Genomic DNA, 121,896 nt, shown 5'->3' with positions numbered 1-121,896 from the left:
TACATTCTTACACTATAAAGTAACAAATTTTACTTCCAGTAGCTACTACAAAACCTTATGTTATTAACCCCTCTTGCATAGAATGAGGTAAACCTGTGCGTATTACCAATGCTATTATTCCCAAAAGTAGAGCAATATTTTAGAAAATAAATTGCTGGTTTTTAACGTTCTATGCATTTTAAAATTCAAACAAAAAATCTTACCTAAAATGGTCTCCTGGGGCTTTCCCTTAACATTTTTTAAAGCATTCCATAGGCTGAAGGACTGTAGAGGTTAATCATTTTGATTAATTTCTAATTAGCCCTGCCTATATTCCAGAGGAGATGGTCAAAATTACCACTCTGAAGAGGCCAGGCTAAGACCCAGAAGCACTTCTACAACAGATGCAATTAATTCCTGAGAGTTTAGTTTATGAACCTCACTGGTAAACGCTAGAGCTCTCTCATTCAGTCACAACTCAGTAGAAAGTTAGAAAATGCAGAGAGCAAACTTCACCAATTACCCTTGTATCATTTTTTAAAAGGAAGCCATGTCAATTTTAAAACAGGGAATGTTCAAAATGGTCCAAATCGGTTACTGTTAAAATAAATTCTGAATATGATTAAAGACAATTCATAATATATAAATATGGAATTTTAGGAAAATTAAATTCTCTTTCAAATTAGTTTTCTTACAAATCCAGGATAGTTCAAAGCAGAGCTGGAATGATTTTTGAAATCTAAACTTATTTTGCCTTTGGACAACTTTCAATTTGATTTGCCTGGTAATACAGTACATCTGTTTTGGGTGTGGTTATACCAAGTTATCATCTCACAGACGGAGGGAAACGGCAAAGAACCGATCAGAATCCTTTTTCTGGGGCTTTTTTTTGTTTTTTTTTAGCAAGGAAAATAAAATAAAGTTAAGACGATATTGCATTTTCTCCAACCCCTCAACATGTAGACCGAGATCCTGTGTATCTTGTCAACCATTCCAGTTTAACACTTTAGTGTTAGGATAATTTTAATCATTTTTTAATTAAAACAGAACATATAAAAGTATCCAGAGTTCTTCCAGTTTCATATAGAACTCCAAATAAATTTTCACAGAATGAAAAACATTTCTGTACACACATTTAAAGTGGGCTGCAATAAAATGCCAACAAGCAGAATTAATTGCCCCTTCCATGATCTATGTGGTGATGAACCCTCCATGAGGGGTTCAGTTGCATATTTCTGCAGCAAAGGAAGCTGGAGATGTGACTGGCCTAACTTCTGAAATCCCAAAATCTCCCAACAGGTACCAAAAAGGTTCATTTGTAATGACAGTTCATTTGCATTTACAACTATATCCTTCTTAAATCATTTCCTTCAATCCTGCTACCTAAACTTTAATCTTACCAAAAAAGTTAGAATTTCAGTTCTTGTTAACAATGCACATAAATCCAAACTTGGAAAATATTACAAAATTCTTTCAAAAGCTTCAAATACAACACAAAAATTGTCCATCTTTATAAATTGAAAAATTTCCCCCCGGACTAAAATAGTTTCCCCACCCACCTGAAAAATCTGGAACTGAAATTTTCTATGTTTAGCAAAATGTCCCAGTAGAATAGCCCCACTGTACAGCTGGATTGATTATAAATCAGTCCTGTGTAAAATCCTTCCCCTCCCACCCTCAGTTTCTGAGCCAACTCATGGCTCTTGTTTGATGTAGAAGTTGGCAGAGCCATTGCTTTCCTGATCAGATGCTCCTTGGAGGAAGTTATAATCCTCTCCATCCAGCAACTCCTCCTTCAGCTGCAATGTAGTCACTGCAGGAAAAAGAAACATATATGAAATAGTATTAAGCCTTTCTGGAATATTCAGATTGCCTTTAATCTTCATGTTCCATCAGCTTCACAGTTAATAAGACTTCTTCATTTCTTCAATAACTCTTAAAATTAAACTCCTGAAGTATGAGCATTCAATTAATTTTAATTTTCAAAGTATACAGCAGTTAAGCAATGTTCTGAAAAGGAATATGGCACAGTGGACACTAAACAACTGATATCTTCAATAAAATGTTCAAGGTAATAGTGCTCATTAATTTAAAATAATCAGAATTTTGCTTATGATTAAGTATTCACTTTCATGTCAATGTTCATATAAACAATGATGTATTTTTTGCATGGTTCTGAAGTATAACATTTAGTAAGTACCAACATAACAAATACAACTTCAATATAACCTTATTAATCCCAAGGAGTATCTTTATTACAAAGACTTCTCAAAGGAAAAATATATTAGATATTAAATTCTATAAAAATATTAAAAAGTAGTATCTGTAATGTAAGTTATATAAACATATAAATTATATAAGTATTTAATTTATATATGTATATATTTTTTTGAGACAGAATCTTGCTCAGTGCACTATGGTAACATTTGTGAATAGCTACTACACTCCAGACCGGGCAACACAGTGGTGAGACCTTGTCTCTAAAAAAAAAAAAAAAAAACACACAACAAAAAACCAAAACCCCAAAAAACTCCTATATTAAAACTAAAATCATAGAAAAATCAAGCAATCATTTTAATTAAAATAAAAATTTATTGACGCCAGCAATGTGACAATCACTGATGCAAATCTGCTAATATTTCCAATTGGATCACTTAATAGTAGTATTTACTGCCTGCCTGAGTTCTTATCTGATGACTGCTTGTTAATGAAAATAAACCAACAGTTTGGCAGTCCCATAGGTCATGTTTCAACAGGTATTTATTTATTTCTACGGGAAACTGTTTCTCAGTTTCTAATATTGTAAGTGGGGCTTAGGTTTCTGGGTAGCCACAGAAGTCATGCTAGTCAGAATTCTTTGTGACAGGAGGGTTCTTTTTAATGCCACGAGCAAGCATGAAGAAGAGAAATTTCATTTTTGCTGGGCCCCAAACTGGTCTTAGGAAACATTTTAGGCCAAGTTAATGCTGAGATTTTCCTATCTCCTTTTATAAGCCTCTCGTTATTGCTCTTCGACACAATTACCCTAAACCATCAGATTCCATCCTTTCCCTGAAGCCTATTCTACCTCCTACAGAAGTTTTTGCCTTCAAAAATTACTTCAGTATTTTTTTCTTTTAATGATAACGATCTCATCTAGGTGTCAGAAACTAGTTTCAGCTCAGGTGTGGTGGCTCATACCTGTAATCCAAGTACTTTGGGATCCTGAGGTGGAAGGATTACATGAGGCCAGGAGTTTGATACTAGCCTGGGCAACACAGTGAGACCCCATCTCTAAAAAAAAAAAAAATAAATAAAAATAAAAATAAAAATTACCCAGGTAGGGTGGTGCATGTCTGTAATCCCAGATACCTGGGAGGCTAAGGCAGGAGCATCGCTTGAGCTCAAGAGTTTGAGGCTGTAGTGAGCTATGATCACATTTTTGCACTCCAGCTTGGGCAACAGAGCAAGACTCTCCCTGTCTCAAACAAAACAAAACCCAAAACAAAACAAAAACCAACAACCCTAGTTCAATAACTACCAACCTTTAGGAGATGTGTTCAGGTTTCTTAAAAAGTTACTATAAAAAAAAATTGAGTTTTTAAAGTTTCAAATAATTTAAAGAACAGGTGAGGTGGCCACTTATGCTAACACATCTAAAGGAATCTAATCCCACAGTGAGCAAAACTAACTTTCTTCCCTAACTTCTTCAGCACACACATATCTGCTAAATCAGAAGTCACAAACTGTGCTTTCCACCGTCCCCGGCTTGCCCGGGAGCTGTGGTTCTTTATAAATTTTACTGTATATTTTGAAGCAAGAGACTTCACATAAGAATCTCAAAACGTGAGCCTAGCATCCTTAAAGAGCTGTAATCAGTGGGAACTGACTGGCTGCTACCTCTGCATCTGGGCAGCCTGAGATCTCTGTCGGCCACAGAGCTCAACACACTCGTGCTGCCCACGACACAAGCAGGAAACTGCCTGCCCCTGCAGGTGTGTGGCTCCAAACGAAAGGGACAAGTTTTTCGTTTTTCTCTATTATGTAGCTTTTTATTAGTAACTGGAGCAAAAGGATGCATATATATAGAATATAAATTGAGAACTGCTCATACTGGGAAAGAAGGTCAATTTATGAAGAGAATTAGGACTCAGAGTATTTGGATAGGCCGGGTGTGGTGGCTCACGCCTGTAATCCTAGCACTCTGGGAGGCCGAGGTGGGAGGATCGCTCGAGGTCAGGAGTTCGAGACCAGCCTGAGCAAGAGTGAGACCCCGTCTCTACTAAAAATAGAAAGAAATTATATGGACAACTAAAATATATATATACACAAAAAATTAGCCGGGCATGGTGGCACATGCCTGTAGTCCCAGCTACTCGGGAGGCTGAGGCAGTAGGATTGCTTAAGCCCAGGAGTTTGAGGTTGCTGTGAGCTAGGCTGACGCCACGGCACTCACTCTAGCCCGGGCAACAAAGCAAGACTCTGTCTCAAAAAAAAAGTATTTGGATGGACAGCAAGCCATTAAAGTGTTTCATGAAGCAATAACAGTGTTACCACGTAGAATAATATTAAAATGGCCACAACTTTTAAAGTCAAATAGTGTAGTCACAGAAAATGTTTTGATTTTTGTTACAAATGATTGGTTTAAAAAGTAATGGTCCCTAACATCTTATTTACTAATTTAAAGAATAATCTTTTCAGAGATGAAAATTTATTTTATTTTACTTTGGTACTTATTTCGGTATTGGTGGTCAAAAACTTAATAGCCCAAAGACAGAAAAGTGAATACACTGTGTAAACAGTAGCAAAACAAACACCAATCAGACTGTTGAAAGGTAAAGCAAATGAGACTGTGCAGTTCTTCCTTTCTTTAAAAAAATTATAGTATGATAAAAATGCTTTCACAAAGAATAGTATCAAGCATATAATCATTATCCTTCAAATCTAACCAACATGCGTTAAGTGTGAGGGACATTTAAACAATACCATGAAAATAAACACATGGAAAAGAAAACCAAACCTAAGTTTCATTAAAGGTGCAGTACCCACAATAAAAGGTTGATTAAAACGGTATCTTGTCATATGATGATTAGATGGCTAAATGAATGAGAAAAGAATTACTGTGCTCCAAGATCAAACATGTTCCATTCAAACAGATATTTTTTTTAATGTGAGAAACATAAGTTGAGATTCCAAAGCATATCCTGAAGCTATTTGCATTTACTGCTAACAACAAATTTCTGGATTATGCTTCTAGTCATGTTAAATATGGAAATGATGTGCTTAAAAGTCACTCAAGATAAAGGTGAAACATTCACTCAGATGTGGAATGCTTTAATGCAAAGTTTCATTGTTTTCATGGAATCTAAAATAAAGCCTGTCTGGTATCTTTCACACTAATCATTTCTCCTTTCCAGACCTTATTCTTAATGGATGATGGATAAAATAAAACAGATCCTGTTATCGAAGGCTACTTTCTACACAAATGCATTTTCTTAGCCCTGTTTTTAAAATGAAGTCACTCTGTTGACACTAACCACTAACATTTCAGGAGATAAACTAAACAAGATCACATTTTCTCAGCTACAAAGCCCATAAATAATAATCTCAACAGCTAATCGAACTGTAACTTTCAGATAGTTAAGGTGGCAATATAGTCCTTACATACACCAGAGTAAAATCACGCTAAATCCCGCAAGATGTGGCTCCAGCTCAGAAGATACTACAGATATGCTGGTGGAAGAAGAAAGTCACTGAGGACAAGTTGTTTCCATCTAGTACGTCTACTCTCAGTTCTTGGGTTCTGTCCATCCCAGAAGTCAAGTTCTGTTTTACAAGAATCAGGAACCTCTCATAAAACGTGACATATACGTCCAAAATCAGCCTAGTGTTTAAAGAGAATATAACCAAAATACCATAAAAATTCGAATATATTCAGAACTTACAATATCCATACTTAACCAGGCAAAAGAAAACTATTTCATAAACGAGTACAAGAAGAAAAAAGTTAAAGAAGAAAAGAAACTGGAATGCTCTTTAGATAGATTCTGAAGGTTTTTCCATTAAAGAGCAGGTAACTTTTAATTTGTAATTCTAGTCTGTTTTTCATGCAAAGAAAATATGTATTGTAATTTCTTCTAGATGTGAGAATATCAGAGTGATCTTCCGAGAAACAGACTGCGAAGGAGCAAGATGACTCAATACACTCTGAGGGAGGCAAAAGCTAAAGAACATACCTTAAAATGCACCCCCCCTCAAAAGGCTGAGAATTGCAGGTGCAAAAATATTAGCAAACTGAAGAATGAGAGGAAAACAGGTAGTTACTAAGTCCCATCAAGACTTTCAACATACCAAAGACATTTTAAAGAATGCTGATTAGATGAAACAATTTGGTTTAAAAGCAACAGTTAAGATATGGCAGAATATATGCCAAGGCAGATATAACCTTGGCTTTGAAGCTATATAATCTGTACTCATGCCTAAAGTTCATCATATGCAAGTGAAGCCTTTCTGATACCACGTTTGTGCTGTCTTCCTTACGATCTACTGCCTTGGCCTAACCAATTAAACTCAAATCAAATGTCACCTCCCTAATTAATCATGATATATACACAAACATAAAATTATGAAAATAAATTTCACTCAAATTCAATGCCAAAATTGTACACGTATCATATTTCTAAATCTATGTTATTCAACTAAGATTGTGGTAAATGTTCCCACCAAAACTAAAATTACAGTGGAACTCAAAACATCCTTTCCATGAATGAGACACTATGGAATGCTATGAACAAAGCCTCCTTTTTGGATCTGATTAATCAGATCTACCCCTAATGACACATTTCTCTCCCAGGTTAAGTCACAGAATTCTCTAATGAAAATGTTCAATCATTTTAATGAAACCACAAAATATTACAAGCTGTCTCACAATTCCACAGATTGAAATAACCACCCTAATTTGAAGCTCAGAAGTGTTTCATAACAAAATAAAAATCCTTCCCTGATGATTTGTCTTAGTGAAGCGTCTACCAAGGACTAATGGAAATGAATTTTTTAGTTGAAAGAAAATGAAAACTTTAATGAGTCAGCACCTGTCATGCCAGACCATGCTTAGTCTCCCACCACCCTGCCCAGTATCTTTTACCCTCTGTAGTACCTGACGTGCTGATGTGACTAATTACCTGGTTTGAGGCTGGGACTGAACTCTCGGCTAGTGCTGGGAGGTGGGAAGGCCTCCAGGGCTGTCTGTGCTGGAAGGGTTCGATATGGAGGAGGAGTCAACTCTTCGTCACCAGAGAAGCTCCTCCGCACCCCACCTGTCATGGGCAGGCTCGACAAACTGACAGGCTTCTTCCCAACTGGCATCTTCCTCTCTAAATATCAAGTCAGACTAAAGTAAGCTTTTACTTACATGCGTGGTAAGAAAAGTGCATTATATAACTAGGAAAGCTCTGTTGCATAGGACACTCTGAAAAGAGAACCAACTATGCAAGGTTTGTATTTCTGAAAACAAGGCGGGGAGAGAGGGAGTGTGTGTTTGTGTTGGTGGAGACTGTTTCTATTCTCTTAGAGTCTGATAATCCTGGTTCTGACTCTCAAATAAATTTAAAACAAAACAAAGCAAAATGAACTATAGACAGCTTTAAGGGTGGAGAAGAGCTGGCTAATTTCTTTCAAGAAAATCTCTGCTTGAGGTGGGGTGAAAACTCAATGGAAGAGAGAAAGGGTCTTTAAACACTACTTTTAGGGTAGCATTTCACTGTCCATATATGCCCAAACACTGGCCTTCAGGGAGAAATCAAAGTAGTGACAGTTTAAATGTATTATTTGGGTGGCAGGATTTTATAAAATGTATTCCCCTAAACTTATAGCTTACCATCCACTTTTTTAGAAACCCTTATAATTCTTATTCTTAAAAGCATTTCTAAAAATTCAAAGATTACTGCTTGCAAGTTCTTAAGCAATCTAATTTCTTTTGAAACAAATTTATCACGCCATTCGGCCATGGTTTCATAAACAAACATAAGCCTTCTAAAACTTGTACAATGCTTTCACCGACCAAAAAAATATTCTGAACTTTGCAAATGCCGAACAACCAAGCACAGCACATTAATCTGGTTGAAAGCTGAAGAATACTTACATATCTTTGTGACTGTAAGCTATGTCTATTTTTCACCAGAGCATACAATGACTCAGGTAAGAGCAATCAGAAATTATGCTTTATAAATCAAAGCTAAAGGATAAATCTAAGTCAGACAGCATTCCTATGTAAAATGATCTGGAAACTAAGCTACTCGGGAGTACAGAATCAATTTTCAACTGCCAAACCAAAATCGCCAGCAGCAACCACTTAGACTTTTTCTAATATACTATGTACTTGGAGGTAAAGATGCAAAGAGAAATCTCCAACTCTTACTACTTACAATAGTCCCTGAAAATGGTGAAATTTAGAGAAGAAATTAGTGCTGGATTTTCCTGCTCTAGAAATTACTACACCTTACAAAAAAGAAGCTTTTGAGATCCGACCATCTATATGATACTCTTGGCAGGACATTACTTTCAAAAGCGCTAATTAATAACTATCTCTTTATAGCATGAACAATGAAGCCAATCAACTGTCTGTTTCTGTAAAACACAAGCACTACGAAAGAACACACGGAGGGACGATTTTACCTACAAAAAGACCAAAGAGCAATAAGATGAAACCACAGAGCCAGAATATGGTATCTACAGGCAAACTTAAAAACAAACCAAACGTTTTACAGCCCATTTGCTATTGATACACATCTGCCTGCTATGGATGACAGGTTTCTAAACTCCAAATTCTTTCTTACTTGGTTAACTGAAGTTTTGTGAGAAAAATTTCTAGCGAACTGTTTGCTGAGTAAAATAAAACAATAAAAGGAAGGAGTATCCTTCCAATGAAAACTGCTTCTGAATACAGCACTACAATTCCTTACCCGCAGTTCCAACATTCAAGAAGTTTCTTAGTAAAACTTTGACAACAAAACCATACCTCACCTGCTGATACTATTTATACTCTTTATTTGGCCCATTTAATGTAAATACTTATACATATTTTGCTTCAGAAAATGCCCCAGAGTCTGCAAGGGGTGTTACATAATATACGTTACACTCTTTTCTAAAATCCAAAACATTATGAATTCTAGAATACACTTGGCCTCAAGGGTTTTTAATGAGGAACTAAGGGTCTGTAGATCTTTTCCTTTCTATGTCCAAGGGATAATTTAAGGACATTAGAGATGATGTCATATACTATTAAGAGCTGTTAAAATGTCACATTTAAGGAACATGCTACATGTAGAGCTAAATTCATTTTTCTAGCTAATCCAGAAATCTGGTAATGATAAATATCACTGAAAACTGGGGTGCTGATATTATTACTTCATTAATTACATATTTCTTCCTATGTCCCCCAGCCCATTAATTTCAAATAATTTAAACTCCGTAAGTCAGAAACAAACCCTGCAAGGGTCACACTGAGGGAGGCATGTGAATTGTGCACACGATGCTCATAAATTAGTTCTAAAAAGCATGTGTCACGTAGCCACTCAATAATAAAAACAGTTCTTAATTTGACATCTTGGAAAGAAAATTCTGAAATCTCAAAGTCTTGTCCAACAGAAAGTGAAAACACAGGCTAAAGCAGGCTGTGTTATTTACTTTACAGAAAGCTTAACAATCACACCTGCCCCATGGTTAGTCCACTGACATAAAGTTCCCATGTGAATTCTCTCTGATCATTTCCAGACAAACAGGCATTCATTTTGATCTGCCTGGTCTGGCAATGCTTTCTTTCAGGTGAATATCAGACCTGGCAAACAGCTGATGGACAGAATAATTCTGGGCCTATGTCTAGTTTATGCCTATAGAAGAGAGGACAAGAGAAAAGGCCTGTGGGGGATGTCGCTGGTCTGAGGCTAACCTGGGTTTCAGGCTGGGAGGAAACGTGTTTTTCAAAGCACCACTACAGTGGCTAGCAGAAGTTTTTAAGTTCCTCACTTAAAAAAGTATAAACAAACAACTCTAATTAAAAAGGTAAAAAACAGTATATTTGATTCTTCATGCTGCTTCAGTCTCTTGGCTGTTAGTGAGACAGATCAGCACTATTTGAACATAGTATTTGCACATATTTGGCAAGTCAGCTGGAAAAATCTGTTTCAGCTTTAATCCTCCAGTGTACATTTTAATTTTAAAGATCTCTTTAAACAATAATAGGCTGGGTGCAGTGGCTCATGCCTGTAATCCCAGCACTTTGGGAGGCCAAGGCAGGAGGATCCCTTGAGGCTAGGAGTTTGAGACAAGCCTGGGCACCATAGCTAGATCCCATCTCTATAAAAAATAAAAAAATTAGCTGGGTGTGGTGGTGCACACCTGTACTCCCAGTTACTCAGGAGGCTGAGTTGGGAGGATCTTTTGAGCCTAGGAATTAGAGGTTACAATGAGCCATGATCACGCCACTGCACTCCAGCCCGATTGACAGAGCAAGAGAATAAGACCCTGTCTCAAAACAACAATAACAACAAAAAACCCCAAAACCCCCACAAAACAGAAAAACCTTATCTCAGAATGAAATTTCATATTACTTTTGCTTTGGCTATTAATGCCAACAATCATTCATTGTAAAGTGAAGTATAACACAGAAAACATATTTAGAAAAATCTGCTTAAGCCTGACTTTGTTAGCCCTCGACCTGGATTTCTTACAAGTATTAGTCTAGAAAGAGAGTTTTGCTTTATAAGAAGGATGGGTTTATTAGGTCCCAAGTCTGTGCTGTAAATATCAAACATCTGCTTTTTTTTAATAAGTAAAATAAAGAGTTTTTTAAAAAAGGTAACTTTTAGTAGGTTTACGTATTATTTCAAGAATCATTCATAGGCTCTATTCTTTACCACGTATGCTTTAAATACCATGGTAATCATTTTTCCTGTCAATTACAATATAGGCGTTTCTCGTTATTGAAAAGGTTTGCCTTTTATGGCATACTGCACCTTTAAGCATAATACGTAATGCACAATCATCAGTTCTCACAAGAGGTATCATTTTCTGTGCAAGAACACTGTAACCCAATTGGTTAACAATTAGAAAATATATGTGAACACCATGTGGTGACCCACTTTTCTTATGTCCTTTGTATTGCTGGGACTTAGCCTTTTTCTTCTGTTTTGAAGATGTTGATTGGCTTTCTCTTGATGCTGAAAAATAAAAAGGGAAAATTGGTACCAGATAACAGCTTATAATTTTAGATACAACTTAGATGAGCTATCTTTTACCAAGACCATTATGCTTATAGAAAGTACATGATGCTCTGAAAATAAGGGTACTTATTCCTACAAAACTATGGGCCTCAATACCAGATGGATTCCACTATTTACTCAACAGCACTTATTATATGCCAATCAATTTTCGACCTGTAATTTTAAGCTTACTGAAACAGTAAGTCTAGTTTAATCTGGTGACTGTTGTGTTTCTATAGTTATCATGTAACTGATACTGAGTTCACACTGCCATGGTACACATGGTCTGATTCTGTGATATTGTTGTTGAGTCTTAATATCTTACCTGGCAACCAATCAGACTTAGGTATATTCTTGTCCTGTGAGCTCACAAGATGATTTATGTGAGATAGTCCTCTGGAGAACTGCTGATTTTTACAAAAGGACACCTTTTCTGTATACCAACTTACACTGTGATGCTGGAGGCTGTAGTTGATATCCAGTTAACTGACACCACCCTACAGGATAGAGGTCAGGGGACTCACAGTCTACCCACTGATCATATTCTTCTTCCCATCCATCAAAATGTATCCTCAAGAGACGATGAATAATTCGAGTTACTGTCGCTACACATATTAAACGTGGCTCCATGAGATCTACTGCTTCTAATTTCATTCCTACACGAAATCCGTGATTTGGAACATCCTGACACGGAGAAGCAAAACATCAACATTGTTGTAAAGAAGACAGAATGCACAATTCCACTATTACTAAGAAATCAAAAAACAGAAGCAGCACAGTCAAACGACATAATTTAAACCATAAATGCCAAATAATTCTTTAACTATTTTAACAAAGTACAAAGGAGAAGCATTTAGGAACTAGTCAGGAAAAGTATTCATTTCTATTTCACTCAGATTAAAAATGAAACATAATCTGGAAACAAGCTTTGATTCCTCAGAAAATATTTATTAAGATATTGTCTTATTTATTTTTTAGGCTAGTCAAATGAAGCAGTGGGAGTGGAGAAGGAACAAAAAAATCTGTAACTGGCTGTGATCAATTAGTTATAAACACCACTGCACTCGGACCAGCTATATTGTTTCATTAGTGTATGTTTGCTTATATTAATGTCCACTAAGAAATTCTAACATAAGTCAAAGACTTTTTGATCAACAATGATTTGCACTTATGAGGCATCAAAAAGCCCCCACATAATTATTACGTTGTCCTTTAAATTTACCTTATTAAATAGTTTTACTGGTGCTGCAATGGAGCCAGTTTCCCTGAGGTAGTCAAACCATTTAAAAGGAAGTTTTGTGTAACCTAAAAAACACAACTGGTTTAAGTAGCAGTTCATTTAAAATTAACATAATCTTAAAATGCAGACAAAAAGTAACTCAGTACACAAATCTCAGCTTTTAGGTTATATGATCAACTCTTAACACATGTTAATACTGTTAAGTGCAACAATTCCACATTATAAAAAAATTTCCCCTCTTTCTGGACACATTGGGGTGCCTACTTACCCTAATACAAAAGTGACTTTTCTCCTCTATTTACTATAAGGATAGACTTTTGTTTTTTTCACTCCTAGGCTTTAGAACAGCCTAGCATTTAATACTTTGGAGTGATATTTTTCTTTCTTTGCAAGAAAGAAAACTCTCTGAGAGCAAATATTATTTCTATAGACCTGAGTTTTAGCTTTGCCCCCTTCTTTTCTTAGAGAAAACCCCAATGCTCAAATACTGAAATTAGGAAAATCACTGGTTAAGCCATTAGAGGCAAAATAAGACAGAACTCCTTTTAAAAGGCCACCTGGTAATCCAAAGATAGAAACTTCTTTCCCTCAAAGACCAAAGTATCTATTAATATATTTTTAAAAAAGTTTATCAATACAATAGCCTGTTGTGCCTATATTACTGTCTCATCAGGCTTTGAGAATACCAATTCATATTATAAAATGTATAGACGCTCAGGACAAATTTTATACTAATTTATTAAACCTAGCTAGAATACAGTGCTTTGTTTTTAGAGCACCCCACAGCTCTTTTATGTATGTGTATGTTTTATCTATACATATACACACATATTATGTACGTATTCACATGGCAAGAAAATTTAGGGCTGTGGTAAATGTTGTGAACAGATACGATGTAAGAAGCAAGCAAGGATTAAAGTCCAGTGCTCTTATGAGGATGAAGTACCTCTGGGTGGAGTAAGTTCAATCATGTTAATTTCACAGAAACCGACAGGGAAAATAGAAGGAGAGGTTGCATGGTAACAGAACCAGTCAGATCCATCTGCTGCTTCTGAGCCATCGATCCCAATCATCAGGAATCCGTCAGCCAGCACCTTTTAAATTAAGAGAATTCCAAGCATTTGAAATTAGATACTACTATTATAAAAATACTTTAAGTGACATTCTAAAAGAAAGGAAAATCTATTATATAAATTTAAAGTGAAAAACGCTTCTCTATTGCGTTATGTTAAATAACAGAAACTGTAATTAAAAACTTGGGTAAATTCTAGTTTGTACCAGAAACAAAGGCAGGATTACACAGAAGTGATTTCAGAGCTCAGGGAAAAGCAGTGCCTTTGCCAATGGCTAAAGCTGCCCGCTGTTGTGACATCATGAAATCGGGCTGAGTGCTCCTCTACAATTTAACTGTCTAGTCTCACCTAGGCTCTATTTCTTTTTTTGTTGTAGAGAAGGGGGTCTCACTATGTTGCGTAGGTTGGAGTACAGTCGCTATTCACAGGTGTGATCATAGAGCACTACTACCTTGAATTCCTGGGCACAAGTGATTCTCCTGCCTCAAGCAGCTGGGATTACAGGCATGTGCCACCGCACTGCTAGGCTCTAAATCCTACTTGGTAACACCTTTCCTTCTTTCTTTCTTATTTATCACATAGACGAGTTTTTCCAACCTTCTCCATCTTTTTCAAGCTCTATCTTGACCTCTCTTAGGTAACCATGCTCCTCTGTGACAGACATTAAGGCTGGCCCACCTAAAGGTCCTCTTACTTCTTCTTTATGCCTTCACACTATTGTAACAAGTAGCCCTTTCTTAAAAACTAAGACAAACTTCTCCATCTTGTCCTATTACCACCGGGACCTTTCTCCAAATATACTATCTCTTATACTCACAGGTATCTCTTGTTTCCCAATTTCCATTAAATTAAAAATATTTTATTTTGAAATAGGTTTAAAGTTACAGAAAAGGTTCAAGAATAGTACAATAAACTCTATTCACCACTCAATTCAAGTCTATACTATGTAACTCCTTGCAGTCTGATTTCTGTCCTTCTCTAAATTGCCAAATTCACGCGTAAACTTCTAGTTTGCCCAACCTTGTGGCTTTTCCCCCGCAACATTTATCCCCCTTCAAACTTCAGCCTCGCAGCAGCATCTGATACTTGTTGACTACTCTTAACTTTCTGAAACATCTCCCAGACTGTCATCACATTAGGGTCTACTGATCAATCTTCTCCTCTCTGATCATTCCTTCTGCATTTCTTTTGGTGGTTGCCCTTTCACCTCCAACCCTTAAATTTCTGATTTTAGCTTTTTTCTTTCTGTTCTGATGACACTGTCCACATCCAATGCTACCATGATTAACTTCTATGCCAGTGCTTCCTAAAGTTTTTTTATCACAGTCTGCTTGCCTTCCAGTGTCTCAGTCCTGCATTTTACCTGCATGCTGAACACATTCTCTGAGAGTTAGTATAGGGCATAAAACCAACAACTCCTTTCGAGGTAATTAATTTTCAGTAATCAAACCACAACTCCACCTCCAGCATTCAGTCCTCCCTTCTTTTTTTTTTTTTTTTAAGGCTGGTTAAAAGAGAAGCAGTGGGAGTGGAGAAGGAACAAAGCAATCTGTAACTGGCTGTGATCAATTAGTTGTAACCACCACTGCACTCAGACCAACCTGTCCCTTCTTATCCCTGCCATTCATCTCTCTCTTGACTTTGTTTGATATTACTGTTTTCAGCCATCCTCTATAGACATTTCCCATCTTAAACACAGTTAATCTTTCCTTCAGTATTACCTCTGTTCATTCCAGAAAACCTTTATCAACTTGTCTTGACTACTACAGAACTCTCAGACTGCCTGACCAAGCATTTCAAGCCTGTACTACTTGCTTCCACATTATCTTATAGTCTCTGCCCTCAAGGTCCTTTTTCCAAGTGATCTCTACCTATTAGACATGTCCAATAACTTTCTCTTCAAGCTTAACAGTTTGGCTAAGACCTCTGGACAGAACTACCCCCTTGCAAGGGACTCCTTTCTCCATTCTTCTAAACACAGCTGACTGGACCAGGGGCTTGTATATATCATGCAGAGAACCAAGCCAAAGGTTGGGCTCAGCTACTGAGATTCCCTTTCAGTAATCAGAATTAGCAGACACAGAGGCTGTTGTCAAGTCACCAGTGGGAGCTAGAACTGAAAGGCTGTGATACAAAACAGGGCTGGAGGCCCCCATGTGTAGACTGAGTGAGCAGGAAACCACTCGAGAGAGTGAAAGAAGAGTGGTATAGACTCAGGGTGGAGCAGAGATGGGACAAACAGGCTCCTGAGAGGTGGAGAGAATAATCCTGGGGTTGTGCCTTTCCAGTTCTCACCGCCCCCCCTCCACCCCGTTCGCAGACATCTGTGAGATTGCCTGCTACGTTCCCACAGTAACTCTCCTGGAGCTGACTTTAATGGGTTTCTATTTGTCATAAACAAAAACCTTGCCCAGAATATCCAATGCAACTTTCTGGGTATCTATTGTATGGGAATTACTTGCCATTCCCTAAACGTGTCCTGTACTTTCCTATCTTTACGCTTTTGTGCACATTCTTTCCATCAGCTTAATTTCCTCCTGCATCTCTGCTGGGTCCAGTTTTCCTATCCTTCAAGATGTAGTTTCCAAATGCCCCCTCTTCTACAAAGTTTTCTTTCTACAGTTTCCTTTAATTCCTCTACGATGTAATCTCACCTTTCTTTGCATTCCAACAGTACTGTGTATCTCTCTTAAACTATAGTCTAACTTGTATTAAACTTATTTTTCTACATCTTACCCTTGTTCTATATATAAGACTGTAAGCTTTTTAGAGTCCAAACCAAATCTACCACAGAAATGATTAATTATTTTCTAACGATTCTTGATATTCTACTCCTAGGACACTGCATTTTCATTTGACGGACCAGACATGGTATGGTATGATGGCACTGTTTCCCAAAACTGGCTAATAGTCAGAATCACCTAGAGAACTGTTTTCTTTTCCTTTTCTTAGACAAGTGTAGATTTCTGGGCAACATTTTATGTAACCTTAAAAAAAAATTTAATTAATTTTTTTGTAGAGATGGGGTCTCAATATGCTGCCCAGGCTGGTCTTGAACTCCTGGTCTCAAGCTATCCTCCTGCCTTAGCCTCCCAAAGTGCTGGGATTACAGGCATGAGCCACCACGCCCAGCACACTTAATGTAATTCTGATTGAGCAGGTATGGAGTAGGTCAGGGGAATGTGTGTTTTAAATCCTATCAGGTGGCTGTGATCACCAGTCAGGTGAAGAAGAACAGGCTTTGGAGCCAGTCTTGTCTAGTGGTGTGACCATGAAGCATGGCAGTCATCATAATTGTTTTTAATTCTTTCAGCTTAAGGTTTTAAACTGTGTTGAAATGCAAATCACAATTTAAGTTACGGTTTTATGACAATAGATTCTGAGTCAGTGGTTCTTAACCATGGTTGCACATGAGAATCACCCAGGGCCTTTAAAAAATGTTAATACACAATACTAAAAAAAAAATTGATCTTTAAGGCAATAACTGCGACATAAAATAAATAAATAAATAAAAATTGTCAATGCAGTCCCAGTGCGGTGGCTGATGCCTGTAGTCCCAGCTACTTGGGAGGCTGAGGCGGGAGGACTGCACTTGAGCCCAGGAGTTTGACACCAGCCTAGACAACACAGAGAGACCCCCGTCTCTAAAAAAAAGAAGAGACAAGACAAAAAAAAAAAAAAAAAGAAAAAGAAAAAGAAAAAGGAAGCCAATGCTAGGGTCCCAACCGAGACTGAGTAAATCAGAATGGAGGGGAAGGTATCTGGTCAATCTGCAATTTTTTTTTTTTTTTTGAGACAGAGTCTCACTCTGTTGCCTTAGTTAGAGTGCCGTGGCGCCAGCCTAGCTCACAGTAACCTCAAACTCCTGGGCTCAAGCAATCCTTCTGCCTTATGAGTCACCTTGCCTAGCCTTAAATATTTTTCCTCTAACTTAGGAGACAGTTCCACAAATAAAGGTAGCAGATTCAAAATAATAATCTTGACAATAGGCTATAAAAAAAGATCTGATAAAAGAATTCAAACTTATTTGAAATTCCTAGTAACTCAGGGAAGATCCAGATACACATTTTATATCAAAATGAATACGCCAAGGCCCTCCTTTTCCTATTAGCTTAAACACAGTTCCTTATAGCTGCATTTCCATATTTTGAAGTCTATTCTCTTACCTTTCTAATGGTCGCGACACATATTGTAGAAAGATTTAATGGGTCTATAGCTTCCAATTTCATTCCTTCCTTGAACCATTCCCCACTCTGGTCTACTTCTTTTACCTAAAGAATTATATGAAAGCACATCTACTATAAAAATGTTGTCATTTTAATAATTAAAATATTACCAATGTGAAAAGATTTATCAGGTGCCTTCTCCTACCTACCTAATATTATAACTCAAACTTCCATTAAGGTTTAGAGAGAAATGAGACAATAGAATTTAAGAATAATTATAATAAAGAGTTGTGACACCTATGAATTACATGGTCTTAATTCTTTTAAGTGAACATATGTAATTGTGATGTCCATAATTTTAGGAAAAAACCCACAACCCTCTTTCAAATCTAATTTACAAATGAGGGTTCTTATAAAAACTTCTTACCTTAGCAAATAAATGTGGTGGTGTATCAAAATGTCCATCCTGTTTCTTTGTAATATCTACAAGGAAAAGTTACATACTAATCTGTCAGCATTTGTGAGAAGACCAAAAACCACGTTTCTTTGAAGGCTTCAAACTCACAAGGTATGTAATACTATAAAACATGGCAAAAAGACATGCCTTCTACATTTATGGTGAATAATATTCTTTACTAGTCTTTTCTCTTTTCGGAGTACATGTGCATATGCTATCAAATACATTCAGCCAATTAGAATGCTCATATTCCCTAGTTAGGGATTCACAACTTTAGAAGCATGTTTTAATGTGTTTAGTATCAATTCTAACCACATTTAATCTCGCTATTTTGGTTAAAATTGAATGGAAAGGGAAAGGCTATCCTTAGATCTTTCAAATGGGCTGAATAAAAAAAGAGTAACAAAGCAATTGGTAGTTGTGACCAAAGGGCATATTTTTTAATTGAGAAAAAGTGGAAGGAATATAAAGCTATTAATTAGGACACTAATTTGGTGTGAACTTTTACTAATTAAGGTAGAATACGCAGCCCAAACAACTAGAATGGTATTTTTCATCTATGCAATTCTGTAGAGAAAATAACCAAGTAGTATAATTCATAGCCTCAATGATACTTTCAAGAGTTCTTGCGATAGGTTGCTTACCCGATCTTTTGAATCGATGGCCTATGCTTCGAGACCAACCAATGTGATGGATTAATGGGCTGTGCATATGGCACCAAAAGTCATCTGTCCTATCTTCACTCTCTTCATACACTAGTCTTAATCTTCCTCCAATTACACTTTCCACGACTGCCACTCGTGTCCGACACAAATGCCTCTTGTCAACCACTTCTACTCTCATGCAAGGTTTGAAAGGATACTGCATACTCTCTGAAACCTTCAAGGAAAAGCAGACAGAACCTGTTCGAAAATCATGACAAAGATCTACAAGTAATTTTAATATTGTACTCTTAAAAATACCGAATGCCCTTGAAATTTATAATAGCATAGTTCATCTAGTTCATGAAATTAAAACAATTCCTTAAAAATCTTCTAAGTTACTCCTTTTGTTAGAGCTCTTCAGTCTTCCTGAGATCCTGCTTTTTACCTTTTGTGAGAAATCAGGAGGAAGCGTTTTGGCACCAGTAAGTCGTTTCACTAGAAAAGCTTTCCAGTTTGTATACTTATGTTGAATAGCTAAAACAAAAGAAATAACCAGTTACATTTTAACAAAAACAATTGTTTCATAAATTATTTCTTAAAAAATAGTAACAAATTTCTCTGCAAGTCAGATTATTAATTTAGATTCTGAAAAGTGACCAAAAAGTTACTTGACACCAAAAAAATACTATTTTAATTTCTGTATTACCTTAATGTTACCATGAATAAAACAGGATTAAAGTAAACATATATAAAATTACAGTATGGGCAAATAAGCTACTTACTTCTAGGAGGAACAAGAGGTTTTCCACTGGCTGCACACCAGCCAACTGGATGGATATCAGAACCACATATATTGCACCAGAAGTCCAGCCCAGAGTCATTTTCAAATCCTTCATATCTTAAAAGGGCATTGTAACCTGAAGCCAACAAATCATACACTACATATTAAGACAACAAAAGTATATCAAACAACATAGCATCTGACAACAGTTGTCAAACTTTACTGTGTATCTGCAACAGGTTCACCTCCAGGGTTTGCTAAGACTGATGGCTGGGCACCTCCACTCCAGAGATTCTGATTTAGTAGATCTTGGGTGGGTCTGAGAATTTACATTTTTAACAAGCAGATGCTGCTGTTGCTGCTGCTGGTCTACGGACCAAACTTTTGAGAACTATTTGTTCAATGTAATTAGTTTATCTGTTTTTAGAGCATGGCTTCCTCCTTTGAATATATTTCAATTTTACCCATAATTTCTCTAGAAATTTTTTTTTCTGGAAAAGTCTCGGCAAAAACAAGGGTGAGGCAGTTCTACTAAAATGCATTGTTCTGAATATAAAAGAGAAGGTTGTGATAAGCTAATCAAACCCTGTAAAGTCACACAAATCCAGTTCAAGTATATTTTTAAAAAATTGCTTTATCCAGCTGCTTATTACTTTTGGATAATTTGAATATGGCTTATTCAAGAATCTAAATTTTTCTGTCCTATTTATTTGGAAATAAAATTTGAACATGCAATGTAAAAAGTTCAATAAACACAAAAGTATGTGAAATCACTTAAAACTCTATGTTTTAGGCAAACTGGACGTCTTGTTTCCTAGAAAGAATAAAAAATATATAATATATCCTGTTTAAAATCTAATAAACCTCATGTTGATAACAAATTAAGGCTTAATTTAAGGCCTTTAATGGAATAAAAAAAGGCCAATAAACTTGTACTTTGGGCTAGGAGCCAAGTTCAGTCAGCATTTTCATGTGTTAGTAGCTATGATGAAAATTTATAGCATTAAACCTTTAGTTTTAAAATTCAATAATTCACAGAACAACTTGTAAGTGTGCTAATTATCGCTGAACTCTAGATTATGATTAAGATCAGGCTCACTTGTACAAAGGCATTAAAGTGGTTTAAAAGAAGATAAATGATGTAATTAGATAAAACAGAAATGTAAAATCAGAGATGGAAGGTAGAAATAATTCTTGAATATTAAATGCATCCATCTTTAGAGCTATTTAAATGTAACTGACTTAAATACCTAGGACAGAAACAGTATGTTCTTTTAAATTATAGTGTAGAGAATTTAGATAATGCTTCCATAGCTGGGGAAATGTTTCAAGGAAAAGGTGGGGGATTGGACTGGGTTACATAGATTTAGTACAGGAATGGGACACTCTTTTACAAGAGTGATCAAAGGCACAGTGGTGACAAAGAACATGCTGTAGGAAAGAGAGAGGGAGACTAGCCTCATTAGAACAGATCATTTATGTTGGGGAGCAACAAAACATTTGTCAAGTGGCAGATGGTAAAACTCATCAATAGCTGTAAATGCTGACCATCTTGATCCTTTAAGAACAAAGACGCCAATAAAGATGATTTTTAGGTAATTAAGTCTATCAGCAGTACACAGTACAGCAGTATGCAGAGTGTTTGGGGAAGAATGCCGGAGATAAGACTAGAAAGACTAGGATGAGTTAGATACCTCTTACATACATAGTAATCTATGGATAACTGTTCTTATCTGAGTGGCTGTCTGCCCCTCCTCTAAAGTACTACAGTGCCCTACACCACTCACTGAGTCCCTTGCCATGCAATGACGGGCAGTATTCAACATTTGGCTGATGTGAACCTGCTGAAAAAAACAAGTTTTACACTTCTGTACATACGTGTCCACACTGTCTAATGCAGTAGATCCCTAACACATTGATTTCATGAGCGAAAAGGGCTGGGGTAGGGTAGAGGCAATGGGAATGAAGAGAAAGGAAGAGCCCAAGGTATATGAAATTATCAACACCTGTTCATTTTTGGTATTACGGATCTCATCACTTTTCTTTTAGTACTTCAACTTTTGTTACTTTTCACAGTATTTCCCTACACCAGGGGTTGGCAAACTATGTTATGGCCCCTAGATCTGGTCAACTGCCTAATTTTTTTATTTTTATTTTTTTTTTGGCAATATGCAATCTAAAAATGGTTTCACATTTTCAGAGGGTTGAAAAGAAAAATCAAAGGAAGAATATTTTATGATACATAATAATTATATGAAATTCAAATTTCCCATAAAGTTCTACTGGAACACAGTCACATCCATCCACTTATGTACCGCTATGGCTGCTTTCATGTTACAGTGGTAGAGACGAGTAGTTGTGACAGAGATCATATTGCCTTGCAAAAGTTGAAAATTATTGTCTGGCTTTTCACAGAAAAAAATTTGCCAACCCCTGTTCTTTGTCACATTATTTATTTGGTAATACTTGCAAAATTTACAAACATGCTTTTTTACAAAAGATTACAAGTATCATTGTCATTTTCTAGTAAATTCTTATTCATGCTTTTCACCTGCTAATTTTACAATTCCAGCAATCCAGAAGACTTTGGTAGGTAGGCTGCAGTCTGTATTGGGAACTTCTACTCTCACATTTTCTGAGATATCACCCCAGCAGGTCCCCATAGGTGCCTGTCACATAAAAATTATTAAATTATTGTCTTAACATAAAGCCTAAAACATAGCATTCAAAATTAAGCATTACCATCAAATAATGGGACTATTAAGCTAAAAATGTAATCCATTCTATTTCTGTAAAAATGTAACTTATTGCTCCTTTCACAGAATTCTACTGGAAGAAGCCAGTGTCAGGGTCAAACTCAAGAAGAGAGAATTCACATATTTATAATAGATCTATGTTGACTTCAAAATTCAGTACTGTCCTAATACAAGATTTAAGCAGCAATTTTTCTAAAACCTGAATTACAAACTTGATAGCAGATTTCACAGGATAAAACTGATTTAAGAAACTTAATTATTTTTAACATGTACTAAATGAATCTATTTTAATCTCTAATTTTCAAAGATCTGGCCAAAGAACAGAAAGAAAAATAATTCCAATCAGCACTGTGGTTTCCAACAACATAAAATAGAGAAACGAAACTTATCTGTGTTTTCAGTTTAAGTTAAATTCATGGAACATAAATGTAGTCTATTAAGATGGACACAAAGGAAAAGCATTGGATAAAGTAAGAAGCTGAAGTTGAAGAGGTTTTGGAGATGAGTACCATGGTGAATTATAAAATAACTTATTTCAACATTTCTCATGCGGAAATTACTCTAAAGAGAAACTTCCAATGTTAGAACTGGAAATCACTAGCCTCCACACTCAATTGTTAAGATGTGGACTCAGAAAACCAATTAAGTGAGTACCATGAAGGGACTTTCCAAAATCTAGCAGATGTTCCCAAATTACAATTTACATTACATTTAAATCCTTGAAACTCAAGGCAATTCACAATTATTTGGAATCTATGCAATGGTGAATTAAACTGAATGAGTAAGTGAACTCAGGAATATAAATGCTGGTAATACTAAACAATCTCTGTTCCCTGGATGATCAGCTCCTCATTAGATACAATTTAGAACCTTGATCATGAAGAAAAGGATTACGTGAGGTTATAAAGACCTGATAATGTGAACACATCAGGAAAAAACAAAATAGCTTCAAAGCTCAAGGATGAGCAAAGACATCTGTTAGTTACAGACACTAGCCAATTTGAACATGGGGCAAATGTCTTCCATGCAAGGCTCCTCATACTTTTTTTTTTTTTTTTGGGTGGATTAGCCTAAGACGATATTTAAACCCTATCCTCTCAATAGTTTGTGGAATTTCTGAAGGAGAGAAAGAGAATGTCAAATACTGAACTAGGATTAAGTCTAGAAAACAAAGACAGAATTCATTAATAGGCTATTGCTTTAAGTAGCAAGCAATGAGTACACCTCAATAATTTGGAGATGTGGCCTATCTCAACTATTAGTGATTCTGGAAGGGTACACTTAATAATATCACTGAGTTGTGCAAAAAAAAAAAAAAATCATTATGACCACTTCCTTCTTTTTGTTTAAACTGAAAGACTGGACTCTTCAGGTTCTGCTATCTTCCCCTATATCACTCTAGACTGTGGGGCCATCCCTATTGCCAGCAGGTACGATCAGAAAAGGAGAGGCTGGAAGGAAGACAGGTAACATAAACTACCATATATTAACACAAAGATCATGTATTCACTTCTGTGAGGATGAACCAATTAGAGCAGACAGATGCAGTCAAATGCATGCATTAAATTAAGGTATGGTATCCATCCCTCTTTGGTTGCCAAATCTGTGAATTGGGTTTTTTTTTTAATTGAGAAGAAAGAGGCATGATTATACTGACAAGCTGCGGGTTAGGTTGGCACATTGCTAAATGAGTTTGGTGTACAGGACGCCCTTTTGAGGTAGATGTGACAACCTGTCATACTGACATTTTTTTTTTAAACCTTAACGTTTATTTGGAGAAAGTAACTTTTAATCATATCTTATTAAAGAAAACAAAGTGTGAATATTAAAAAATAAAGTTAATGTTTACTTTGGTGGGGGACATTATGTTTTGGTCCCTACAGTCTGGATTGGTATAGGAGAAAGTAGCAGAAAGTGACATTTGTTCTTGCCTGTAAGGTTGTGGTTCTGCTAGGCCCTCTTAAACCAATCCATATGGTTCACTCTAAGAAAAAAAATGAAGAAACAAAAACATCAACAAGAAAGAGCACCATAATCATAGCATAGTATGTGCTCAATGTGTTGAAATAATAAGGTAATTTCATAGATATATCTGCCCTTTTGTTTAAAATGAATATTCTTAAGTGTGGAAGACTAAATGACCCAGGGCTTGACAGCCATCTTCATCCAAGTCATCTGTCTCCTCTTGCTGGCAGGAGGGATACCTCTGAAAGTCTGGATTGGCATAGCATGAACTAGCAGAACCATGATTTACAGGTAACAACAAATTTACCTTCCAGACTCAGGACGCGAGGTCCACCTCAGGCTCCTCCCAAACAAGGAAGATCTGCTCCACCACTTCCTGCTCCAGGGCCACTCGTGAGGGCTATCTGGGAGCGACTGTCCTTCCCTGCAAGGTAAGCTGTCATCAGGTCCTGCAGGACATGGCCAAATCCAAATGCTGAGGGGTCCCCAATACAAATGTATGATAACCTCCACCTGACTGTAAGGAAATAATTGGTGGGAAGTCTTATTTTCTGCACTTCAAGATCATTCCCAGATAGTCCAATAGCTCAGATGGCTAGTATTCAGACTCTCAGAGGGCTGATACACTGCACACACGATGCTTTATGGCAGAAATACAGATTTCCCTCTGCAGAGTTGCCAACCTGTAACTTTTGGTAACACTCAATCTTTATTCTTAACAAAGAGAGTATAAGTGGGCAGAGGCAAGACCTGGTCACACATAGGTAACCAAGAAAGAATCTATTCTACTGAGATGGCAAATGTACAAAAAGCCACCATTAAAATACCTTCAGATGAACAGGCAAAAGATTACTAAAGTATATCTAGCAGAAAAAGATGAAATATTATTTGGCCAAAAGGGGGAGAAAACATTACATAAAATTAAGTAGAAAGAAATTATAGTTTTTAAATACTACTCACTAGAATTGGTAGGAAGTAGAAATAGAGAAAAGAAAAATTGTTCCCACCTTCTCCACAAAGTCTACTCACCTTTAGAACTGATACTAGAATCTACTTTTTGGGGTGGTGGCAGCAGGGAGATGGGGAGTACAAGAGGACCACAAAAGGAGAATGGGATGCTTGGAAAGGAAGTAAGATTAAGAATGAGAGAATGCTATGCGTATGTAAAAAGACAGGAAGCAGTGGCTACTAATTTGGAAGGCATAAAATACTCCATTAATTTTTTTAAAAAAACCATACTAAACCAATATTGGTTAAGAACTGAGAGATCCCAATAGGAAAACAAAAAGCACTTTAGGAAACAGAAAAAATTAAGAAAATAATCACGATTTATTTAGGCTTTCTTTTTGCTGATTAAAATTTTATTAGGCTTTCTTTAAAACATAAGAGAAAGATGATTTTTATTACAGTAGAGTCCACTGCTCTCCTGCAGAGAATTTACTTCATGGCAACCCTCATAACAGCACTAGTAAGTGCCACAAACTAATTTAAGTTTTATTTCCATTAGAAAGAAATTTTACTATCTAGGATATACTAAAGATTTTAACTTCAGTTAAAATGGAGACAAAGTCATATTATGTATTTCCAACTTTTAATAGAGTCCTGTGTGTGGGGTCAAGGCTAGGGGAAAAAAAACCAAGAAGAAAACTTTACTGGAAAAAGATTATTTTACTGATAAGCACATACCTGAGAAACAGATGAGTTTTACTATAAATTATTGCCACTGTACTTACACAAACAAAAGGGCTTTTTCTGTCCTTAAAGCCTAAAAATATATGTGTGATACATATTGCAAAGAAATATGGATAACATTATCCCTTCAAAAAAGCTGGCATACATACAGGCCTGGCACAAAAAGAGTATTAGATATATCATGCAAGTGATAAATATGTCTGTGGCGGCAGAATGAAAAAGTATGATAAATTCAGCTTTAAAGTTCTAGCACATATGTGTACAAAAACCTTTTTTTTTGGGGGGGGTACAAAATGGCACCTATTTTCAAGGAAGAAAAAGGGATGATTACAATATTTCTGGTCTTAACAAGGACAGTATCAATGTCCTTGTTAAGACTCAAAAGTATTATTCAGGTACCAAACAAAAGAAATCTGAAGTCTATAAATACATAATACTAAAGGAATATGAATTTAGCTTTTTTTTTTTTTTTTTTTTTTTTTTTTTGAGACAGAGTCTCACTCTGTTGCCCAGGCTAGAGTGAGTGCCGTGGCATCAGCCTAGCTCACAGCAACCTCAAACTCCTGAGCTCAAGCCATCCTCCTGTCTCAGCCTCCCAAGTAGCTGGGACTACAGGCATGCGCCACCATGCCCGGCTAATTTTTTCTATATATATTTTTAGCTGTCCATATAATTTCTTTCTATTTTTAGTAGAGGTGGGGTCTCGCTCTTGCTCAGGCTGGTCTCGAACTCCTGAGCTCAAACGATCCGCCCACCTCGGCCTCCCAGAGTGCTAGGATTACAGGCGTGAGCCACTGCGCCCGGCCTGAATTTAGCTTTTACATGGTTTCATGCACATTTGATGTTAGCACCTTTTGGCCCATGATGTGATCTTTGGAAATAAATATTTCACTTGATTTCATAAGGCAAATAATGAGAAAAAGGTGTGCTTCAATTTCGAAGACTATAGTCTTAAAAAATTTTCTTTTAAAAATTGAGACCTTTAAGCTAAATGTTCTGAATACACATAAAACTGGAGGCTCCCTTGGGTTCAAAAATAAACAACTAATATAAGAAAATAGTCTGTGAATTTCATAAATGTATACAGTACACCTAACTGGCATTTGGTACTGTATTAATATTTTGGAGATTTTTCCAGTTAGGATAGATATGGATACTGCTTTTATGGTCTTAATTTAAAAATACATTTAAAAAAAAGACTTTGAATTATGGAAAGTAGGTTAAAGCCTAAAGTTAAGAATTATACCTAGTTACTCAAAAAGTAGCAACAGTTTCTTCATTTATAAGAGATTAATTGGGCCAGGTACGGTGGCTTATGCCTGTAATCCCAGCACTTTGGGAGGCCAAGGTGGGAGGATTGCTTGAGGCTGGGAATTCAAGACCAGCCTGGGCAACAAAATGAGACCCCCATCTCTACAAAAAATAGAAACAATAGCTGGGTGCGGTGGTGTGTGCCTACAGTCCCAGCTACTTGGGAGGTTGAAGAAGCATGAGGATCACTTGAGCCCAGGAATTCAAGGCTGCAGTAAGCTATGATCAGGCCACTGCACTACAGCCTGGGCAGCAAAGGGAAATCCTGTCTCTTTAAAGAGACAGATGGACTAGAAGAACTAGAGAATTTTAGGGATGCCTTCCAGCTTTGTGACCATATGATATAGGATAAATAAAAGTGATTTTACCCAATTCAGTTTCCAACCTCAGGGACTGCCAAGGAAGGGGTGGCCAAGTATCAGGGGCCAAGGCTCTGGCAGTACCACCCTGTTCCTGTCAGACCAATCATCGCAGCTTCCTCTAATCCCAACTGTGTTCTAAGGTCTGAGCAAGATTTTATCAGGGAAAAGGGGAATTCTGATAGTTAAATAAAAGGTCTGAAAACGACCACCCAGATAAAATGAAACATATCAGATACATGGCAATCATAATATGCAGATTTTGAGGAAGTAGATATACTAACTGCCAACTACAGCTTGATTTCCATTGCTGATTAAACAGTTACAGTAATTATCAAAAAGGATACAGTCTATGATCTACTCTGAGGATGACCTCAGAAGTCTGAAGATAGACCATGGAAAGAAGAACTCTACTCTTGAAATTCTATCACTTTAGAACTAATCACAATAATATCTAAGTGATAGAAAATAGAAAATGTTTATCTGGGATCCTTACTTCAACATAGCAACATAGCAAGACCCTATTTCTTTATCATAAAAGGAAAAAAAAAAAATTAGCTGGGCTTGGTGGTTGTGTGCCTACAGTCCCAGGTACTTGGGAGGCTGAGGGAGGAGGATCACTGGAGCCCAGGAGTTTAAGGTTACAGTGAGCTATGATGATGCCACTGCACTCTAGTGTGGGCAACAGAGACAGACTCTGTCTCAAAACAAAACAAACACCAAAAAAAAACCCCCAAAGACTTGGACATGAAATAATACATTATGCTTTGAGACTTTGAAATGCTACTCTCTTTAATATCCTGATGACTTATATAAAATAGCTTGACATGGTTTATGACATAAAAACAGATATGAAGAGAGATCAAGGCTACTCAGAAGGAGACAACAGACAAATGTCCCAGGAATGTGAGATGAAAGTGTTACTGTAACTGAGAACTTAATTTAATTCTGAGCTTCTAAGCACCAGGAAAGCACTATCCCAAGAAAGGAGAGTTAAAGACTTGCTCTGTAGTTCTCTTTAAAGCCGCCGTTGCTGTATATGGAATATACCTCAAAAATGTGATACTACTATCAGCATTACAGCAAAATAAATCACCTATTTTATGTTGAGATAAGATTCCACTCAGGTTGGAGATAGTCAGCCTGCTACTGACTAAGGACATCTGTATTTTCAAGAAAGGAAACTGGCAATTTAATGAACTGAGCTTTAATTGCTACCTCCAGATTAATATGCTTGATTATGACCAAAATCTTTACTGACCATGAATGAGTGAAAATTCATTTGGATTTCCACAGCAGGGACGCAAGCTCAGTTTTGGCCATATGTTGATTATTTAAAAATAAAGCCCTAAATCAACGAAATGCTTAGTGTAAACAAAATTTCATTAATTTTCTAAATTCTTTTATACATGGACAATAGCGGATAAGAATCTTCAAATATTAAACTTGTAGCCAGGTTAAAAAAAGTATTAGAGGGAATTAATCACAGATAAATCAAAAGGAATGGAATCAAAAGGAAAGAATTTATCATCAGATACATTTTAAATACAATTCTGAATTACTTCAGACACTCTAACAATCTACTTGCTAAAGATTTTTTCCCCCTATTTTTTGAAAATATACTTTAAATAGAACCCTCCTTTTTCTAAATTCCTTTTTTCTATATTAGACCCTAAATTATTTTAGATATTTTTTTTTTAAAAGGTTGAGAAAAATCTTAGTAAACAAGTTGAGTCAGTCAAAACACTTATTGAACTTTGCTCTTTGGACTTCATACAGAAGAGGCTGCAGTATCCAATAAATTTACTTGGCAATTTAAGTGATGCACAGAGGGAAGGGGAAGGAAGGAAACAGCGATGTGAAAAGGAGGCAGAGTCCGGAGCAGACAGGGCTGGGGAGCAGGAGACTCCCTGTAATCAGAGCAATGGGCAGAAGGGAGGGAGAAAGGCTCACACCCTCATGTCATCTCAAAGGAATATCACTACTGTCAATTCAGACAAAACAGTAACGGGCATGCACTTACTGACAAGGGGGAAAGAAAGAGGATCACAAGGAAAGAAAGAGGGTTGGGCAGTTAACTGACAAACTATTAGATGAGACCAAATTAAGACTTTTGAGTCTACACATAGAAAAAAATATTTTACTTGACAGCAAGACCACAGGGGTTCTGAAGGTCTTTGTAATTCGAGTTCTAACTTTTAAAGTCTTGTGGGAAAAACTCAAAACCAAGACTGTGTAGGGATATCGCTCTCTATTTTATGTCATAAACTGTTTCATTGGTGATGACTTCCTGCTTGGCCCCCTTGGTTAGGCATTTACATAATGAACATCTGTTCAGGATTCACAGAAGACACGATAAATGCAGTGGCACAATTCTGAGACCAACGGTCTGTACAGCATTTCTGGGAAATGCCACTGTATAAATTAATGGTTTTCCCCAATAAAATGTTTTACCCAAATTAAAAGATCCTTAAAGGGGAAGCCAGTTGCTCCAGATTTCAATGTCTGCAGTATTCTACTAATAATACAAGAACAGGCCTTGAAGATGAGGTAGTTCCATTAAAGCAACTTGACAACATTTTGAGATATCCCTTCAAGGTCCCATAACTTATACTTCTCAGTCCTACGGCTTCAGTATGCCACACCAAAGGTCCATAGGGAGAAACTCTGAGAATTTAACACAAATACTGGAAGTTGTTTCAATAGTTGGAGAGAATGCCTCTGTAGATGCCACTTTGTCAACCCTACTGTGAGAGACAGCACAAAGGCCCCTGTAGCCACGTGGGAGAAAGCACCCACGGCCACCCCTCAAATACTGCACCATCACCATCATGTCCAGGGCTTACTTCTTTTTTTTTCCTTTTTGAGACAGAGTCTCACTCTGTTGCCCGGGCTAGAGTGCCGTGGCGTCAGCCTAGCTCACAGCAACCTCAAACTCCTGGGCTTAAGCAATCCTACTGCCTCAGCCTCCCAAGTAGCTGGGACTACAGGCATGCGCCACCATGCCCAGCAAATTTTTTCTATACATATTTTTAGTTGGCCAGATAATTTCTATTTTTTTTTTTTTTTAGTAGAGATAGGGTCTCGCTCTTGCTCAGGCTGGTCTCCAACTCCTGAGCTCAAACGATCCTTCCGTCTTGGCCTCCCAGAGTGCTAGGATTACAGGCGTGAGCCACTGTGCCCGGCCCAGGGCTTACTTCTGACAGACCTAAAACACTGAAAAGTTATTCTGAAGAGTGGTAAATACTACATTCTACATTGAAACCACTCTATTATTATATTTAAATAATAATTAAACAAGCTGGTGTGTTGTGCAGGATCAAACAAGATACCTACAGGGCATAATTACCAGGAATATTCTGAAGGTCGGTGAGTAAAATGAAACTTCAGGCAGCACAATGATGGCATTACCTGACCTCAAGGAAAGAGTTCTGACGTCATTTATGTTTGAATGAGTCAGCTCTAATACTGATGTTTAATTCTTTGGAGGGGGGTTATTTCTCTTAAATGATTTTAAGTGAATCGATTACAAGCTGAACTTGGGTGAATAATTCATACCTGAGTATTAAATATCTATCACCATCTTCTATTTTATAGCAAGTATCTTGGCTTGTCAAAAATGAGGAGGAAATAAAGGTTTCTTAATGACTATGTGTTCTCTGCAATAGCAAAATCTCCCCTTGAATTAATAAGCCCTTTTTCAAGGTGTTAAAACCCACCAATACTTTGGTGCTTACAGCTCATCTTACATTCAGACTCACCTACTGGGGGGCAGAAGGGTCATCAGCTTAGGTGAAGGACAGAGCATTTATTATTGCAGGGGCTGGGAGGCAGCGGGAGGAGTTTAGAAAGTGGGCAAGCAAGCCGGGGAGATGATGGAGCTGCCTGCGCCTTCTGGACCCCTCTTTGGCACAAGGGAGGTGGACCAGGCCTGATGAGGTGAGGAAGAGGACTGAGAGTTAAAAGACTATGGCAGAGGAGATGGGCCCCTAGCAAGAAAGGAAGCCTGGAAGGAAAACAGAGGGATGGGGGTGAGAAGAAGGGGGTCTGAGCTATTTCTTCTAGAAGCATTTTAATGAGGTCAAAGGCTACATCGGGGAGGAGGGTAAAGGACTTAGAAGGGGCATAGTGGATTTCTCACTTTTTATGATTTTCTGATTTCAGGGGGGGAGTAGGTTTTTGGGAATCATCAGGTCTGCAAAATGGCCCAGACACTGCCCTGTATGTAGCCGAATGGAGCTTCTTCTAGGAGGTTCTGTGTTCTGCTTACATGGTTTCCTTATCCTTGAAGAGCTTCCCATCTAGGCTCTACCTGGTCAGTTTCTATTTATTCCTTTTGGGTTTTTATTTTCCTATTTGTTCTTTAAGGTTCAGTTTACGTTCTTTGTTATGACACTTTCTGGCAAAACTAGTGCCTCCCTGTCATATTATCTATTCACCTATTCCCTTCTGCACTAGTACCCAGCGAAGAACACCTTTTTAAAGGGTTTCTCATGATACATATCACACATTTCAGCTCACAATATTACATTATTAATAGTTCCTTATTTGTTTCTGTGATTTTACATGTGCAGACAAAAACAACACTGGAAGAAAGATCCTTCATTTTTTTGAATCATCAGGTCAAACCACAGATTTAGGTAACATACATGATAGATGGTTTCTATTAGGTTGAACCAAATGACACTGTCAATATGTAACTATTTTTGATATACAAAGCTAGCAATTTTATATGATTCAACTTAATATGAAAATTGGATGAGACTAGTACTTTTCCTTTGTTTAAAAATAATTTCAAATTGTAATTTCTTTATAGGGAACTTTCACTTAAAAAGCTTATAGAAGTTATTTTTAGCAATTAGTAAGCATAATAAAAGAGCATTTCAATGACAATGTATAAAACAAACATTTTCTAAAGATAAGATAGTTAGGTGTTATTGTACCTTCAGATTTAAACAATGACTAAGCATTTCAAAATAAGAAGGTGAGAAATTCCATACTTACATGTTTAAAACAGGTGACTGGAGCTGCTATAAAGCTATTGCTATTTATGTAGTTACCCCAGCTGAAACCTTCCATGGAGACTGCTGAAATAAAACAAATTTAGATACATTACAATTCTCAAATCTTTTATTTATAAAAAGGCTACTATTGTTAAGATGTGAAAGGACATAAAAGTAATTTAGCTCCTTTAAAGAAAGTTTTCTTTTTTTCCGTAAGAATCGAAGAACTTCCCATTTATCATGAGCTTTAGCTTGTATCATATCGGCAAACAAGCAGCAATTTCTTTAAATATTCTCTATGTAACACATGCTCCTTGGGAATCAAAGCACAAGGCTCTGTAGTTAGGAAGAGCAAAGAACAGTTGAGAGAAGTATCCAGAATAACAAATACTGCTGTGGCTGCTTCTGTGTTTTATTCCCACTCAGCTCTTACTATGTACCTCAGTGAATTATCTACCCAATATCTATGATCTAATACTTCTACTAGGGTTTTTAATTGCCTTATTTCCTACTTACTTCCTTACCTTTGTACTCCTATTAAGAATCTTCCATTAGAAATGGTCCTTTCCTCAATCTCTATTACTTTCCTCTCCTCAATCCCTTTAACGCCTGCTAAATGTCCTATTATCTCCACATTGCTGCCTACCATCCACAGCATAGAGTATCAATACATAAAAAATAAATAATAAACCAAGTAAAAAATTAAGGCAATTGCGACAAGCACTGGAACTCGTGTATGCAACTATTTTCTTTAGAGTAATTTATTGAAACCAAAACCACCATCAGGAAGGGTAGAGTCAAAATGTGATAACAGGGCACAGAAACAGCTTAGTTAAATAGAATACAAAATTAAAATGTCATTAATTAAAACTAAATGAATCAATATCAAATATTTCACCTCGGTTACCTGCTTTTGTCTTTGCTTGATTTTGCAAGGTAGCTTGATACTGAGCATATGCAGCAAGTTTAGCAACTAAAGGTTGTTTCTGAAGAACTTTTGCTTTCTTTGTTGGAGGCTTACCCTAAAACAGGAAGAGTTAAGTAAATAGGATTCTTTTTTACCCCCCCACCATTGAAATTTAACTTGATTGCACACTACTCATTCTGCTTAAGTAAACATTGAGGGTTTAGAAAATTATTAAAGCAGAGGAAACATACAAGAAATTTTAACATGAGAAATTTTTTTCTGGAGTTCTGCTACAATGTACATATCTAATATGAGTAGCAGAGCTGGCATAGACTAAAATAGCAATATGCAAATTAATATGTTAATAAAAAATTATATCCCATAAGATGTTAAAATATAGGCTGTGGTGGATACTTGATTCCTTCTTATAGTAGATAGAACCAGTGGTTATTCACTCATGCAGGCTGCCAAGCATTGCTATTTATACGGTAAGAGAAGATAATTTAATGTTCAAAGAGCAAGTGACTGAGGTTTATACCTTTAGTGCTAACGCAAAAGATCAATGACAAAATGATCATGGGCCAAATTCAGTGTGACAAACTGCCATCCATTTGGGTACAGACCACTGCTCAGGATCTTTAGGTACTGTCTATCTGAAATATAGAAATACATCTAAGTGATGTATTTCCTTTATTTGGAGGATTTAAATAACCCTTTCAGTACTATATAATGATCACAATAATAAATTAAATGAGAAGAAGAAGAATGTGATCATCCAATAAAAGATGTTGCAAAAATCAGTTATGTAATGCCTTTAAAAAGTTGTTTATATGCTATAATAGTAACAACTTAGTCAAATGACCAAGTATCCAGTTGTTTTATAGGCATAGACTAAAACAGGCCATGATGTACATTTAAAGCAAGATGACTTTCTTTCCATACCATGAATGTTTTCAAAAAGATTAGTTGGAGTAACCAAATACATTTGGTCAAAGTATCAAATGGGTTGTACTCAAAAGTACAAAGCAAGGACGATGGTTAACATATAACCAGAGATTAAATTATTTCCCCCCAAATGTTAAAGATTCTATCTTTATGTTAACTCAAAAGGAAACAAGGGGGAAAAGGAAAATGGCTTCAGTTTCTGAATATAAAAAGGTGTTCGCTGTATTTATACTTATCTGCAAAAAGAATAGGTATTTTTAATTCACATAAAAAATTCAGTTTATTCTGCACAGTATGCCATGTCTATTTAAAAGAGTCGTTCCATTTTACATATAGAACAAACTTTGGGCCTTACACATCTCCTAAAAATGGAGGGTATAAAATAATAACTGGCCAATTGGGCAGAGGTGGAGTGCAGTGAATCACAATCAAATGACAGATAAAACCAGTGAAAGCCATAGAAATAACATATATAAAGAATAAGAAGGTTTCTGTACCGTTACCTGAAGTCTGGCCAAAATGCTTGCCTTCTTGGAATTTGACGAATAACTTCTTGAACATGAAACGCTGCAGAAACGCTTTGTTTTAGAGTAAAAAGCATCTCGCACGCCAACCATCCCACACATCTCACAGGTAGCTAATCAATAAAATAAAAACACTGCTGTTATGATCATATAATAAAATCAATCTTTATCTAACAGTTTAATAAAGGTTTTTTCAAGTATCTAAAGGTTTTAATTTAAAAATTTCTTCTATCTCCCATACAAATGATAGAGATACCTACATAAAAGTTAGAGAGAGCACTGGTATAATTCCATGGTGAGGGGCTCTAGAAGGTCTGATAATAGAGCTTGAACTCTGAAAAGGCTTCAAAAAGGGTCAAAAGACACACAAATATATGAAACATATCAGCTTCAACTAACATTTCCTTAGTGCTTATCAGGTGTCAGGCATTTCCATATACTTTATGAATTACAGCTTTTGGAAGGATTATAAACAAAAGATGAAATGAAGTACAACACAACGGATGATTAAGACAAAACACAGCATAAGACTTTAAAATACTGCAAAGAGACTGGGTGTGGTGGCTCACATCCATAATCCTAGTAATTTGGGAGGCCAAGGTGGGAGGAATGCTTGAGGCCAGGGGCTTGAGACCAGCCTAAGCAAGAGTGAGACTCCATCTCTACAAAAAATAGAAAAATTAGCCAGGCATGGTGGCTCAAGCCTGTAGTCCCAGCTACTAGGGAGCTGAGGCAGGAGAACAGCTTGAGCCTAGGAGTTTGAGGTTGCAGTGAGCTATGACGACGCCATAGCACCCTAACCAAGGGCGACAGACACCCTGTCTTTTGCAAACAAAAACACCCACAAAGGTTGAAACCTAAAAAGATCTAACACTTGGAAAAAATGCTAAGGGCAATATGAGTATTCTTTCAAGTTATGTTTAGGGGACAAGAAGGAAGAAATAGGTTCAAATCTTGAGGTAGGCACCGTATTATTAACCAGTGATAGCAGAAAACAGTAGAACTCATGACTACTATCGCATAATGGACAATAATCAGAAAGGTAGAATCAGAAGAATAAAGTTCACAAGAACTGAAGTTCAAAAAAGATAAACAGGAAGTAACATAGCAAATAACTGCCTTTGTGAGTCAAAGTCTCTAAGCAGGTAAACTGAAGGGACTGGTCATGTAACCAGTGCAGTTGGCCCTCTGTATCTGTGGGTTCTGTATCTATGGATTCAACCAACTGTGGATTGAAAAGATTTGGGAAAAAATATTGCACCTGTAGTGAACATGTACAGACTTTTTGTTCTTGTCATTCCCTAAACAATATAGTATAACAACTATTTATATAGCATTTACATTGTATTAGGTATTATAAGTAATCCAGAGATAATTTAAAGTATATGGTAGGATATGCATAGGTTATATGCAAATATTACATCATTTTATACAAGGGACTTGACCATCTGTTAATTTTTGTATCTGCAGGAGGTCTTGGAACCAATCCACCACGGATACCGAGGGATACCTGTACTTATAAATCTATAAGAAATCATAGAAAGAAGATAAAGTGTCAAAAGATTAGAGATGAAGAAAACGTGTCTCATGGGAGAAAAAAAGGAATGGTTTCCTGTTGTAAAATTCTAGAACAGATAGTTAAAAAGGTCCCTGATCACTCAAATAAAAAAGTTGTGATCCCAAGGGGATAATGAATCTTTGCCAAGAAGACACATGGCAAACGAGAATTCCCATGACTAGGATGCAAGCTCCATCAGGACAGGGACCTTATTTTGTGTTCATCTCTGTATCTCTAGTATTTCAAATAGATGCTACTATACATAAGCTTCGATAAACCTTATTTACTTTTCTGATGAGATTACCGGACTGATATAACTAAATCACAGCAAGAATATATAGTATTAGGAGTTAATACATTTGATAAACTCTGTCATGCAGCTTTGTCAATTAGGATTGAGAAATTTCAGCTGGAGTAGAAGACACCCAGGTAGATTTTAACCAGTAGGATGACCACACCTAGTGGGTTCTGATAAATAAAGTAAAGTGTTTTGATATGGTCTGTAAGAATCTGTACCAGACTGTGCTGTTCAACTTTTTAATCAAAAGACTAGAATAGGACCAACAGGGCAGAATTATCAAAACTCAAAATGATATAAAGCTGGAAGATTAGATGACAAAGCATTTAACATTAGATGACAGAATTAGCAATCAGAAATTTCTAAGACCAAAAGTTAATTAAGAAAAAGGTTGGCCGGGCACGGTGGCTCACGCCTGTAATCCTAGCACTCTGGGAGGCTGAGGCAGGCGGATCACTCAAGCTCAGGAGTTCGAGACCAGCCTGAGCAAGAGCGAGACCCCGTCTCTACTAAAAATAGAAAGAAATTATATGGACAACTAAAAATATATATAGAAACAATTAGCCGGGCATGGTGGCACATGTCTGTAGTCCCAGCTACTCAGGAGGCTGAGGCAGGAGGATTGCTTGAGCCCAGGAGTTTGAGGTTTCTGTGAGCGAGGCTGACGCCACGGCACTCTAGTCCAGGCAACAGAGTGAGACTCTGTCTCAAAAAAAAAAAAAAGAAAAGAAAAGAAGAAAAAGGTTACATAGAGAGACTCAAAGTCCTGCAATTTGGGATTAAAAAATCAACTGCAAAAGCACAAGACTCGTTTAAATTAGTTTAGTTTATGTGATAAAGATCAAAGGACATCAGTTATTTGCAAGTTCAATATTATTTTCAAAAAAGCTAAGGCAATTTTGGTGGCACAAATGGAAATACAGTGATCTGAAAAAGGGAGATAAAGGCTGAACTTTCTTCCATGCTCACAAAGGGTGAACGATCATTTGCTTGAGGTGTTTTCCAGGATGTGGGACTTTCAATGGCAAAACCAGGACAGTCCTGGGCAAATCAATTAGGACAAGCTGTCATCCTACTACCCCATAATCTGAAGTACCAGAAGAAAGTGATCATGGTATCAATGAATGAAATCACTGTGATACCATGAGAACCGGGTGAAGCAACTACAGTTCCTTGGGTGTGTCCTGGAAACACACTAGAACTAAGTGCCACCTCCCCCCACTACCCAGCCACTTCTGAGCACAGGGCTGTTCTTAGAACCAAGTGTTTTAGTGTGGAGAAAAGAGATATCATTAGAACAAGGATTATAATTAGTCTGTGTGGCTTTAAAAAACAAAAATAAGACCAAAAGATAAAAGTTGAAGCAAGGATAGTTTTGGTTCAATATAAAGAATATTCTAGTTATTAGAGATATTAAGAAATGAAACTGCTTTCTGAGTCAAAGAATACTCTATCACTGTAAGTTTTAGAACAGAAAACTTCTTATAAGCAGTTGTTATAGGCTGGGTGTGGTGGCTCACGCCTGTAATCCTAGCACTCTGGGAGGCTAAGGTGGGAGGATCGCTTGAGGTCAGGAATTTGAGACCAGCCTGAGCAAGAACGAGACCCCGGCCCTATTAAAGAAAAAATGGAAAATTAGCTGGGCGTCGTGATGCGAGCAGGTAGTCCCAGCTACTCGGGAGAGGTTGAGGCCAGGATGACTGCTTGAGCCCAGGAGGTGGAAGTTGCAGGGAGCTACGAGGATGCCACTGCACTCTACCTGGGGGGACAAAGCAAGACTCTGTCTCAAAACAAAAACAGAAACAAAAACAAAAAAACCCAAAACAAACAAAAAAACCTAAGGAGGGGAAATTACAGAAGAAACCAAATGAAAACACAACCTCAACATGAAGGCTAAAATACTCACCCATTCCTGATTTACCATCTGGGTACGTGTAGACCTGTCCATTGTTTTTGATAATTGGCAGACTAGAGGGTAAAGGAGCAACTTCCTCCTCACTCTCCTCAGAGCTGGAGCTGCTACTTGTGTCCTCACTGCAGCTATCATAACCGTCGAACATCCCGAACCAGTCTCTGCTCTTCCTTTTGGCTTGTGAAGAATGTTCAGTCTTTGAAGCAGAAGAAACCAGTAACACGTGACACAGTGCTCATATATATCACCTAAAAGATCTTAGCACAAATTCTTGTAAATCAAATTTGACAAATGTCAATCTAGCCCTGAGAAATGATCATTTTATTTTATAATGAAAAGTTAAATATTTGTGTCAAAATGAAACCCTTCCACAAGGAACAAATCTATTAGCTATCATGTTAGCTAATAAGATTAATAACGATGAAGATGAAAAGAACACTGAATATTAATCAGAAGACTATCATGTAACTCACGGTTTGCCTTAAAACTAGATATCACTTCTCTTCTATAAAAAAATTAGATCAGATTTCTTTAAAAAAAATTGTGGTGAAATACACATAACAGATGATTTCTTAATTTGCCTTTCATCTCTAAAACTAAATTTCTATACCATTTTAGAGTATCAAGAAATAGAAATGATTTTAAAAATCATTGTTAAGCGTTCTGGACGGATTAATGGAGAATTTAAAATTCTAGACACAATTTTTAGACATGAACTATTTCAAAAATTGTAGGAGATAGACACTATATCCTCTTTAGTGAATGCTGCTCATGTATCTCCTCCAAAAGATGCTCCCTCATTCAAGCTACAAAAAAAGAAAGAAAAAACTAATACTTCTAACTGCAACCCTTCCCAAATAAATCCCAGAACTTTAGGTTTGGTGAGAATAAAGTCAAAAGAAAAGGAAAAACAACTGAATGGTATCTAAAATTAAAAAACAACAACAAAAAAACAAACCATTACTAAACATGTAGTGAGCTAACTAGATAGATGCAAACTGTCAACCAAAGAATCTTTAGGGTTTGGCACCTATCCTTATTCTTTTGCTTCAGTTAATACATTTTTTTTAAATCTTACACTTTATACTCAATTTCTTTTCTGGCTAGTCCACCTTCTTTCTGGTATTGCATGACCAATAACAAAGCTGAAAGCCATAGTCCAAAGCTTGACAAGATACAATCATCCAAATGCATCTCTTAGAGAATTTTCATTTTCAGGCATTAAACATTTGCATTGAGATGAGAAACTGATATTCAGTTGTATCAAGTATAACTATGAAAGCAACAAAAACTAATTTCTTAGTCTACACAATGGAAATATTACATTCCCAAAGAAGTCCCCGTGGGAGGTTCTATACATGTTCTAATAATGTTGCCACAACCCCAAACTGGTTTTAGCATCTTCTTTTAGAACTCTTTTTTTTTCAGACACGGTCTTGCTCTGTTGCCCAGGCTGGAGTGCAGTGGCATCATCAGAGCTCACTGCAACCTCAAACTCCTGGGCTCCAGTGATCTTTCTGCCTCAGCCTCCCTAGCAGCTGGTACTAGAGGCGTGTGCTACCCTGCCTGGCTAATTTTTCTGTTATTTTGTAGAGAGAGAGTCTTGCTCTTGTTCAGGCTGGTCTCAAACTCCTGGCCTCAAGCAATCTTCCTGTCTCGACCACCCAAAGTGCTAGGATTATAGGCTTCAGCCACCACTCCCAACCTAGAACTCTTTTTTAGACCCAATTAAAAAGAAAAACTTATTGTTTGTGGTCACTTCAGAATTACTCCCTCTGTTCCCAACAACAGTTTTTGCTAGCTTGATCATCCATCTCATTTAGCATATTTGGTTCTGAATTTTTAGGTATTTCTACAAATCAAAGGTATCCTCAAAGAATCAAGATTTGTTACCACCAGGAGATTTAAAAAGGACAAATCAGACCCTGAAGGCAATTCCAAAAGAAAAGTTCTAACAACATCAGGTGGTAGGGAAATGGGACAACCCTCATGTAGACACAGCGTGGTGCTATGAACACAGAATTCTGAAAGAGCTGGGTTTGAAACTCAGCTTTGCCATTTATTAGCTGTGAACTTGAACAAGTTATGAGTTTCTTCTCTTACTCATTCCACAACTATCTATCAAGCATTGTGTGTCTCACAGTAGCTGAGGCTAAAGACAGCATGGTACACAGAGCAGACAAGACCCATGGTTCTCACAAAGGTTATAGGCTACTGGCAGGAGCAAACCAAGCAAGGCCATACAATGACAGAGGAACTCAGGCAGGGGCAGTCAGCTGAGATTCAGTGGTGATGAAAGGCCTCAGTGAAATAAGACCATGAGGACAAAAGGGCGGCTACTTGAAAATCTAGTGCTAGAATATTCTAGGCAAAGGAAAGAGCAAGACAGAGGCTTTTAGGCTAGAATAAATTTGGTGCATTGAAAGGCCAGTGTGGCTGGTGCCCAGTGTGAGAGGTGTGGGAGATGAGGATGAGGTGGCCAGATCATGAGGGCCTTTGTAGGCCAGGGTAAGAAATTGACTTTTTTCCTAGAGGCAATGGGAAGATACTATGAACTATTTATCACAGTGCCTGACCTACACACTTAATAAACACTGGACTCATATAGCTCACCTCCATGGTGAGGTGACCTTTTATACCCATAGTTTTCATATAGGTTTGTCTACTATATAGCCAGTTCAGTTAGTAGACATGCATGTTTATTGACTCTTAAAATGTCAACCCAGAATATTTTATTCTGACTCTACTTTCAGAGAATATAACCTTAAAACTTCAGGGGATCAATGATTATAGACACCTTGGATTCAATAATTTTAGGCTGTTAACATTTTTTTATTTTTTGAGACAGAGTCTCACTCTGTTGCCCGGGCTAGAGTGCCGTGGCGTCAGCCTAGCTCACAGCAACCTCAAACTCCTGGGCTCAAGCACTCCTGCCTCCTCCTCCCGAATAGCTGGGACTATAGGCATGCACCACCAAGCCCGGCTAATTTTTTCTATATATTTTTAGTTGTTCAGCTAATTTCTTTCTATTTTTAGTAGAGACGGAGTCTCACTCTTGCTCAGGCTGGTCTCGAACTCCTGAGCTCAAACGATCCGCCCACCTCGGCCTCACAGAGTGCTAGGGTTACAGGCGTGAGCCACCGCGCCCGGCCTGTTAACATTTTTTTAAAAAAGTACCAAGATCAAATTATGTTTGGGAAATTTTCCTTACTTCAAGATCTTTTGGAACCTTTAATATGCTTATGAACATTGTGATGATTAAAGAGGGATATATAGTATGCCACCTTTTCCAAAACATCTTGAAGGACTAATGTCTTAGGGAAATGTTCTCTGATTTTTTCCATGCTTCTGGCACACAAAGAAAATGATCATCTGTATAACACAAGGGGAAGAAGCCCCTGGGATGCACCCGGCCTAAGGCCTCTGACTGTCCCAAGTAATGCAGGGAAGAGTATCTTGACATACTCCTAATTCAGGGCATGCTAGTTGGGAAGCTGAGATTCTACTTATGGAGTGCCATTCTCTAAGTATTTTTTTTCTCACGTTTATATAGAATACTATTAAATCACATCTGTAAACTGTAATTGATTCACACCATGTACAAGTTATCATTTATTTACCATGGGGGAGCTTAACTGGAAACTCCTGCATTACACCAAAACCCCTGAAAGAGGCTGCAACTTCAATGACAGTCTGGGGGGTGGAAAACCTGAGTATCTGCAAAGAGGACCTATGAGGGAGCCTTTCCTGTCCACGCTCTGAGTGGAGAGGTTTCTCTGGGATTTTGTAATCACAGGCCTGCCCTCATAAGTAACTGTCAGGTTGTAATTTTCCCTCCCCTCTATGGTCAGGAAATCCCCAGGCCAAGAAATTAAAGTGGTTGCAGACTACTAGTGCTCCTTCATAGCCAGCAGAAGCAATCCTAAATTATATCATGAAATAGTCACCTACAATTCAGGCCTTTCAACATTCCCACAGACTTTATCAAATGTGAGTATACAGTCAAACATCAAATGTAATAAGCAATCCACTGTGAACAAGTGTCAGCAGAAATAAATTAAGAATACCAAGTACTTTGGGCACCGGAATCGTCAGAGACAGAATATAAAATAAACCATACATGAACTGTTTAAGACGAAATAAAATACTATCGAAAAATGAGCCAAAGTATAAAACAAACAACAACTCATTAGACAAGACTAAAAAGAATTAGAAAAACAGAAGATAAATGTTAAGAAAAACACCCAAAACACAGCAAAGAAAAATAGGAAAATGGAAAATAAGAGGTTAAAATAAAAGGATAAAATGTAAAGATCTAATAAATGTCTAATAAGGATTCTTAAAGGAGAGAATATGGAGAAGAGAGAAAGGTAATGAATGCTGAATGAGATACTGGCTGAGAATTTTGTAGAAATGAGAACATGAATTCACAGATAGAACTATAATACAAATTAAGGACAACAAAAAGATAACCACATCTAAACAGATTACAGTAAAACTGCAGAACACCAAACAGAAGATTTAAAAAGTAATCAATCAGCACGATGAAGCTCAGTAGTCAACAAATCCAACTCAGGGACACTTAGTCCGATCAGTTGCTTAGCACCTAATCATTTAATATGAGTAGACAGGCAAGGATCGCTGATCATTTGAGAAACGCCTCTAAGAATGTGAAAGACTGAAAGAAATCTCTGGGGAAAAAAGAATCTGTAAGAAACGGAAGCAATGCAGGGAACAAAAGAAAACTTCAAAAGATATAACTAATTCTTCAGGGATGTAAGAATAGGATACTATCAGAGAACGAGATAGATCTCGGAATTTAAAAACAAAAGAGGTAAACAATAAATTCAATAAATGAATGACAAAGTCAAGGAAATCTTTCAAAAAGCATGCCTGTGTATATACATGAGACAAAAACCTGTACAAGAGGAAAAAAATAAGAGTTCAATTTAAAAGATCGAAAATCCAATTAATAGAGATAGTCAAGAAAGAGAAAATAGATGGAAAAAAGTTATATAAAAGAAAGAAATATAAAAAGAAAATCCCAGGACCAACATATAGTTTCTATACGTAAAGAGACCACGTAAGCCCAGCTTAATGACTTAAAAAAAATCTATACCAAGGTGCATCATTATAACAATTTCAGAACTCTGCCAATAAAGATACTAAAAGCTTCAATACTATGCCCACATAAAAAGAGACGGCAATTGGAGTATCAGTGGGCTTCTCAACAGCAAGACTGAAAAAAGTAATACCTTCAAACTTCTAAAGGAAAAAAATTCTTATCAGAAGATTTATACTCAAAGCTCCAAGTGAAAATTAATGAAATTAAAAAAGGAAAAAAGAAAAAAATGGAAGCAAAAGCTGCTTCTTTGAGAAGATCAATAAAATCAATAAACTTCAATCAGAGATAGGAAAAAAGAGACAAATTTTCCAATATCGTGAATGAGAGAAGTGACATTCCACTATATATTCTACAGATGTTAAAAGGGCAATAAGAATGTTACCAAGTACCTTATGCCAAGGTGCATCATTATAACAATTTCAGAACTCTGCCAATAAAGATACTAAAAGCTTCAATACTATGCCCACATAAAAAGAGACGGCAATTGGAGTATCAGTGGGCTTCTCAACAGCAAGACTGAAAAAAGTAATACCTTCAAACTTCTAAAGGAAAAAAATTCTTACAGAAGATTTATACTCAAAGCTCCAAGTGAAAATTAATGAAATTAAAAAAGGAAAAAAGAAAAAAATGGAAGCAAAAGCTGCTTCTTTGAGAAGATCAATAAAATCAATAAACTTCAAATCAGAGATAGGAAAAAAGAGACAAATTTTCCAATATCGTGAATGAGAGAAGTGACATCACTATATATTCTACAGATGTTAAAAGGGCAATAAGAATGTTACCAAGTACCTTATGCCAATAAATTTGACAACTTGGATGAAATGGACACATTCTTTGAGATATACAAACTCAAATGTCATTCATAAAGAAAGAGATACCTGAATACCACCGTATCTATTCAAGAAATTAAATTTGTACTTACAAATCTTCCCACAAAGAAAACTCCAGGCCCAGAGAGCTTCATTGGGGAATTCTACTTTGGAAATATTATTGATTCTACATTGACACTTCCAAAAATTTAAAGAGGATGGAACAGTTTCCAACTCCTTCTATTATGCCCAGCATTACTTTGATCCCCAAACCAGACAAAGCCATTACAAGAAAAGCACAGAACAATATCCCTTATGAACACAGGATGCAAACATTTTTAAGAAAATTTTAGCAAACTAAACCTAACAATATATTAAAAAATATATATATAGCATGACCAAGTGGGTTTCTTCCAGGAATGCAAAACTAATTCAACATTTGAAAATCAATAAACTCACCATATTAACAGACTAAAGAAAGAAAAGCCACATGATCACCTCAAGAGATGCAGAAAATACATTTGACAAAATTCAACATCGATTCCTGATAAAACCCTCAGTAAGCCAGGAACAGTAAACTTGCTCACCTGATACAGAGCATTTAGGAAAATCCTGAAGCTAGCATGGTACTTAACGGTGAAAGGCTGCATACTTTCCCCCTAAGATTGGGACATTGGGTATGTCTGCTTTGGGCACTTCTATTCAACACTGTACTAGAGGCACAAACCATTGCAATAAGGCAAGAAAAAGAAATAAAGGACTCCAAATTGGAAAGCAAGGAGTAAATACGTCTTTATTTCCAGAAATACTACATAATTGTCTACGTGGAAAACCTGATGGTATCTATGAAAAGCTATTTGGGCTAATAAGTGACTTTAGCAAGGTTGGAGTACAGATTATTAATATACAAAATCAGTTGTGTTTCTAAATACTAGCAACAAACAACCAGAAATTGAAATTTAAAAACACAATTTATAATAGTACAAATGTTGCTCAAAGAATTAAAGAAAGAACTAAACAAATGGAGAAATGTATCATGTTCATGGATCAGGAAAATTAATATTGTTAAAATGCCAATCCTTTCCAAATTGATTTACAGATTTAACACAATCCAATGACAATCACAGCAGATTTTTTGGTAAAAATTGATAACCTGATTCTAAAATTTCACATGAAACTGCAAAGGACCTAGAATAACCAGAACAGATTTCAAAAGAACAAAGTTCAAAGACTTAGGCTTCCTAACTCCAAGATATATTACAAAGCTACAGTAAAGAAGACAGGGGGATTTCAGAATGAATATAGACAGAGCCACAAAGCAGAAACAGATCAATATTGTATATATAGTCAACTGACTTTTCTTTTCTTTCTTTCTTTTTTTTTTTTTTTGAGACAGAGTCTTCCCCTCTCTCTGCCCAGGTAGAGTGCAGTGATGTCATCATAGCTCACTGCACCCTCAAACTCCTGGGCTGAAGCTATCCTCCTGTCTCAGCCTCCTGAGTAGCTGGGACTATAGGTGCACGCCATGATGCCTAGCTAATATTTCTATTTTTAGTAGAGATGGGGGTCTCATTCCTTCTCAGGCTGGTCTCCTGAGCTCAAGTAATCCTCCCACCTCAGCCTCCCAGAGTTCTAGGATTATAGGTGTGAGCCACCACACCAGGCAGTCAGTCAACTGACTTTTCACAAGGATGAAAAAAGGCAATTTAGTGGAGAAAAAACAGTCTTTGAACAAATGGTGCTGAAACAATGAGCTATTCATATGCCAAAACCAAAAAACCCCTTTGATCCATACCTCACATTGCATATAAAAATTAACTAGAAATGGATCATAGACATAAATCTAAGAGTTACAACTATAAAACTTCTCAAAAAAACTCATGACCTTGGGTTAAGCAAAAAGTTTTTAGCTATGACATCAAAAGTATGATCCATAAAAGAAAAAAACCTGATAAACTAGACATCATCAAAATAAGAACTTCTGCTCTTTGAAAGACAATGTTAAGAGAGTAAGACAAGCATAGACTGGGAGAAAATATTTGCAAATTGTCTACCTGATGAAGGATTTGTATCTAATACAAAAAGAAGTATCAAAACTCAATGACACCACTGCACTCTAGCCAGGGCTACAGAGCGAGGCTCTCAAAAAACAACAAAAACCCCAAAAACCCTTGATGACTGAAACAACTCAATTAAAAAAATACACACAAAAGATCTAAACAGACAATTCAAAGAAGATATACAGACAGCAAATAAAGATATGAAAAGATGCTCAACTTCATTGGTCAAATGCAAATTAAAACCATGAGATACTGTTGTTACACATCTATTAGAATGGCTAAAATTACAAAAAACTATAGCGTGGCAAATGGAACTCTCATACACTGTAGATAGGAATGTAAAATGATACAAGTGCTTTGGAAAACAGGCAGTTTCTTAAAAAGCTTAACATATACCACCTACCACCCATTCCACTCCTAGGTATGTAACTAAGAGAAATGAAAGCGTATGTCTACCCAAAGACACACACACACACACATATATATATATAAATGGTCCTAATCTCAAAGTGGAAATAACCTAAATGTCCATCAACAAGAGACCGAATAAACAAATTAAGGTATATCCATACAATGATTTCATTTTGCTACTCAGCAATAAAAAGGAATGAATTATTAATACACACAACATGGATAAACCTCGAAATATATTATAAGTAAAAGCCAAGCAGAAACCATGCGGGGGCCAGGGTGGGAAGGAGTTAAAAGGAGAGTGAGGAAATTTTTGGAGATAATAGATATAGGTTCATTGTCTAGATTGTGATGATGGTTTCCTGAGTGTATACCTATGTCAAAACCTACCAAACTGTACACTTTAAAATATGTGTAGTTTAATTTTGTCAAATTTTACTTCAGTAAAGCTATTTAAAAAAATCTATATCCAGCCAAATTATCAACGAATTCTAATGGTAGAATAAAGACATCTTCAGATATTGTCCCTGAAGCTCCTTCAAAAAACTTAGCTCCCATGTTCACTTTTTCTCAGAAAATTATTACTAGAAGATATGCTTCATTATAACATCAAAGTAACCAAGAAAAAGGAAGAAGACTGATTTAGGAACTATATGGTCCAACACAGGACAGAGGTAAAGGGAATTTCTAAGGCAGTAAGAAAGGGATATCTCAGGATTACAGCTGTACGGCAACTCTAGAAAGCAATCAGACCATATCAGAGGAGGATGGATGATGGCTCTGGAAGGGCTCTAGGAATAAAATGAATCTTTGACAGTTTATTGGAGCATGTGAAAAAAGGCAATAGACGCTCTAACACCGACCAAATGAAACAAAGAGACAATTATCAACTTCAGGAAAAAAGTTGTATCAGAAAAGGAAAAAGTACAATGGCTGAACAGCAAATATTATCTATCCTATGTATTATATAAACACTAATGATTTAATCAAAATTCGTGATGTAAGATGTAAGATGATGACACTTACATCACGTGGGTAAATGTGAAAAGAAGGTGATTTCTCATTTCCCAATAAGATTAAAAAACAGAAGCAAATTTTTTGATCAACTTGAATAAAACCAGCTTGGGGATGGAGGTAAAAAGAGCAAATGTCTACTTATATCAACTGAGTGATACATTTTTTATTTTTCATAAAGCTTAATTTATTAAATTTAAATTACTGTTCCCTATTATAAGATCATGTCCTTTCTATTTTCTTTAAGGATAGTAATAGGATTTTACTATAAAATATTTAACTTTTTACCTAGAAATTATATCTTATAGAAGTTCCAATAATACAAAGAACATCTGGATACCCTTTACCATGACTGACCAATTATTACCATTTTGCCCCATTTATTCCTTTATTTTTTGTACCTCAACCATTTGTGAATACGTGACATGCTTCAAGCCCTTTTACCTCTAAATCAGGGCTAGAAGCATAGCTCAGGGTTTCTCAACCTTGGCTATACTGACATTTTGCGCCAGATAATGCTTTGCTGTGGGGAACTAGCCTATGCAATATAAGATGTCTAGTATCAGCCGGGCGCGGTGGCTCACACCTGTAATCCTAGCACTCTGGGAGGCCGAGGCGGGTGGATTGCTCAAGGTCAGGAGTTCGAGACCAGCCTGAGCGAGACCCCGTCTCTACTAAAAATAGAAAGACATTATATGGACAACTAAAAATCTATATAGAAAAAATTAGCCGGGCATAGTGGCGCATGCCTGTAGTCCCAGCTACTCGGGAGGCTGAGGCAGTAGGATCGCTTAAGCCGAGGAGTCTGAGGTTGCTGTGAGCTAAGCTGACGCCACGGCACTCACTCTAGCCTGGGCAACAAAGTGAGACTCTGTCTCAACAAAAAAAAAAAAAAAAAAAGATGTCTAGTATCATTTCTGGCAGTTAACACTCCCTTTACTCCCTTGTGACAAACAAAAATGCCTCCAGGCATTACCAAATATCCCCTGGGAGACAAAACCACCCCAGTTGAAAACTGTGCCTCTCCTAATAATACAGACATTCTCTTACATAATCACAGGTCAGCTATTATCTTCAAGAAATTTAACATTAACCCAATACTTTCATCTAAGCTACCATCCATATTCCAGTTTTATCAATTGACTGAGTAACATCCTTTGTGAGACTTTTTCTCCAGTCCAAGATCACATATTTTATTTGTCATGTCCTAGTCTTTAAATCTGGAAGGAGTCTTTGTCTTTCTTAATGTTTGCTGTCTTGGCTGGGAGTGGTGGCTCATGCCTTGTAATCCTAGCACTCTGAGAGGCCAAAGCTGGAGGACTGCCCGAGCTCAGGAGTTCGAGACCAGCCTAAGCAACAGCAAGACTCATCTCTACAAAAAATAGAAAACTTAGCTGGGCGTCACGGTGCGTGTCTGTAGTCCCAGCTACTCAGGAGGCTGAGGCAGAAGGATTGCTTGAGCCCAGGAGTTGGAGGCTGCAGTGAGCTATGATGACACACCACTGCACTCCACCTGGGGCGACAGAGTGAGAACCGTATCTCAAACAACAAAGACCCCAAAAAACAAAACAAAACAAAAAAGAAACCAAAACCCCCCCCACCCAAAACAAAACATTTGATGTCTTTTAAGAATGCAGCCCCTTCCTTTAAAAAAAAAAAAACACAAACTTTTTTTTAAGAAGTTATAGATTTACAGAAAAACTGAAAACAGTACAGAGTTCCCATGTACCCGTTTCCCTTTTAACATCTTACATAGTCTATACTTTATTCACATTTCTTTTATTTTTACCTAATGTTCTTTTTCTGTTCCAAGATCCTACATTACATTTAGTCATCATGAATCTTCACATGTAAGTCTTCATTACATAAGTCATCGTAAGACTCCTCTGGGTAGTGAAAATTCCTCAGGTTTTCCTGTTCTTTGATGACCTGAACAGTTTTGAGGAATATTGGTCAGGTATTTTGTTGACTTCTACTGAGATTTGTCTGATAGTTTCCTCATGACTGAGCTGGGGTTATGTTTCTGGGAAGTGCATTGCGAAGTGCCACTTGTATCACATCATACCCAGGATTCATACTACCAACATGACTTATCACTGTTGATGCTGACCGTGATCATCTGATTGAGGCAGTATTTATCAGGTTTCCCTACTGGGAAGTTACCCTTATTCCCTGCCATACTGGACTCTCTGGAAGAAAGTGACTATGTGCAGCCCACACTTAAGGAGCAGGCAGTTATGCCTCCCTCCTTGAGAACGGAGTATTTACATAAACTAGTTGGAATACTTCTGCACAGATTTCCTCCCTTTTTTGAAAAAATTAGAATGACCTTGTTTTGGTTTGTGATTTTCTCATGATTAGTTTCAAGTTGTACTACCTAACCGATGCTGTCTTTCTCAGAGTATCAAATCCAGAGGCACGATGTTCATCTGCCCCCTTGTTGCTTCCCTTATTTGATCGCCTGCTCTAGGTATGGTCTGGTTTCTCCGCTGCACTTTTACTGTTTTCCTTCTTTTAATAAGCAATCTGTGAGGAGACATTTAAAGACCATGCAAATATTCTGCTCGTCAAAATCTGACTCCAGAGTTAGCATCTAATGATGATACTTGCCCAATCTTTAAGTAACTGTGATGATTTTCCAACCTCAGCATTCCCTCTTTAGTCATTACTCAGCATTTTTCTGTAACGAACAGCCCTCTTTTTCTCTTATTTATGTATTCATTTATTATGGGTATCAACCCATAGATTTATACTTTTCAATGTTTTCAATTCATTATTGTGCTTAATTATTTGGGGGCTCAAACTGTCCCAGACTGGGCCAGTGGGAGGCCCTTCAAGCCGACCAACTCCTGTTGTCATTCTGATGTGCCTTATCATTTTTTGAGCAATTCCTTACTTTCTGGCACAAGATATTCCAGGCATATCTTATAATCATTTCTCTGTCCCAGCCCTGGAATCAAATATTTCTCCAGAGAGCTTTGGTTTAAGTGGGGAATGATTTTAGAAATAAAGATCTAGATGCTCCATGTGCTCCTTGCTATTGGGAAGGTCTTTGCTTCTGGGTGTTTGCAGTGGACAGAGTAAGAATATATACACACATGTGACATATGTATACACATATATATTTTAGAAAATTATGAATTCATACTTAAACCTCCAGTTCCAATCATTCCCACAGGGCTTTTTTCTCACTTTCCCACGTCATATTTGTGTCTCCTCTTCCACAGTGAAAACGCCGGCTCACAACAAAATCAACATATCCACTCATTTGATCAATCCTTTGATACATCTGAATAGTTACAGAAGCACTACATCTGTACCACTACAAAACCAAATCAGTATTTCTTTGCAGTCACTTTTCCCCAGACCAAGGAACAGTATTGAGTTTAAGAGTTATCTGGATTATTTATTTCCCCTTCTTCAGTGTGGTTATGTTGCTCATTTGAAATAAGTTGTGTTTGGTTTGCTTTTGGTTTTCAGTCTCTCCCATCATCATCCTTATTGAATTAATTTCATTTTTGGGGGACTATCTGGAAAATCATCATGCTTGCAAAAACAAAGAACTACACAGAAAGACATAACTTAAACAAATGTCATTTCCTTCTCTGCCTCACCACCCACCCTTGTGAGTGGGTAACCAACTTTTTTGCCTTCTGGTTCCCCCTTCTTGTGTAAGTTTTGAAAAAGTAAACAGGTATACGTACAGGAGTATGTATGTTTTGTCATTTCCTCTTCTTTCTTGTGAACATACAATACGATGTTCCTTAATTTCAAGGTCAAAGTGCAGCGCCCTTTTGCTTTTTGCAATTTTTTTTGGTATGGGACCTACTAAAGTTTTCCTAATATATGGACAATTTTTGTGAATATTCTGTGTTTAAAGAGACTATATTCTCTATTCTTAAGAACATACATGAAGATCTGCTTTATTACGGTGTTTGGATCTTTTATATTCTTATTTATCCACTATACCTATCTTGTGCTAAGTGTCAAAGTCTCCTATTTTTAGTGTTTCTATTTCCTAGAGTTTTTGCTTTATACAGATTGTTGCTGTGTTTTTTGGTGCATGTTTATTTACAAATGTTATCTCTTTGTTGTGAATCACGATTTTTAGCATTGTAACTATTCCTCCTTTGTCTCATTTAATGCTTTTTTGGTTTGACTTCTACTTTGGTATCAGCACTGTTAATCCTGCATTCTCCTGGCTTCTATTTGCCTGGTTTATGTTTGTCCATCCTTTTAATTTTAGCCTTTGTGAGGGTTTGTTGTTATAAAGTTGGGTTTTGATTTTTGAGCCAATTTTAAAAATCTTTCTCTTTTGATTGGGGAGAGAGATCTCATTGATATGTTTAATCTCCATTCTGTCATACTATTTTATAATTACTGTGTGCATTATGTAATATCTACCATTTTTTTCCCCATTCCAGGATGGTTTTTTCTGTCCCTTTAAAAATTTCTCAGTGTTTTGGAAGGCTTGTATTTTTTTTCCCTAGTACTTATCTTTGTGTTAACATCTTTTATAGTACCTAGTATCTTTTTTCTTACCTAATGTTTTCTATTTGGTCTTTCCATTTTAGATGGTTTCCTCTGACTCCCTTATAATAAACTACAGTTATTAATCTCATTCTAGGTTTCTTTTTCTTTCCCTTTCCCCTCCTGTTTTTTAGTTGCATTCTTTGTATTTTTTCAGAACATAGAATCTTTATGTACTATTCTATCTGTGTCCCTACTCTTGGTTTTAATCTTAGCTCAGAAAGATACATAAAATAGTTACTGCCAGTCTTTTTGCACAACATTTCCCGAACATTTTTTAGATGAAGCTCATTTTTTAAGTTTCCTTAGGAAGGGTGAGTATAGTATCCCCTGAGTTCCTGCACATTCCAAACTGTTTTTCTATAGTTTCGATACCTGAAGGACAGGTGGCTAGACAAAAACCGTTGGTTAACAGTTACTTTTCTTATGCTACCCCACTGTCTTGCTTTTTATGTTGCTTTTGAGAAATGTGATACTAGCATAATTCTCTTGCCCTGTAAATCACTTCATCTTTTTGCCTGAAGACCCTCAGAATTTTGCTGTATCTTTACAATCATATAACTTCACTAGGATATATCCCGGAATGTATCTTCTGATATGAACTTTTGATGTATAGATTTAGGTCTCCTTTCATTTTCAGAAAATTTTCTTGGATTATAGTTTTCAGTGTTTTTATTATTTTTTCTTCTTAAAGAACATCAATTACATACATAAGACTTGTGATCGGTCTTCCATTTCAACTTTCTATCAATCAAAAAAAATCTCATTTTCATTCTCTTGCTTGTTTTCCTGCTTTTCAACACCTTTTATTAAATTTGCATTTGAATCTGCCGGTGTGAAACTTAAGAATTAGCTTTCATTACTGATACAATTTTGTTTTTTCTTCTTGAGTTTAATCTATTTTAAGGTCATTTCTCCATGCTTTTTGTTCCTTTCTGTTCTGAATTTTTTGTTTCAAAATATTTCTTAACGTTACTTATCATGTCTCCAAACATTGGTTTTAGGGTGTTTAATTTTTTCACTTTATGTTAGTGTTCTCCTGCTGTGTGTGTGTGTGTGTGTGTGTGTGCGTGCGTGTGTGTTTTGGATGGGTAGATTTTCCTTAGTTGAAATGCTTTTATTCATATATTTCTGCTTATTTTTATAGTAGTTCTATATGGATATAATCCATTCTTTTCTATTCCTGTTGATTTCATGTTGAGAGTTCCTAGTACAAGAACACTCTCTTTTCTGAGTTTTTTTTTTCTTTTTCTGAAGAATTTTTCCTCTTTTTCTTCATTGCCGTATCTCTAAAACTTTGTCTTCACCCTCTCCCTATGAAGCAATGCTTTTAATTTAAGATTATCAATTCTGGTACTGCTTACCTTCAAGCTCTTCTCTATCTAGAGCTATGACCTATTAAACTCCAGACCTCTGTTCAGTGTTTTGGAACTTCTTGTGGATTTTCTCTTTCTTGGGGTGGTTTTCTGTATTTTATTTATTTAGTTTATTTCTCTACCTGTAAGTACCCATAAATTTTTACTTATAGGTAGAGAAATAAACCAAATTTATGAACTGAACTCTTATTATTTCTCTACTTTTAGGTAAATTTGAAGATTGTGGTGACCTATTTCGTGGTCATGCTGAAGGCATGGGTGGTATGTGATTTATATGTGCTCCTTGTTAGTTTTACAGGTTTATAGCAAGGTAGGTGGGAAAGCTGGATCAGGCTGCTGGCATTATTCTCCACAGAAGCCTACACATACACATTAAGTAGTATATTAAAAATTATCTTAAATATATTGCTTTTGCCATTTTCTGAAACACTTTACCTGTCATCAGATTCATGTTTTCTGTCATCTAACACAGTTTTCCAGAGTAAGTTGTCTTCATTTTCATCTAATTTGCTTCAGAAACACATTTTGTCCTATAGGAGTTTATTTGTAAACTCTATAATAACCTTGGACCATTTTTGCTGGTGATCTGTGAAAGATCTGTTATGATTATTATTACAACTAATATTTATAGCATGCTTAGCATGCATCAGGCACATTCTAAGCACTTAATACATAACAATGCATTTAATCCTGACAATGTGTATTACTCCCATTTTACAGATGAGGAAGCAGTAGCCCAAATAGGCTGAGGAACTTTTCCAAGACCATACAGATACAATGAACACTAATAACATGAGTCACAGGAATAATCTTAAAATTTAAATTTTAATTTCCCTTCTGTTTTTTCCTTAATATTGGTTCTGTCAGCTAACCTCTGTAAGCATAGAAAACCAGCATCATATAAGGTTGTTTCAGGTAATGTGCCCTCTTGAACATTTCTGCTTTTCAAAATAAAACTGAAAATCACATCAGATGACTACTTAAGATCTCAAATATAAGATGACGGGATGATTGCAGGTGCAGAAATCTTGCTTTATATTTGGGTATATATGGTAACTCCTTATTCACCACAAAGGAAGTCAATAGATAATGTCTAAAATTCATGCCATAAAAAAATAAGCCTAATATTTAGAATTATGGAGATAGATACTAGAAGAAAAAGTTGAAAGAATGAAAGTAGTTGTCTCACCAGAGCTGAATTGGGGTGAGAAAAAGACTGCTGCAAAAGACCCTTTTGGGGAGTACTTTTAGCATTGTTTAAAATACAACATAAATATAGCATAGTAAATCACAAAATATAGTATAAGAGATAGTATGACTCACTTTTTATAAAAAGAAACTATGCATTGGCACAGGCATAGATGGATATATCTATGTTTGTTTATATGTGCATTCAGAAACATCCTAGAAGGAACAGCTAAACTTTTAACAGGGTGAGAGCAGGATGTGAAGATGAATCCACCATCCACCTTTTCTGTATTTATTTTTTTTTTCTAAACAGCAAATGTACATGTATAATGAAAAATAAAAGGTTCTTATAGTGACAAAACGTTAAGGGATCATAAATCACAGAATTTCATTTTCCCAGTGTAATTCTCACCTAGATAAACCTTCCTCCCTATGAAATCTACAAAGGAATTAAAAGGTATACCCATTAACTTATGGTATAAGCAACCACAAGTTCCAATAAAATTGTAAACTTCCCTCGTAGAAATCACAGAAAATATGTGAGATTCTAAATAACAGAATAGCATAATTTCAATATTAATACATTCATCAAAAGTTAATCAACTCTTCATTATCGAAACCAATTGGGAGCAGTGGCCCCCATAATTTTCAAAGTTTTATGTTTAGCCATGGAATACATATTTTCTGAAACCTTAAATTTGAATGCTGAATGCATGAGATCACAAAGTTCAAAAATAGAAATACAGAAATTAATAGATATTCTATGATGACTAAACTTAGTAGAAGCTAGAGAGATATTTAGCTCCCTGCAGGACTCTTCCTCATTCCACTATCAGGATGGAAAGCAGGGTGTGGCATAACAATAAAACTCATCAGTGTAAACAGAAATGCCTTCATTCTTCCTAAATTTACTATTATAAGGACAAGAAATGGTAAGGATTTAGGCTTATTGGGTTTTTGTTTCCCACAAGTTCAATGTGAAACAATAAATTCATGTCAATGACACAATCAAGAGGAAACTGAAAGCAGTAATATTCTGAATAACTCACCTAAACGAACTGAAAAGTACTCCCAGGAGAATGACACGAGAGGACAATATTCTATATAACAATATTCTAACATTTAACGCAACAGTGAACAAAAGGAAGCTATTCTTTGATTTACAAGAAATACAAATTTCTACCACTTTGGGTTCAACTTCTGGTTCTATCACTGTTATGACTTTGAGTGTAACAATTACTTGGATCTCAGTTTCCCTCTCTTCTAAATAAGGAAAACATCACTTACCACACAGGATGTATGATAAAATAATTCACATGAATGGACTTTCAGTTCTTCAGAAGAAAGCTATGAATCCTTAAGTATGAACCTGAAAAGCTAATTAAAAATAAGATGACCATATCAAAATTAAGTCTGAATCACACAGCGGCCTAGTGGGTCTATGAGATAATTATCAGCTATCAATTTTACCCATAACAGAATTCATGCTAGGTCTGGGTCTGTAGTACAAATGTGGTTTCAGCAATCAAACAAGATCATTCATTAATATGGTAATATACAGAAAATAAGTTATACAGGTTATTCAGTGTCATGTTGATTTGATACAACCTAAAAATACTTGATATAAAATGATGACATTCTCTTGGTGTTTATCTTTTAAAAATATATTTGGAACTGGTTGCTCAAAAGATACATAATCACTGAACAATATAACACCCTAACTATAGGGTGTTAACGAAACAATTAAAATTGGGTAAAACATATTTATATACACAGGGGGATATTTCTCTGGTATATAATCTGTAACTATCAAATTAAAGTTTTGAAGTCTAAAAGTACAGTAACAGATTATATCAACCAATATTTATTGAGCAATATATACAAATCATTATGCTAAACACCTGAAATATAAAAAAGTATTTTAGACTTCATATGCCTGCTCTACAACTAGACTGTAAGCTGTGGCCAAATAATTGGGCCACAATGATTTAAATAAACTAATGAGTACTGTATATAACCAGTTTTATAAGAATAGGAGTAGGAAATAGATAATATAATGAAAAGGGAAAAAGAAGGGGATTCTGGGAAGACACTTTTAACATTTTAATTATCTTTTCTAGCAGCCTGCATTTTCTCATGCAGTGGTCATCACATTTGAGTGGAGGTTTATGGAAACTTTGGGAGGGAGGCAGGGCTGATGCTCACCCCATATTTCAGATGAGGAAAATGAAGCTCAAAGAGATTAGGCAATTTGCCTAAGATCACAGGTCAGGACTGGCAGAGTCAGAGCTAGAAACCAGCCAGTTTCCTGACTTTGTCCAGAGCTTACTTCTACTACACTAAATTCTAAATTATCAATACTAAAGTGAAAACTAGAAGTGAGCTTGAAAATCTCCTAATGGAGTGATCCCTTAACCAATCTGATAACAAAATTTTCTGGGGCATATATTAAAAATAGATTCCTAGGCCCCACTGCAGCCCTACTAAATAACCTACAGTAGACAGGTTCTATTTTAATAGGAGCCCCAAAGAGGTGATTCTAGTGATTAATTAAGCTTGGAAAATACTGTTCTATAGCTGCATGTCCAGTATGGCAGACATTTGGCTACTTAAATTTACACTGACTAAAACAATAACAAAAAATTGAGTTCTTCAGTCCCATTAGCTATTATTTTAAGTACTCGATAGCCACATGTAGCTAGTGACTACCATACTGGACAGCACAGATATAGGACATTTCCATCATGGGAGAAAGTTCCACTGGACAATGATGATTCCAGACCAATCCTTCAGCTGTGATGAGAAAACTGAGGCACAAGCTCTTGAGCAACAAAGGCCCTGGAGCTAGCTAGTGGCAGAACTGCAACTATAACCTCATCTGTCAGTGCCCTTCCTATTGTATTACATCATTCTACTTCATATTCAAGGTTTGTTCAAATGGGAGTTATTTCCTTTTCACTTTTTCTTGTGGGTTCCAGCAAAGCAAGAAAAGAAATTCTAAATTTGTGTGTGTGTGGGAAATCCTTAAAACAAAGGTTTATTAAAAAAGAATGATTAAATCTAAACCAATTTGCAATTTTTGTATAAAATCAAGTCATCTTGGATAGTGGAGAATACCCTGTTAGGAAACACAGCTTATTTTAACTATTTTAAGTCCTTCCTCTTTTATTGTCTTCATGTTTTCTGTCTTTCTTAGATTTGAAACCCTGAGACTAATGATACATATTAACTGACTTACCCTGAAATTCTAAGTGTGAAAGGTTAAATTTTATGTAGCAAACATTTTAAAGATGAAAAATTGAGAAACAAGGAGCAACCCAAAGAATGTGACTTGTCTAATTTTAGAATGTGGTCACTCAGACTACTGAGCACTCCTGGCTTTTAGTAATAGTGTGGTTTAGTATTTATGATATTAATATGTTGTTTATACTTCTACAGTTTGACCATCTTTTGACCACTATGTTTTAAAACAATTTAAAATAAACTGTTTCATTTTAATTTTCAACATAGTTGAGAGACTAGCATCTGAACATCTAGAAAGATTTAGATAATAAGGTCAACATATAACTAGCCATAAAAAATACATCAATGTCTTCTTCAAAAATAAAACCAGTTGTTCCTGTCTAGTATGTTTAGAATGCAAATGTATCCAAAGGCAGTCAACTATAGTCATGACAGTTCATGTCTAAAGTAAGCAGGCAAACAACTTGGAACTCCATATTAATTAAAAACTTTAAAGACAATTATTCAGCTCCCTTAATCTTTTTTCATCATCTAATGTTCAATCCCATGTTAAATTCTAGTAACTAGATTTAGAAGAAATATTTTATGTCAAAGTTTAAAGTTAAAAATTGGATTAAAAAATATGGCCCAACATATTTTGGGCCGACACTAAGAACAGATTCAAGACAGATGTTGCCATAATTTGCAAGGTACCCATAAGCCTTGAGTATGGGGTGCTATATAAATAGAAGCTACTTGTTATTCAGAGAAGGAGGTGGTGCAGAAAGAGACAGCTATTTTCTTTCTAAACACTCTTTGGTGTTGAGGTAAACAAACAAAAAATAAAATAACAGTCTAAGCACACAAGAGCAAACAAACAGTCTCTAAGTCATAAAAGGGGGAGAGAAAAAAATATCCTCTAACCTTTCAAACAGGAGACTGGGGGCTTAAGATGAAATTTATTTGCTGGCTTTTAGACCAGATGTATTACTTCTACATTGTATCTGTTATGTCTTGACTCCCACTCCACTATATTAGGAAGAGGAAAACATGGGCTCCCAAGATTCTTAAAAACTACTTTTGGGGGCAGCATAGCTCACCAAATGAAGGAGAACTTAGAAAAACACTGACTGACAATAGTTTCAACTGAACTATCTCAGCTACCAAGTGATAAATACTGGTGTATATTAATGTAAGGAATACTAAAAATATTGTAAATGCTAGGCAAATCTAAATTTCAAATCTCATGAAAGAGTTGTTAAACAAAAAAAAAAGGAAATAAAACATTTGGAAGAGGGGCTTGAAGAAAAGACCAGCTTGCAAGGAACACAGGTCAAATGGGTGGAGGGGAAGTGGTTCTTTAGATCATCCCTCTACCAGATGATGCTTCTAACAGCTTCAGTACTATCCCCAGGGGGCAATTTTAGGCATCCTTAGAAAAAGTGATTTAAGTAACGAGCAAATGTGTCCTGTGATAGGAGAACTACAGAGATAATGATGAAATCTTTAACTTCAAAAGGACGCACTAGTGAGAGAAAATAGCCACGAAATCTCTAGATTGTAATTCTCTAGTGAAAATATCAATCATCTTCAGACATATAAACCAGCACACTTGAAACTGACCCAGCAAAGTTTTCAGCTGGCCCTCACTATCTCTCAAACCCTCCTTCCTCCACTTCCCTGCTGTTCTTTCCTGGCACACAAAATATAGGCCAATGAGCAGTGGGTGGGTGAGGAGGATGTGAGAGAAAATTTGAGAAGTAAAAAAAAGGAGCAACTTAACCAGGACATGAATGAGACTGAAGGGTCTAATAAGGGCAGGCAAACAACACTTTAGAACTACTGAAAAACGGAACGGGCTTTCCTGGGCAATAGTGAGCGCTCAGTGTTTGTAGGGGTTTAAGCAGAGGCTAGATTACCTACCACTTGTCACAGAAGCTGCAGAGGGGACGGCTGTTTTGGGTGACCTCTAATGTCTCTTCCGACTCTGAAACGTTAGGATTCTTATTTTACAAAAGAGAACGCAACGTTCACAGAAGCCCACCGACTTGGAACCCTATAAAGAAGCTGCCTTTCAGCTGCTTCCCAAACATCACTCCCACCTCTCTCTCTCCCGCACGTGCCCACCCCGCCCCCTTTCAATATTTCCACCTCCACGTGCAAAATGCCTCGCGGCACTGGCCCCAAGTCGGATAGGCACATTTTCCCAGAAAAGCACCAAAACTATTTCCCTCCCACCCCTCCGGGGAGTGAGGACTCCACTCTCCCACCCTGGGAGGCTAAAAAAGGAAAAGTCTCAGATCCAGTCTTTCTCCCCCAGCCAGAGCAGGGGGCAGGGGCGGGACGCCGAGAAAAACTTTCTTGTCAAATTTTTCTTCCAGAGAGTGGAGGAGATAGAGAGAACACCAACGAGTCCCGGGCGGAGGGGGTGGGGGGAGGGGAACCCCTGAATCGTTTAACGGCTGGTAGGGGGAGGGGGGGCTCTGGAGGTTGAGGGGGCGTGGGATGAAGAAGCAGGCCTGAGAGCGGGGTCAGGGAGCTGCAGGGTTCCTGGGGTCGGGGAGCTGCAGGAGTCCCCCCAACCTGGCACACAAAGCGGCTGCCGCGCTCGGCTCTCACCAGATCCTTTGTGTTTTCCATCAGGGCCTCATGGGTAGGGGTTGTCCGTGCTCCCCGAGCCCGCGGCGCCCCCTCCCCGAGCTGGGGGCAGGTGCCTCTCCCAGGGACTGCGGCGACTACACGGGGCCCCCGGCTGGGCCCAGACCGGTGGCGGCTGCGGCAGCCCCCGGATTTCCCCCCTTTAACTCGGGTGGCCCCAGGATATCAACAACATTAGCATAGCCCTCCCTCCCCAGCGCGCCTGCGCCGTGACCCGCGCCCCGATTGGCCCACTTCCCTACATACCCTCCTCTCTCTCTCTTCCAGCGTGGGACCCTCCGCAGGCTCCGTACTCTACGGACCGTACCAAGACGAAGGGTGGGAACGGTTTTGGGGCTCGTGTTAAGGCGAGCGGTTAAAATCAGAAGGAAGAGTAGAAGTTTCATTCAGTCATTCCAGTTTCTACTCCGGCTTGCTTGCGCTCCTTTCAATATGTTGCAGCTGCGAAGTTGTGCTGGGAAAATTTTCCACTCTAGTCACGCCGCCTCCCCTACACCGGAAGATCGGCCCTCCCGGAGGAACTCCCTCACGGGGAGGGGCTGGAGAGGGAGTGGGAGTTACGTAGGGAGGGAGTGTTGGTCACGTGGCGAGAGGCCGCGCAGGCTCCTTCCGGCCCCCCGGGGCCTCGGCAGCGGCGGAAAGCGAGGCGCCCCGGCGCATGCACAGTGAAGTTCCACGTGAGCGCCTGCGTTTCTTCTCAAACCTAACGATGCCGCCGGAACGGAGGAAACGAATGAAACCCGACCGGAGGGCCGCAGCGAGGCCGAACCGGAAGACCCGAATGAGGCCGGACCGTAGAGCCCGAGCGGGGCCGGGCGGGCCGCCCCGAAAGGCTGCCCCTTCATCCCAGCGGAAACCGCCGGCCCGGGCGGGCGCGGCGGCCGCTGCGGTCGCAGTCGCGGCAGCGGAGGAGGAGAGACGGCTCCGGCAGCGGAACCGCCTGGCGCTGGAGGAGGACAAACCCGCCGTGGAGCGGTGCCTGGAAGAGCTGGTCTTCGGCGACGTCGAGGACGATGAGGACGCGCTGCTGCGGCGTCTGCGGGGCCCGCGGGTGAGGGAGGCCGCGGCGCGCGGGCTAGGCGCGCTCGGGCGGAGCGCGCGGTGGGCGGCGAGGCTCCGAGGGCGGAGCCTGGGCGACCTGCGGCGGCGAGAAACGCTCAGGTGGGAGGGAGCCCAAGAACTCGGGCGCCGAGGGGCGCGGCTGCGCGTCCCTTGCCTCTCGGCGCTAGACTGAAAGTCTCTGGAGGGCGGAGACCGCGCCTTTCTCCGCCCCCGAAGGAGCCGCTGCGTTTGGTATCCCTTTGTTTTGTGCACTGTAGTCGTGAGCATCTTTCGAAGCTAGGCTCCACTATCTACTCCCCAAACTCAGCGTGTTTTTTTAATCACCTCCCGTTATTAATTCCTTGCCGTGATTCAGGAGTTTAGTTTCGTTGATGGAATCAATTTGTGAGCACGGGCCTGGGAACCTGCGTTTTAGAAGTCTCGCCACGTGATTATGGGACACACTTGAGAATGATCGCATATTGTCTATTCAACAAATATTTTCGAGTCTGTTCGGTGCCAGGTGGTCTTCTGGCAATGGCAAACACTGAGTGATTGATTATACTTTTTGCACACTTTTTAATCACTCGTTTTATTCTATACCTGGTTGTTCTTCCAAGATATGGAGTCCTAGGCGTTATTCTAGGCTCTGGAGAAGACACAGCAATGGACAAAACTAACAAAAATCCCTGCCCTCGTGGGTCTTGTGTAGTAGTGGCAGAGACAAGATAAAGGAGTAAAGTAAAATTCAAGTATGTTAAGTGCTGAAGAGAAAAAGAAATTCAGGTAAGGGAGATTATCGTGTGTAGAGGAGGACTGTGAAATTTTAGAGGCCAAGGAAAGCATCACTGAGAAGTACTCAGTGTTCAGTGAATGCTGATCTAGAGTGTCAGCTGATTGCCAGAACCCGGGGGTGCTCATGGGAGAAGCAGCAGCAATCTAGTCGCGAGATAGAGAACTGCTACTGGAAAAATGATGAACCGCGTGACAGTTTTATAGTCAGGAAAAGAAACAGTCTACGGAGGTGGGGTTTGTTGAAATTTCAAACAATTTGTTGATACTACATTGGTAGTAGGCAAGTAGAAATCACTTGGACATTTCTATCGTGGTTTTGAGAAAGCTCAAACTGGCTTCAAGGGGTATTCTGTAGATTTAGGTTTGACAATATGGCATAAAGTTTCATAAGGAAGGAGGTAGTCAAGGTTGCCTAAGAAAAATCGAGATACGTTGGGCACTAGTCTGCCTCTGGTCCTGTAATTTCTGTAGTTCTGGCATTTCTCCTGTTCCTTTTTTCATCTGTCAATACCTTTTGTTCTTACTTGGTCTTTACATTCCAGTATGTTGAGTTTTCTCTGTTCCAGTGTTCCATCCTGCTTTTGCCTTTCCAACCAGTGGTGTCATTCTCTGGTCTCATTTTCTGCTTCTGCCTCCAGCCTTGGCTGTGGTAGCATTCCATCTCATTACTCCATCAGAGGGCCATAAAAAAGCATTCTACAAGCCATGTTACTACAAGGCATGTGTGTGTGCGCTACCATGTGATAGGAAAATTCAGTGTTTGAGGGCATTTTATTTTCTGTAGGTTCAAGGACATGACTCAGGTGACTCAGAAGGGGAGAATGAAGCAAAAGATAATTTTCCGACTCAGAAGAAGCCAGTTTGGGTGGATGAAGAAGATGAAGATGAGGAAATGTAAGTTGCCTAACTTTTCTTCCAGAATCCCTCTGGACACTTTAAAAATCATTCTCTTGACAAACTTGTGATTATGTGAATATTTGAGAAACATCTGAAAGCATAGAAAAGGTCATTCATCGTTCATAACCCCACGACCAAGGAGAAATGATTGTTAGCATGTTGGCATACTTCTGTTTCCTGTCTTTTCTCTTCTGTGCTGTATAGAATAGCTAAGAGAACACAATGTTTGGTGTCAGACCTGAGTTTGCCTTCTAATTTGGCCGGTTCCTATTTGACCATGGGCAAGTTTGGAACCTACCTTTCTTTTATTTGTAAAATGGGCACAATGGTAGTAACTATATCAGGAGGCCGTAGGGATTAAATGAAACAGTACTTGCAGAACTTCTAGTACAGTGCCTGAAATTGAGTAAAGGCTAAAAAAACTCATTAGCACCGTATATACTTTCACGGATGAGAACGTACTGTATACTCAACATTTTGCTAGAGTGCCTAGAGTGCCATGGCATCAGCCCAGCTCACAGGAACCTCAAACAGTTCTCCTGCCTCAGCCTCCTGAGTAGCTGGGACTACAGGCACACCACCATGCCCGGCTTATTTTTTTCTGTTTTTAGTAGAGATGGGTCTCGTTCTTGCTTGGGCTGGTCTTGAACTCCTGACCTCAAGCAATCTTCCTGCATCCGCCTCTCAGAGTGTTAGGATTACAGGAGTGAGCCTTTTCTATTTTTTCAGACTTTGTCAATTTGATGGTGGGAAGTAGCTCTGCCTCATTGGAGAAAACATTTTTGTTTTTAGTCACTGGCATTAGTTACAAGTATTCTTTGTTATGTCTTTATTTGTCTTATTGGAGGCTGGTTTTTAATGATCTTAGTATATCACATACTGAGAATTTTAAACCTTTATGTATCAGATTTATTGTAGGTTTTACCCCCGTTTTCTCTGTACAGAAGTTTTAAATTTGTGTATAGTCAAATCTGTGAATCTTTTCCTTCATTATTTTTACTGTTTTATAAATAGTAAAAAATTCTGTATCAGAGAGAGACAAATGTTTGCCTATATTTTTCCCTCATAGTATCGTAAGGTTTGCTTTTTGCATATTTAACTCTTTGATTTACCTGGGATTTGTTTTGGAGAATGGCATAAACTGTGTGTGGATAAGTCATGATAAATTTTCTGAAATATTAGCTTTCCAAAGGGTCAACTAGATCTGCAGTCCCCAACCCCCCCAGACTAAGGCCAAGACCGCACAGCAGGAGGTGAGTGGCAAGCCCAAATTTACAGCCTACCTAGTGCTTCCAAAGCTCCCCCATAGCTCAGGGGGCTCACATCACCACTTAAGCCCCATCTCCTGTCAGATCAGCAGCACAGGGGAACCCTACCATAAACTGTGCATGTGAGGGATCGAGGTTGCCCACTCCTTATGAGAATCTAATGCCTGATGATCTGAGGGAGATCTGAGAGCGCTGGGGATCAGCTACAAACACATATTATCGTTAGCAGAGAGGTTTGACTGCACAGTAAATGTAATGTGCTTGAATCATCCTGAAACCATCCAGTCCCCTGTCCATGAAAAAATTGTCTTCCATGAAACTGGTCCCTAGTGTCAAAAAGGTTGCCCAAAAAGTTGGAGACTGCTGAACTAGATGATCTGAAGAGAGATTCCTTTTTGTTTCAGGAAAAACAAAGACTGTACATATGAAGAGTTTAGATCTAACACATCTTGCTTGACATTTATTGTTCCATTAAATGTTTTCTTATATTACTAAAGGCAGCAGCTATTTATGTTGTCTCTTTAAGTCATTTAAAATATGCTGTTCTGTTTTTTCATAGGGTTGACATGATGAACAATCGGTTTCGGAAAGGTATGATGAAAAATGCCAGTGAAAGTAAACTTTCAAAAGACAACCTTCGGAAGAGACTTAAAGAAGAGTAAGTGTCCTTTTTCATGTGATTAACCAAGAGTTGTATATAACCAGTGGTTTCTTTCAGTTTGTTCAGTCTTCAGCTGTAACATCTTCTTGAATAGTCAAATTTCCATTTTGAAACAGGAGCATTGCTTTTGGAGGCAATAACTACATTTTGGTATTTTGTGGGGCAGGGAGATAAAAGATTTGGAAAAATGGAAAGAAAGAAAATTTGGAAAAAATTTAAACAATAGTAATATTGCTTACTTGCTTGTTCATTTGTATATGGTAAACCATCTCTCTTTTCCATAATTTTATAATACGAGAATTTTTAAAAATTTAAATACCTGCCACGTGGGTTGAGTGGTTTATTTATTTGTTTATTTTTTACACCATTTTGCCATATTTGCTTTGTATATTTGGGGGAGGGGGGGTGTGTTTTCTCAGTCTATTGGGAGTAAGGTGCAGGCCACACAGCACTTTACCCCTAAATTCTTAAAGGTGAATTGCCTAAGATTAAGACATTTTCCCTTCATATTGACGATACCATTGTCATATTTAAGAAATTAATAGCTTAATAGGTCATACTGGTCCATGGCCTGTTAGGAACTGGGCTATACAACAGGTTATCGGTGAGTGAAGCTTCATTTGTATTTACAGCTGTTCCCCATCACTTGCATCACTGCATAAGCTCCGCCTCCCATCATAGCAGCAGCAGCACTAGATTCTTAGAGGAGCATGAATTCCACTGTAAACTGTGCATGTGAGGGAGCTGGGTTGCTTGCTCCTTATGAGAATCTAATGCTGGATGGTCTGGGATGGAGCTGAGGTGAAGAGAGTAGTGCTTGGGAATGGCTGCAAATACAGATTATCATTAGCAAAGAGGTTTGACTGTACAGAGATCATAATAAATCAATTGCTTGTAGACTCATATCAAAACCTTATCAGTGAGTGGCAAGTGATAATGTAATAATAATAGAAATAAAGTGCACAATAAATGTAATGTGCTTGAATCATCCCCAAACCATTCCCTTCACCCCCCACCCCCAAGTCTGTGGAAAAATTGTCTTCCATGAAACTGGTCTCTGGTGCCAAAAAGGTTGAGGGACTGCTGCCTTAACCGAAATGCTTGGGACCAGAAGTCTTTGGAGTTTGGAATTTGGAATGTTTACATTATACTTATTGGTGTAGCGTCCCAAATCTGAAAATCCGAAATGCTCCAGTGAGCATTTCCTTTGAGAATCATATTGGTGCTCAGAAAGTTTTGGATTTTGGAGCATTTCAGGTTTACAGTAGATTTAGCATTACATTAAGGGTTGCAGAATGGTGTGTTTTCTGATTCTGTCATTGTTGCTGAACTCCCCATACATAGATGATCATGGAAGCCTGTTGATTGTGAAAGGTTGCTTTTATTAAATTTACTGAACAAGAGAAAGCACCGTCTTAATAGAACACCAATTTGAGAGAGTCTCAGTTTCTATGGAGGAATTAGAGAAGTGTGTTTATGAGTTTTGGGGCTGGGGTTAATCATAGGAGTAGATTCAGGGGGGAAATTAGTATTTATGGTCTTGGGTAGGGATTGGTCAGAATTTTTAAATTAGGTAAGTTGTTGGAACCATTGTCTTTGGAATAGAAGTCTGTGCAGTTACTGCTGATGTGGTCTTGGAATGTATGGTCTGCATGAACTGGCTTTATACAATTTGAGTTTACATAGGTTATGTTGCATGCCATATTTTGTTCTATCTGTTTTGCAAGTCATGGTATAGTTTATTTGCATATTGTTTTGTTTTGTTTTATTTTATTTTATTTTATTTTTTTTTTTTGAGACAGAGTGTCGCTTTGTTGCCCTGGCTAGAATGAGTGCCATGGCGTCAGCCCAGCTCACAGCAACCTCAAACTCCTGGGCTCAAGCAATCCTACTGCCTCAGCCTCCCGAGTAGCTGGGACTACAGGCATGCGCCACCATACCCGGCTAATTTTTTCTATATATATATTTTAGTTGTCCATATAATTTCTTTCTATTTTTAGTAGAGACGGGGTCTCGCTCTTGCTCAGGCTGGACTCGAACTCCTGACCTTGAGCGATCCACCCGCCTCGGCCTCCCAGAGTGCTAGGATTACAGGCGTGAGCCACCACGCCCGGCCTCTGCATATTGTTTTATTTCTCATTCTGCATGTATTGGTGGACATTCCTTTCAAAACAGTTTCCCCCTCCACCCTCTGGATTTCACTAATATTCTTTTGGATTCATGGGTTTTATTCAGTTTGTTATAATAGTAACTCTTTGCTCAGATTATCCAGATTTGGCCCATAGGAGCCCCTTCCAAGCTAGCTCTTATGTTCTTATTTCCTAGCTTTCTGGCCTCACAGAGATGTCCCAAGCTCACTTTGGCCTTTTCCTGCCCCAGATCAGTCTGTTTTTCCAGGAATCCTGGTTTCTTTTAGTGAAAAGTGATATTTCAGAAGAGGACACCAGATGTGGTTACTGTTTTGAGGATCATAGCTCTCTGTAACGTCGAATTCCTGGCCTCAAACAACCTTCCTGCCTCAGCCTCCCAAGTAGCTGGGACTATAGGCATGCACTACCATGCCTGGCTAATTTTTAAATTTTTTAAGAAACGGGGTCTCGCTCTTGCTCAGGCTGATCTCGAATTCCTGACCTCGAGTGATCCTCCCGCCTCGGCCTCCCAGAGTGCTAGGATTACAGGCGTGAGCCACCTTGCCGAGCCTATTGAGGTATAATTTATGCACAGTGAAATTAGAACATTGCCATCACCCTCTAAAGTAGTATACCCTTTCGTAGTCAACCCTCTCTCTTCTACTTCTAGCCCCTGACAACCACTGATCTGTTTTCTGTTCTTAAAGATTTGCGTTTTATAGAATGTCATATAAATGAAATAATATAATGTACAGTCTTTTATCTTTATTTATTTATTTTTTTAGAGGTAGGGTCTCACTCTGTTGCCCAGGTTGGAGTGTAGTGGTGCGATCATAGCTCACTGTAGCCTCCAACTTCTGGGCTCAAGGGATCCTCCTGCCTCAGACTCCTAGAGTGTTGGGATTACAGGTGTGAGCCATTGTGCCTGGCCCATTTTATAGTCTGTTGAATCTGTTGTACCCATTTACTGAATTTATTATTTCAGACATATTTTTTTCAGCTTTAGAAAATCTTTTCAGCTCAAAACCTTTGTTTTTGCTTATTCCTATTTGCTTTTTTATTATGTTTATTATTGTTATGTTTATTATATTTCCTTTAAATACTTCAATGTATTTGTTAGCTATTTTAAAGTCTTGTGCTCTAATTCTGTCATACCTGTCATTTCTGTCTGTTTCCATTGAGAGATTTTTCTGCTGGTTATAGTTCATGTTTTTCTGCTTCTTTGTATGTCTAGTAATTTTGATTGGATTCTGGGCAGTGTGAATGTTGAGTGGATTTTGCTTTTTGCTTTTTGGGTTGGCAGCCAGTTAAATGTCTTGCACATCAATTTGATCCTCTCAAGGCTTTTTAAAAAATTTTGTTAGCGCAGGTCTAAAGTAGCATTTACTCCAGGCTGGTTTAGCCCCACTGCTAAGGTATGACCTTTCTGGATCTGTACGGAATGCCATGAGTGTTCAGTAAGGACCTTCCCTCTGACTGGACTTGGAACTCAAGTGTCTGAGCTTTGGTATTGTGCAGCTTACAGCTCCCTAGTAGTTCTTTGCCTGACTTCATGGAGTGTCATCCTTGAGTGTGCAGCTTTGTATTCAGCAGAATGGTCATCGAACTCCAATGCGGATTTCTGGAGCTCTTTTTCTCCCTTCTCTGCAGTACACTGCTCCTCAGCTGCCAGCTGTACATCGGTCTCTTTCAAGTCTGATCTTTTTCTCCGCTCTGTGCCAGGGTCTTATAAATGCTCTCAAGGGAAGATTCCTGGTGGCGACAGGGCTCATCTGTGTTATTTCACCTCTCTCAGTGTATGCTGCCTGTTGTCCAGTTTCTGAAAACAGTTGTTTCATATATTTTATCCAGTTTTCTTGTTGTTTATGGCCAGTGGGCTTAGTTTGGTGAGCTAGTCTGTACTTCTGCATTAAAAAATGAGAACAACTCTTTGCCCTCTTCCAATCCTTTAGAACACAACTATCATGCTTCTCTAAAAGCTTAACTTTTTCCAGAGTGAAATGCTCCCATATTATTCAAATGATATATGATGAAACTTTGTATATTCTTACTAGTCTGGTCATTTTGTTTTAGTCTTGTTCTGTCATGTGCTCTATGTACTGTGGCATTGCTTATAACCTTAAAGAGACTTCTCTGCTTAGTCCTGACATCTGGAATGTGTTGATATGAGCAAATAAGACAACCATGTAACTAGACATAAATAATTAACAAATGTATATTCAGTGTCTGGTATCCAGGACTAGTTTAGGTGGACAAAAGTTCATGAAAGTTTCCAATGCAGGGAGATTGGAACTATTCTGTGTAAGGATAATAACTTCTATTCTTAAAGATAATTTCTTTGGAAGAGATTCTTTACATACTCTGAAGGAATATCTATTTATACTCTTTAAATGTATCAAGTTTTATGAACATGTAGTGGTTACAACATAATTTTTTTATATTTTTGCTTAGATTTCAGCATGCCATGGGGGGAGTACCTGCCTGGGCAGATACAAATAAGCAGAAAACATCTTCAGATGGTGAGTATTGATATTGAGTATTGATATCTCTGTTTAAGTTAGTCAGTAAGTCCCTATTCCTGTTTTGTTATTATTTGAGCATTTTTATGAGGCTTGTTAAAACCTGGTGTTTCAAATATGTCTTTTTTTTGAAATGGGTTGTCATTATGTTGCCCAGTCTGGTCTCAAACTGTTGGGCCAAAGGGCTCCTTCTGCCTTAACCTCCTGAGTAGGTAGGACTACAGGTGCACTATTATGCCTGCCTTTTTTTTTTTTTATGTCTGGTTTTAAAGTCTACCATTTCTCTGTAGGCAGCTCTTTTTTTTAACAGTATACAGCTTACTTTATAGCATTCTCCACTGTAATGAAAATAAAGGGTAGATGAATTTTATGTTTTTTTCTCAATAGAACTATGTTGCATTATGGCATAGGATTAAGGAAAAATGAGTATTATTTTTGACTGAGAGCTCTTTCTGAAGACACTGGCAGCTAATCCAGCTGTCCATTTGGAAATTGGAGTTCTTTATAAGGAGCACATGTCAGATAAAGCCCAGATGATTGGTCACATTATAAAAATCTGTTTTTCAATTTGAGGTTTTAAGTTGGGCTCTTACCATAACTCTTTTATATTTTTAGATCTTTTGAGTTTAGATATTGTAAATATGAGTGGCTTAGCCAAGATCCGATCTGTGTGCTTGGAGTTATGAATTTTAGACTTAGAATTAACCTTTGAAATCCTTAGGGTGGTTGGAGTGTATCCTCTCACATAATGTATACTCCGCCTTCCTTGGCATCCCAGATGTCTAATGATCTGTTTGATTGCCACCACTATCACCTCTCCCTCCTTTCTCCCCACCCCTGACAGTCTTCATGGTATTTAAGTCCGGGAAGCCCATACAAGGAGCCAGTGTTTTATATAATTCTGTCAGAAAATTCACTCTGTTATTAAGTAGAAATTGACCTTCTGGTTTCTGACCAGATGCTTTTAGAAATTGAAGGAATCTCAGTGATGAAGCCCAACTTCTGTCTATTGGAAGAATCTTTTCCACTTTGTTATCCTGCTTATTATATCAAATAGTGTTGTATTCTTTACTAGACTGTGTCTTCCCCTTCTCACCTTTTCTTTAGGAACTGATTGTTAGAAACTTTTTGCTATTTTGAAATTGACCTCCTGACAACTCTGTAGTCCTGCCTTTTGAGTATATACAGATTATCTTAACATTCTTTCTGTTATTTGGGAAATCTCTTTCCACATTTGTTTTTTAACATGTTAAACATGCCTTATTCTTTTGACCATTTTTTCTATGACATATTTCTAGACCCTAGGTCACCAGTTTGCCCTCCTGGATGAAATGTAATTTTCTTATCCATTTTAGAGAGAAATGCAACAATTTAGATCCATGTAATTGTAGATATGGTTATGCTAGCTGTTGAAACAAAACCTCCTAGATTGTAGTGGCTTACTAATCCAATTGAAGTTGTTTTTTTCCATGTACATAAAATTGGGGTGGTGAGAAGGTGATGCTCTGCTTCAGAGATGCTAGTTTATAGAAGTTCAGCCATCTTCAGGTCAGATCTTCCAAAGTTGCCCAAGATGTTAACATCCAGTTGGCTTATGGGGAGGCGGGAGAGGCTCACTCAAAGGAGATTTCTGTTGGCCGTTGCTGGAAGTGGTACATGATACTGTTGCCTGCATTTTATTGGCCGGAACTCATATTAACTGTAGAGGATGCTAGGAAGTAAGTGTACTTTGGCTTTGTCTCCAGGAGAAAAAAATAATGAATTAAGTCCACAGTTATCCAGTCTGCCATTGTCTGGGATGTCCTAGTTTAGTACCTTCATTTTACAGATGAGGGAGGTTCAAAGAAATAAACTGACTTGTCAAGGTATACTTACTATTGGCAGAATGGCGACTAGAACTCAGCTTTACAGTTTTCTCCAATGTGTTATTTTTATCTGTAAATACTTCAGTGATTTTTTTTTTTTTAAAGAAAGTACTCCCTTTTAAACATAACCACAATACTAACATCACACACCTCTGAAATTCAACAGTGATTCATTAATGTGGATTATTTTGTTGTTGCTGTTTTATTTATGTCTATCCTCCCCTTCCCAGTCATTTTAGCTTGCTTAGTATTCTGCCTAGACCTCATAGTGCTTTTGAACTGGTTTTTGATGTCTTTTGTAAGTTTTGGAAATTCTCACCTATTTTTTTTTTCAAATATTGTTTCTTTTTTTTTTTTTTTTTTTTTTTGAGACAGTCTTGCTTTGTTGCCCTGGCTGTGGTGCAGTGGCGTCATCATAGTTCACTGCAACTTCAAACTCTTGGGCTCAAGCGCTCCTCCTGCCTCAGCCTCCCGAGTAACTGGGACTACAGGTGTACACCACCATGTCCGGCTAATTTTTCTACTTTTTGTAGAGACAGGGTCTTGCTCTTGCTCACGCTGGTCTTGGAACTTCTGATCTCAGGTGATCCTCCGAGCTTGACCTCACAGAGTGCTAGGATAACAGGCATGAGCCGCCATGCCCAAGTCTACAGCTAATTTTGAAATGCTGTCGAAACATCTTTTGGGGGCTTAATTTTAATTACTGTATTTTTCAGTTCTAGAGTTCCCATTTGGTTCTTTTTTTAATATTCTAATTCTCTGGCTCAATTTTGAATCTTTCATTATTCTTGAACATACCAAACATGGTTTTGTTTTGTTTTTTTTTTGAGACAGAGTCTCACTCTGTTGCCTGGGCTAGAGTGCCGTGGTGTCATCCTAGCTCACAGCAACCTCAAACTCCTGGGCTTAAGCGATCCTTCTGCCTCAGCCTCCTGAGTAGCTGGGACTATAGGCATGTGCCACCATGCCCGGCTAATTTTTTTCTATATATATTTTTAGTTGTCCATATAATTTCTTTCTATTTTTAGTAGAGACGGGGTCTCGCTCTTGCTCAGGCTGGTCTCGAACTCCTGAGCTCAAGTGATCCACCTGCCTCGGCCTCCCAGAGTGCTAGGATTACAGGCGTGAGCCACCGTGCCTGGCCAAAACAAATATAGCATTTTTTTTTTTTTGTAGAGACGGGGGTCTCGCTCTTGCTAAGGCTGGTCTCGAACTCCTGAGCTCCAGCGATCTGCCCGCCTCGGCCTCCCAGAGTGCTAGGATTACAGGCATGAGCCACCCTGCCGGCCCCAAATATAGCATTTTTAAAGTTTGTGTCTGATAACTCCATCGTCTAGTTCCTTTTGAGGATTGTCTTATTTTTCCTTTTGGTTTTTAGTCAAGTTATTATATCTCGTCAGTATTTGCCTGGTTACATTTTATTAAGTGCTGGAGATTGTATATGAAAAATAATGTAGATTAATTAGATCTAGGATGATGGTTTGTATGTTTGTTTCTAGGTAGGTAGTTTGGCAGAGGGCACTAACGATGCCAGAACATTTTTATTCCAATGAGGAATTGTGAGGGTTCAAAGCTAGGTTTCAGTTCTAGGAAGATTTTCTTATAATTGTTTGATTTTGCCCTTAATCCTAGGTGGAGCCTTTTGTGGCCCCAGTGCAAAAAGCCTGGTGGTTTACTGTACCCCTTCAAGATGCTGAGGGGGATTTTTAGCGCTAGTTTTTGCCTTGTTAGCTCAATGTTTTAAAAAGTCTGCTTAGCTTCTCAGCTGTCTCTACTAGAATCACCAATCATCTCCATGGGAAAAGCAGCCCTGTTAGATCTTTTTGAAGTTCTGATACACAATTTAACATTAATCTTTCATTCAGCTGAAAGTTCTAGTTCTTTTTCATGCAAGTTGTTGAGCTAGATCTGTTGTCTGCCCTATTGCCACTTTTGCCTTAATTATACAAGTTACTCTTTTTAAATGAAATACTGGTTTTAAACTTTTATTTCATTTCATCTTATTTTAGTAACCATCTGTACATGTGTTAGTTTTTCATTCCAGAGTCATACTTTGATTTTAACTATAAATGTTAAGCTGTGTTCATCTTTTTCCTCTCCTTTAAGCATATTTGCTGTTTTTGCTTTTATCAATTGCATATTTAAAAAAGTGATTGCGATTGGGAGGCCGGGAGGGGAGTTGAAGTTGGAAATACAGAAGTTTGGAGTAGGTAAAGGACCATCTCATTGATTTTAAAGATGAGCCTTGTGGGTTTGTTTGACTTAGATGAAAGTGAAGAGGATGAAGATGATTTGTTGCAAAGGACTGGGAATTTCATATCCACATCAGCTTCTCTTCCAAGAGGAATCTTGAAGGTGAGAGTCAGTGAAGTTGGGGCCTATCCAGCTATTTACCTCTGAAATTCAATCTGCTTCCCAGTTACAGATGCATGGATTCCTATCATCTGTGGGATTAAATATGTTTGCTGTCATTTTGCCTTGGTAAATATTTATGTTAGAGTTTGTTTTTTCTTTTGCAAAAATGATCAAGGGGTAATAAATTATGTTCCCAGTAATTCTAGAAATCCTATTTGATTTCTCCTTTTGGATTTCTCTTCATTTTTGTTGGCATCAGCCTACTGCATCCTGCTGTCGTCTCTTACCCAGCATACTGCAGTAGTTTGTGACTGGTCTCTACTTCCACTTGGTCTCTTCCTAAACCATTCTTCATGTAGCAGCTGGAGGGATCTTTTAAAAATAAAACATCAGGTCATGTCACTTTTCATTGCTTTTTCAAAACTTCTGAATTACTTATCATAGTATACACTACCCTTCATGATCTTGTTTCTGCCTACATCCTCGGCCTTGTCTCAGACCTCTTTCCCTTTTTTTCCTACTTCGTTTTTCTGTTTTTTAATGTGCTGGGTCCTTTCTTACCTCTGAACCTTACTCTTGTTTTTCCTTTCTGCCTGTCTGTTCTTCAAGCATTGCTAATGCCTAGCTCATTCGTACTTTTCTGCTCTAATGGCACCTTAGGACCTTCTCTAAAGCAGCCTACGCTAGTTACTTCCTAACTCATCACTGTGTCCAGCTTGTTCATTGTGCTAACCAAGTATCCCGGCGTGGTGCTTTAGTTAAATATTTGTCATGTTAATAGATCTCTCTGTGACATAGAATTTTTTTTTTTCCAGTTATACGGTGGCATGTGTATTTAGATGGGGCAGGGAAACCTGTCATAGTAAACTACTAGGAGACAGTAGTCACCTCTGTCTCCTCCCCACCTTATGAGGACAACGCATTCAGCTCCTCGCAGGGTGAATTCACCTCCATTGAAAATGTAGTTACTGTAAAAACTTCAGTGGTTACAAAAAAAATACATGTAATACTTTATTTTAAATTGAATTTTAAAAATTCAGGAGGAAAACCTGTAAAAACAGAAGATATAACTGAAAATAGTTTAAGTGATGGATGAGATAGCCATTAAACTAGCAACCATGTACCCTGAGAGAAGAAAGTAAATCTGTGCCAACAATAGGACTGTAGGAACAACTGCAGTGCCTGTTGTATTTGTGCCATGAATGCAAAGATGCCAAAGTAGAGTTTTGAGTAAAATTTCCCCAGAAGTGAGAAATCTCTTAATCCAAATGGATGTATTTTGGGGAAATGACTGTATACTAGTGCTCCAAGAATACTTAAGTTTAGACTTCTAGACATGGAAGGGACTTTAATGATTTAATCCCTTCATTTGAAAGGTGGTAAAAGAGGATTCTTGTAAAGTGACTTGCTGGTTGGTGCCAGAGCTGTGATCTTTTTGTTCCCATTCTAGTGCACTTTCTTCTGCATTATAAACTGTGATGTCTTGTCTTCATGCTCTAAAGAAAATGATGTTAACCCATTTGAATTGATACAATTCCAGCTTTATTTTTCCATAGATGAAGAACTGCCAACATGCTAATGCTGAACGTCCTACTACTGCTCGAATCTCATCTGTGCAGTTTCATCCTTGTGCACAGGTTGTGATGGTTGCCGGATTAGATAATGCTGTATCACTATTTCAGGTATGCATTTTGAAATGAAGACTGATAGTGAAAAGTGTGTACTACCAGCATACAGAGTCCATGGAAACAACCAAAAGAAATGTTTTGTACTTCCTTACAGGTTGATGGAAAAACAAATCCTAAAATCCAGAGCATCTATTTGGAAAGGTTTCCAATCTTTAAGGCTTGTTTTAGTGCTAATGGAGAAGAGGTTTTAGCCACAAGTACCCACAGCAAGGTTCTTTATGTCTATGACATGCTAGCAGGAAAGTTAATTCCTGTGCATCAAGTGAGAGGTAAGATTTCTGTTGAACAGGGAGTCCATCATACCCCTTAAGCTGAGTTCATTTAACAGTGTTTACAACCACTTATTTCACCCCATAAGATTCTTAATATAGTATTTGGAAAATGTCATTGTGTTATTGAGATAGTATGTTTGAATGAAACCAGTGAACTGACTTTTTTATTGAGCACTTATGGAAATATATATCCCTAGACCAGGAGAGAATTGCGAATACTTGGCTGTAAAGTTAGCAGTTGCTGCAGCAGAAAGAGCATGAGCCAGGGAGCCAGAGGACCTGGGGTCTACTTCTTTGGACAAGCTGTTTTCACCTGTCTGATCATCAGGAAATTTGGATCTCGTCTAGTTTTAGTATTTGTTATAATAGAATTTTGATTTATATTTAAAGGGAATAAAGCACTGTTTTGGGGGGGTACTGATGTATTTTAAAGATTGAACTACTTAAAAAAAAAAAAACACCTTTTTTGGCAGGTGAAAATTTATCCTCATCCTCACCCATTCTTCCCCTGTGTTTCCCAACCCATGTTACTGTAAAATGTACTGCCACCTTCATGAATCTTTTGGGAGCCAAAGCCCTAGTAATGGGGTTGGCTGGCTCATAAATCTTGGGAGGTAGTGTTGGCATATGCCACAACTCACTGGTGGTCTCCCTATTAAATTGCACGTGTGTGTGCCTGGAAGGGACAACAGGAGCTCTGCAACCATTTTTCTACTAGTGGTTGAAAGTGAATAAGGCCAACTTTAGAAACATTTATGATGTTTATCTTCAGTGTTTCTAATCTTATCTTTCTTGTGTTCCCTGATGCCTTTAATGATCCTTTCCAAATGGGTTCTTGGTTTATCTAATCATGCTTTAAGTTAGGGCGTCTCGGAAGTTAGTATGCACATAAATCACTTGGGGATCTTGTAAGCTGAAGATTCTGATTCCGTAGGCCTTAAGTGGTCTTGGTTTTGCATTTCTGACAAGCTCTCAGCTGATGGCGATGGTCTGTGGACCTCACTTTGTTTAAAAGCTTTAATCATCTTCTTATATTGAAATATAAAGCAATATGTAGTAATTATTTTTACATATTTCACTAATTAAGAGGAATGGATTTTATGCCTTCCTAGGCTTTTGTATCCTCTTGGGAACAAGCTTACCAAGGGGTGGCCAAGATATAGTTGGTGATCTTTACCCTGAATCTGCTAGGTGTGCAGGAGTGTGTATCTAGTTACCAGCTGCTTTTAAGGCATGGCATTTATCTTTCCTTCCTAGTATTTTCCCTTTTCTTTCCTCAATAAGTGTAAGTTGGTAATAATAATAGTTATGATAAATGTATTTCTTTTTGTGGTGGTATGTTATTGAGCACTATTTTCAGTCTTTCATCATTATAGAACTATAAATAACTCAAGAAATTAATTAAGGACATTAGACTAAGGGGGAAAAGTGCTGACTAGTTAGGACATATAAGCCTTATGTGTGTGCAAACTCTTGGTGGTCATAAATGCTAGTTTGAAAACTGAAGAGTACAAGATTGATGCCCATGGTGCATTCATTAACCTGTCAGGGTTCATAACCTGGGCCCCATAATGTGGGGTTTTACAGACTCTCACAATTCTCTGGATAGAATTCAGGGGTCTATGAAGTTGCATGGGAAAAACATTACATCTTTATTTTTGTTAACCTTTAGCATTTCCTTCAGTTAGGAATGTTTTGAACAACCATCATTTTGAGAAGGGGACTGTACGCTTCATCAGACTGCCGAAGGGTCCATGGCGCAAGAAAAATTAACAACCATACAGTAGTTTTTGTTTATTATTGAGAAGGACAGTTCTCAATGCCTCTTTTTCTCAATAAACAAAAAAAGGAATTTGACCACTTGGAAATCAGTGGTTGGTCAGGTAGCCATTTTGATTTTAGGCATTATGGTATGGTAATGTCTGAACCTCGGTTTTTCTCTTTCTGTAAACTCAGAGGGTCATATATGTTAAAAGATGATTTTTTTTAAAGCTCCTAACTTAGCACCTGCTGTATGGGTAAATGCTCAATAAATGGTAAGCCCTGTCAGTGTTAGGAACAGCATGCAATCCATCTGATCGCAGTCAGTCCACTTGCCATCCAGTGGAATTTGGCCATTGGTCATTCCTTTTTTTTTTTGGAGATGGAGTCTCGCTCTGTTGCCTGGGCTAGAGTGTGATGACGTCAGCCTAGCTCACAGCAACCTCAAACTCCTGGGGTTAATCAATCCTCCTGCCTCAGCCTCCTGAGTAGCTGGGACTACAGGCACGTGCCACCATGCCTGGCTAATTTTTTTCTATATATTTTTAGTTGTCCAGCTAATTTCTTTCTATTTTTAGTAGAGATGGGGTCTCGCTCTTGGTCAGGCTGGTCTCGAACTCCTGACCTTGAGCCATCCTCCTGCCTTGGCCTCCCAGAGTGCTAGGATTACAGGCGTGAGCCACCGCGCCCAGCCTGGTCATTCCTTTTTTTACCAGTTGCTCAGCAATTGACCTGAAACTCTCATCCACCAATCTATAAAAAGATTTACATCTGACATCTTTAAAGCATTATAATTTATTTCCCTAGGCTGTATTATAAATTTTATCTGGCTCCTATTTCAGAAGGTCAAGCATTTGTAAAGAACAATAGTACTGATATTAGCATTTATTGTCACTGTTTTTTGTGCAGCTAAAAGCAAAATGCTACATATAAATAGTATAATGTGTTGTAAACTTTGGGTGAAAGTACAATTATAATATTTTTCTTATTTTTCTAATTAATTGCTAAAGCAGCTACCTGTCCTTACTTGTTGGAAGTCTATTATTTCCTTCTTTAGGACAACCCCCCTCTATTGAATTGCCAAAAAAATAGCAGGCTTATGCAGGCCGGGAGAGTAAGGTCTTCTAGCCACCTGCAGACAGAGAGAGCAGGGGACTGTGCAGTGAGTCCTCTGGCATATTGCCTCTTGCTGCCACGTTGGGTCTGTGTTTATACTGGTCCTGCGCAGTATGTTGGGACCTTGTCCACTGTTACTCTGATGATGCCCATGTTGTCTGTATCGCTACAGGACTGCAGTGGTGCCCAGCTGTGGGCTCCAAGGTGAACACTTAGTTCACTTTCACATTCCCACTGCCCGACCCTGTGCCACATTAGGGTTAGGTCTGGAGGAGTTTCCAGCTGTAGCTTCGTACTGTGCTGGAACTAGCTGCCCATTCTTGCCTCATTATGTAATGATATTTTCCTTATGTTTGGGACCTCTTCTGTATACTACAGTCAGTACATAAGGTTTATCCAGAATTTGGGATTAAAACAATAGGAATAGCAAAGTACCCTTCATAGAGGGAGACTGGTCATCAGCAGAAGTAACCCCAGTAACTGGAAATACATGTCTGAATTGATAATGGGAAACATGAGTACAACCACGGAAACTAGAGTGTAGCCTCCAGGAGGCAGGACTAGAGTGGGATGTCTGGTTTGTAGTAATGTGAAGTAGGAACCACAACTAGCATTTTCCTTTTAGGGGAACCAGGGTACTTCACCAGATTTTTCTAAATCTTTTTTCTCTAATTAATATTTTAATTTAGCAACTTAAAATGTTTGACATACATGTATTAATACATATTTTTTGACTAGGCAATATATTGACATGGTGCAAGAATCTAATATGTACAAATGGGTGTGGAGTGAAAAGTCTCTTATGCTCCATCTCCCTGGCCACCTACTTCCCTTTCCTCGAGGTAGCCAGTTGTACCCATTCTTTTGTATCCTTTCAATTAGGCAACTTCTTAATGAGTAACTTGACTCTCTGAGCATTTTGATATCAGCAGGAGTCTCCTGTATAGTCAATATGAACCTTTGAGGCATGGAAAAAGAAACATGTCCCTTTGTAAATAAATAAGTTGACTTTAGTTTATATACCTAGCTCTGAAAAGCTGATCAACTTTTAAATACACTAATAAGTTGTGAATTTTTTTTTTTTTAGACCCACAAAGTTAAAGGTTAGACTCCTGTTCGTCATGGGATGCTTAGGTGGCTAGCAACTAGTTTATATATGTTATTATATTTTTGGCTGTCTCTAATGGCAATGTATTTCTCTTCTGGTGATGAACTTTTTGACAAAGAAGTATAATTTAACTTTCTAGTTAATTGGAGGTATTAATGCTTACATTTGGGAAATTGGTTAATATGTTTAGTGTTTGGAGAGCTGAATCTCTGGCCTGCAATTAAAATGCTGAATGCTAACCAAGACCAGAGAGGTTTGCTAAGCACTTTGTAGTTACCTTATGTTTGGGTCAAACTCACTGATGCATGAAGTCAGACTTATTCATGGTCTGAGCCAAGTGCCTCAAATTCTGTTTAATTTGAGGCACTTACATGTTTTAAAAGGTAAGAAACTCAACTGTCAGTAAAAGATATCTTTATTGAAAACCACATTAAACCCCATTTAATCTCGTGTCCTTTCTTAGGTTTGAAAGAGAAGATAGTGAGGAGTTTCGAAGTCTCCCCAGATGGGTCCTTCTTGCTCATTAATGGCATCGCTGGGTATCTTCATTTGCTATCAGTGAAGGTGAAGCATTATTAGTTGTTGCTTGTTTTTCTCGGATAAGACATTCGTGTAGGGATAGTCTTGAACCTTAACTCAGTGAGTCCTTAAATCTGCATCTCAGGTAGGGGTACACAGGTGGGGCTTTGGGAGAAGTTGTGGGCAGATGGGGGAGGAAAACCTTTCAATGTAGGGAAAACCAAAGTTGAGTAGGTGCTAGAAAATAGAGAACAGATTATTTTTATTCTACACAGTGTGACTGTACCTCCTAACAATTTGATAAGTAATATTTATTCTTTTAGACCAAAGAACTGATTGGTAGCATGAAAATTAATGGAATGGTTGCAGCATCCACGTTCTCTTCAGATAGTAAGAAAATATACGCCTCTTCGGGTAAGTTAATGACGAGAGACACTTTGGATGTTTTTACATTTCAAATTTAACCAAAAATTGTGATTTTAAACTTACTTTTTTAAATTAGAAAATCAGATTCATTTTTAGAGTGCATTTTTGTTGCCATTTGCTTTCTCCTTTACTAACTAGTCATAATGAAGAGCTAAACATTTAACAGGCAACGTCAACATGTTTGGGGAAAGAATGGGAAGGAAATGTTTATGTAAATGATGATTCAGGGGTAATCATTCTCCTGTGGTTCTCCCACACTAAGAATGTTAAAATTCTGTACATTTTCTCTTACCATTCTGTCTTTTGTCAGTTGATTTTCAGTGAACCTTCAGTGGGCAAAGGGAAAACTTCCACTACAGTTACATTCATGTTAACAATCTTGAAATAGAGATAAGTATAGAAACAGAGAACAGATACGCAATTGTCAGGATTTAAGGAGGACTTGGGGGCAGGGGGGAAATGAAGGTGACTGTATTAGAGTAGCATGAGGGGTCCTTGTAGTGATGGAAAATTTTAACTGTATCAATATCAATATCCTGGTTGTAATATTGTACTGTAGTTTTGCAAAATGTTAACATTGGGGGGAACTGGATAAAGAGTGTACTGTGTCTTCTGTATTTCTCATGGTGTATGTGAATCTGCAGTTATCTCAAAAGGTATTTAAAATAAGTAGTCATACTTCTCATAAGAATAAGGCAGACATTAAAAAAAAGATGATTAATTTTAAGGCTTGCTTTCTTTTTGAAAGTTACTTTAGAATCACCCCTTTCCTTTTAGCAGTACCCTTTTTTTTGGTTTTCACATTTTTATTGGTCATAGGGGAGGGGGAGCCTCCTCCCTGTCAATGGAGGTGCTCACAGTTTCTTCGACCACTACAAACTTGGGCCCCTGGGGGGTCCTGGGGGTGGCTGGGCACATTGGGCATGTTCCCATCATCTTGGAGGGGCACTTGGATAGTATGCTGAATTTTCATTATTGACCCATCTTTTCTGACATTTCTGTAGTTGTGATCAACTCTTTATCCTCCCAGAAGGGTTCTAACCTTCACTTCCCTGACTGTCTCATGTCTTCTTTGACTCTTGCTCTTTATCCCTGAGGACCTTGGGGGCCATCCTTTGGGACAACTACATAATCTCAGCAGAGATCATGCTCTGTTTGGTAGTGGGAGGCATTAGAGTGGTTCTGCTGTGAGTAGCATTCTGCAATCTATGCAAGTCAAGGCTTTTTAGCATAGTTTTTATTTTACCTCAGGAACATTTGGTAATGTAGCATTAACTTTTTAAGTTTTAAAAAAAGTTTTTAATTTTTTTTTTGTAAACAGATGTGATCTTGCTCTGTTGCCCAGGTTGGAGTGCAGTGGCACCAATCATAGCTCACTGTAGCCTTGAACTCCTGGCCTCAAGTGATTCTCCTACCCCAGCCTCTTGAGTAGTTGGGATTATAGGTGGGAGCCACTACACTCAGCTTAAAAACTTTTTTTTTTTAAAAAAGGATTAACTTTAGCATTAACTTTCATTTAATTTTTGTTTTTGTTTTTCTTTTTTTTTTTCAAAAAAAATTTTTTTTGGCCGGGCGCGGTGGCTCACGCCTGTAATCCTAGCACTCTGGGAGGCCGAGGTGGGCGGATCATTTGAGCTCAGGAGTTCGAGACCAGCCTGAGCAAGAGCGAGACCCCATCTCTACTAAAAATAGAAAGAAATTATATGGACAGCTAAAAACATATATAGAAAAAATTAGCCGGGCATGGTGGTGCATGCCTGTAGTCCCAACTACTCGGGAGGCTGAGACAGGAGGATCGCTTGAGCTCAGGAGTTTGAGGTTGCTGTGAGCTAGGCTGACGCCACGGCACTCACTCTAGTCTGGGCAACAGAGTGAGACTCTGTCTCAAAAAAAAAAAAAAAAAAAAAAAAATTTTGTTAGAGATGGGGTCTTGCTATGTTGCCCAGGCTGGTCTTGAATTCCTGGCCTCAAGTGACCCTCCCAAAGTGTTAGGATTACAGGTGTGAGCCACCACACCTGGCCTGTTTTTATCCTAGACTCACATTTTCACAAAGTTGTTTATGTTTGTATGTTTTAATTAACTAAGGGCAGCAGCATCTATATTCTCTATATTGTGCTAGGTTTTGTGAGAAATAGGGAATAAATAAATATTGGTTCAGAGTAATATTCCTGATGAAATGGTCCTTGACCATGGGGAAGAAGAGGTGGGGAGGGTTGGTCAGTGCAGGTACTGAAATTTGGCATATGAATTGGATACAGATATAAAATGTTTACAAACGTGGTCATGACTGCGATGAAGGTCCAATTTATCATAAGAAAGATCCTAAAAAGTAGGGAAGGAGTAATCAAAAGTTGAGTCTCGGTAAGTGAAGGGTTGCCTGCATTTTTTTTTTGTTTGAGGTCAGGTTTCGCTCTGTCATCCAGACTGGAGTGCAGTGGCATGATCATTGTTCACTGCAGCCTCAAACTTCTGAGCTCAAGTGATCCTCCTGCCTGAGCTTCCTGAGTAGCTAGGACTACAGGCCTGCACCACTATGCCTGGCTAATTTTTAAATTTTTTGTAGACATGGGGTCTCACTATGTTGCCCAGGCTGGTCTCAAACTCCTGGCCTTAAGCTATCCTGCTGCCTTGGCCTCCCACAATGCTGGGATTATAGCCACTGTGCCCCACCTGGGTTGCCTAAATTTTGATTGTTCTCCTCTTGCTCCCCTTTCTCTTCCTTTTCTTATTTTGTATCGAGGAGTTTATGTGATTGGCGTCATGCTGTTCATGTTACATTGCTATGTACATAGAATATTTTGAGAATGAAGAGGAGAGTTGAAGAAAGAGTTTACTTTTTATCTTTTCACCTTTACTAGCTTTTTCTTTTTGTTTCCTCGTGGGGTCATTCTTGCCACTTTTGCTTTCTGTCTTCTCCATACCATTCGTGCACTTGCATTCTAGACAATCTTCTTGCCCTTGATCTCTTCTCTTCCCATTTTAGTCTATTGCTGAACTAATCTTTAAACACCTTTCTTTATTATAACATTAACAGACAAACATATAAGGCAGACCCTTTCATTAGACCCTTTTTCATTAGACCCTATTCAATTTTCCCAAATATAATTTACCACTGTTTAACTTGTAATCTTACTCTAGCCTGGAAAATTTTGTCAAGGAATAGTGGAAACAGTGAGATTCACTGCATTCTCATTTGGAGGATGAGAGCACCTATAGAGGATGAACCTTAGAGCAACATCCACAGAAGAGGAAGAGGTAGGGTAGGGAGTGAGGAGCCGTAGTTGAGATGGATGTAGGGTCATTATAGAAGTGAACAGTGGGTGTGGGGAAGAGGGTGGTGGTCAGTATCAAGTGCTGTAGGAGAGAGAAAGGAGAATAAAGACTGATTTTGGCCATTAGCCATTTCCATCACGGAGATACTTGTGGTCTCTTCAGACATAATGTCCTCTTTTATTGTCTTGCACACATAATTCTTCCTTCTCTGAACTATTTGTGCTTATTAATAACCTTATGTGTAGCATTTATTATTTTTAAATAACTTGGTAATAGATAAAGTGTGTTTATCTTCTTAATTATAACTTCCTCGTGGTCTGGATCAGTTCATTCTTTATGTTGTTCTGTATCATCATCATTAACAGTTTTGTATTAAATATCTAAATCACTCAGCCTTACATATTAGGTACTCCAATACCTGTTGATAGGTGTTGGAAGAGCTAGGCTTTTGGGTAGTGTTGGTGTTGTGTTTTGTATCATATTTTTGCTCCAATAATTTATCTGAGTGGAACATAGCTTTTCTAAAAGCTCAGTTTAAACCAACATTTTGTGATTTTTCACTCTAAACCTAAAGATATTTATTAATGACTAGCTGATACAGTTTTCTATATATGTGAATGTCTATAAGAAATATTTTTAGCCCAGTTTTCTAGAACTAGGAAGATTATTATAGATTTATATTTATAGTTCCTTGTACTATTGAAGTACTTGCGTTTTCAAGTTTAAAGCAAAATTAACCACCCCCCCCCCTTTTTTTTTTTTTTTTTTGCTATTTCATTCAGGGGATGGAGAAGTTTACGTTTGGGATGTGAACGCCAGGAAATGCCTTAACAGATTTGTTGATGAAGGCAGCTTATATGGATTAAGCATTGCCACATCTAGGAACGGACAGTATGTGGCTTGTGGGTAAGTAGAGAGAGGTTCTTGTAACGTCAGTCACATTGTGCTGAGAAAATATTAAGGGATTAAGTATACTATACTAGGTGATGCATGAGTATTTCTGTTTACAAACTACTCAGTAATATGAAGTTGGTCAACCCAGTTGTGCCTTTTGCATTTTATTGTCTAGTACAGTGTTTAATAGTAATGTTATAGTAGTCCCCCTTTAACTGCAGGTTCACTTCCTACGGTTTCAGTTACCTGTAGTCAACTGCAATTCGAAAATATTACATACAATAAGATAGTTTGAGAAAGAGACCACATTTACATAACTTTTCTTACAGTATATTATTGCTCTATTTTATTCTTAGTTGCTGTTAATCTCTTATTGTGCCCAGTTTATAAGTTAAATTTTATCATGGTATGTATGTATAGGAAAAAACATAGTATATTTTGGGTTTGGTTTCAGGCATCCACTGGGAGTCTTGGAATGTATCCCCTGCGGATGAGGGAGGACTACTATGATGGCAGCTTACCAGCTTTTTAGCAAAGAAAATACTAGACTACCTGACTTATATCATTGTATTTTTTCCTGTATTTGAAATACCTGTTTGGTCACATCAAGTTTTCCTAGAATTATTTTCAGCTTCTTGTTATTGATGAGGAGGTAGAATAAGTAAACTTTGGGTTTAAGTTTTAAAAATATTTACAGCATTTTTCCTTAATCTAGCTAGGTGGTCTAAAGCAAAAATGTGTTCCTTGGAAATACCATTTGTTAGTATGTAGAAACCTTAAAAATATTATCTAGAATTCATGTTATTGTGCTATTAACTGGAAAAAATGGCTATTATACTGGGGAAAAGATGGCTATATTCCTATTTGATTTTTAAGATGCAGGATGGGTGAAGGAGACATTGGATACTTACCAGTAATTCTGAACTATCTTACCAAATCACTAATTAGCACTTGTAATTCTTTTTTGTTTAGTTTTTTGTTTGTTTTTTTTTTTTTTTTTTTTTTTTAGAGACAGGGTCTTGCTCTGTCACCTAGGCTAGAGTGCAGTGGCATTACCGTAGCTCACTGTAGCCTCAAACTCCTGGGTTCTGGCAAGCCTCCTGCCTCAGCCTCCTGAGTAACTGGGACTACAGGCGCGTACCAACATGCCTGGCTAATTTTTCTACTTTTGTAAAGATGAGGTTCTTGCTTTTGCTCAGATTGGTCTCGCATTCCTGACCTCAAGTGATCCTCCCACCTTGGCCTCCCAAAGTGCTAGGATTAGAGGTGTGAGCCACCATACCTGGCCTATTACCTGTCATTCTATAGCATCAAGGGGTAGGTTTTTATGACCTTCATAGACCAAACACAATTGAGTCATAAAAAGATTTCAGTCAAATCGTCCCTTGCGTAGGAAGTCAAGGGGGTCTTGCTCTCCAGAAACAGCATAGTCTCCACTCTGTGTTCATTCCCTTCCTCAAGGTTAAAACTGGGGAAACTGGTTGTAAATATCCCCACCACCATTTGGAAACTGGGGCCTGGGAGGAAAGGCAAGTAGAACTGGGCCGTGGCACTTAGGGAAGAGGCCACCTGCCTTAGGCAATGGGACAGTGACAGATAACTTGGTGTGGGAGTGCCCAGATGAAGGCCCTTTCCTTTTCTTTGTTACCTGAGTCACTGTACCTGTGCCAAACCTGTAGGGAGGGATGGGCTATCGTGAGCCAAGCATTTGCCAGGGTAGTGTGCGCTGTGGCAGCAGTTCGTGATTAGCAGATCTTCTGGGAATAAAGCTCCTTTAAAATGAAGACTAGTGTTTAAACTAATTATAAGTAATTTTAAGCAGAACTGCTTTTGCGTCTGTGTGGGGCAAGAATAACTGCACAAAAATAACCTTTATGCACATTTGTGAAGTCAGTAAAGTTAGTCTTTTTCTGATCCTTGCCCTCTCTTCTCTGGATCACTTTTTATTAGTCCCTTTTGAAGGGCCTAAACAGGAAAGAATCTAAAACTCATTTAATTTTAATTGCCCTTCAGTGTAATTGAATTCTGATGTGCTTGGCCAAAGACTATTTAAGCCTCTAGAATCTTCAAGTTATTCTTCAAGAATCTTAAGCAAAGTTTTAAGCCTGTAGAAGGAAGAAAGGGACAGGGGAGATGAGCCTGGAGGTCACTGTGGCGATAGGCATCAGGTAATGCGGTAGTGATGAGGGCAGTGGGAACAGGAGTAGGGGAGATGGGCAGAGAATGTTTATGACGTACTTGATAACTGCCTAGAAAATGGGGAGTGGGAGAGAACCAGTCACGGTCTCAGGCTCCAGGCCTGAGCAGCCAGAGAGCGGACTTGTCATTGAATAGCGGGAGCAGGAGGAGGAGGAGTGGTGGTGTTGGAAGAGATAAAGTGCACATGGCTGTACCCACGGGCAGTTAGAAATGCAGGTGGAATCAAGACGAAAGACACGGATTTGGACGTGGCGGGTGATAGGTAGTCTGTGGGAGTACACAAGATGAGTGAGACGCCAGAGGTAGGTCGGAAGGAGAACCTTGGGGATGAGGGTCAGCGGAGAGAGGTGACTATGAGGGAGCCTGAGGATTCCAGAGGAGTCAGGAGAGTTCAGCCCTCGAGGCGTCAACAGAGGGGAGAATTTGAATTTTGGAGGTTCTGTAGGACATCTGCAGCTGTGGCGGTGTCTTAAACTCTTGATTTGAGGATTGTGCTTCCTCAGGCCATCTTCACGTGGCAGTGAAGGAGAAGCAGCAGCCACCCGTAAGCCATGCAAGCCTGGAGTGGTGCTTAGGTGTTGGAGGGATTCAAGCTGCCCTAAGGAGTGGACTGCTTGGGAGTCCCTTGGCGGCAGGTGGTTTCGTGTTCTGCTGTTGTGGTACTACAGCTTCTCTCGTCCTCTACTTGTACATGCCACTCGTGCCTCACCCTGGAGTATGGTGCTTCAGCCCCTCCAGCATCAGAATACCCAGAGTAGTGGTTAAAACACAAGATTCCTGGGCTCCACTCCAGCTCTGTGATTGGCACAGGAAGCCCAGGAATCTGCTCCTTAATACCCTAGGTGGTTCTTACGCATTATAAAGTGTACCTGTCACTTGTTTGCATTTTTTCCCTCTACTGCAGGGTTTTTCAACCTCCGCCCTACTGATACAATTTAGGCTGGATAATTCTTTGTGGTGAGGGCTGTTCTGTGCACTGTGGACTGTTGAGCAGCATCCCTCGCCTCTCCCCACTGGACGCCAGTAGTGTACCTTCACTCCCTCACTGCCCAGTTGAGACTGTCAGAAAGTTTCCAGGCATTGCCAAGTGCACCCTAGGGGGCAAAATTGCCTCTGGTTGATGACCACTATCCTACTGTATAGTGTCTTCTTGGTCGTAATATTAATTTATCAGTGGCCCCCATGTGCTCCTTCTATATGTCATTTCAGCTTCGCCTTCCACCACCACCACCATGTGGTGGTTCCCAATCCAGATTCATAAATGAGACATTGATCTGGCCAGTGGGCATCGTTGCTGTTTGGGAAGAACTTTGTGTACCAGGACACTTGGTGGTTGCTGATCTGCTAATGGGCTGACTGCCCTGGATTCAGAAGGCCCCTTTAGTCCAGTCAGCTGTGGTTGGGTGGGAAGATAACAGGCAAGTCATTCCTTTATTTAGGGGTTGAGAGGTGAGCGAGGCGGCACACTTATTTCTCCCTTTGTTCTTGCTCTTCCCTTCACCTGTAATACCCTGTTTTTCCTACCTAATGTCTGCCATCCCCAGCTCAAGTCCTCCCTCTACCTTCCACAAAGTTCATCTGGAGCTACTTCATCTCATTCTGTTTCCCTTCTTTGAGGTTCTAGATCACAGATAGAGCTTAATGCTGTATTATATTCTCTTACATCGCAGGCTGTTTTATGCAGGTGTATTTTTTTCTGGGATAAATTCCTTCTGATAGTCTGTATTACTGTGACACTTTGCATACTACTGGACATGGATATCGTTCAACAAATATTTACTAATCACTCTTAGTGGCATATTAGAATAAGTTATATTCTTTTACAGCAAACACTAAGTTTCTATATATCAAAATAATTAACCTGTACCATTTTTGTTCCACAAATTTAAGCAGTAGTCAAATAAGAATTAATAGGCATTATTTAAGGAGCCACTGATGTTCATGATGGTAAGATTTGATCTAAAATTGCGATTTAGAAGAGCCATATGGATTATAACTTTGTCCTTAATTAACATGGATTTAGGGATAAATCAGGTTTCAGCAAGAAAAGAGATTTAGTACAGAATAAGTACAATGAATAAATATTTTGATGCTAGTCAAAAATATAAACAAGGAAAAGATGAGATTTGTCAGGCTGCTGTGACAAATACCATATGCTGAGTGCCTTTTAAACAAGGGAAATTTCTGACAGTTCTGAAGGATGGAAGTCAGATCAGGGTGCCAGCATGGTTGGATTCTGGTGAGGGCCCTCTTCCCGGCTACAGACAGCTGATTTCTTGCTGTACTCTCACAGATCAGAAAGAGGGTGAGAGAGTTCTCTTGTCTCTTTTATAGGGGCACGAATCCCATTCATGAGGGCTTTACTCTTATGACCAAATCACCTTCCAAAGGCCCCACCTCCTAATTCTATCACATTGGGGGTTAAGATTTCAACATATGAATTTTGGGGAGACATATTTAATTCATAACAGAATTCTGTAAGCCAAGGATATATACTGTTTCTCCTGCATGGTTAGTATGGACTATATACAGTTAGCTCTGCTTAAACTAACAGGTTATTTAGAATTAAATGAGAAGATGTGCATGTCAGTGGTTTGAAGACTGAATAATTCTAACATACCGTTTGTGTGTTAGCTATCATTTCAAGCTACAGAACCTTTCACGTGAACTGAATTTGTCATCTTTATGCGTTGTATCTGACTCATTGTTGGCAGTCCGTCAGTGTTAAGTGAATAAATGGGGATGTTTGAGTGATAGGAATGAGACTACACTTGGTGTGGAATATGTATTTGTCACTCTTGTGAGATTGAGGCTTAATTTCTTACATCTTTCATGTTTATATTGCAGTTACCAATTAAGTATCTGTGAATTGCAAATACCCTAATGCTGCACCTTATACTGTATATGATTCCCATAATTAAGGGATCTGAAAGTTGAGATCAAAATGTTTGCTTAAAGTTCTTATCTATGAATGGTTCTGTTGGTGATGTGCTTACAACATAAGGTCATTAGGATCTACTTTTTAAGAGTATTTGGTACAGTTTATTGCTGATATATATTTAGATAACTTGGGGTGAATGATCACTCCCATAACCTTGACTATAAATATTCCTAGTAAAGCCAAACTAAGATGCCTACTATTACTGCTCCCTTTCACTGGTTTTAGAAGTTCTCACAAATGTCATAGAATAAAAAAATAAAAGAGATACTATAAATATCTCTTATAATAGTATAAATGGGGGATGGACAGTTACCATTCATACATTAAGACTTCAGGCCACAAGCACCACGACAGGGGAAGTCTTGGTCTCTTTTGTTCATTTTTGCATCCTAAGCACTTAGTGCCTGGCATAGAGTTGACGTGCAATAAATATTTATTGAAGGAATGAATAATGGAGATTCTATGTTTTTTTTTTTTGGATTTTCTAGCTAGACCAGCAATTGAAAAGCTGCCAGAGTTAACAAGAGTTTGGCAGAAGCAGAACTGGTAGAACGTGTCTAGCTTTTGCCTTGGGATGAACTCTCCAGCTGCTGGTCTCTTTATAACATATGATTCCTGCAAATACCAGTCTGTGGGGTTAAATCTATATTCACTTAGATTGTGAAAGCCCTTTTACTTGTTTTTTAATCTATTTTATTGCCTTTTCTCTTTGCAGTTCTAATTGTGGAGTGGTAAACATATACAATCAAGATTCTTGTCTCCAAGAAACAAACCCAAAGCCAATAAAAGCTATAATGAACTTGGTTACAGGTGTTACTTCTCTGACCTTCAATCCTACTACAGAAATCTTGGCAATTGCTTCAGAAAAAACGAAAGAAGCAGTCAGATTGGTAATATCTCTTTACTGTTTTATCATTAAGTTTAAATTTTAAGTTGAAAACATGGAAAGGTAACAGGAGAGTGTTGAACAATTTCTAAAAGAGTGGCTTTTGATGTAGAAATTACCAGTATTACAGCTTTTAGACATAATTGTTGAAGTGATCCACAGTAGCCACCAGGTTTGTATTATGTCAGCCTTTTTGGGAGAGCTGTGCTGTCCACACTTAGAATTTCTTAAACGGTGGTCCTCATTTTCAGAGGTTTTTTTCTACCATATATATTAAGGTATGTATGTAAGGCAAACACTTTATTCCTCTACGTTTTTCTTTCCTCATCTACCTTTTTTTTTGTTTGTTTTGAGATAGAGTCTCACTCTGTCGCCCTGACTAAACTGCAGTGGTGTCATCATAGCTCATAGCAACCTCAAACTCTGGGTTCAAGAGAGCCTCCTGCCTCAGCCTCCCTAGTAGCTGGGACTACAGGCATGTGCCACCACGCCTGGCTAATTTTTCCGTTTTTAGTAGAGACAGACAGGGTCTTGCTCTTGCTCAGGCTGGTCTCCAACTCCTGACCTCAAGTGATCCTCCCACCTTGGCCTCCCACAGTGCCAGGAGCTACTGCACCTGGCCTCATCTACCTTTTTAAGGCCTGTTGTCTTAATAGAAAGGAGGCAGTTCTTAGATTTTGAAAATAAATTGTGTAAAAATATTGCAAATTAAATAGATAGATAGTACTTGTGAATATACCTCTGTGTTAGGAGTCCCCAGGACTGTCTCCAAGTTTAGTGACTTACTGGAAAGACTTACAGGATTCTACATACGGTCATACTCATGGGTAAGATTACAGCAAAAGGATACAAAGCAAAATCAGCAGAGGGCAAAGGTGCATGGGGCGAAGTCTGAAGGAAACCAAGCATAAGCTCTAAGAGTCCTCTCCCAGTGGAGTCACACAGGACATGTTTAATTCTTCTAGCAATGAGCTGTGACAACATGTGTTAAGTGTTTTCTACCTGGGAGGCTCATTAGAGACTCAGTGCCCAAAGTTGTTATTGTAGGCACCCTCTGCCTAACATGTACTGAAATTGTAGAGTCCCAGAAGTAAAGCCAGGTGTTAAGCATAAACTGCATTGTTCGTACAAGTGGATTAGGCACAGTGAGTCATCCTTATCATTTGGGGGAAGTTTCATGCCAGTGTAAGGAACTATTTCCTAGTGAAGTTCCCAGATACCACCCAAGGGCCACCCTTGCAAACAGGCCTTTCTAAGGATGACAGTCTCAGGCCTGTGTTAACTCTTTTCTGCCCAACCTCAGAGCTCAGATTAAATGCCCACCCCCATCTCTGTGAAGTTTTCTACCCTTTAGGCAGAACCAGTTTTCTCATTCATTTAACAGTCGTTTGCTCTAGGCGCCAAGTATACAGATGACATAGAACTTTGAATAGCAGTATTGCATTGTGCTGCTGTTGTGTGTATACTACCAGATTGTACCCATTTTACAAAGTTTGTTATTTTTATCTTGCTCACTCAGCAAAAAGCCTTGCATACTCCATCAACTTTGTATTGCAGCATATATAAAGATTTGCAAAGAATTTTACAAAAAGATTTGAGCCATATAACAGTTCTGCAGAGGATTAACTTACCCAAAGTCTATAGTTAATAAAGGGCAGAATTACGATTCTAGATTCCATATTCTTTCTAGCAATTTAGTGGTTTTCCAACTGAATTGTGCAGAGCCCTGGAATCTGCACAGGACTTTATATGGCAAATAGGGCAAGGAGGAGGCCAAGCTTCTACCTGTATCATATAGAGCAGCATCACTGTTACCCATGGTATGTGTTGAGATCACATGATTTTCTTAAGAAGGGGTTCTGCTGGAAAAGTTTGAAAAATATAGCATTGCATTTTATAGCCTCTCTGTTGAATGAGTCATTTGATAAACGAGAAGGTTCTAATTCAGGTCAGCTTTAAAATCTCTTCTCCTTTAATGGGGGTGGTGTACTGGTACATATTAACCTTTTATCATTTTAGTGGTAGTAAATTGTTTTAGAAAACTATGGGATCTATCTCCTCTTGACATAATATATTCCACAAGATGCATAATAGTTCTGAATAGTTTGCTTCAGTGATCATGACAGCACTTATGCTTTTTTATTGTGGCAAAAATCACACAAGGAATTCATTAGTAACAGCCAAATCACAATTTTTAAATGCTAGTCAACCATCATCTCTAATGGAAAGAAGCCAGGCATAGCAGCTTCAGAATGCCTCAGTGAAACAGTGAAACACAATCGCTTATAATGATCCAAACAGTTTTTTTATCCCAGTACAAAGCGGTGAATATAAATCTAAGCTGTTGCACCTGTAAGAGACCCAGAAGTCAAATCGTTATTGTATCTGTAATTTTGGATGTAGTAGAAAGTCGTAGGAATTCTTATCCATTAGATCAAGGATGAGTGAGCTTTTACTTGTTGAATTTTGCTATCTGGACCCTTAAGTATCGTGAAAGAAATGGTGTCAGAGATAAAAGGAACTTTCTGAGTTAAATAAGTTGGGTCTTTATGGGGCTTTTTTAAAATTAAGGGCTCAATTGTAGCTTTCAATACAGAGGCCGTAAAGAGAGGTCAGAGCACAGCTTGGGTCTAACCAGGTGGGATCATTGGTCTGAGGGAGGGTGCGTTAATCAGTGGAGATTGCACTGGGGAGCTTTGCAGATAGATACTATTGACTCTCTTAGGAGGACATGGTAAACATCGACTCCGCTGCCTCTGATATTCCAAGTCAATAGAAGAGAGCAAGTTTAAAAATAAAAATAAGTTGTCAATAAATTGGCATTTATCTCCTACCAGAAGGAACACATGGCTTGTTGTGTGAATGCATGGCCACTGTGTGTGGTTTTGTAAGTTATTTGTTGCACGAGGGTCCTGTGTCTAGGGGGACACCATTTATGTCAAAGACTTTGTAAATGTGTGTATTTACCACAATATTTCTGGTACTGTGTGCTTTTTATTTAGCTACAAAAATAAGCAGCCACCTTCTGGTAAAGATGGTCTTAAAAAATTGCTGTGTGTCTTGTGCTCCAGTTTTTGTCCTAATAAGCAATTGATTTAATTATTAATTTAAAGTTACATGAATGCAAATTAGGAGACCTTTCCCCCCCAAATTTGGTTGGAAATAGAAAGGCAGGTGGTTTAATATAATTATCTTTAAGAAGTTATTCAAATAGAAAGGTTGGTTTTCATGTGTTTTGATTTGGAAAAGTTAGAAAACCAGCTCCCCAAACTTCAAAGTCATGCCAAGAAAGTTGATGAGTTAGTATCTGAGGAATTGTTTCAGAATAGCAGGGTGAATAAGGTAGGAACAATAGTCAGGCAAAGAATAGCAGATGTTTTTTCCCTGATGTTTTGGATCACCTGTTCATAGTTGATGTATACTTGGAGGATGCAAACTTATAATAACCTAAGCAAAACACAGTTAAGAAGCCAAGGCAGTTATCAAAAATTCATATAATTTCTACATTCCCAAACTCAGTATAAGTACATTTTGCACTATATATATTGTAGCTTCTCTCCATAAAACAGAAGTCTGCTTCATTAAGTGCTTTAAACTATGTGTGTGTGTGTGTGTGTGTGTGTTTGTGCGCGCGCACACACACACACACAAAGTAATTTCTCGAGGAATCTGTATAGAGAGCAGTGTTTAAGAACTTTAAAAGTTGGGCCGGGCGCGGTGGCTCACGCCTGTAATCCTAGCACTCTGGGAGGCCGAGGTGGGCGGATCGTTTGAGCTCAGGAGTTCGAGACCAGCCTGAGCAAGAGCGAGACCCCATCTCTACTAAAAATAGAAAGACATTATATGGACAGCTAAAAAATATATATAGAAAAAATTAGCCGGGCATGGTGGTGCATGCCTGTAGTCCCAGCTACTCGGGAGGCTGAGACAGGAGGATCGCCTGAGCTCAGGAGTTTGAGGTTGCTGTGAGCTAGGCTGACGCCACGGCACTCACTCTAGCCTGGGCAACAGAGTGAGACTCTGTCTCAAAAAAAAAAAAAAAAAAAAAAAAAAAAAAGAACTTTAAAAGTTAAGATCAAATGGAGATACTGCCAGTGTCTTAGCTTTAATGGATCAAGACCACTTCTTACCAGCACACCAATGCTATGTTGTACAGGCAGCAGGACCCGCCTTCTGGCAGAATTCAGAATGATTCAACATGGCTTAGAGATTCAGTGTAAATTTTACTTGCTTCACAATCAGTAGATATGTATCAGAGGGAGTTGGTCCTAATAAATGACTGACTGAAACCTGTTTAATAAATAGATGTATGTCTCAGTAAGTTTTGCCCCTGTACTTGTCTGTGAAAATCACCTTGAGTGGCTGATAGATACAGTCTCATCTAAATGTATGGAGGATGACACACTGCTAAGATAAATAGCCAAATGATAACTATGTATTTGAACTTGAAAGTGCTGTATGTCTTGGAAGAGCTGGAGAACATTTGAAAGTGAGAGTTGTTACCATCATAGTATGAAGGTATTTGCTTCTATGCCTAGATTTTACTCATCCACAGATTGGATGAGGACTTATTTTACCTGTCTTGGACTCGGGCCCATTTTTCCTAGAAGTAGACTCTGGAGAACAAGACTGTGCCCTTGTCATGCTTAGGCCTAGTTTTGAGGTGAGCCTTTAGCTCTCTCTAAATCAGGACACAGTTTCATTTGGAGTCAGGTTTTCATGATTCAGCCCTCTTTGAGGAGAAATTGCAAAAAGCAAAGAGTATATCACATAAGTGAAAAATAAAAGCGTAAAAAGGAAATATGATATTGGAAGGTGTGGTATGTATGACTTTGGGCTTCAGTTATATAAAATCAGACTCTTCATAATGTTTAAAACATCTGTTCTTGGTAATCAGATTTTAGTATTCTTTACCGAGGTCATTAAGCTAGAGCATTAGTGAGCACTGCCATTGACTTTTTGTTTTAGTTTATTTATTCATTTATTTGTTCAGCAAACATTTGAATCTCCCAGGCATCATGCTAGATGCTGCATTAACACTTTCTTCTCTTCCCTCCCTTTCTGCTTATTTAACAACACATTAAAGATCAAATTTTAATTTTAGAATACTTTGCTACATTAAGAGACTGTACTTCTGGCGTGCTATAATCAAAATAAACTTTTTGTTTCAGCAAAAAGATGGAATGAAGATTAAAATTTAAGAAAGATGAGTTCCCAGTTGTTGCACCTTAAAGCTTTTTATTATCTCCTGCAGGTTCACCTCCCTTCCTGTACCGTATTTTCAAACTTCCCCGTCGTTAAAAAGAAGAATATTTCTCATGTTCATACCATGGATTTTTCTCCCAGAAGTGGATACTTTGCCTTGGGGAATGAGAAGGGCAAGGCCCTGATGTATAGGTAGGTATTATGTATGTTTAAAAGTCAGAGATACCTGTAAATTTTCTGACAACGTGAAGAGATACTATGTACTCCCAATTCTACAATTATATACAATTTATTCACGGTTAATAAATTGTATAGCATGTTCAGCTTGACTCTCATCTTCATTATCTTTGTATATTTTTCTGTCATAAAATGTCACTAGCAGAAAAATTCACCTGGGAAATATTTGATTTTTTGGTAGGCTGTATTTTGAGAATGTTACATTGAGGAAGAGTAGCCACTTTAATGATAGCCACTTTCTTGGTGCCTTATGTTTAGATTAACTTAATTTGTTTGTTTGCCAATCGGGCAGCCCCCCAAACCTGAATAGGGTCAAAGCAACTCCCTAGATTAACTTTTGCTGATTTGACAATTCACAGTTTACTCCACTAGATTTACGTGATTTTTTTTTTTTTTTTTTTTAAAGGTCTATCTTTCCCTGCAGCTGTAAGCTGTAAATAAGGATGTTAACCACAAAAATAACCAAAAGTTATATACTCTGTCCAGGTTCTTTTCTGCATCGAACATACTTGGCTATAAAACAGGAACAAACAAAATCTAATTGCATCATTGCTGGAAGATATAGGTGACAAGGTAGATCTTCAGGGAGAACTAAAGAGCTTTCAGTAGAAAACCTATGACTTAAATCACAGTCATTTTTGCTTGTTCCTTGTGTGGGTAGTGAATGCTGCGTGGAACCCTAAGTTTATGTTTGCATACTTTAGGGAATGCCAGCTTTCAAAATCAACTGAAATCGAGAGTGAAGACAAGGAAGAATGTAAATTGATTTTGAGGAGAGAGTTGTGAAAAGAGAATATAACAAACAATAATGTGGCTTTATAGTTCTACTTACTTTGAAAGGAAAATGGGTTATACCTGGATAATTCCATCAGTCTCATTTTAGATGAGATTTGGGGTGGTTCTGTTTCAGTTCATATTTTATAAAAGGATGCAGATTCTTATTGCACTTAGAAATTCTCTTCCAAAGCTTTGGTTTTTTATAACTGAAATTTTCTTTTCTCTAAGTAAGCCCCAGAGGCCATCAGATTTTTCATCAGAGCATTGTTTTCTAGAGTGAGACCGTTTCTAGCTATACCAGTAAATGGGTTGGATGGACATTTCTATTGGGAATGGTTGATGAGATATTTGAAAGACTCCAATTTGATAACTTATTTTTCACTTTTCAGATTGCACCATTACTCAGACTTCTGAAGATTATTTGAAGTAAGAAAATCCTTTTTTATAAATTCTACAGGTTTTAAGATTACACCCATTGCTGTCAGTTGGCAGAGGTGTACCACATTAGCTGGGCTTTGTTTCTCTGCCTCCAAGTTGCTGCGTCTTCAGTTAGGGGAGTGGGATGTAAGTGGGTCAGGAACTGTCTAGCTAGAGTTGAACCTTCCTTGGGAATTTCTTATCCCAAATCACAACATTATGGCTCTGTTCTTCTGAGGTCAGAGCTCTAATATTGTGTTCAGCAATTGTCCACTAAATCTTAATTACCGAACATGCTTAATCCACAAAAGACAATAGACTTAACAGAGAAATAGGTATCTTCACATATAGTTATAGCTTGTGTGAACTTAAACCTTCCTACTGTGTATATGTTTCCTGAGAGATTATAACTGGCTTGCCCTGTTTCACAGAGCTAGATAATGGCTGGCTGTCAGTTTTGCTGCCCAATATTTAAAACGTAGGACACGCTTCCCTTCTCATAGCTTGCTTGATCTTTGATCTGAGATATGGTGGTTCTGTGGTTGAGATTTGCAATTGGCCTGTTCATCACAATTGAGTTTTTGGTCTTTTCTGAGATTCATGAATGTTGAGGAGAGACTGTTAAAGGTAGAGGACTTTTAAGCAAAGCCTTAGCCAGGAGGGTAAGGCAGTTCAGCTATCTTGCCTCTCAAAATCAGATCGCCAGCACATGGAGTTTGTTGATGAGCAGCAGCTGTAAATCAGGTATGTAATTTCTTCTGTTCTTTCCTCAGATCCAGGGGAGCCACAAGAGAAACCCGTCCTGATATATCTTCTCAGAAACTTTCCTGAATGTGTGATAATATATGACTAATGATTTTTATAGAGCCAACTATGCTTAACAGCATTGTCTTAATAAACATATGGCAGCTTTTGTTTGAAAAGTGTATGTGGTTCTTTCTCCCACCTGCAGTGTGTGTGCACACACACACACACACACACACACTCTCTAACTTGGATGCACTTCTTTTAAGGCTAACCATGAGAAATTGGAAACACCTATCTGTAGCCAAAAATATAATATAGGCAGATTTCTCATACTTGCCCCTCTTCCTGCAGAGATCTCTCATTTCAGAGTATCAGCCAACAGATACTCTGATGAGCTGTGGCGGTCAGTTGGCTTGACGTGAGAGCAGTGAAATCTCATGAGTGAGTTTTGAACTTACAAGTCTTCCTAGGAAGGTGATTATGGAAATGAAAAGGCTGGTTTTTTTTTTTTGGCTTATTTCAAATCATTGTCATTGTTACTTGAGGGAGCATATGAAAACCTGGTCCTCTTGTCTTACTAATTATTAGCCACTCCCCTTCCTGGAAATGTTCAGCATGCCAACTTAAATGTTTCATTTAATTTGGGTTCCAAGGTTGACAATTGATTCTGTCATTCTGTAACCATAATATAACCTTGCTTTAGACTAGTCTCTGCATTTCTTAGGAAACACACTATATCAGTTATTAAAGAGATATTAAAGGGGGGGGGTGGGCCATGAGAAGTACCAAGTCGCTCTAATAGCTTTTAACCACCTTGCTAAAACATGGAACAGGAAGTTAGGGTGGAGGAAGGAATTTCTCCAGTGAGAAAATATGGCTCTGCCCAGTGAAGTAAGAGGTCCCACTTAAGAATATTCAAACAAACATGTCAGTGGGGAGGGTATCTTCATTGTCTTCAAGGCCCTCCTTAGGTCCACTGGAGATTACCTGGAGCAGTCTGATAGGTGTGGGTTGTGTTAATTTACGCTAGCATCTTTCTAAAAAGCACATTTTTTTATTAGGTAGACTATTGCTATCTAATTGTGGAGGTGCTTCCCCTGTCCCCTCTTTTTTCAGCAACATCTTCCATAGTAATGTTAATGCTAAAACTTCACATTCCTGAAACCAATTGGCTTGTTAATGCTATTTCTCTCTCACGCTGCTAGAGGGCAGCATTGGATCATGTGAATAATTGGAGGCAAGGTTTTCTTTAGCTTTTAGCATCACCTTGTCTTTAGCTTCAGCTAAATAAATCATTGTTTCAGAAATGCACACCAAGCCTTGTATGTGCTAATTTTGTATATGGTTCTCAGTTCCCAAGAATTTATCATCCTAGAGAAAATGATGGAAGCAGAGTTTAAATTTTAACTATACTTAGTTAAAATCTCTAGATCATTTTTATCCTCTGCTAGAAGCAGAGCAAAGAATTCCCAGTTCTAATCTCTAAGGTAGACAGATGTGGTATTTGTTCTACAGACAGAGATGCTACCAGTTCTGTGTCTTGTTTTTAATGCTTTTTTCCTCCATCAGTGGGAGTTAGGGATTTGGGTCGGGCTCTCATTGCTTCTCCTTGTAACCAGTGCCAAACTAATTCTTCAAGGAAATGAGAGCTACACCGTGAACTTCACACAATTCTCTATTGGCAGTTGCTATGATAGCGCGAATGTGGCTCATGTCACCGTTTTGAGGGAATCATCCTGAGCTGTGTGGTGATATTTTGCCATCTAGAGCCACAGGATGTACTCTGATGAATCGACAAGTTGAAATCTTTGATATACCCCATTTCACGTCTCTCCCCATCCCCACTAATATTTAATGAGCTGAAGAATTATTAGTCTTTTGAAGAAATTTCCTCTGTTTGAACAAATTACAGGTGAAAGGTCATTTGCCTTACCAGGTGTTAAGTGTGTGTGTGTTTCTGGTGAGTTTATGTAACCCTCTCCAACCTGCACAGAACGAAGTGACCGGCTGCAGGGTTTGTGACCAGCATATCTGCATTTCAGCTTGGGGATGATGGCAGCAAGCCAATGCCCACGAAGTCAAACGCTTGCTCACAACTTCCAGGAGTTCTTAAGCTACTCAGGATCATACTTAAATGCATCTACAAATTCATTACACAAGAAACAAAAATATTGTCCGTTCTTTTATTCTAAACTGGAGGAAAGGGGTGGGGTGGGGAGAGCATTTCTGACACCCTGGAGCTCTACTTGTGCTGACATCAGTATATACATAGACTCTCGTGTAATTCTCATTGTTCCTCTGTACGGAGAGTAATATCGTCATTTTACAGGGAAGTAAATTGATGTTTCAAGAGATTGAACATTCCAATCCTAAAGCCATAATCTTTACATAGATCAGTGATCCTCCAAGTAGGGTGTGCGTACTTGATGAGATATATAGCCCATTAGAATGTACGAAGGAAATACTGTAACTTCTATGCTGTGCAAAAAGTAATTTTGTTTCTTATTCATGCTGTAGATCCGTGTAATTTACAAACAAATATGTTTACATTGGGGGTACAGTCAGGTACCTCCCTTACTAAAGGACCCCTGACCTAAATGCCCAATCTAGTGCCACGCCAAACTTGACACACTTCCACACCCTTCTCTCTCCTGTTCCCAAACCCTTTTTGTGTTTCCTATAAGGCTAACAGCTCTTCCATTAACCATCACATGAGCCCAGTACATAAGACTGAATTCAAACCTGAGATTTTTCTCTACCCCTACCCCCCAATTGCTAGTTACTGAGCAATTTTTTTTTTCTCTCAAAATGTTCTATCCTACAGCCGCTTCCCCAGGACTCATCAGCTCTCGCTTTTTAAATAATCCCCTGACTGGTCTTATTCCTTCCTCCTTCCTGCATTTCAATCAGATCTCTGCATAGTAGCCAGAGATTTTTTTTTTAAGTTTATTATGGAAAATTTAGACATATAAAAGCTGAGACACTAGTATAATAGTATGTATCACCTAGATCCAGCAATTATCAGCTTGTGGAAATCTTTACATCTTCACCTGTAAACTCTCTGGTTAGTTTGAAGCGAAGGCAAGATGTGTCATTTCATCTGTAAATACTGAGTTTGTACAGAGTTGTGTTTTAAAAATATAAATCTCAACATGTTACTCTTGCTGAAAAATCCTTCAATAGCTCGTCTCTCTCAAGCTCTCTTTAATTTCTCCATTTATAGAAAGGGCATAAAAATAGACCTGCTTCGTAGGATTAGTTAGGACAGCACCTGGCCCAAAACAAGTTCTCGCTGAATGTTAGCTGCCATCATTATCATCATGACCATGGTCAGGTGCAACGCTAAGCCCCTTAGCGTTGTAGAAGGGCCCATTATTTCGCCCTCTTCCCATCTCTCCAGCTTCCTCGCTCCACAAGTCCTGAGCTACTTACGATTTCCCTGGATGAGGCAAGATATTTTTGTCCCCCATGCCTTTGTTCTTGCTGATGTTCCCTTTCAAACACTGCTCAGGTAGCAGGACTCAGTTGGAATTCCTGGTCTGTGTTTCGTTTTGTTACAATGGTAAACTGGATGGGCGTATACTATAGTGCCTATACCGTTTGTTTTATTTGTTCGCCATTAGATACTTTTCATAATCTAATGAGTGAGAACTGATACCTATTATCATTTTACTTTTCTCTAGCTGTGGTTTTGATTCCTTCCACTGAAAAAAGGATAACAAAAGTTATGTGATTCACACTGTTTATAAGAAGTTTATACTAGTTCTTCAGTGAAAGGAGCACGCCCCCCCCACCGCCCCCACATTCTTGCCATACATTTTTTAACATTGCTTTCCTGCTAGTATTTTATTCATCTTTGTATCTCCAGCATCTAGTTTAGTGCTTGCTCCATATATTAGATGCGTAATTTTATGTGCTTAAAAAAATCTGACTTGATTACAGATGCAACAGAGAGTAGGGTAACAGCTAAAGGCACATTTTCTGAATCCCGAATTGAGATACATGGGCTAACTAGGGATTTTTGTGCCACTTGCAGATGTGAGAAATTGTCTTGGCATAGTAGGAATGTAGAAATGATGAAACTTCTGAGGTGTTTTGATGGCTTATATGGGCAGCAAGTCAGAATGTTTGGAATTGGGACTATTTTGGGGATTAAATTTGCAAAGAAGAGCTTAAGAGGGAAAGTTGAGGCAGAAGGAGAGATGAACTGTAGGTAGCCGGAGGCAAAACTCAAGTCAGTTTTTAAAATAGATGATGAGTTGAAAATAAACCGGGAAACTTTGAATTAGCCAGCAGCTGGCAAATGCATTTTCTCGTTGACAGCTAAGCAGTGATAAAATTCCCTCATTGTAGGTCCTGCCTCCCCTCCAGAAGGCGTCTATGGGCTTGGCATAGTAACATGGAATCAAATTCCCCAAAGTTCCAGCAAAGGTGTATGCTGTTACGTTTATGTGCCTCCTGTTCTTTCCCAAACCCTTGCTTCCTCACGCGCGCCTTCCTCCTCTTGCCCTCATCTGGATTTTCAGATCGTCCGTCCACCCAGTATCGACTGAGCGCTGGTGCGTGTCAGGTACTGTAAGGCTCACTCTGGGTTCCCAGCAAAGCCATGCAGTAGGTATTACACATTGGACAAGCGTGGCCAAAGGGCAAGGGCAGGGTGCTTTGAGAACATGGGGCAAGGAAATGGGACCTGGTCTGAAGGGTCCTGGAAGTCTTCCTGAGGAAGCCCTGTGTAAGCTGAGTTCTGAAGAGTGCGTAGGAGTTGGCCAGGAGAAGGACTCTCTCTGCCCGCCACATTCTCCCCAGGCCTGCTCTCCATTGCGCTCTGTGCAATCCCCCATCCTATTGTGAAAACTCCCCGTGCATTTCCAGACGGCTTCTCTTTATTTGGAGCCCTGGGACCTCCCTGAAGCTCCTGGGTCTCCAGTGGGTCTCTCTCTCCTCTTTGATGGCTCTGTCCATCCACCTGCCACTCATGTCTCAGTTTGGTGACAGAGAATGCTACCGTGACTCTTCTTACACCATGCTCTAATACGAACTTTAAAGGGCATAGGGTACTCATTTGGTCTTATTTCCAAGTTTTGGATAACTTTTCTAATAATGCCCACATTTATGAGGTATTTAGCACTGGGTCCAGCACAGAGTAAGCTCTTCATATATATTATTGCTATTGTTATTTTAAAAAGACTCTACCAGCACATTGCACACAACAGGCTCTTCATAAATGCTGAGTTCCCTCCCTCCATCCCAGTGCCTGGGGGCCAGGCAGGGCAGAGAAGATAGGGCTGTAGGAATCACATGTTTGGTAAGGACCTTAGAGGTCGTTGGGGCCTCACAGTGGGAGTGCTCTGTCGAGGGTTACACAACTTGTTAACGTCAGAGCTAGACTTGGGATCCGGGTCCTAATGCTCAAACCCAGCACTTTAATGCTCTCTCTACTGCAGTACCACATGCTCTCCAGCCTCTTTGTAGGGTCCTTGTCTTTTGTTACTGGAAGGTGGCAAAAGTCTTGACTCTGTACTCTAAGACGGCTCTTTTAGTCTCTTCTGCAAAGAGTGGACTGTCTTGTGCAATCCCAGAAACTCCCAGGAACTCTATCTCTCCAGAGAGCATCTCTGGCTGTCTCTTGGGGATGGGATCGGGGTAAGGGAGGATACAATGCCTCCTCCTGCTGTTTCCCAGAGTCTATCTTGTCTTGAGGGTTTGGAGGACCTATATATCCTGGAATCTCCCTAAATCCCTCAGTCTTTGGTTAGAAGTGTCCTTGACGCCTCCCTCTGCTTTGCTTATGGAGGGATGGCCTTGCAGGTGCCAGCTGGCACCTGCTACGCATCTTCCGTTGTGTAGTTTTAAGTGCCCAGGGTCCTTCTAGAGACGTGATCCAGGAGGCAGCGTGGCATCAGCGTTAAGAACACAGAACCTGGAGTCAGCCTGTTCTGCTTTAACGTCAGCCTTAACTTGGGCAAATTATGTGAACTCTCCAAGTCTCAGTTTCTTCACCTGTAAAAGAGGTTTAACAGTCGAGGCTACATCAGAGAATTAGGAGAATGATGGAGAATTAGGAGCTGCTACAGCAAAAAACCATGCGGCCCACTGCCTGGCACATAGCAAGCGTTCAGTAAATGCCAGCTGTTATTATTGTCTCATCTGAGCCTTGCTGCTGCCTTGGTAGGTAGGCAGGGCAGGTGTTATTAACCCTTTTATGCCCCCGGGAAGGCTGAGTTTCAGAAATGTTAAATGACTTGATCTGAGGTCACAAAGCCAGTACAATGGCAATCAGGACTCCAGGTGGCCTGACTCTGAGTTCAGTGCTCCTTGCCCTCTGAGTGGCCTCGGAAATGAATGGTGTTTCGCTTGGGGTCCTGCTGACCAACTTTCATGTCTGTAAATTCTCTCTCCTTCCACCTTCTCCTCCTCTTGTCAGAACTCTGCCTGATGTTCGTCTCCAGAAATCCAAGGGCCAAACCTCTACCTGTCGCTGTGAGGCCAGGACGCAGGCCTCTCAGGAGGGCTACTCGGCTGCTGAAAGCTGGTGGGTTCCTGCCCGTGCAGTGAGTGACTTCAGTTGGGAAGGAACTGAGTTGTCTATTGGGTGGAATTACATTGAATCCCTTCAGCTTGAAATAAAACCTATCAGGCCGGGCGAGGTGGCTCACGCCTGTAATCCTAGCACTCTGGGAGGCCGAGGCGGGTGGATCGCTTGAGCTCAGGCGTTGGAGACCAGCCCGAGCAAGAGTGAGACCCCGTCTCTACTATAAATAGAAAAAAAAAAATTAGCCGGGCATGGTGGTGCTTGCTTGTAGTCCCAGCTACTTGGGAGGCTGAGTCAGGAGGATCGCTTGAGCCCAGGAATTTGAGGTTGCTGTGAGCTAGGCTGACGCCATGGCATTGTAGCCTGGGCAACAGAGTGAGACTCTGACTCAAAAAACAAAAAAAACAAAAACAAAAACAAAAAACCTATCATATGTTTGTGCATTTAAAAATTGCAGAATGAGTTAATTTTATAACAGGTATTGTAATATATATGATAATACTGAAAAATACTGAGTTTTTACACTTACATTTTATACAGAAGATAACTTCTCATGCAAGGCGTCTGGGCTTATTGTTTTTATATATTACCAGGAACATTCCGTTTTGTGCAATAAAAGCATTGAGTTTTATCCTTTTTTGCTGTCTGATGGGTTGGCAGGGTAGTTGCTAATGTTCCCTTATTTTCTTATCTCTGGAGTATTAATTTCTGAAATGCAGGGCTCTTTCCCTTGTTCACTGGGCAACTCTGGGTAAGTTACTGAACCTCCCTAAGCCTCAGCTGCCACATCTGAAATCATGGGGATTGTCTCACAGCCATGTGTAAAGGGTACACTGAGATGATGTATGCGAAGAGCCTTTCGTAGCACTGCCCCTGACATTTAGTAGGGGCTTGGTCAGCCTGAGTTTATCTTATGTGTCTACAGTCCTTCACACTTATCCGTCCATGGTCACATTCGTTACTTCATTTGCTCCAAACCTGTGTGGCACGTGGGACCAGTATTAATTTGAAATATAGATAGATATGGCTACATTGCTTTATAAAAACCTTTATCAGTTTATACTCCCATCAACTCTGTGTGAAAGTTCCCAATTTACTGTATCTTTACCTAAGCATCACATTTTTTTACTGAAAAATAAAACACATAGAAAATCCCACACATAACAAACTTGCAACTTAATTCATTATTATAAGGTGAACACTGCCCAGGTCAAGAAGCAGAACTTCAGCCGGGCGCAGTGGCTCACACCAGTAATCCTAGCACTCTGAGAGGCTGAGGCAGGAGGATCACTTGAGTTCAGGAATTTGAGACCAGTCTGAGCAGGAAAGAGCAAGACCCCGTCTCTACAAAAAATAGAAAAATTAGCCAGGCATAGTGGCACATGCCTGTAGTCCCAGCTACTCAGGAGGCTGAGGCAGGAGGATCACTTGAGCCCAGGAGTTTGAGTTTGCAGTGAGCTATGATGATGCTACTGCACTCTTGCTCAAGCAACAGAGAGAGATCCTGTAGAATTTTGCCTCCCAACCCAGAAGCTGTTCCAATCACATATCCTCTTTCTCTATAAGTAACCACTCTTATTTACAGTAATCATTTCCTTGATTTTTTTAGTTTTTTAAAATCAAAATGTATATTCCTAGACAAGATAGTTTACTCTTGCCCATTTAAATAATGGGATATTTTAAAAAAATCTCTCTTACTCTGTAAATTCCTCCTCCACCCCTTTTTTTCATTACAATGTATCTGTTTGAAGAAGTCAAGTCATTTGACTTGCAGAGTTTCCCACAGCTTGGGTTTTTCTGATTGCATACTTATGGTGCAGCTAAGCATATTCCTGAATCCTCTGTATTTCCTACAAATTGGCAGGTAGTTCTGAGACTGGATCAGAACTCAGGTTCAGTATCTTTGGCAGGAGTATTGGTGGTGGTACGCATGACCATAGGAAGTGCATAATATCTGACGGTCTCTCTACGATGTTAGTAACCATTGGTATTTAGTGTATTGAGGGTTACAGAATGGTGACGTTCTAATTCTACCATGTCTTTTTCATTTATTAGTTGGAATATTGTTATAAACGGATACTTCCCATCATTTATTGTTTACCCCATGGTATAGTTCATATAGGAAAGGCAGGATAAATGCTAGATTGTTTCCCTTTAATTACTGGTTTTCGAGTCAATGAATTAATTCTCTATCATCCTCTGAGGGTGACCAATCATTGAAAAAGTATCATTATGAATCCATGGATTAAAATATATTTGATGGGTTTTAGTCTATTGCAATTATTATCATCATTGATGCTCAAGTTGTCCCATCTTTGGTCAGCGGGAGCTTTTTCAGGTTGGGTCCTGAGTCCTTTTGATGTGACCCTAGTGGGTTTTTTTTTTAATAGCTTCCTTGTTATTTGGCATGACAAAATGTTCCAGTATCATCTTGTATATTTCCTCTTCCAGACCTGGAATGAGCCATTTCTCCGAGAATCACTGGTTTCTTTGGATGAGAAATTGTATGTCTAGGCCACACTCTGGCTGCTAGGGATCATCATTGCTACTGAGGTTGGTCATTATTTCTTTTCAACAGACCAACCTGAGTGTAGATGGGGTAAGGAATTTATTGCATATTGATATGTGTCTGCGCCGTTACAATTGAAGGTCAGTTTTACTGGATATAAAACCCTGGGCTCGCTCTTTTTTTCCCTGAGCATCTTAAACATGTTAACTCCATTTCCTTTTATCATAAAATATGGCTGTTGAAAAGTCTGATAATAAGCTGAATTTCTTTCCCTTATTAAATCATATGCTCTCATTTTCTAGATAGCTAAAGGATTTTTTTTCTTTAAAGTAATTTTATTAGAATGTCTTGATACTGATCATTCTGGGTAAATGTCCTCAGGTATGAGGTCTGCTCTTTTAATATGAAATTTCAAATCTTTTTTTATTTCAGCAAAGTTTTCTTGAGTTATAGTTTTGAGTATCTGTTCTGTTCCCTTGTTTTGGTTTTCTTTAGGGACTTTATTATCTGTCTGTATGATCTCCTTTGCCTGCCTTCAAGATTTGTCAGTTTCTCTTGAATCCTTTTTATCTCTTTCTTCATGTTTTTGTTAATTTTTTCCCCCTTGGTTTTCACCTTCTGTTTCTCTTAAAAAACATTTTGTGTTTATTTGATCTTGCATTCGTTCTAGTTTAGTCTTCGTTTATGAAGTGCTTTCTTTTATTTCCAACTCTTTCTTGAGTACTGTCGCCTTGCTTCTGAGTTTTTCTAATTCTGATTTATAATATTCTCTTATGTCTTGTAGTTTTAAAAATGTGTTTGAGCTTGATTGGAAACAGTTATAGTTTTATTTTGTTTTATGGACACGTCTTTCTGGTGTGCAATTTCTGCTAGGTGTGGTGCCCAATCCTAGAATTAAGCCCCCAGTCCTACTGCTTAGAGACAGCCATTTGGAATCCCTTTAGCCCTATCTTTTGATAGCTGCTTCCATATCTCTAAATAATATGCTCATACTTCTATTTCATGGTCTGTCATCTTCACACATTTTCTGTTTACTTCCTTCTATAACATTTAAATGAGGATTTATCTCTATTGAACCAGTCTCCCCTCCCCTATTCAATACTTCCAATAAAGTATTTTTATTATATTTGTTTCTATTATTTGACTAAGTGAATATTATTAACTAGAAAAGGAAGTAGTAATGGTATATTTTGATTACATTTAATTTCTTATATTGCCTTCTTTATCATATCTTCCTTTTGTTTTTGGGTTTTCCTCCAGCTGTTCCATTAGATCCAGTGTCTGTTTTCTGGAACCTTCCTTCTGCTCCCACCTAGACTCTGGGATTTTCCTTGGCTTTTCTATTGGTTGTTAGCCTCTGTTTCCTGCTCCCATATCCTCGATTTTCTTGGTTCAGTTCCTTTTTTTCTAGCACTTTCTCAAATAACTTTCTACAATGGAGTATGTTGGAGGCAAATTTTCTTAGAATTTGTGTGTTTCAAAATATCTACTTGAATCTGAAAATTAATCCTTTAGATTTTTGAGACATTATTCTTTGGCATTCCATATTACTGTTGAGAAATCTGATAATATTCTGATTCTATTTACTTTCAGGTAATTTTTAACATGTTTTGCCTTTTCCTTTGGAAGCTTTTAAAATCCAGTTTTTATTCTCGGTACTGTAGGATTTTAGCATCATGTGCATTGGTGTGTATTTTTTTGCATCGCTTGCTCTGGGCTCTCAGTGGAACTATCTGTCTGGAAACATCTACGATGGGAATTATCTCAAACTGTTTCATTGAAAAATTTCATCTCCTCTGGTTTCTCTGTTCTCTCTTTCCAGAACTCCTAAGTCAATGGTTAGATTTTGGACCTCTTGAATTGAAATGTCTCCCATTTTTTCCCTCCTATATCCTCTGTCTCTTTGTTTTTGTTCTGCTTTCTCTTCTGACCTGTCTGTTAAATTTTCATATTTTCATAGCCTGTTTTTAATCTCCTTGAAGCCTCTTTTTTCAGCTTTATGTTTGCTCCATTTTCATAAAGCTTTGTTCTTCTTATTTTATGGGTTTGATATCTACTCTTTTTAAGATAATAATTATAGATTTTTAGGTTAGAATGTCACGTTTTCTTATCCTTTTTTGTGTTGGAGATTTTTTTTCATGTTTTTCAAATAATCTGGTGATTCTTGACTGATTACAAGAGTGAGGCTCGGTAAAGCTGCCTGGAGCTTTATGTGCAGGTGCGAAGGAGGCACTGTGATTGGCAGGCTTTGCTTCCGGTGAGTGGGAAAGATACTATTGCTATACTGGAGGATAATGCCAGAAGGAGGTGCTCTCTTTTCCTGGGATAGCTTGATATTTTCTCGGAAGAGAAACTTCCAGCCTTTGCCAGAGCACGCATGGCGGAACGCCTCTCTACTCCTCAGTGCTCTGTAAGGCTGGGGGATGGGGTTGGGTGGTGGCAAAGGGACAGGTCAGGGGTAAGCTATTCCTAAAAAAGACCTTTCGATTTAATCTGTTTTCAACGCTGCATTTCACTTCTGTCCTTCTCTAAACCTGCAGTCTCTGACCCTCGTTGGGTTCTCTGGGGGCAAATTGGCTCTCTTGTTGTCTGTTGCCGGCCGAGGAGCGCACCCTGCCAGGGCTTGCTTGCCCTGCTACCTCAATTATCACTCTTCCCCTGGCTACCTGACAGCTGGAATTTTGCTGAAATCCCTTATTTTCTTTACTTGTGTTTTCTTTTTTTGTGGGCATGTGTTATTCTACTCCTGTACTATAAATTTAGTGAAATCGCCAGGCACGGTGGCTCATGTCTGTAAACCCAGCACTTTGGGAGGCTGAGGTGGGAGGATTGCTTGAGGCCAGGAGTTTGAGACCAGCCTGGGCAACATAGAGAGACCCTGTCTCGGAAAAAAAAATTAGTCAAATCTAAAAAAAGAGAGGAGATAATATATGTTTTCAGTTTACCATCTTCAGCTAGACACATCTGGTATTCCATTTTAATTACTTTATACCATGAATTATTTGCTGGAGGACTGGGTAGAGCTATTTCTAATTGTCTCCTTTGGGCATGTATAAAAATATATTTCATGTATGCCAATGTGAACATATTAACCAAAAAAAAGAGATTGCACTTATTTAGTTGAGTTCTTTTTAGTGGAATAGGTGCTAGAGAATTGCATTAAGCAGAAATCTGATTTATATTCTGCTAGAGACTCAAATGAGCCCAATGAAATAGGTTTCCTGCATTTGGGTGTACTTTGGGTTTGCCTTATTACCTCGATATTTCTAGGTTAGTGACAAAGCAAAGACTTAAGGTGTCTGGGATTCTTTGGAACATCAGGACTGGTCTGCTTGTCATGACTAGAGCCAGGCCCTGGCTCAGAATCCCAGTTTCCAGTTTCCAGATTTCCCTCCTTTGATCCTTTAATGCCCCTACTTTACCCCGTATCCACTATCTTTAAGTATCATGTGGTCAGGAACATCTAGTTCATCTTTGCGTCTGCCACTCTGAGCACAGTGCCCAGCACAGAGGCAGTGAATGGACAAATGCCCACTTACATGATAAGGTTTATATTAATAGTTTCTAATATTTGTGTACATATCTGTTTCTTCCTATCAAAATGTCAGTGTCTCAAGGGCAGGCATCTGGTGCTATTCATTTCCGCAACCCTCTTGCCTGGTATTCACTCGTGAAACTAAGTGAGAAGAGAACATCAGAAAGCCTTTAACCAGGAACCATCCTTTTTCTGTTTTGTGTAAGAGACAAAAGTAATTTCACAACTGTGGCTTATAAGGCTAAGAGAAGAGATTGCACAAAGCCGAGTTTACTCAAAATATAACTATTTCTGTGCATGTGTTCAGCTCTGTCCCCAACATCCCCATCTGAACAGCAGTACCTCCCCTCCCTAGTCTGAGACAGATTGCAGAGTTGCATGCCCCTAGGGCAACATCACTTGCACCACTGGAAAACTGAATTCTTGCTTTCTCTAGCAGCGGATTAAATTCTAGTTCCCCGTGGTGCTGGAACTTGCTTGAGGGCTGGAGGAGTACCTAGACTCTAGACTTCCTCCTGAAGTTCCACCAACTCCCAAAGCACCCACCACACAGCCCCTGGTGCATGCACCCTTCAAGTACCTCCGCCAGATGACTGCAAGCCCAACCACAACCTGTGCCCCCTTGAAAGCCACGGTGGACCTGCCTCTCTTGGGGCCAGCCTTGTAGTCCATCCAGTTGGCTTTAGAGAACTCAGTGTGCTCCTTAGCCTTGCCACGTTCTTTGGACCATGCTATGCTGATGATGATACAAATAATCCTTTGGCGAGTGCTTATCGTTGTGCCAGGGGCTGTGGTTAGTGTGCGTCAAACAACGTTTCATTTCATTCTCACGACCCAGTGAGCTCAGTTTTATTGCAGATGAAGCCTCTGAGAAGTTAGGCGACCTTCCTCAAGGTCACAGTGTGAGTAAGCAGAAGAGCCAGGACTCAAACCCAGGCATGTTAGGAGTGTCCAAAATCCGTGTTCCTAACACCTTGTAGCATTAGGGCTTCTGGAAGGAAGCTCTGAGGTGGGGATTTGAGTGCAGGAGAGGTAGGAGGGAATGTTCCTGGGATCAACACCTATGGAAGGAACGAGTCAGGAGCAGGATGGGACAGAGTAAGAAGCTGAGTGCTGACAAAGTCCCAATAAAAGCCGCCACCAGCCCTCAGGGAACTCTGGAGCTGGAACAGCCCTTTAGAATAATCCTGAATTGGAGCGTAGAAGTTGGAGGAAGGAGAAAACCTACAAAAAAAAAAAAAAAATTAAAGAACAATTCTATGTCCCCACTCCAGGGAAACTTAGTTTATTCATTTACTTGCTCATTCATTCATTCATTCATTCAATGTTGTAGATTTTGTGCTGGATGCTTGGGGAAGTACAAAGTGAAGCCTACAGTGGACATGGGGATGATGAACGCATGCGCTAGTGAGCACGGTTCACAGGTGCTAAGATAGAGGTGCGCATGGGGTTCCACCAGAGAATGGACATGGGGCACTGAAACCAGGTAGGAGAAGACAAGATGTTGTTGCCTCCCCAGAGGTGACCGGGCTTCACTGGGGAGGGGGAGTGAAGAGGAGAGATTGAGCCTTTTTAGGTTTCTCCAGGTGGACTTGTCTTAGTCAGTTTGGGCTGCTAGAACAAAATTACCATAGACTAGGTAGCAGAGACTACCATAACAAACATTTATTTCTCACAGTTCTGGAGCCTGGGAGTCTGAGATCAGGGTGTCACAACAGCCTTCTGGTGAGGGTCCACATCAGGATTGCAGACTGCCGACTTCTTGTATCCTCGAGTGGGGAAGGAGCCAGAGAGCTCTCTGGGGTCTCTTGTAAGGGCACTAATTCCACTCATGACAACTCCACCTCATGGTCTAAAGACTCCCAAAGACTCCATCTCCTAATATCATCGCCTGGGGGGTTAGGGTTTCAACAGATGCATATTTGGGGGGGGACACAAACATTCAGTCCATGACAGGGGCCAAGGGAGTGAGGTGGGGTCTGAAGCAAGAGATACAAAGTGTAGACGCGTCTCAGAGGCCGAGAACAAGCCAGCGGTCAGGGTGGGGACCTGACACCTCAGGGCTGTGTCTCTGCTGAGGCCCATGGATCTCAGGCTGGTGTTAGGGCCAGGCGGGCCCGGCCATGCCGATGTGGACTAAGGTGGGCTGAGGGGGTGAGGGTGAGAGCACAGGCCTGCAAGAGCGTAAGGAGTTTGCCTGTGGAGGAGGACAGAGTGGCAGCTACAAGAGGTTCTACCAGTGACCCCATGCTTGCCTCTGGGAATAGGGACAAGTGGTCAGAGGCAAAAGGAATGTTTGGCAGGGACCCAAAGCTGAAGCCCAGCCAGAGGCAGGGCTGGTCAGTCATGGAAGACTTTCTGAATTGTGGGTTCTGAGGGGGTTGTGGTCAGCTGTGGTATCTCCAACCTGGGCTTTGCATGGAGATCCAAGCAAGTGAAGCTACAAAGGCAGAGTGGAAGGATGGAGATGGGTCCCCCCCAAATCCATATGTTGAAGTCCCAACCCCTAGTACCTTGGAATGGGAGTGCATTTGGACATGGGGCCTTTAGAAAGGTGATTAGGCTAAAAGGAGGTCAGGTGCGTAGGTCCTAATCCAATAGGACTGGTGTTCTTATGAGAAGAAGAGATTAGGATGCAGAAAACACAGGCCCAGAGATGATATGGACACAGAGCAGGAAGGTGGATGTCTGCCAGCCAAGGACAGAGGACTCCAAAGAAACCAACTCTGCCAACACTTTGATCTCAGACCTCCAGCCTCCAGACCTGCGAGAAAATAAAGCTCTGTTGTTTAAGCCATACCCAGTTTGTGGTGCTTTGTTATGGCAGCCCCAGCCCGCTGTGTACAGTGGCCATTCAATTTCTTCTCCAAGTAGATCCCAGGCGCGCTGGGATTGTTCCACAAGTACTCACGGAACCCTTGCTAGGTCCAGGCACCGGCTGGCTGCTACGGACAGTGACAAATACAAGGTGCTCCCTGCCCCTAAGGAGCGCACCAGAAGTATAAACCTTTGTAGAGGAATTGTCATCAGAAGGACCTTCCTGGAAGAGACACACACACAAAAATGCAGCAGCTTTAACAAGTGTTGTTGCATTGGTTACCTCGTTTGATCCCTGCAGCAACATTAGGAATTACTAACTCCATCTTCCTGTAGCTTTAGAGATTCAGACACTGGGGAGCGGAGAGGTAAGCTTGGGGTCACAAGGCAGTGAGTGGCAGGAATCTGGACGCTGACTCCTAATTCCAAAGCTGCAGTGGCTCTAGTGCATCTCATCAACTCTTCCTGATGGCGTCAATCAAGTTTGGCACATCGGCCAGCAGCAATATCGTCACTTGGGGGCATTGGTTCACACAATCACTGAGGCAGAGAAGTCCCATGCTAGGTGTCGCGAAGCAGGAGAACCAGAGCAGCCTAGATGGCTGGTGAGGCATCGTTTCTGGATGTGCCTACAAGGATGTTTCCAGAGGAGATTGACCGGTGAGCTCATGGACTGAGAGAGGAAGACCTGTCCTCAGTGAGGGTGGACACCATCCAACCAGCTGGGGTCCTGGCGAGGACAGACAGAGGAAGGCGGATTCTCCCTCTCTCCTGCTCTCTCTCTCCTCCTTCTGGAGCAGACACCTATTCTCCTTGGATAGCAGACTCCAGGTTCTTTGGCTTCTGGACTCTGGGACTTGCACCAGCAGCCTCCCGGGGGTTCTCAGGCCTTCGACCTTGGACTGGGGGCTGTGCCATTTCCTCCCTGGTTCTGAGACTTGGATTGAACCCTGCTGCCTGCCGCTCTGGTTCTCCTGCTCGGCCACACCTAACATGGGACTTCTCTGCCTCAGTGATCGTGTGAACCAATGCCCCCCAACAAATTCCCTTTCATGTATCCTATTGGGTCCGTCTTTCTGGAGAACCCTGACTAATGCAGACATACAGCACTTGACAGGGGAGGGCTTCTAATCCCATTCCTCAAGAAGCAGCAGCGCAGAGCGTGCCTCTTGATCATAACTTCCAGATATTTTCACAGCTGGAAACAATCAGTTTTAGTGGATTCTGAAGACCTCGCTTGTATTCCAGTCTCCTCAGGAAGCTCAGGTCTCCTTATTTTCTTCTGGGCCTCATCACTCACTTTTTCCTTCCATAGTGGGGAGAGAGGCTCCCCCTCCCCGCAGCCTGCAGGACACAGAGCCTGGTGCAGCACGCTCTGACATGTGGTGCTTGTGATTGGTAAACCCTGGGGCACCTGGGGGCGGGGGGGAAGTAGGCTCTGCTGAGAAAGATGAGATGCATACCATTGCCACTGACACCTGCTGCTGCTGTAAATCTCAGAGACCCCACATCTCTAAGGGGACGCCTTCACGGGGAGATGGCGTCCAGCTCGATGAATTAATTGTGGCTTCACTAGTCTCTCCTTGATATTTAGTAGCAGCTAAAACCCAGCCCTCCAGGGGCAGCGTAGGCCACCCACACCGAGAGGAACAGGGTTAGCTCCTGCTCCCGATCCAGCACTGAAGTCAACAAAGGAGGGGGTGGGTTTCCTCCTGTTGGGAGCAAATCCAGCTCTCCTGCTCCACGACTTAATCCATTGCTACAAGCGTAGATTAAATACAAAGAAAGAGAAATAAGCAAAAGACATTGGTAGTAAGACAACTGGAAAGTAGGGGAAAGAAAGAGAGCTGGCATTTGTGGAGCACTCAAATCCCTTCTGAGCTCAACTGTTCTGGATTCTTCCAGAACTTCTGCTCTACATACATCACTTCATTTAATCCTCGCCAAGGGCCTCTCCTTGTTCATTTTAGAGAGAAGAAACAGAGACCCCGGGAGTTTCAGGGTGCTGCTTGGCTGCCCGGGCGTAAGGACTGTGGAGAGGCAGAGTAAAGTTCTTCGTACTCTCCCAACATAGCCGAAACGTTCAAAATCAGGGTCGGCTACAGCCCACGGGCTAAGTCCGCCCCACTGCCTGTTTCTGTGTGGTCTGTGATCTAAGAATGGCTTTTACATTTTTTAATGGTTAAAACAAATCAAAAGAATAATAGCATTTCATGACATATGAAAATTATATGAAATTGCAATTTTGGGGTCCTTAAATTAAGTTTTATTGGAACATAGACCTGCTCATTCACTTACAGATTAATCTATGGCTGTTGTTGCCCCATGATGATAGAGCTGAGTAGTCACCACAGAGACACCGTGGCCAGCAAGACGTAAAATATTTACTCACTGGACTTTTTACAGAAAAAGCTCACCAGCTCCATTCAAACTGATTCCCAGTCATCCTGAATGACAGGAAGAGACGGATTAAATTCATGGACGCACACTTTATTGATAACTGACTTTGTTCGACATAATTAAGCACTCACAATTTCAGAAACATCAAACTGTTCTGTCACCAGCCACGAAGGGCCCCATAAGGGTTTTAGGATTTATAAGCATCATTACATATTGCAGTAGAGATTGTTCAGCTACTTCAATGATTTGCCTTGAAGGTACTTAATATTTTCAAGTAAATGCCAGGAATAGAGTTTTGAATGTAACTGGAAGAGTATTAATTTTTTTGTCCCTTGATTATCGTGTGCATGTGATTACTGAAACAAACAAACAAAAAAATGTTTACTTTCCCCAAAGTCGCTCAGCTCGGGGATTGTGGCTGTCCAGTTTATCAGTGGCAGGGGTATGTATCACATTGGTCCATTTCAGGTAAAAAGACAGTGAAGGAAGGAAGAAGAAAAGAAGACAGCCTACTCAGGCCTTTAACCAGGTCACTGGTATTATTGCAACACGCTTTTAAAAGAACATGTATGAGTGACCTGTCTCGCTTTCCAATCCAAGAATGTTTGATTCCTCTGTGATGAAAAATTCTTTGACCTCTCAGGAAAACACCCCAAGAGGGGTAGACGTGGGAGATTCTCTCTCTCTATTTTGCCACTTGGCTCCCTTCGATTCAGGAAAGGCCTCCTCTCCTAAACACCTGCTCAGAGCCCCAGGAAGATCGCAGGTTGACTGCATTTGACCCCTGCCCCCTTCAAGCTTTCCCCTTTCCGTGAAGCTCCTGGACTCCTCGCTAACTCTTCCTCCTCACTAGTGCCGTTATGTCTTATGCCAGTACCTGCCTTATCTTAAGGTATGTGTCTTATCATAGGATGCTTGTCTGATACCTTAGCTATTTCCCTGTGACCATGGGCTTCTTAAGGGGCTCTGTCTATTTCTTCACTTCTATACCCCCAGCCCCCCAAACAGTGCCCAACACAAAGTTGCCCCTCACTAGATATTTATTGCATGAATAAATGAATAGGGTTGGGGGAGGGTGCCCATAGGGATGAAGTTCTGGGGTCTGAATGCATCACTTATTTCTCCTCGCAACGAGAGAGGAAAGCAACAGTGCCCGTCAAGCCCTTGGGGAAGCCTTTTGATGACCAAAGCACCGCTTTGAACAGAGGGCAGAGGAAACAGGTCTAGAGAAGGTGAACGGTAGGATGGAGGCTTTCAAATGAGCCCGTAGACCTGGTGACAGTGACAAGAGCCACTGTGTGCAGCACCTTGTGGTTGTCACAACTCCATTTAGACCTCATCATGACCCCGTCAGACGGATGTTATTTTCTGTTTTACAGGGAAAGGAGCCACGCTCGGGTGCTCTAACCTTTCTGACATCGCTTACTTAAACAAACAGTTAAGTGGCGACTCGAGCTTGGGCTTTTTTAGAACTTGGCAAATGTTCCTTCAGGAGAAAATCTACCACTCTTTATGGTAGTGACATCACAGATATCATGCCTGCTTTCTGGTAATCTTGAGCCATCTGGGTAATTATCACCTTCTCACAAATTTACTGTTCTCTCAATAAACAAAAGAAGGGGGGTGGGGGGGAGGGACATATACCTACCTGATGGGTGCAATGCACACTACCTGGGGAACGGACACGCCTGGAGCTCTGACTTGGGGGGAAAGGCGGTACATGGGCAACGTATGTAACCTGCAATTCTGTATCCCCCATAACAATAAGATGAAATAAAAAAAAAATAAACAAAAGAAAACAACCCCAAAGGGATGCACTCAGGCTGTCTGTCCAAGGGCTCTTAGTTGCTCTCTTATGATTATTTTAGTCCTGGAAGCATGCCCTGCAGGGTGGTGGAAGGAGCTAGAAGGTGGACAGAATTTTGACCTTACAGCACACAGGATTTAAAGCAGGAGAGCCGAATTCAGTCACCAGAGGCAGGCATGAAGTGCTCGGCTGAGATGGGGGCTGTGGGCCATGCATGCAAAGCTGCTGGAAGCTGGGACAGAGGGGACTCTGAGAGCCAGGTCACAGCCCCGCCAGAGGGCCTGAGACAGTGGCTGCACACGGGGCTGTGGGTCTGTGGACATCTGGGCGTGTGGGAGGGAAGGTCCACCTCCACAGCGGTGCAGCAGCCACGCCTGACTTGGTTTTGTTTTGTTTTTTCAACCATTGAATTTAAAATGGGGCCTGGCATTTTCTGGGATGGAGAGGATGTGGGATTCACTGTGGCCAGGGCTCTGAGCACAGCCAGGGGAACCATTCTAGCCTTCACTTCAGACCTAATGGCTTGAGTGGGGTTTGTACGAGAGACTGTGGAACCTAACCTTTGTCTGGTATGGACGCAGCGGAAGGTCTGAGACCAGCACTGCCTTTGTGTGCTCATGGCGTGGCACTGTGCTGGGTGGTTAAGTGCAGCGAATGGTCCCACCAGCCATCCAGTTCCCCAGCCCCAAAGCCAACAGTCAATCTTTTTTTTTTTTTAATTTTTTTTTTGAGACAGAGTCTCGCTCTGTTGCCCGGGCTAGAGTGCCATGGCGTCAGCCTAGCTCACAGCAGCCTCAAACTCCTGGGATCAAACGATCCTCCTGCCTCAGCCTCCTGAGTAGCTGGGACTACAGGCATGTGACACCATGCCTGGCTACATTTTTATATATATTTTTAGTTGTCCAGATAATTTCTTTCTATTTCTTAGTAGAGACGGGGCCAATCTTTTTTTTGCTAGTCTCCATAGAGACTGTCAAAAATTGCCAATGACAACTATATTTCAAGTCATCGTGTCAGGCAGTGTATTGGGAAAAATTTTCAATTAGCAATAATCGCAGCTCCGATAAACCTCATTGGCTATGACACTGCCATGGTGCAAAGCTGGACCAAGAGTCAATCGTCAGACTTGGTGCCTGTCACCGAGTCTGTCAGTGATATTGCTGGCATGGCTCTGAACTCTGTCCACTATGCTCCACCCTGTAGCCACCACCCTAGTCCAAGGTAGCACCGCCTTCCTCCTTGGAGTTCCGCAGCAGCCTCCCACCTGCTCTCCACACGTGCCCTGGAGCGTGCATCTTCTCCTACGGCCCCACTCCCAAACCGCTCCCCGTACTGCATCCAGGGACCTTTCCAAAATGCACATCTGGTCGTGTTCCTGCTCCCCACCCCACCCCCTTTCTTAGATCTCATCTCAAACGCCATTTTCTTCAGGTCCTTCTGTTATTTGCCCTCAAAGTATCATGTACTGTTCCATCCAAGCCCTTATCCTGGTTTTTAATTATACATTTTATTTTACATGTGACTAATAGGTTAATTTCTTTCTTCTCTGCTAGACACTAAATTCCACAAGGAGAAGGATGGTGTCTATTTTTGGCTCATTCATGACTGTGTTTCCCAAGTGACCAACACAGACGATAACTTGGTAGGTGTTAAATGAATAAATAAATAAATAAATTCTGGTGATGAAGGAATTAATGGATAGATGGATGGGTGATGCCCTAGGCTGAGACCCCTTCCCTCCTGCAAAGTCTTGGAGACGTCTTTTTGAAACACTTACTAAAAATATGTTTCATTATTCTAAGATGTTTCTCTAAATGAATGTAGCTGTAGGGAGCTAAAACTAGGAATCACATAATATTATCTGACCAAAAAAGAAAAAATGAAAAAAAAAAATCAAATCCCAAACCAAAAAGCAATTTGTTTCTTATGTATGCAAAAATAAACAAACTAGAAAATTTAATGTAACATTTGCAGATCTTTTAGAACGAAGAGGAGGGGAGGGTGGAGTAGGGAAGGTGAGTGTGGAAGATGGGTTTGTACAGTCTAATGTGGAGTTCTTTTGGCCACTTGGTGCTTGGATGATTTTGGCTTCGGACCAGGGGCACTGGCCAGCTCTACCTCCACGTGTGCACCTCCAGGGGGGAGTGCCTTCAGGACCCACTGAGCTGACCCCACTTGACAGATGGGACCTCTGAAGCTAAGCAGCACAGTAACAACAGAGGCAACAAATGCATGTTTTCTCCCTCCCCCAACCCCCTCCTTCTTCCAGTGCATGCGCACCACTCCATACATGAAAGCTATTCTACTGTTGCCTGAATTCATCCGTACTCACTATAGCAGGCTGATTCCAACCCTTATCCCCCAACCCCACTCTGCGCCCAAACGACTGGTCTAGCTCCCAGTCCCTGGTTTTACCTCCCTGAGTCAGTGCTTCGGGAGGGGGTTGGGGAGCGGGTTGGGGAGCGGTGGGGGTGGAGAGCTGGGAGGAAACAGCTGGAGTTGTGTCGGTGAGTGTTGACGGTGTGGGGGAGAGATCCCAGGCTTTGAATTCAGACATACCTGGGTTCAGATCCCAGCCGATCTTGTAGCAATGAACTAAACCTTTCTGAGCCTTCGGTTTCTGTGAAACGAGCATGGTAGGAGCCACCGTGCAGGACTGCTGTAAGGGCTGAATGTGTCAGGCGGCCAGCACAGACGTTGTGCATACAGCTGGGGCCCCTTGGTGTTTGCTCATTTTCCTTTTCCTTGTCTCTCCTTTGAGAAGCAGCATGATGCAGAGGATGGGCCATGCGTTTTCTACCAGACTGACCAGGTGAGGTGCTGGCTTGGCCATGTGGTCTTGTGCAGGTAGCTTAACCTCTCAGAGCCCACCTTTTCTTGTCTGTAAATGGGGGGTAGCAGTGGGGAGGGTGCACCTTGCAAACTGAGCATTGCACAGGAGAAAGTATGCTCAGTGCCTGGCGCAGAGTCGAGGGTGAATTCATTACATGCAAATTTCCTCTTCTGTGTTCCTTTGTGGGTTGATGGAGTGATTCATAGTTATTTGCCCATCTAGGGGTGATTGAGTCTTGAAAAACACACACGCATACACACACAGAG

The 121,896-nt window shown here is 39.3% G+C and overlaps 2 protein-coding genes and 1 non-coding gene across 3 annotated transcripts; 1 reads left to right on the top strand and 2 right to left on the bottom strand.

Annotated features, from left to right (window-relative positions):
• Positions 1-1,025: 1,025 nt before the first annotated feature.
• On the bottom strand, positions 1,026-61,351 carry MBTD1 (mbt domain containing 1). The gene is made up of 19 exons (XM_069482376.1): positions 61,162-61,351; positions 60,466-60,529; positions 56,608-56,697; positions 50,016-50,155; positions 38,802-39,003; positions 35,019-35,152; positions 33,571-33,685; positions 32,665-32,747; positions 22,129-22,246; positions 19,579-19,713; positions 19,242-19,330; positions 18,797-19,031; positions 18,123-18,178; positions 17,696-17,800; positions 13,403-13,550; positions 12,439-12,521; positions 11,666-11,900; positions 11,097-11,174; positions 1,026-1,792 (listed from the first exon to the last, which is right to left on the bottom strand). The coding sequence occupies exons 5-19, from the start codon at positions 38,953-38,955 to the stop codon at positions 1,674-1,676; spliced, it is 1,887 nt and encodes a 628-aa protein (XP_069338477.1). The 5' UTR covers positions 38,956-39,003; positions 50,016-50,155; positions 56,608-56,697; positions 60,466-60,529; positions 61,162-61,351; the 3' UTR covers positions 1,026-1,673.
• Positions 61,352-61,802: 451 nt separating this feature from the next.
• On the top strand, positions 61,803-99,373 carry UTP18 (UTP18 small subunit processome component). The gene is made up of 14 exons (XM_069482377.1): positions 61,803-62,251; positions 63,821-63,930; positions 65,761-65,859; positions 70,443-70,510; positions 74,642-74,730; positions 76,287-76,412; positions 76,513-76,687; positions 81,139-81,239; positions 81,518-81,608; positions 85,677-85,800; positions 91,644-91,818; positions 97,069-97,211; positions 98,423-98,459; positions 99,224-99,373. The coding sequence occupies exons 1-13, from the start codon at positions 61,859-61,861 to the stop codon at positions 98,445-98,447; spliced, it is 1,719 nt and encodes a 572-aa protein (XP_069338478.1). The 5' UTR covers positions 61,803-61,858; the 3' UTR covers positions 98,448-98,459; positions 99,224-99,373.
• A 20,382-nt stretch (positions 99,374-119,755) lies between these two features.
• On the bottom strand, positions 119,756-119,900 carry LOC138392662 (U4 spliceosomal RNA). Its single transcript, XR_011234952.1, has one exon. It is a non-coding gene; the product is annotated as a U4 spliceosomal RNA (small nuclear RNA).
• Positions 119,901-121,896: the final 1,996 nt, after the last annotated feature.

The sequence above is a fragment of the Eulemur rufifrons genome, chromosome 9 (assembly GCF_041146395.1).
Source record: "Eulemur rufifrons isolate Redbay chromosome 9, OSU_ERuf_1, whole genome shotgun sequence".
Lineage (NCBI taxonomy): Eukaryota > Metazoa > Chordata > Mammalia > Primates > Lemuridae > Eulemur > Eulemur rufifrons.
This window is presented reverse-complemented; position numbering and strand designations above follow the sequence as displayed.

Bases quoted from the DNA above. Each gene is read 5' to 3' on its own strand.
- UTP18 (XM_069482377.1), top strand. From the start codon at position 61,859: ATGCACAGTGAAGTTCCACGTGAGCGCCTGCGTTTCTTCTCAAACCTA. The intron at 65,860-70,442 runs GTAAGTGTCCTT...ATTTTTGCTTAG, and splicing joins CGGAAGAGACTTAAAGAAGA to ATTTCAGCATGCCATGGGGG. The intron at 70,511-74,641 runs GTGAGTATTGAT...TGTTTGACTTAG, and splicing joins GCAGAAAACATCTTCAGATG to ATGAAAGTGAAGAGGATGAA.
- MBTD1 (XM_069482376.1), bottom strand. From the start codon at position 38,955: ATGTTCGACGGTTATGATAGCTGCAGTGAGGACACAAGTAGCAGCTCC. The intron at 19,714-22,128 runs GTGAAAAGCATG...TGTTGGCTTCAG, and splicing joins TGGAATTGTAAAATTAGCAG to GTTACAATGCCCTTTTAAGA. The intron at 1,793-11,096 runs GTGGGTCACCAC...TTTTTCCTGCAG, and splicing joins ATACAAAGGACATAAGAAAA to TGACTACATTGCAGCTGAAG.